The 133004-nt window shown below is 40.5% G+C and overlaps 1 protein-coding gene across 2 annotated transcripts; it reads left to right on the forward strand.

Moving 5' to 3' along the window:
• Positions 1–3263: 3263 nt before the first annotated feature.
• Prkg2 (protein kinase cGMP-dependent 2) lies at positions 3264–101475 on the forward strand. Of its 2 annotated transcripts, XM_038334406.1 has the most exons (19): positions 3264–3381; positions 14843–15316; positions 37669–37835; positions 41031–41144; positions 41728–41833; positions 42866–42929; positions 49749–49826; positions 51860–51954; positions 55015–55083; positions 57749–57847; positions 58920–59073; positions 60886–61022; positions 63439–63528; positions 65845–65986; positions 85505–85668; positions 89605–89727; positions 91320–91382; positions 96614–96680; positions 98569–101475. In XM_038334406.1, exons 2-19 carry the CDS (start codon positions 14856–14858, stop codon positions 98662–98664), a joined length of 2289 nt encoding a protein of 762 aa, XP_038190334.1. In that variant the 5' UTR covers positions 3264–3381; positions 14843–14855; the 3' UTR covers positions 98665–101475. The 2 variants fall into 2 exon arrangements, with proteins under 2 accessions (XP_038190334.1, XP_038190340.1); XM_038334412.1 differs by lacking the exons at positions 3264–3381; positions 14843–15316; positions 37669–37835; ... (5 more) ...; positions 55015–55083; positions 57749–57847 and having other exon boundaries at positions 58944–59050.
• Positions 101476–133004: the final 31529 nt, after the last annotated feature.

Genomic DNA, 133004 nt, shown 5'->3' on the forward strand with positions numbered 1-133004 from the left:
TCTGTGGAAATTCGTCCCAGGAAAAGAACTCCAGTTGAAAGAGACTGAACAGGAATTTAGTAGTCCAGGTGCTTGGGAGTCTGGAAGGATTCCTAGGACCTACTCCCAGCTCAACCTGCTCCAGTGTGGTTCTCTGTGGGAAGGGGTGAGCAGGAGACTCTGAGAGACTTTTGTAAGGCATGGTGGCTGCACTGGGACTTCTATCATTGTGTGCAAAATGAGGAGAAGGTGAGCCATTTTGTTTCGCACATCACTGTAGGCTACACCTGAGCTTTGACATCATTAAAATACCCATTCTCTCGTGAGAAGGCTTAAGAGAGGTCAGAGGAACCAAGTGTATCATAGTTACATCCAAGAGAAGCTTTATACACCGACACTGACTTTTTGTGTCTGAGGACCAAAGACATGCCTCTGAAGATGCTTAGAGGTAAGCTGCATTCCTCTGAAAAGGCAGAGAAAAGGCAATCGATGATGTCATTTCACTCTCTGATGAGACTGAAGAAGTCAAGATCATCAGCTTTATCAACTCAGTGAAAAAAAAAGTTAGCCAACTCTTTGAGCTTGCTTCTCTAGTGCAGTATATGGTGTAAGTGTCAAACTACGCACACCACCAAGGTCAGACTTTACACAAAGGGATTCCCTCTGCCAGCAGCTGCTTCCTCCTCCCCTCCAACTGATTCTCACTCCTCTTCAGTTTGAATGACATTGCTTCTCCTCAGTGAGATGTTTCTGAGCTTTCCTAGCCAACCTGACATTGCCTACTCGGGATCATTGCCACCTCCTCCTCTTCGGTGCAGTCATGCAATTAGCGACTGCAGTCCTGGAGATTTCATGGGTTAATCCTGAAGAGCCCAAATCAAACAACCAAAGTAACATGCCGCTGTCCCTGTTCTCTGCCTCTGGAGCTGGGCACACGACCCAGTTTTGAGAAAGGGGAAGGTGAGAAGCAGGCTCACTGGAGGTTTCTGAGAGAGACTGTCCTGTTCTTGAAAAAGACACTGTGTTGCCTTCTGGCAGGGCCAGAATTGCATAACTCCAGAGTCTCCAGTCCAGAGCTATGGGTGGGGCAGTTCTGGGGATAAAGCTGGCATGCCAGGGATAGCAGACAGAATAACGGAAACAGTTCACAATCCTTCCTGGAATTACTCAGTCGGTGAATTGACCAACTACAGCCTCTTGACCTTGGGACTTCTTGCTGCATGGAACAATAAATGTCCTTATCATTTCAGACATTTTACTTAGGTTATTTATTAATAGTGACAGACTCCCATGAGGACTTCATATTCTCCCACAGTATTTATCACATGTATAGTTTCGGGTTTAATGTCGGTGTCTCCCACTGGATGAAAGACTCTAAGATGACAGGATAAGTTCATTTTGTTCACCATTGAATTTCCAGGAGTAAACACTGGGAGTGAATCAGGGCTTGTTTAAAACTCTCTGAGAAAGAATGGGTGAGAGTCTTAAGCAATAGGGCTCCCCCTTCCCTCGCCTCTTCCTCCCTATCCTCTTTCTCTGGCTTCTCCTCCCCCTCTACCCTTTCCCGCTGCCCAGAATGTACGTTTTTCTTCTGTTTCTCTGCTGTCAGTGAAGATGACCTAAAAGGATACCACCTGGGTGCTAGGGGAACGCCCAAGTTCTTCTCTAACTCTAGTCTTTTGCCGCTGTCTGTACCCCAACACTGGCTTCCAAGCTTTGACCTCCATGACCAGAGTTTATCTGTTGCCTGGTTGACCTAGTAGCATATACACACTGAGCCAACAGATTTCATGAAACCCATTGACTCCTACAGTTTCTTGTATTCTTTAAAAATGGTAGCTTTGGCTCAACGTGTAAAGTCTGACTTAAAATCCCTTTTAAACCAGGATTTACTAATGACTTAATTATTTTTTCCATGGATTTACCCCTTTTCTTTGGAATTCTTTATCCCCATCTTCTCTGGTTAGGAGGTGTCAGCATCAAATGTACAGATGTGTGAAAAAGTACCCGGGCTTATTTTTTCCCCACTGAGGAGAAAAAAAAAAAAAAAAAACAAAAAAAAAACAGCCGTTTTTCCTCCTCTGAAACTTAATGGTCCTATTCAACAAGTGTACACCGGCCTCCTTCTATGTGGGTTTATGTATGTGCTAGTGCATGCCTGAGTTACAGGAGACCCACAGCCTCCGGGTGGTTGACACCCCCAGGGAGTCCGGTCCTAACATTCTCTGGATACAAATCAAAGAATAGACCCTTACTGTACTGTCCACTCCGCTAAAAAACTGTTCTTGTCTTTGTGAATCTGCCAGGATGTCCCTCTGGGAGAAGGAAGAAAGGGGGACTTGCTACAGCAGGATCTCACAACACTAGAGCCCAGCATACTGCGGTGGGTGATTTTTATCTATTTATATTTAGAAAAGCATAATGCACTCTTTGTGATACTGTGCCTACAAGGTCACAGGGGAGTATTAAATTGCCTTCTTGAATGCTAACAAAGCCTTACAGATTTTAGGAGGTATAATCTATGTCCCTTTGAAACTCAATTCAAGCATTGACCCACCATGCATCACATACTAATAGGCAGACTAGAAGCAAGTAAAGGCTCCAAAGGGCTGGAAGAGAGCACGGCCAAGCAACCCGTGGGTCACATGTCTTCTAGAAGGGCACCACTATGACACCAGAGAGCATGGCCAGGAAGTGTGCGAGCAGATTTGCGCTCTGGAAGGGAAGGTAGTATAGAGAGAGCCAGCCAGGCAGGCAGCGAGAGCAAGAGCCTGCAGTGAAGCAGGCTGGAGGCACACGGGTGGAGAGGGAAGGCGATGATGAATACCCCCCTCAACTTTCCTCTTCTCGGCCCACACACTTGAAATAGAAATAATAACACAACCAACCACCCGCTTGCATCCACGATGTTATCGCCCTACTTAAGTTGCCTCACTCCGGAGGTTCGGGGTATAAAGTGCACACTGTCGCCTTTGCTGCAGGCTGGCTCCGGAGTACAGGTTCGCGCCGGCGCCGGTGACCCCACCTTCAAGGAAGCGGTCTCCGGGCTCTCCCACGCCACACCGGGCTGACCCCCGCCCTCCTCGATCCCTCCTCTCAGCCAAGCTCCCTCCTCCCTCCGGCGCGCCTCCTTCTCGCAGCGGCCCCCGCAGACAAGCGAGGCGGCAGCACCCACGTAGCCGCAGCTCCTGCCCGCAGCGCGCCCGCCGCGTCCCTGGCTCCCACGCAGCGCGAGCGGCGGCGCCAGCAGCCGGGACCCCGCACGGTGCGCACGGTGCGGCGGGGGAGAGCCGAGCTGAGTCCGGCTAGGGCCGCAGGAGGGCGGCGTGGCGGAGGACGCCGAGACGCTGCGGCCGCGCCGAGTGGACGAGCTGCGCACCTGGAAAGTTACACGGCAGCCTGGTGAGGCTGGGGGGCTCGGGCACCCGGGGGCCGGAGCGCGGAGAGGGACGGCATGGGGACAGGAGGGTGCTGCTGGGCGTGCATTGCGCGGAGTGGGTTTCTCTCACACTCAGCGGGTCTCTCACGCTGTTTGCATGTGGACATGTGGGCGCTTGCTTTGGCGCCGGTGGCTCTGTACAGAAACTGGGTTCAGAGCACAGTGTGACTGCAACATCTTTGAGCTCTGCTGGGACTGAGGGCTCAGGACTGCTGTCATGGTGTGCCATCCAGGCTTTGTTCTCCAAGGTCTGGATAGCCAACTGGGGACACAGGATTCCTGCAAGGACTTTTATAAGTGCTTATAAACTTGTTTGGGTGTCCTGTCACTCAGCACCCTGAGGGACTTCCAGATTTTTGCATATCTTGGTAAAGAAGGGAAGAGAGCAAGCAAACGGCAAGAAACCAGTCTCTCTGGAGACGAGAGAAAAAGAAATGGGTTGCAGTTCAAGTATGAGAACTGAGTTCCTAGGCAGAATAGGGGAGAGGCATGGGCCGAGAACAGAACCAGCTCAGGGGACCCTTAGGAAGGATGTCGCCTAGCTTACTGCATCTTTGTCTTATTTCCCAAGTTCTGTAGGAAAGGGGCAATTTCTCTTAAAGAGAATAAAACATCCACCTGCTCTCTGCCACACCCCCATACACACAAAAGCCTTAGAAACCGTTTCTCATCTTTGCAAGTTTCTATTTAGCTCGCAGAGAAGGCGATCTTCCCACAGAGTACACAGCAGCTGTTGCTCGTGTTCCTGTTGTGTTTCTCACACCGGGGTAATGAGGTGATGGGGTGATGAATCTCTCCGGAGAATTAGACTGTTCTCTGAATCGCAACAAGACATAACTAAGAATAAACAACTTGCAAAGACAATGCCTGGGAACCTACCTTTAACAGTCCTTGACTCCAGGCCTCTGAATTTGCAGCAGACAGAACCGAGAACTCACTTCAGAGGGAAGCAGACATGTGCTGCCCAGTTGTTGCCCAAGCCCTGTTGTTTCATATTGTCTGATTCCTCCGTGTTGTTCTCCAGTTATCCTCTCTTCTCCCATGTTTTCATTTTTTCTAGCTTGCTTGACTCATAATCCTGGGCTTAAAAGTATTCTTATTTCTATTATTGTGAAAATTCTTTGCATGTTCCATTAATATCATCCTGAAGTCCCAACTCTTGGTATCAGCTCTTTCCATGGGACCTTTTAAAAGAGGTTCTAGCTTCACTCTTCTGAAATGGCTAACGTCTGTGCTTTCGTCTCTGATCTCATTTCTTTTTGATGCTTCTGGGATTTGAGCTGCTGCCTGCTGGCCACTTGAAATTTCTATCTCCATGGTGTCTATAAGACTTCTCTTATTCCTACATTTTTTTCCTTATCCCTATCCAAACCAAAAGGGATTGCTTCTCCTTCTCTTCTTCCATAAATTATAATCTTGTAGGTTTGATGTATGTCCTCATTTGACAATGACTTTCTTTCTTACCTCCCTCGGTGGTCTCATCTCATCATGTGAATTCAAGTCTTACCTCTGTATAACTGACCTGAGATTTCCTTCTTTGCATCTTGCATAGGTTTCCCCATCTTGTTGGTGCAGGGGCATCTCAAACTCACTAAATATCTGTCTCCACTGCATGACTCCTCTCTCCTGTCTGTGTCATGGTGGATTACTGTAGATGGTGCTCCACTGAACACTGAGTAAATGAGGGACACAGAATGGAAACACCACCTTCCTCCAGCTGGTCCAAAATCAAAACGTTGGAACTGACTTGCCCCAGTGTCTCCTGTGCAGTTAGAGACTCTACCCCAAATTTGACTCTCGATCACTTCAACTGTTTTTGAGATTATAATATAGTCCCAACATTTCCTCTTTATCTTTCCTCCCTCCAAAATCTCCCATATGTCCCTCCTGCTCTCCTTCAAATTCATGGCCTCATTTTTTGTTGTTACTGTATGATATACATATGTATCTATCTAGATATGTATATTATATATGTATTTTAGATATATCTATCTAGATAGATATAGAGATAGATAGATAGATGATAGATAGATAGATAGATAGATAGATAGATAGAAAGATAGATATCCTGTTCCGTCCATATAATGTTGTTTGTATGTGTGTTTACCTGTTTGAGTATTTTCAGGGCTGGCCACTTGGCACTGGACAACCAATTGGTGTGCTCTTCCCTGGGGCGGATCCCCTCTCCAGCTCTCAGCTGTCCTCAGTTGCCTGGAGTTCTCTGTGTAGGTGTCCTCCTCACTTTAACACATAGCTTCTGACCCCAGCTCTACCTTTCTTTCCAATCTAATGCGTATGTTTTGATGCTACTGCTCCTTGTGTGGTCAGGAATCCCTGGCAACTTCCTCAGTTTCCACTCCTTTGTCAACTGCAGCTGCATGGCTTCATTTCTCCCTTTTATTTGACTTTCTAGTTTCTTATTTATTACCGCGTACTGCACTCCTGGGCTTGAAATTCATACAAGTCTCTCGTTTTGAGCATGTCCAACATTAAACTGGTTCTCCATCTCCCAAATCCACTCCTCATTGTGGCTAATGGCATCAGCTCTCATCCAGTTACCACGAGGTGAGCATGAAGTCTTGATTCCCTTTCTTCCTGCCATCACTCAAATTCCATTGGCTATAATGTCCTGACCTGTGCACACCAGCCCGCATTTCTGTGTTTATTGTGTATATGCTTGTATAGCACCCTGCCCACCCTACCACCCCACCAAGAGAGTTGAATGAAAAGCTACTAAATCTTTTAGTATACAGGATACAATCCATGCTGTGAATTCTGCTGGGGGTGAGTTCGTCCACAGATAGCTGGTAGTGCCTGGAAGTTTGGTATGACAAGCTCATGTGCTTTTGAATTAGGAGGAAAACATTCTCCAAATCAGGATTCTATGGACAGATAAAACAGCAATAGACTCCAAACAGAGCCTGCTGTCCACTGTCACTGGGCAGGTGGAAATGGGATCTCAATTGTGGCACTGTCAGAATTAGCTGTTTCTCATGGGGTCGGTTCTGTTTGGGTTGCTTCAGGGAGCAGAAGCAGGGATTTATGTATGATGTATTATGATGGCTAGTTGTTTTCTAAAAGAGCTGTGGAGAGATAAGTAAATGATAGTCATACAGATACATACCAGTTTCATATATTCTTAGAATTGATCTAAGGAAGCCAGTACAATCCCCTCTTCCAATTTCAAACTAAATTGCCAATATGATTTAAAAAATCTACTCTGCTTTTCATGATTTTATTGAAAAAAAGGAAGTTGCAGTTACCTGTAACCATCACTTCTGTGAAATCCTCTATAGTAATGTTTTCCTCCTCCTCCCAGTTACCATAGAGATAGTCTGTATTTTCTCTAGTTCAAGACGTTTGAGTCATTAGAATAGGTTTGAGACTCTGGGTTGGCTTTAATCTTATAAGCACATCTTACGTGGATTGGTACAATTGTCTTTGTTTTCCTTCCCCTAAGCTTTCTTCATTTGGTTTCTTAGTTATTCCAGGAGCATTATCTTCTAAAGGACAGATATGACTATACAGCTTGAAAAAGAACTTGGCTTGCATTGAAACCCAGATACCACAATAAGGCATGTGCATTTTTGGGTTCTTACTCCAGTATATTACTTTTTTAAGCCTTATTACTCATTACTTTCCTTCCACCCATCATGCTTTTAGCCCGTTTATTCAGTGAGTTAGGCTTTAGGTTTTCTTGCATGTATTTTATCATAAGTTTTCTGTTTTCTAATTAATAGATTCCCTACTTTCTGGAAGTTTTAGGTTCATAGAACAGTACAGTAACTATGTACCACCCCCATCAGTTTTTGTTGTTCCTAACAACTTAGAATTTTTTTTTATTTTTAACATTTATTTTTAACTTACTTGCATATGTATCTGTGTGCTTGTGCCATATGTGTGCTGTGCCCACAGAGGCCAGAAGAGGGTGCCAGAGCCTTTGGAGTTGGAGTTGTGAGCTGACTTATGTGGGTGCTGGGAACTGAAGTCTGGTCTTTGGGATACACAGCAAGGTTTGCAACCTCTAAATTGTCTCTCTAGTCCCTGTTCTTAACATCTTGCAACAGTGTGACATGTTAGCTGCAATTGATGAGCTGATATGAACATAGTACTAACCAAATCCTATCAGATATAATTTGATTTATCCCTTGTATTGTGTATCCCGTGGATTGGGACAAGTGTGCATTAACATATATCTCTCATTGCAGTGTCATATAGCATGGTCTCAATGTCACCAGCACTTGCTGTGTTTAACTTATTTGTTCTCCCCTGTTCTCCAAAACTCTTGGCAGATATTAATCTTTTCATTATCTATGCTTTGTATTTCACATAATGCTGTACAACTGGACTCACACAGTATGTAGGTTCTTCCAGTTGACTTCTTCACATAATGAAATGTATTTAAAGTTCCTCTAATTCTTCTCATAGGTTAATACTTAGTGTGAGAGGTCCTTCAGTCTATGTGTTGCTTTTATTGGTTAATGAATAAAGAACTGGCTTGGCCTACAGCATGGGAGGAGGAAGGCAGAGTTAGAGAGAAGCCATGGAGCTGCCACCAAAGATAGATGTGCTGAAACTTTGCTGGTAGGCCACAACCTCATGGTGCTGCACAGATTAATGGAGATTGGTTAAATTAAAATGTAAGAGTTTGCCAATAAGAATCTAGAGCTAATGGGCCAAGCAGTGACTTAAATAATACAGTTTCTGTGTGATTATTTTGGAACTAAATGGCCAGGAACTAACTAGTGGCTTCCTTCCAACAAATTGGCATCCAAAGTGGGGGCTAAATCCATGTAAAACCTGAGAGGGCTTGGAAATAATACAGTTTGTGTGTGATTATTTTGTAGCTGGGTGGCCAGAACCAACGACTATCCCCTCCCCCAACAAATACTACTTCTTATTCTTGAATAATATTCTGTTAAATATATGAACTACAGTTTGTTAACCAATAGAAGGACATGGTTGCTTTACAGTTACAGCCTTTGTGGATGGAAGCTGGAGGTTTTGAGGAAGCCACGTGACTCATATTGAATAAACAAGGGAGCCACGATTAACTTAATGACAACAACCACCCTGTCTTCCAAGGTTCTGTAACACCTTACACATGCTCTGGTGATACCAACCTTCCAAGGGACCCATGATTAACTTAGTGACAGCTGTATCGGCGGTCGGAGGAATTTGGAAATAACCAAAAATAGTCCTTTTAGAGTAAATCAGTTTTAATAAAAGGAGAAAGTGGGATACACTTACAAAGCCAAGGTTCCAGCAAAGCAGAGAGTCAAGCGAGAGGAAACAGGGCCGCCTATCCCAAACCCGGTTCTTTTTAAAGGTACCTTTTTCCCCTGGAGCAGCCACGCCCCTGAAAGCAGGGATTGGTCAGCTGCCCCAACAGACAGCGACCACCCTGTCTTCCAAGGTTCTGTAATACCTTATACATGCTCTGGTGACACCACCCTTCCTGTAGGTCCCTGTCCTGTTGGCTTTGGTATGCTCTGTGTGAACTGTCATCAAAGAGTCTTGGTGTAAAGTTATCTACCCACAGACGACTGTGTCTTCGCCTTCTTTTCCTTGCTGTCTATCAATCTTGGGTAAAGTACCTTTTCAGGTCTTTTTCGGGTTTGTGGAAAATGTTGTGTGTGGAGAACATCCCCTTTAATTGATTTCTCCCAGACTGGTCCACTCCCTTCTTTTGCAGAGTTTTAGCACAGGGTGAACTTAACAATTTCTTCTTTCATAAATTACTTGGAGTCTTTTATTTTAAAAGTTACCACCAAATTTAAGATCACCTAGACTTTCTTCTGGGTTATTTTCTAGGTTTTATAGTTCTGTGTCTTATGTTTAGGTCTGTGATCTTCCTTAGGGTTAAATTCTGGCCTTCCTTTGCTTTCCATAAGGGTCAGTTCACTGCGCAAATTGAGTCCCCTTCTGGGATGCTGTGTTCCAGTGATCTATGTGGCTGTGAATCCACGAGGGCTTTCACATCTCCCTTCCTGTTCATACGCTTGCAATGTTTGTGGCTTTGTAGTGAGCACAGTGTAGGGTAGAGTCAGGTCTCTGACAGTTCTCTTTTAATAGTTTTTAATTTAATTTAATAGTTTGCTTAATTTGGTATAACTTTTGATTGAGACAAGTCATTTCCTTGGGTAAATAATATTAACAGTAACTCTTTAGTATTTACTCAATCATAATGCCATACACCAGGGAACAGTGCTAAATTCTTTTTATTGTCTAAGTCTTATGACCCTCTAAGAATTCTAAATGATATGCAAATTATTTATCTATGTGTCAATCTGTCTTTTCTGTTTTTATTACTGAAGCCTAGTTGCTATTTTGACGACACAGAAAAACTGATCCAAAGTCCTGAGTCAGGGACTCTGGCTCTGTGGCCCTAGCCAGCACTTCACTACCATCTCCCATGTTTACAGATGTGCTTGCAAATGTCCCCTCCCTTTTCTCTAGATCCTTCCCCTTCCCCCACCCGTGTGTTTCTGTATCTGTATCTATGTATGTACAGTGTCTGTTCATGTGAATTTCTATCAGACTCTAAGTGCATAAAGAGCACAACAAATATCATCTAAATCAGAGCCAAGATTTTGTTTTTAACCTACTCCAGGGCTGAAGAAAAAAAACAAATTTTTGCTATACTGACTGCAAGGTATGAAACCGGCCTGCGGGTTCTCCCGGTTCCTTTGCCCTTCTTTGAGTAGATTTTTCTACACAAAGAGAATTAATATAATGAAGGAAACTATGATATTATCCTCTCCTCTTGCTAAATGTCATGACTTAATCTCCTCTCTCTCCTCCTTGACTGCCAAGTGTATCCCCTCACCAGTGATTAATGTTGTGCCTTCAGAGATAACTCGGTGAGCCTTTTTGATTTAAGAATTTCACTTCAGCATGTGAGAACAAGTAGAAGCCAAGGAGTTGCCAAGCCTAAATAGAGCTGGAAATTCTGGATATGATTTTGTATCATTACTCAACCATTCCAACTGTTTTCTCAATGCCAGTCTTTTGGTGGGGGCTTCTGGCGTGTGGTTCCCTTGTTGTGTTTTGTTACACAATGGTTTCTTTTCTCAATAGAACATAAGGTTCAGAAAGAGTAAGGGCCCCCTCCCACAGGGACTGTTTGCATCTTTAAAGACCTCTTGTTTTCAAGGTGTCCAGTTCCCTAGACTTCTGCCTCTTACAGAAATGAAACTGTGTGTTTTCCCACTGCAGAGATACATGCATCCATCTCTAGTCCCATATTGCTAAAAGAGACCCCTATGTACCTGATGGTACCTACATGTTTTGTACTGAAGAAGTTGCCTTACAATCTTCATGATGACCTTATGATATGGAGATAAATGTATCATTTTATAGATACAAATTTTAAATCAGAGATGCCATGTAACTTAGAGGAGGTTGAGAGAGGCCAGGTTGCTTCCTCCCCTTGCGTAGCCTGAATCTGTTGCTCCTGTTAAATTGGGCTTTTATCTCTAAAGTCATTTCTTATTACATCACGCAGCATCCTTTGAGGTAAAATTGATTTCAATAAGCTGTAGCTGCTAGATTGACGGAGCAACATCCTGCAGCTCAATTCTCCTTGTGACTAGCAATCCATGTTTGAGGAATCATTTGCCTTAGGGACAGATAAGAAGCAGGCACCTGGAAGCTAATCAGGTTTCAGGCAGCGGAAACTTGAAACCTTGCTTGGGGGCAGCAACACTCAAACAGGTAAAGTAAGAGCTTGCACTACTCTGGAAGAGTTTGGTAACTTTTGTAGTTCGGTGACTTGAAAGGTAAGTTAGCTGCTCTCTTCTTGGTAGTTCACAAGTTTAAAGCAGCTTCTAAAGTGACTTCAGTAACAAAGAGTAGAGTGGTGTTTGGGGGCGATCTGACACACTCTACTTAATAGAGCTTCAGGTTTGCAAGAAGATTGGATTGATGCAGATTTTGCTCTATCCCTAGAAGTGAGTCTAGACCTTTTCATATTTAGGGTGTTAGAACTCCTTTCACAATCAAATCCATGTTCTAATCCAGAAGATGACATGCCTTGATAAGAGTCCATGACACTTGGTGCCTAGTAAGCAATTGTTTCGTACAGAGTGAGTCATTAGGTTAATATTACATTTAAATCTGCTTATGCTTGCTGAGTTCTCTATAAGACAATCCCTTGACTTCCTTGCCTCTCTTTGTTCACAAACGAAGTCTGCCTGGAAGATGGCTCAGGTCTGCACGATAGGAGCGTGTGTACATATTAATTTCAGAGACCTTTGGGAGCGCCTTTCAGAATAGCATTCAAGTGAACCCTCAAGCCTCTCTAATGTCTTCTGAATGGCTTGCTCTGGATACAAGTCTGTCTAGGCTCACTTCTTTAAATTCTACTCTCCTCCATCTTTCTGTGTGATGTTAATGGGTGAGAATAATAAATGCTGCCGGCTGAACAGAAGCTTAAAGGCTATGCCTGCTACATGTCTGCAGCCTGTGAAGGCAGCTCCGCAGAAGCTTATGTTTATTAATGGCGGCTCCCAGCGAGAAGCCGCTGAGAGGTAGCCCAGTGTTGAAAGATAATTTCCCTTCTTGTTTCTGTCTTGGTTTGGGGCAGCCTCCATTGGCTGGTAGCATCTATTTAAAATTTGGAGGCTGTGTTACATTTTTACACCTAGCCAGCCTCTGTGGAGGCCACAATTAATCTGGGAGAAGTAATGAAATCAAGTTAAGATCTTTGTTTCTCTCTCAACTTGAAATCTGGATTGGGGTGGGGAGATGCATGTTTATGAACTTCAGGTCTGATCCGCTGTCCTGGTTTTATAGAATCAGAGGTATTTCAGATGGTTTTCACAGTTATGTATGGTTCCCCAGACTATGCCATGCAAAACCGCTGTGCTTGCTGTGCAAAGAGCAGTTGGGCAACATCAGCTGTCTTCTGCCTGTGCACATTTACTCAATAAGCTTATGACCTGCAGGTGATTTACTTGAAAAAAAGATTCTATTTTTTAAGTTTTAATTATGTGTTGGTGCCTGCGAGTGTGGTGCTTCTGATGACCAGGCATTAGATCCCTGGGTGCGAGAGTTACAGGTGGTCATGGGCCGTTGGCACTCCTGACTGCTAAACCCTGACTTACTTTTTAAAAATCTATTATTATTTATGTGGAATTGTCTCAGTAGACTTAAACACGCAGCTTAATTTCCATTGGAGTAATAATATCAATGAAACAAAATGTTTTGGTGCTAGCTTTTTAAATTTATAATAAATGTTAAAATAAATACATCTCTGTGGATCTTTAAAAATGATAAATGAACTAAAGTTATCCCTTATAATCTCTAATTTTCCTCTAGAAACCTGAGACCCACTGGTTTAATGATAACAACTTTGGGGTCTCCATGATCCTGACTCTGAGTGTGTGTGTGTGTGTGTGTGTGTGTGTGCGCGCACGCTCACACATATAGATCTGTGCCTAGGCAGGCTAGAAGTTGATGCTGGCTGTCACTGTAAATTTATTTCCACCTTCTTATGCATTGAAGCATGGTCTTTCGCCGGAACCTAAAACTCACAATTTGGTTAGGCTAGTTATACAACTTGCTCCAGGTATCTCCTGTCTCTGTATCCTGGGTACTAGGAATACAGGCAGACTGACATGCCTCCCCAGCGTTCATGTGGGTGCTACCTTAGTTCCTCACACTTGCACAGCAAGTGCTTGGCCCCATGAGCTATCTTTCGAGCCCTAAAGGTTTTCTTAACAAAAGAATAGACCACGGGTCATCACTTTTTGCACGATGTGACGGCCATCTAAAGTGAAGGATGTAGAAGAGACTTCATGTGGATGTTTTCTTCTCAGGGACCACAGTTCAAAAGTTTTTAACAACTAGCCTTGTCAGACAGGCAACACTTAGGAGGGTGCCAATAAAGAGATACCCAATCTGCCTCTGCTCTGCGAGGAAGGCAGGCGTGTTGTTTCTAAACCAAGGGGTGCTCTTTACTAGAGTGGCACTGGGACCGGCAGGAGTTGTGACATTTCCAAGCCTCTGTCGCTGTGGCTGCCCCTTGGCATCTAATCTCTGCCATGCTGACATTCAAACCGCAGTCTTGTTGGATGCTCTTGACAACTGTCCTGAGGGAACGACCAAAGAGAACAGCAGGCGACTCAGGTCGGTTGTAGAAAATGCTCAGGTGTGATGCCTGTACCGGTGAAAGAACAGGGGAGAAGGAACCCAAATGCCAACTGCTCCCGGTAGAGGGATATCGGAACTCCATCATCCGTTTCCTCTGTACCCATGGAGGAGTTTATTTTTTATTTTTTATTTTTTTTCAGTTCTTTTTTTTTCTCATTTTTTTATTAAAGATTTCCATCTCCTCCCCTCCTCCTCCCCCTTCCCTCCCCTCCCTTCCACCCATACCCCCACTCCATCCCTCTCAAAGACAAAGAGCCATCAGGGTTCCCTTCACTATGTTAAGTCCAAGGTCCTCCCAGCTCCCCCTAAGTCCAGGAAGGTGAGCAACCAAACTGACAAGGCTCACAGTGAGCCCGTCCATGCTGTAGAGTTCATGTTCATTGCCATTGTCCTTGGTTTCTCAGTCCTCCTCCACCGTCAGCCACATTCAGAGAGTCCGGTTTGGTCCCCTGTTCCATCAGTCCCATTCCAACTGGACTTGGTGGTCTCCCGTTAGATCTGTCCCACCGTCTCAATGGGTAAACGCACTCCTCACGGTCCTGACTTCCTTGCTCATTATCTCCCTCCTTTTGCTCCTCATCAGGACCTTGGGAGCTCAGTCCGGTTCTCCTATGTGGGGCTCTGTTATTTTCTCCATCCAATGCCAGGTGAAGGTTCTATGGTGATATGCAAGATATTCATGAGTATGGCAATAGGATCTGGACATTTCTGGCACCCTCTCCTCAGCTGCCCAAGGACCTAGCTGGGGGCGTCTTCCTGGACACCTGGGAACCCCTCTAGAGTCAAGTCTCTGCGAACCCTAGAATGGCTCCCTTAAGTAAGATATATAATTCCTTGTTCCCATATCCACCCTTCCTATATCCCAACCATCCTATTCCCCCAAGCTCTTCTCATCCTCCACTTCACACTTTTCTCTCCCCATCCCACCATCCCCCCACCCCACCCCACCCCCATGTTCCCATTTTTTGTCTGGCAATGAACATGGGATGTACTCACTCATAATTGGTTTCTAGCCATAAATAAAGGACATCGAGCCTATAATTCGTAAAAAATCCTAGAGAAGCTATATTAGAAGGTGAACCCAAAGAAAAACATATAGTTATCCTCCTGGATATTGGAGGTAGACAAGATTGCCAGACATGGAGGAGTTTATTGTTCATCAAAGGAGGGCGACTGCGGTGTGTCTGTTTATAAAGCAGTCTGGAAAGGGGAGGGCTGTCAGAGAGCGGAACTCCACTTGCTCATTCCCAATTCTGTGCCCTCCCTCAGATTCCTGAGCAACATGGGAAATGGTTCGGTGAAACCCAAACATGCTAAGCACCCAGAAGGCCAGTCAGGGAACCTCGGCACGGATGCCCTGCGGAGCAAGGTGGCAGAGCTGGAGCGGGAGCTGAGGAGGAAGGATGCGGAGCTTCAGGACCGGGAGTACCACCTGAAGGAGCTGAGGGAGCAGCTGGCCAAGCAGACTGTGGCCATCGCGGAGCTCACCGAAGAGCTGACCAGCAAGTGTATCCAGCTGAACAAGCTGCTGGATGTCATTCACGTGCAGGGAGGAAGCCCTCTGCAGGCCTCTCCCGACAAAGTGCCTCTGGAGGTCCACCGCAAGACCTCAGGGCTGGTCTCTCTCCACAGTAGGAGGGGGGCGAAGGCTGGAGTGTCTGCGGAGCCCACCACCCGAACCTACGACCTCAACAAACCCCCTGAGTTTTCCTTTGAGAAAGCAAGAGTCAGGAAAGACTCCAGGTAAGAAGTTTCTGTGTTTTGTTCATTCAAGGGGTCCAGAGAGGTGGCCATAAAGCTTCCCAAGGGCACAGGAACCTCAGCTGTGGAAAGCTTAGTGGAAGGGGTTTGTCTGGGGACTGTATCTCTTGTTATGCAGCTTTTTCTTCAAATCTGGAATTGTGCTTTACCTGGGGTGTGAGGTGTATAGTTTCAGAGACAGGTGCAGCTGAGGGGCCACGTTTAGTAGACACCTCTCTGGTCTCTTCACACTCCCTGAGAAAGGACCGTGATGGAGACACAAAGGATGAGGACTCCATCCATTCACAGCACAGTCCATGCTGGGTGCTTAAAATAAACAGCACAGATCTCGCCTTGTGTGGACCGATAGCACTGAGAGAGAGACAAACGAGGACTGCATGGTTATTAATTGGAAAAAAAGGCACAGTGGCTAGAAGCCGTGTGGTAGGCAGTGACCAGGGAGTGGGGCATAGGTGAGAGACGTGCAATTATCATGAAGGCCTGGCTGGTGGATGACATGACCTTTAGCTCAGACACAAAGGACAAACGCTGAGCAGAAATTAGGTGAAAAGAGCATTTCAGGCAAAGAGAATGAATTAAAAGTTAGAATTAATCTTTAAAATTTGATTGATTTCCATTTAAATGTTTCAAATCAACATGTAATAACTGTGCAGTTTGGTATTTCAATACATGTATACAATGTGCATTGATCAATTTGGGCATTTAGGATTTCTGTGTTTTTATCATGTGTTCATGTTGGGGACAAAACTTTAAACTTTTGAAAGAAAATATTCTCACTGTTTTCTCCTTAACTGTATGCCAGTGTGTTTATGTGGGTAGATTTCTGTCTAAAGTTTGATTTCCTGATTAGGAGAGATTGATTAGAAAGGTGAGTTATTTCTCCTTTCTGCACTGTCTTCCCATGAGTGAGCGCTTTGAATTGACATGAGATCTTTGCCTTGGTAATGTCTTGGCTGAGCTTGTATTTCTGTGAATGATCTATGAAATTAAATCAAATTTTAATTTACTCACAGGCACAAGTAACATAAATGAAGACAAAACATCCAACTTAAACAAATAGCTGATTAATCTTGACAACAAAATTATGAAGGGGGGTTTCATTCTTCACTTTGTTGACAGCAGTTGAAGCAGTGAATGATTAATAAATACTTGCGAGGAAAAACAGTCATGCTGAGTTATTAATCATATGATTCTGTAGGTGAAGTAAATCTGGTTAATATTAGACATTAGTAAGGTTTTGTGAGGCCCAAAGTTTTACTATCTAAACCAACTATGATAATTATTTTAGTGGTATGGATTTATAAATTATAAACATGCATATTTTCAGAACTTGAATATTAAACACTATTCTTTTTGATAGACTATATATTTTGATATAAGGATGTATACCTATAGATTATGCATTATATCATTATATGTATCTATGTGAACTTGTGTAATAGATGATTTACTGTCATCCCCAAATATTCTCAAATTAAATCTGGTTTTATATATTGGATAGTGTATGAGAAAGCTTAGCTCTAATCCATCTCTGTCTTTCTAGCCACATAAGCTACCCTCTCTCCTATTGAAACCAAGGATTTGCTTAGTTGCTTCGTCTGAAGACTTGCATTCTTGAGTAAAATGCTGCTCTGCTAGAGCTGAATAATAGGAGACAAACGTATTCCTTTGAGCTGTTTGGTTAGCTCCGTTATTACACGGCAAAGACTGATACCTGTACCCTTTGGATTTCTCAGCGAAGCCCCCACCATTTTTCTTGTGTGACAGGATCACTGGAAAGGTAGCAATTCTCTGAGTAAGGGTAGCTGTGAGTCCTCTCACCCCCGCGGCAAGCCAGATGGTCACATGTCTATGTGTAGGTCAGGAAGAAGAGAGGCAATTATTGATTTTTTTTATAGTTGTGGAGATCCAAAGACAAATTGATTTTCTTTAATGATTCATTCTAAGCAGAGCAGCAGATCATTCATGCCCTAGTAATTGTCATTTGCTCTCATAGAGCCTTGAGGTCATAGGTGAAATGCTTCAGCAGAATATGGGCCTATCATCCTTTCATTGACTGACTTGTGCTTCAACTTCCCTTGATAAATGTACAAACACATTTCTCTTTCAGTCTGAAATAACTGGTTGAGCACAGCTAACTCAATCCAAGCAGAAATGTGATTTTTTTCAGAGTCTTAGAAGTAGTCACCATGAACAATTCATTTTTCCATTTCTCAACACTTCTAGTTTAGAGTCTATCCAAATAAACCTCCTTGACTATTTCTTGTGAAGTTTTTGAAAAAAAATCATAAAAAACAATGTTCTGGAAGTCAGAGCATTAGGAATATGGGGTGTTGGTCACTAACAAGACCTAATACACATAACCCATTGATTTGGCCGCTTTCTGAGCAGAATGCACTCAGTTAAAATGGCTGTTCTGTTCATTCCTAGGCTCTCATAATTTATTCATGGAGCTTCTGTAATGTTTCCTGAATGAATTGAGATCTAAATTTATAGCTAATATATATGTATCATATATACTTTGGATAACTTTTGCTCTCCACGCCTGTTCAGAAAGCCATTGAGTATCACTGTGATATATTCTTGTAAAAGAACGCCTTTGCTAACAGTGGTTCACGGCTCTCTTAAAATCAATAGTCTTAGAGCTGTGAACCATTAGGAGAAGTCAGAGGATGAAATTTGGTGAGATGACAAATTAAGAACTTTGAAGTTCTGTTTCAATAATCCACGAGGAGCTGACACTCACAGCACCACACCTGTGACTTTTGAGACCTCTCCACAGATACACTGTGACTGCTGAGTGACCCTCATTGACCTCAAGATAGCCTTAGCTCATGCTAGCTTTGTGAACCTGGACCTGCCAAGTGTCCTTTTAGAGTTTGAAGAGGCAACTTGCACCACTGCACCTCTGTGCTTGGAACGGGGGGTGGGCATGTAGTGCCCTAAGCTAAGGCCTGCCAGTGAAGGGTGTGAAGAATGGATCTGACCCAAGCTGTGTTGCGCTTGGCAGATCACATATGGTTATTTGAACAAATCCTGTGCTTCTCAAGGCTGAGACAGGAAACGGATCAGTTTTTCTGTCCATTTGAGACTCGCCATGAGCTCCAAGTTAGTCAAGTATCCAGAGTAAGATCAGGTACAGAAACTGAGTTTTCTGTTTCTGTAGACATTGTTTAGCCAACCCCAGCATTGGCAGAGCAGAATTACAAGCTCATGCCGAATGGCTGGTGGAACACAGGCAAATTCATCAGAGACATCTGGTAAGGGGCTGTTCTGAGCGCCTTTCGCTAAGAGCGCTTAGACTATCATTTGGAACAATTGTTCGTATGTGGAAAGGAAAGCCACAACAAAGCCTTGCCCTCGACCTCAGATGCTGACTCTGGTTATAGCAAGGACAGTTTTATTAGTCACTCTTACTGCAGGCGCTGAATAGGTAATGTGGAAAAGGGCTGGTGAGTCACATGTTAAAGTGAGATGTGGGAAAGGAGTGAGGATCAGTACGCTGTTTTCACTTGAGCTTCCTTTCTGAAGCAGTGTTGAGCAGTCAGTGTGCAGCAGAGAAACATGTCTCCCCTCCTCAATGGAGAAGTACCTTTGGAAAGAAATAATGTCGATGTATTAGTAAATGTGTGTTAGTCACCAGTCTGGTGCTTCACAAACATGGAGATATGTAATTCAATGACTCTGCAGATCATCACTCCCCCACTTTACATATTACACACACACACACACACACACACACACACAATGTGGGATTCCCCTCTGTATGTTGTGAATACTGTTGGTTAATAAAGAAACTGTCTTGGCCTGTGATAGGGCAAAAGAGTAGAGTTAGGCAGGGAATACTAAACTGAATGCTGGGAGAAGGAAGGTGGAGTCAGTGAGATGCCATGGAACTGCCAGAGGGGAAAGATGTGAGCTGACAGCTGGAATCTTGCTGGTAGGCCATGAGCCTCATGGTAAAATATAAAATAATGGAAATAGGTTAAATTAAGATGTAAGAGCTAGCCTATAAGAAGCTAGAGCTAATAAGCCAAGCAGTGATTTAATGAATACAGAGTCTGTGTAATTATTTCGGGAGTTCAGGTGATCGGGAAATAAACAAGCAGCCTCATACAACATACACACTAGCAACTGCGGGCTAGTCACCAGCCTAAATGCTACATAAATGTGGAGACATATAATGCTTACAGTAGATCATCATATCCCACCTTCCATATGAGAAAACTGAGACCTGAGGCATGACATCACTTATTTAAGGGTGCAAATTCCTTCATTTCTGAACTGGAATTCAAAGACACAGAAGCAGAGGTCTAACCTCTGCTACATGTTATTTTCCCAAAATTAGAATTGGGATAGGACTTGCCTTACTTTGGTTGAAAAGTCTTATAGTAAATTACCTATTAAATAATTATATCTAGATAATTCAAATGCTATAACTAGCAAAACAAATAAAACACTATCAAGTAAGCAAATAAACCCCTCTCTGCTTTTGTTGATTCTCCATGAAGAATGATAGCTTCAGAAGGGACGTCTCTGAAATGAGTAGGCAGTACCAGGGGTTTGCATGGGGATGGGGCACAGGAGCTGGGCTATTGACTTATACATTGCTACCCAAGAGCGTTTAACAGACAGTTAGAAATGTTCAGAATGAACTCTAGGCTTTTACCTATCAAGTTTTGTAGTTAAAAAGTTGGTGCGTACGCTTAGAATGCTGCTGCTAGCTCAGCCTCACTATTTATCCAAGCAAACACTGAAGCGTTCAGTCCAGTGAAGGCCTGGGAAAACAGAATTCCAACTGTTCGATCAGATTGCTAGAAGCCATGGGCGATCTTGCCAAGTGCCATGTGTGCAGGAAGTTGTCACAGTGTTTGGAAACAAAGGTTATGATTTATAACAATAATGCTCCCATAGATATCCAGATTCAAGCTAGCTCCTGAGGGATGGGATGAGGAAACAAAGTTATCATTTAACTATTAGCTGCTGGCCATTTTCCATACATTATCTCTTGGATGCTGTTGACTTGCCTAATCAGATTTCTCCATTGTACCAAAGGTGAAATTAAAGCTGGGGTAATTTGTCACTCGACTCAAGCTTGTAGTGTTGATGGATTGTTGAAGCAGGTTGCAGTTTGAGTCTACCTGGTGCCTAGTGCATATCTCAACCAGATGCAGCCTACAGTATGAATGGCTGCCCTTAAGATCATTTAAGCAGGCTTGGGGAATTTTAGGGGGCTGGGGTGGGTGAGGGGTACCCTTAAGCTTTATGGAAGAAGGGAGGTTAAATAGGGGGTGTTCTAAGAGGGTCTAGAATTAAGTGCAGCTGTCTTATATCATCTAGAAGCAGTTAAATGAATTAATGGCCTCTCTAGTGCTGTCATTTGGCTCCTGTCAGTTCCGGCCTCTGCTTTTTTTTCTCTCTCTGGGAAAACAGGGCTCTGAGCTGGTACACCCAGCCTCTCTCTCTCTGCCCTCAACTCGCAAATGCTCTACTTATTCATTTCTACCTTCTATTCCTTCTTACTGTGACCCTGACTTCCAGCTGTCAGCAGCTAGGTTTTAGGAAAACATTTAACGAAGTCTCAGAAAATACCCAGTACTTGAAGTCTGTTTTGAATATTCTGAACTTAAGTGTTCACCGTAAGAGTTGAGGATACACCCCATCCCCAGGCTACATTGTTAGGAGGAAACTCTTATATTTTTATATTGCACAGAACCTAAATTAATTCTAACCAATAGCTTCAGGTTACAGCAAGCAGTGGATGACCTTGCACAGTAACAAATTCAAATCAATGTTTATTTACTGAATACTCAATCGATGATGCTCCAACAGTGGCTTAAGCCACTGTTGTCATTGTAACCCCACGGGGTGCTAATACCGGAGGCTTAGTAAACTACCTAGTTCCTGGTCATCATCTGCCGTTTCTTTTTAAAATACATTTTTATTCTTTTAATCATATTCTTTCCAATGTCTCCCAGATCCTCCCTCCCAGATCCACCCCTTTTTCACAGATCCACCCCTCCAACCCAGATCTATCCCCACATTCCCCCCAATTCAACCTCTACATCCGCTCCTGATCCACCACTACATCCACATCTCTCAAAATTTGGGTTCCCAATTTTCTACCTTTTAATAACACATAGACTCCAGTTTGCACTGTCCGTACACTCGTGAGTATAGGGCCATACACTGGAGTGTGGTAAACTTACCAGGAGCCACATCCCTTATGAAAGGTAACTCCTCTCTCCTCCTGAGGCCATCAGGTGTCCGTAATGCCTCAGTTAGGAGTGGGGTTCATTAATCCCATCCCACTCCATGCAAGAATATTGGCTGCCTTGGTCTTGTGCAGCAGGCAGCTGTATCTTTGGCGAGCTTAAGAGCACAGTAGTTCCATTATGTCCAGAAGACAATGTTTTGCTGTGTTTTTCCTCAACCCCTGGCTCTTAGAATCTTCCTCTCTTTTGAGATGGCCCCTGAGCCATGGGAACATGGTATATTACAGTGGTCCCAACTGTGAATGAGCACTCCAGAGGCTCCAACAGTTGTAATGCCACTATCATTGCATGAAGAAATTAATCTGATCAGGTCTGAAGCTTGCCCTGCTCTGTGGATAGAGAGACATACATTTATAGGGCAGTCTGATACTATGTACGTTTAGTAAAATAATACTAGCACGGTCCCCACTGGGGCTTGTGGGCTCCCCAGCCATGATTTCTTGGCTAGATTTGCAGTATGAGGTATGTGTTTCCTCCCGTGGAGTAAACCTTAAATCCAATCAGAAAGCAGTTGTGTACCCCTATAACATTTATGCCACTATTGCACCCATGGGCATATCCTGATATATGAGTCATTATTACAGTACACAGGTTCACAGCTGGGTAAGACCATTGACTACTTCTCTCAGTAGCCTGCATAGCACCTTCCAGAATCTAAAGTATGTGTCACCTCACCTAGCTCTTAAGCTAGTTACAACTTAACCTCAGCAACTTTGACATGTGTTTTATTTTGCTTTCTGGTTCCTCAATTTGTAGCTACTATAGACCTTCTTGGTCATATGAGTTTGGAATTGTGTAAGCTGGCTTTGAACCCCTGTCTTGGAGGCCTGGATGGGGAACATCTTACTTCCTTTTTGAAATCTTCTGTTAGAGGGAGTGCCTTTCGGATATGCTTCCTCTGTAAGTCGTAATTGCTGTCTTGTAGACACTGGGCACTTTCCTTGCTGGATCCACACAAAAGACAGTAGTAGAAATAGAGCAGTTGAGGAGACAGTATCTTTCTTTTTCTGCTTGTTAGGCTAGAAAGTAGCATTGCCTCAGCCCAGGTCTGGCTAACACTGCAGTCGTTGTGAACCAACACTACCCCTGCCCACTTTCTAAGAGTTAAACAACAGTATAGTTTCAAGGCAAGAAGAGTGGAGACACGGTCAACCTCTCGGGTGCCTAGACTTTAGGGGAGTCTCTTCTTTGCAAAGGGTACCTTTCTTACCCTAGGACTACACCTCTCCCATTTGAAAATGATCTGTATTTGAAGTATTTTTCAGTTGTAAATCTTTCAGTGTGGTCCTAACTGACCGGTGTCTTTTTTTTTCTTCTTTAAGTCTAGAACCTACCATAGCTGGAGGATGTTTTATATATAATTTATGTCAAAGTATGAGTGGTCAGGGATCCCTGTGTCCATGTAGGCCTCTCAAGATGATGTTTTATCACACCAGCTCAGCTTGGGGGTATATTTTCTAGCAACAGTTTGACAATCTTTTCAGAAGTTATAACCAAGCTCAGGGGGTGGGAAGGAAAAGAGTCTCTAGAGCTCCCAACCCCCCCCCCCCCCCACACACACACCATGAGACAAGGGATGGGGAGCTAAGGAGAGACTAGAAGTGGTCACTGTTTGAAATGTCTTGGGACTAGAGATATTGAGACTAGGAACTCAGAGAAAACCAAGTAATAAGTTGCTGCCCAATTAGCAATGTAAACAACATGTATGTGCTACCTCAGAGTGTTCCCGGTTTGTGTAGGTATGTCACAAGGCTGTGCTCTTTTCTAGAACCTTCTAGAGAAAGGTTCTCCTCCAAGCTCATATAACTGTTTGTAGTATTAAGTGCATTGTGTTTTCAGAGATTTCTTCCTGTTTTCAGCAGAGGTCTGATGTCAGCCACTTAGACCTGCTGTGTGTGCCTCTCACAGTCCTTCTTACCACAGGGAACTTCTTTGTGGCAGTTGGGGAGTCTCTTTACAGTTGGCTTAGATGGGGGTAGCCTTCCACTATTGTGTGTTTTGTTGGTGAGCAAAAAATCCTTGGATCTGTATGGCAAGGTGTTATATAACAATGTGGAGGCCATACCCAAGTCTTTTATTCCGGAGTCTCTCTGATCAAAAATGCCCATGCAGGTCTAAAAGGCACACATGCAAAAAAAATTTCAGAGTCATACTTCTGTGTCCATGACAACATTCATCACCAGAGCCAAATGATAGGAGCCACCCAGTGTTTTCCAGTGAATGAATACAGAAACAGGATGTGGTGTGTAGAATGCAGACCTGGGGGCATTATACAGCCTTAGCAAGATGTTATATCTCATGCTATAATAGAAATTATTTTTAAGACATCATGCAAAGTGAAATAGACAAGCCTCAAAAAGGGAAAGTGTCATGTAGTTCCACATAGGTGAGCTAGCTAAAGCAGTCAGCTACATATAAACTACATATAAACTACATATCAAGCAGAGTGGAGATGGCTGGGGCAGATGGCCAGAGAGATGGACTGTGTAACCGGCACAGAGTGATGCTGGGGCAGGTGAGGGATGCTGGGGCAGGCGAGGGATGCTGGGGCAGGCGAGGGATGCTGGGGCAGGCGAGGGATGCTGGGGCAGGTGAGGGATGCCTGCAGACAATGGGATATACCTCATGCTACTGAACTATGCATCCAAACGTAGTTAAATGGCACACATTTATATAACATACATTTTATCACAATCAAAGAAAAAAATATTAGAGTCCTAGGCTGATTAGCAGTGTACTCCCAAATGCTAGGCCATGCTTCAACTTCCAGATGTGGGGGCTTGGAGGACAGAGTCAGGAATACGGCTGTTCTCAGTTTTGTTTCCATTTGTTAGACTGTGAAAGAGAATATGACATATCAAAGTGCTATAGTAAACTTTGGTTAATAATCAGCTATTAATTACTCAGTGTTACTTGATGGCTTGCTTGACAAACACACCCATTTGTTAGATACATTGTTGCTGCTTTGTGCGTCCTCCCCATCCTTCCAGTGTTGCAGAACTAGAGAGGAAATGATGGCATCCCTTTTCTATACCCATAGCTCTTCAGAAAAAAGAGTTTTACATTTGCTTATTCATTTGATGTGTGTGAATGTGTGTGTGCACACATACATGCAACCCACTGAGCCATGTCACTGTCCCACAGCTAATTCCTAATCTTGAGTATGTGCAGTAGTCACCTGGAGAATGCATCGGGGTCCAGCCCTGGGAGAGGCTGCTTAAATTGTTTTAAGATGAGAGCTCAGGCTCATCCTATAGATTTATAAATACTGCTCACCACTAGCGCTGAGAAACCCTGTGTTATAAGGAGGTGTACTCCCTCCCCCCACAGCTGACTTCCAAAATAATCAGTTGAATGATCTAAGATCGGTGCTAATTAGATACTTAGAACTGTTTATCCTTTATACCTAATTACCATGTTGCGCCATCAAGTGCATGCGTATCATCAAGTGTGTCAGGCTAAGCCCCTTGTACATTTCGGTTGTTTTCAACATTTCATTATTAATCTCTGTTCTTTAATGCCCATGGGGAAAGAACGATCTGCAGAAACCCAAGAAAGAGACAGAGAAGTGTTTGTTGTAAGAAGGGAGAAACAGCAACGTGATTAAATTAGAAGCATGCTTGATTACATGGACAGCAGGCATGAGAATGGGCAGGAGAAAGTCATGCCTGTTTTCTGATTTCCACGGAATGATGGCTTCCCTATGCAGCTGGCTCGTCAGTTTATAAATACATGCATTTATTAGGTATCGTTCTGTTGTTTTGTCTATCAACATTTAGGGTGTAGGCATAGGATGAAGAGAAACATACTCTGTTCTATCTGTTTTATTAGGTGGCTGGCCTCATTTGCACCCACTCTTGCCCCTCCGTCCATAATATTTAAACAAACAGAAGGAATTTGAATGTTTTCCAGATTTTTTGATTTCATTAAATTCCTAATAGGTACCCGCTATAGCTTGAGAGGTTAAGTAGTAGCTGGGGTAGAAAATAGGAAAGCATAGATTTGGTCTGGATGTTCTGGCTCTCTTTAGGGAAATTATTTCTTTCATGAGTGGCAAATACTTGTAAGATATATATATATATATATATTATACACACACACATATATACATACATACATACACACACACACACACACACACATATATATATATATATATATATATATATATATATATATTATTGTGAAACGAGTTCTCACTGTGTGGAATTCACCTGTCTGGAACTCACCATATAGAACAGACTGGCCTTGAACACAACAATCTTCTGCTTCTGCTGCCAGATCACTGGAATAAAAGGTGTGTACTACCACACTCAGTCTTAAGAGAAAAATCTCAAAATGGATATTGAGGAATATATAGGTATGGGGATATAATGTGGGATGGCACCCTTGGGGACAGCAGATAGTTCAGTGAAGTTCAGTGGGTCTGGATGCCATGAAATGGGAAGAGACTTGACAAGTGGAGCGGTTAAGCCAGTAGGAGAGTTCTACCAAACTTTGGAAGTGATTTCCCTGGATGAATATAGACAGAGCTTATGTAAAATGTAAAGGATTTTCCAGTTCTCAGTTTTTAAGTTGGTGGCGAGCAGCTGAATCATCATGGTAATAGCTAACTCTTGAGCAGTATATTTTATGTCCCAGTTACTGTTCTAAGTACATTATGCTCCTAACTTGTTTAATTCCCATAGAAATCCTACGACCTGTGGACTGCGTTTATTGTTGTTTTACAGCTTAGAAAAATCTAAGGGGTTAGTTGACGTGCTCAAAGTTCCACAGCTAATAAATGGGAGACCTTGGAGTCAGACTCTGATATCCCAGTTCAAGGTCATGCGTTCCCAGCAAGCGTGTCCTATGTATGTCTCTTAGTCAATTATATAATTAAGCTGTGAAATAAAACCCCGTGCCGTGTATGATGTGGTCACGGAACGGGTGCTTGTAAGAAAGCCTTGGTAGTAAGAGAAGGCAAAGGTTGGCCAAACCTCACGTAAAGAAGTGCCCAGATGACATGGTGATGAGGACGTATGACTAAAGATGAGACCAGGTGTCACTACCATCCAGGACTCAGACGCTGGGCTGGGAACGGGCCAGTGAGAAATGCTGGTGAACTTTGGCAAAGGGAATTTCCTGAGCCAGCTTAGAAGATGGGGATTTATTGCTCAGAAGAATGTTGATTATGCAAGTTGGTGCTGTAAAAGGCTTAGGAAAGGTTGTGATGTTGCCTCAGCTGGGATGAATTTAAGATCCCGCCCACTAGAGGAACTTGGAATGGAGTAGAGTTGTCTCAGAAATGCGTTTTTTCTAGAACCTTGGTTTTTCATGACTCTCCAGAAGAGCATGCTATAATTTCTTGTGTTGCCGGCTGCTGATGTTGCCATGTTGTTGCAAGGAGAGGGGGGCCCTTTGTTTGTTCCACCTGCCCAGCTAGCTTACACCCGAAATAACCATACAGAAACTGTATTCATTAAAACATTGCTTGGCCAGTTAGCTCTAGTTTCTTATTGGCTAATTCTGACATCTAATTTAATCCATTTCTATTAATCTGTGTATAGCCACGTGACTCTGGCTTACCGGCAAGATTCTAACCAGCGTCCGTCTCAGGCTGAAGATCCATGGTGTCTCTCACTCTGCCCTTCTTCCCAGCATTCAGTCCTGTCTTCTCCGCCCACCTAAGTTAGTGCCCTATCAGACCCAAAGCAGCTTCTTTATTCATTAACCAATGAAAGCAACACATGAACAGAAGAACCTCCTACACCATTTCCCCTTTTCTGTTTAAACAAAAAGGAAGGCTTTAACTTTAACATAGTAAAATTACATATAACAAAACAGGTATCAAAGAAGAATTACAGTTATAATACATTTACTTTATCTTTTATCATAACTAAGAAAAACTATAACTAAAACTATTTGTCTATTCTTCAACTCCATCAAAGACTCCAGAAGGATATAATATTATCTAAGTAAACAGGAAGTGCATTATAAACAATTTCCAAAACTCTAGAATTGACAAAGACATCTTGCTGCCTGGACATTTACCCCAAATTCCTTTGTACAGTTGGGGCATGATCCATCTTCAGCCTATAGGTCCACAGTATCCAGCAGACTTTTCCATGAAGCTGGAAATTTCAAAGACATTTCAGTCACTTTCTTCAGTGTCCTGCAGAATGTCTCACAGACTCTTTTATGAAGCAGGAACCCCAAAGGATCATCTCACCTTTAGGCAAGTTTAGCAGTCATCTCTCTGTAGGGTTTTTATGTCCAGTTTATGCAACAGTCCAGGCAAGGGCAGTTTCTTGCCCAAATGGCTAAGGAGCCTCTTCAATGCCCATCTTCACAGTATACACAGACTGGTTTCTCATCGAAGCACACAAATAATAAAGTGACTACATCCATGTAACCATCGAACATTGCATGAGAATAAAACATTGCCTCAGAAGCTGCTAGTGCATCTCCCAGTTTTTATTTATTATCCACTTCAAAGTTACTCACTGTACTACTGTTCCCATAAGTCGATTTTTACATGTTTTAATAACTTACTTTATTGGAGCTATAGATCACAACTCTGCAGGTTCTCCCCTTTTCTTTATATAGCAAAACTCATTTGGGTTACATGGAGTGATGACTTAAGGATTATCATTGCTGTGTGTGTGGTCATGTTTATTGTATGATTCTAAATAACTGACCTTCTCTATACTGGAAATTTGAGTGTTTCTGGTTTTATCTTAAGGTAGATTGTTTCCCATCTAGTAGCTGTACAAGTTTCTATTTCCACCAGCGATGGAAGATTTTCCCCTTGCTCCACATCCTTGCTATCATGAGCTGTCACTTGTGTTATTGCTCTTAGTCATTATTATAGGTGTAAGATGAAATCTCAGAGTCATTTCGATTTGCTTTTACCTGATGAGTAAGAATGTTGACTATTTCTTTAAGTGTATCTCAGCCATTGAGTTTCCTATTTTGAGGAGTCTCTTTTTCTATATGTATCCCATATTTTAATTGGGTTGTTTGTTTCCTTGATAAACCAATTTTTGAGTTCTTTATATATTTTGGATATTAGCCCCCTGCTGGATGGGTAGCTGCTAAAAATATTTTGCCTTTCTATAGTCTGCCACTTTGGCCTATTGATGGTGTGCTATGCTATGCTGAAGCCTCTCAGTTTCATGAGGGACTGTTTATTAATTGTTGATCTTCCTGTGATTTAAATTCTTGTTTATTTTTAATAATTTGATTTATGAATATTCAATTTAGAATAAATGTATAAATGGTCTGTATTATATACATTTTCTGTATACTTTTCATATTAAGAGTATTGTAATTTCAAGAGGGACATAATGGCACCTTTACATGTAATCCTAGCTCTTCACAGACAAAGTCAGGAGTGTCTAGAGTTCAAAGCCAATCTGGGCTACATAATCTGATTATGTTTTAAAATAAAAATAATAAACAAAGTGATATAAAAATGATGGATTTTAGGGATAGAAAACTGTCTATCAAGTTATTAGTAATTTCTTTTTAACATATTTTTGTCTTTCTGAGAATCTCACCCATGATAGTGTAATTACACTGTTTTGACCCATTGCTCTTTTTCTGCTCCACTCTTCCCACGTCCTTCAATTCCTCTCATGTGTGTTTGTGTGTGTGTGTATCTAAGAGAGAGAGAGAGAGAGAGAGAGAGAGAGAGAGAGAGAGAGAGAGAGAGTCCACTTCATGTTATTCATCCACATGGTTTTAGGGCTGACCCCTTGGCATTGGGTAGTTGTTTTCTCTTTCTCAGGAGCTGTTTATTGCCTGTAACTTCTCATCTAGGGCTGGGGTGTGTCACATGGTGTCATCATTGTGCAGGCTTTGTTTAGGCAGCCATATCATTATCATTCCATGGCTACAACTTCCCTTTCATGTCCAAAAGGCTCTACCTAGGAGCATATTCTGGTCTTCTGGCTTCTGCCATCTTTCCAATCATTTTTTCACGAGCTTTCTAAGCTTTAGGTGTAGAGGTTGCATTACAGATGTACTAAATTTGGAGCTTCTTCGACGAGAGGGTAAAATCTAGACTTATCTGTGGCAGAAGAGTAAGTATTAAGCATGCAGTGAGAAATAATTTTGCTTTAGGTAAATGGTAGTAGTGAGTTCCCATCTAGTGTATATGGCCTCTCTGCCATGTTTAGTTGGCTAGGTTTACAGTACCAGTCATAAATTACCTCCCATCGATATGGCCTTACATCTAAGTAGACAGCTGTTTGCTACCCCTGGATATAAGTACCATTATTAAACCCTTGAGGATGACTATGTTGACAAGCTGGTCAGTGTTGTGATTCATAGGCTTTTAGCTTCATACACCAGAATGTTAAGCATGTTTAAGATAGATTAAAATGTTTGATCTGACATTGGCACTTTTTGATAATGGGGTATAGACTTCCTGGAGGAAGTTAGGCACTGGGAGTGGACTTTGAGAGTTTATAGCCTACCCAGCTCTAGTTTTCTCTGTGCTTCAAGGCTGCGTTTACAGATGCCATCTCTCAGTCTCTTGCTTGCACTGCCTGCTGCCACATTTGTTCTAACCCCATGGAACCATAAGCTGAATTCACTCTTCCGTGATTTGCTTTGGTCATGGTGCTTAATCACAACAATGGAAGAGGAGTTGGTATACAGAGCTAGGATTGGGAGCATGCTGGTGACAACAGTGGGCGAGGTTCTTGGTGTGGCGAGAAGTGGGAATGTGAGGACAGAGCAGGATCATAGGGATCTGGAAATTTGTGTTTGTTACTCATTTCTTAAACATCATTTGTCTCTGGTGTGTTTGTATGTGTATGTGTATGCGTGCTTGTGATGAAAATGATAATTTACATGGTAATTATTGAACAGCTACATGCTTACTTGTTTACAGAATGATGTACAAAACAACTTTTTATTAATTTTAGGTTTATTTTGTTGACAGTTCTTACATATCATTAAACAAAATGTTTTTCTTCCTTCCTTCATGCTTATCTTTAGTGAATGCTTTTCATTTTATTAGTCTTTTCAAAGAAATGGCTTTTACGACATTTGCTTTCTGATGAATGTATATTTTATACTTCATTGATTTACGCTTTTATATTTTATTATTTTAAAAGCTTTTTTTTTGCATTTTTCACACCAACCACAGTTTCTGCTCCCTCCCCTTCTCCTGTACCCCCACCTTCCCCACACCCAAACCCCCATCTACTCCTCAAAAAGGGTAAGGCTTCCCATGGGGAGTCAACAATGTCTGGCACATCATGTTGAAGCAAGAGCAAGCCCCACTCCCCCCCCCCTGTATTGAGGCTGAGCAAGGTATCCCCCCACCATAGGGAATAGGCTTCAAAAAGCCAGTTCATGCTCTAGGGATAAATTCTGGTCCAATTGCCAGTGGCACCGCAGTCTGCCACAGAACATTACCAGTTACCTTAGTGCCCGTGCTAACAGTGTTCTGTTCAGAAAGTCTTTTCCTGTGCCAATGGTTAAAGACTATCCCCACTTTCTCTTCTATCATGTTCAGTGTATCTGGCCTTATGTTGAGGTTTTGATCCATTTAGAGTAGAGTTTTGTGCAAGGTGATAGCTATGCATCTAATTGCATTCTTCCACATGCAACCATCCAGTCTGACCAGCACTACTTTTGGGAGATGCTGTCTTTTCCTGTGTGTGTGTGTGTGTGTGTGTGTGTGTGTGTGTGTGTGTGTGTGTATGAAAACAGATATGTCCATAGGTGTGTGGATTTTTGTCTGGGTCTTCAGTTAGATTCCATTGATCAATGTGTCTGTTTTTGTGCCAATACCATGCTGTTTTTATTGCTATAGCTCTGTAGTGCAGCTTGAAGTTAGGGGTGAGGACATCTTCAGCAGCTCCTTTATTATTCAGGATTGTTTTAGCCATTGCGGAGTTTTTGTGTCTCCACATGAAGCTGAAAATTGTCCTTTTAAGATCTGTGTTGCGTGTGTTGGGATTTTGATGGGGATTGCACTGAATTTGCAGATTTCTTTTGGTAGGATGGCTATTTTTACCGTATGGATTCTACTAATCCATGAGGATGGGAGAGCTTTCCATCTTCTGATATCTTCTCCAGTTTCTTTCTTTCTTCTCTATGGCGAAGTTTTTGATTGTTGTCTGCAAGGATTTTCTTTTCTGATCTGGTCTATTTGATTCTCTGTGTATTTCTTGTACCTTGATAGGCATCTCCTTCTTTAGGTTAGGGAAGTTTTCTTCTGTGATTTTGTCGAAAATATTTTCTGTTTTTTTTTAATCTTTTGTCTATTCCTATTATACTTAGATTTGGTCTTTCCATAGTGTTCCAGATTTCCTGGATGTTTTATACCAGAGTATTTTTACATTTAACATCTTTGACTGAGGTATTCATTTTTTCAAAGCTCTGAGGTTTTTCTATGGTTTAACATGTGACCGACCAGTTTTCATGAAGGTTGGTGAAGAAGAGTGTGCTTTTTCAAACTTTCTAAATAAAGACTGTTAAAATATTGGTCAAATCTAGAACTTAAACTCTGATAATCAATTGTTTAGATATGGCATCTAACTACTGTGTCTACTTGCTTTGTTATTTAGAGGGATGTGTTAAAAATACCCTAATATTATTGTAGAAAATTTGTCAACTTCTGCTTTGAATTTTGTTCTCACTTTATAGACTTCGGTAGCGTCTTCCTAGGTGCATGCCTGTGTAGCATGTTGACTGACCCCTGGTGCTCTCATCAGTAAACAGCACCAGTTCCCTTCAGCTGGTCGATCGTATCACCCATTCTCCCATTCCCTATCCCTTTCCTTTGAAGCATCTGTTTTATGCATAGCGTGCCTGGTGGTTTTGTCCGGCTATCAGTTTGACAATCCTGGCTAACCTGCTATCTCATCTGGTCATTGTCTTGCATTAGTTAAACATATATTTTATTGCATGATTTTAGTATTTTATTTAAACATTCTCTGATTAATCTTGTAGGAAACGCTCTAAATTATAGCATGCCTCATTAACTTAGGCGTGCTTCACGTTAGACTTTTATCAATTTCTGGGCCTTCTCTTATGCTGACATCATTGATTTTCCATCTCCATGTCTTGGCTGTTTCATGTATTTCTTCTGTGTTTCATGCTCCACAAGGTGTCACTCTTTTATAAAGGCCGTTTTCCTTCTGTCACCCCCACACTCACTTCCTCTGTGGCTCCGCCTTCCCGGTAACATCTGCTGGTTCTCATCTGGGATCACGTCCCTTCAGTCTGGAGTTATCCACTATTAGGGATCTGTTACCAATGGAAAAATATTTTGAAAATGTGTTCATTTTGCTTTCATTTTTGAAAGCAGTGCTCAGAGTAGAGATATTGAAATGGGCTCTGTGGAGCACTTTGGAGTTTCCCTATTGTGCTTTGGCTTCCATTATTTCTGCTGAAGAGTGAATTAGTCCTCTTGTTGGTCATTTGAAGGTTATGTGTCTCTTATCTTGCTGCTTTATTAACTCTTCTGTTTTTATTTTGTTTTCAGCAATTTAACTGTGGTGGGCTTAGATATAATTTTAAAAAAAATTTATACATAATTAGTAGTATTGTGTGTATGATGTGTGTGTGATATGTGTGTGATGTGTGTATGTGTGTGTGTGATATGTGCATGTGTGTGTAATGTGTATATGTATAGGATGTATGTGAATGTGGGTGCAACATTAATGTGAAGGTTGGAAGACAACTTCAGGGCTCAGTTCTCTGTTTCCACCTTGGTTGCTGGAATTAAACTCAGCACTTTTATCCACTGAACCATCTATCTGATACCATACACATAATTTTAATTGTATTTGGTCTGGAGTTTATAGTGCATCTTTTCTATGGCTTGGTATCTTTTTTTTCTCATTTTTTTTATTAAAATTTTCCATCTCCTCCCCTCCTCCTCCCGCTTCCCTCCCCTCCCTTCCACCCATACCCCCACTCCTCCCCTCTCCAAGACAAAGAGCCATCAGGGTTCCCTTCACTATGTTAATTCCAAGGTTCTCCCAGCTCCCCCTAAGTCCAGGAAGGTGAGCAACCAAACTGACAAGGCTCACAGTGAGCCCGTCCATGGTATCTTTTAATTGATTTAATGGCAGTATCAAATATGATTGTCATAGGTGACTAATAGCAATATGATTGTTGTAGTTGAAGTTTGGCTAGTTGTAGCTGGCTAGTTTTATGTCACCTAGATGCAAGGTAGATTGGGAAGAAGGAAACTCAATGGAGAAAATGCTCTCACCAGCTTGATTGTGGGCAAGCTTGTGGTGCATTTTCTCAATTAGTGACTGGTACTGGAGGGCCTAGCTCACTGTGAACAGTGTCATCCCCAGGTAGATAGTCCTGAGACGTATGAGAAAGTAGGCTGAGCAAGCCATGATGAAACAGCCTGTCACCAGCAGTCTTCCACAGTCAGTGTTCCAGCTCCTGCCTCCAGCTTCCTGCCCTGACTTCCCTAAATGATGGACTACAAGCTGTAAGATAAAATAAGCCCTTCCCATCCTCGTTGATTTTGATCATTTTTATCACAACAATAAAAAATTCTAATAGTACATTGAGTTTTCATGTCTATTACAAAACTACCTGAGATAAACAGCGTAAAGGAGGAAAGGTTGGTTTTGTTCAATGTGTAAGATGTTTTAGTCTGTGTCCAGCTGATTCTCTTTCTTCTGAGCATTCACTGAGATCAAACAGAGTCGTAGGAAGGCTATGTCCTCCGCCTCCTGTCTTCCGTGAAGTGGAAAGCTTTGCTGCACCGAGAGACCCTTCCTGTGGAGTCCCTGTTCCGTTTGCATGCCTCTAGAAGTCTCAACAGATGGATCTGTCTTCTGTCATCTGTCTGTCTATCTGTATGTCTGTCTATTAGTCACCTATCATCTTCTGTTGTTGCTTTGTGGAACCAGAGAAAGTTGTGCTGATAATTAGCTGGTATGCATTGAAGTGAAAAGTTTATATTCATGAGTGTGTGTGATGTTTGTGTATGTTTGTATTTGTGTGTGCATATACAAGTAGAAATCAGAAGCTGGTGTTAGGTGTCTTCCTTAGTCACTCTCTACTTCTATTCTTTGTTTGGAGACAGGATTTCTTTTGAACCTGGAGCTCATCAATTCTTCTAGGCTGGCTGACAAATTAGCTACCAATTAGATTCGCCTGGCTCCCCCACCCCCTCACTGTGGTTAAGGACACATACCACCCCATCTGGCTTTTACCTGATTAGTGGGATCTGAACTCAGGTCTGTTTGATTTGCATCATAAACCCTTTGCCAACGGAGCCACCTCTCCATTCTGTTTATATTCTTGATGCCTGTTACATGTGTCCTGTGTAAGTGTTTGAAAAAGAAGTTGTCCAGTGCAGTTGGCACAAATCCAAGCATCCTGCGAGTAGAAAGGAAGCTTCGTGTGAAATCTGCATCCACTCAGGACATTAGAGGCTTTGTTTTTTGGTTGATGAATATGTTATGAGTAGCTTGAGGTGAGGAGAAACTAAGCCACACTGGAGGAGAAAACATGTTCCTCTTTTTAAGGTAAAGCTGACAGAACTATGAGACAATAACAATCCTTCTTCATTAAAGGGTTTGTTCAGGAAATGACCTATGTTGTAAAAACAGCAAATAGTACACTTTAGAATATTGATTTCCTCCACGGACAAACGGTTTTCATAGCAGTTCTATAGAATGTAAACAGAAGTCAACATACAGATAAATGATTTAAAATGATATTTTGAAACACTGCCTCAAAGATAATTGTTTACTGCTAGACTTTTGTGAACTTTCAAATTTTCTTAAATTCGGGCACTTTAATGTGTTCTTAAAAATGTACGGTGGGAGACCGGGGTTTGTGGGCACTGAGGAAACAATACTGCAATGCTACATGGGCAATGAAAGTTTACTGGTGCTTGAGCCTTTGGACACTGTTCCTATCTAGCACTTGAGCCAAAAAGGATGCCTAGCTAAAGTATGCTCTCAGTATATACCAGCTGGGGGGACTTTTATGCTTGTGGATAAAGGAGAGTTCAGACCAGACTGAAACATTCAATCATTTTTTCTAGCAAGATTATTTTTGTAATATAGTGCAGGATGCGCTGCAAGGAGAAGTCCCAAGAAGCTGAAATCTCAGAAGAGAAAGCTGTTTACTTTGTCCAGTGCTGTAACTTGTTCTTAGATGGTGGTGACATCATTGCCACCTAAAAGTTAAAAGAACAACAGTGGTTCTTTTGTAACAGAATCCACATAGCTAGATGTCCATCAGTAGATGAATGAATAATAAGAATTATATTAAATATATAACAATTATATATATTAGAATATGCCTCAGCTTTCAAGAAAGATGAAATCACAACTTTGCAGAAAATGCAAGGGCTTGATGTATAAGTAAGGTCACTCAATCCCCCAAAGAAAATTAACTTGCACATTCTCCCTCATTCATGGACCAGCCTATAATGCATGCATGTATATATGCAAATGAACTATGTGTGACCACAGTGAAGCATTTAGGTGACAAGGAAGAAGGGAATGCAGATAAAGGACACATGAGCTATGGAATAGGCTATAAAGCTAATTGTTTCTCTAGTTTCATTGCTCACTTGGTTTTTCATAATTGCTACTGAAGGCATAAAATCCTACATGAAGACCCAGGGCTTCAGAATGGCCCTTCTCACTGTACATACATGAAAATCCAGGATTTCAGAATGTCCCTTCTCACTATGCATATGTGAAGATCCAGGGCTTCAGCATAGCCCTTGTTACTGTCCATAAGTTGACTGAAATGGACAGAGTTTGGATCTGAGCAGGAGTCTGCTTGAGTGCATATTTTATTCTAGCTGTGTGATACTTATATTAAACAAGCAATTTTTACATTTAAAATAGAACTGACAAGGTTCTATGATGGTTTAGATGGAAGAGGAGGGAGTTCTTAAGGTGGTCCCTGGGTTTGGATGTCTCTATGGATGAGGGAGACACTCTAAGAAGGGAGGGTTCCTACATAGGAGATCATCTGTTTTCTTCCCGTGGATGAGGTCATGAGTGAAGTTAGTCTTTTTAGGAAGACTTAGCTTGTGTTTGAAAATCATTTGTATAGAAAAAGGTTGCTAGTTTCAAAATTAAAAATAATAATCTACCGTTAAAGGGCATTTGAATGAATGATGCAGAAAAACTGATTTAAAATCCCACTGACAGTAAATGGACTGTGTAAAAGCTCCGACAGCTCATGCATCAGCTTTTCCTCAAGATCAATACTTTGTATCATCAACGGGGTATGCTAATTAAATCATTTGAAACACATGGCACTTGAGGAACTGTTTTGAGCTGCTGCTTTTCCGACAGAAGGCAGAGGATTCTAGGATTGACAATAAGTAGGACTTGAATCTGAGCAGTGCAGGGTGTGTCTCTGGAAATGAAGTTTCTCTCCAGGCTAGACATGCCTAGAAAAAAGAGAAAAAAAAAAAAAAACAGGCAAACCCAGATTTGCACCCCACCCCCATGTCAATCAAACCTAAGGAGGGGCTGCCTTTAACCCTGGAAGAGGAAGTGGGATAGAAGGAAGTGTCATAGATGGCAGATTCACAGGCTCGGATTTAAGTCTATGGAGGAGTAAATTTCTTCCTACCTCTCATTCTGCTTCTTCATAAAACATGGGAATAGTAGCTATTTTACGGGATATAGGATTAAATAAGATATAGAAGAACACTACCCCTGCACTGTATGTGCATGTGTGCAGCAAAGAAGGGATGCATATGTGCATCCATAAAGGGTACTGCTTTGTAATCTCACAAATGCAACTTCTTCCTGTTTTCTAGATCTGCTCCCATATGACAGCTGCATGGCATGAGAATTTCCATTGAGAGATAGGAGTATAAATGATAATTAAATTGATATCATAATTACTACCAGTAAAATATTTCAGACATTTTTAAGGGTTTGATGCATAATATATGGTTATCCTATAGGTGCAGTTTTTGATGAGATCAAAAAACAAATATGTCTCTGCAAAAAAATTTATAAGCTTGTAGATCATAATATCAAAACCCAGAATGACATGAATCATTCATGCTTTTCATTACTTCTGTTATTGCCCCAACAGTGAGAAAAAGCTCATCACAGACGCCCTCAATAAGAACCAGTTTCTGAAGAGACTGGACCCCCAGCAGATCAAAGACATGGTGGAATGCATGTACGGGAGGAGCTACCCACAGGGCAGCTACATCATCAAGCAAGGAGAGCCGGGCAACCACATCTTTGTGCTGGCAGGTTAGTTTCACACATTTTTTTGAGTTCTTATATGAAATGTTTTTGCTGATTTTGGCCTTTTTAAAATTTAATTAAAATTTATCTTACATTCTGACTGCATTTTCCCCTCCCTCCTCTCATTTCAAACCATTCCTCTTCTGTTTCTGTAAAGAAAGGGGCAGGCCTCCCATGAATATAAGCAAAGCTTGGTGGCATATCAAGTGGTAAGAGTAAGCACTTCCCTTTGTATTCAGTCTGGGCAAGGCAATCTAGGATGATGAAGAGCCAGCCAAAGCACTAGGGACAGGAATTGCCAGGAGTCCCACAAGTAGACCAAGCTACACAACTGTCACCTATATGTAGACGGCTTAGGTTAGTCCCATGCAGGATTCCTGGTTGTTGCTTCAGACTCTGTGAGTTCCTATGAGCCAGGTTAGGTGACTATGGGTTTTCTTGTGATGTCCTTAACTCCTCTGGCTCCTGCAATCCTCCCTTCCTCTCTTCAGGAGGATTCCCTGAGGTCTGCCTAACGTTTGGCTGCGAGTCTCCTCATCAATGTCCATCAGTTACTGGATGAAGGCTCTCTAATGACAATTGGGGTAGTCACCAATCTGATGACAGGAGATGGCCAGTTATGTATCCATTATTGATAGGAGTCTTAGCGGGGTCATTTTTACAGATTCGCGGGAGTTTCCCTTGCACCAGTTTTCTACCTGACCCTGAAATGTCCTCTCCCTTCCCAGTCATCTCTTTCAGTACTCTCCCCTTCCACCCATCCCCCAACTCAGTCCCTCAAATTCCCAGCCCCACCCGCCCCCACCCAAACCAGGAGATCTTTTCTATTTCCCTTTCCTGGAGAGAGTCATAAGTCCTCCCTTGGGTCCTCCTTGTTCCCTAGCTTCTCCGAGTCTGTGGTTTGTAGCAAGGTTATCCTTTACTTTATAGCTAATAGCCACTTATAAGTGACTACATACTATGTCTTTCTGGGTGTTGGTTACCTCACTCAGGATGATTTTTTTTTCTAATTACATCCTTTTGTTTCAAATTTCTTGATGTCATTGTTTTTAACAGTAGAATAGTCCCTCATTGTGTAAATCACCATATTTTCTTTATCCATTCTTTTACTGAGGGGCATCTAGGTTATTTCCAGGTTCTGGCTATCACAAATAAAGCTGTTATAAACATAGTTGAGCAAGTGTCTTTGTGGTATGATTGAGCATCCTTTGGGTATATGTCCAAGATTGGTATAGTTGGGTCTTGAGTGAGATTGAGTCCCAATTTTCTGAGAATCCACCATATTGATTTCCAAACTAGATGTACAAGTTTGTACTCCCACCAGCAATGGAGTGTCCCCCTTACACTACATCCTCTCCAGCATAAGCTATCACTTGTGTTTTTGATCTTAGCCATTCTTACAGGTATAAGATAGAATCACATAGTCGTTTTGATTTGAATTTCCCTGATGGCTAAGGACGATGAGCATTTTTTTTATGTGTTTCTATGCCACTTGAGATTCTACTATTGAGAATTCTGTTTTAGGTCTGTATCCTTTTTTTAATTGAACTATTTGATATTTTGATGTCTAATTTCTTAAGTTCTTTATATGTTTTGGAGATCAGCCTTCTCTCAGATGTGGGGTTGTTGAAGATTTTTTTCCCACTGTGTAGGCTACTGTTTTGTCCTATTGACAGTGAGTGTCCTTTGCATTACAGAAGTTCAAATTTTAGAGGGATAGGTGACTCACAGGTAATACTTTCTTCTTACAACCTTTTTTCTTGGCTGTTTCATATCGGTTTTGGCAACACAACATCTTTCTGACAGGAGAAGACAGGTCATTAAGTCAACAAATATTTATGGAACCTGCTAAGAGAGGACAAGCACCTCACTCCAGCCCATCTGTTCCTTGTCAGTAATTCTGATCAAAGTCTTGGCTAGAGACATTACTGCAGCCTTTGAGACACATAGCCCACATGGAAGTGAAAATTAGTTGGTTTCTTATTTGAATTAATTATGGTAACATTTAAGGACTGAATTGCCTGGCTTAATTATCTGCCTGAGCAAATTAATTTGATAATTAAAATTCTCTCCTTTATAAAAATACAGCATGAATATCAAATAGTACAGCATAGTTATCTTAAACTCTTGATATTCCATATAATCCTTCAGTATTATTCAAATCCCATGAGCTATAACCAATTAAGCAAAGAACCTTGACATGAATGAAGATTCAGGATATCAACAAGATAGCTCCACTAAGTGGTTCTGATGGAGTTAGAATTAGCTGTGATAAGAAGTCATTGAACTGCATATCTAATCTGTGGAATTTAGAACCAAAAGAAAAGACCTTTTTCTTCCCAGAATATAGTTCTGCCCTAGCAAATATCTGTGTTTCTCTTGTTTGGCACTTATAACGAATGGTTTCTGGAATAATATCCACTCTTACATCAGGTTTGTTGAGTTGAGTGGATGACGTAGTGATCTAAGCTATTTGAGAGCAGGAGAACGAAAGGTTGACATTGCTTCCCCAATTTTTCTTCCTTTAAAAATTTAGATATTTTTGCTTATGATTTTTTTAGACAAAGTTTCATTTAAAGATGAAAGAAAAGAAGGTTTCCAGGGCAAAGCAACCATAGGAAGTATGCTCAGTGCTCTGTTTTCTCTGCCCCAGCTTTGAGCAGGTATAGATGTGGACAGCAGAGGACCATGGGATAACTTTTCCAAGGTTACGCAGTCAACAACTGATGCAAGCCAGTTGTAGCACTAGGTAACTCGAACTGGCAGCCAGGGCATTATGGCTCTGACAAGTTTTCCTTTCTTCACTGAAACAGCTGTGCAGGGTTTTTAAGAAACACTGATTGTTGGGCTCCTGGTAAGGGAGAAATAGTTACATTTTTCATTGGGCAGAATGAATATTGTTAGTATTTACATAACATTTAACCTGTGCTATATATTGTTTTAAGTTCCTTGCCTGTATTAACACTTAATTCTCATGTTTACATGTAATGCATGTGATTCTCCCCACCTTCCATGATGAAAAGCTGCTCCGTGTGAATAAATGGCAGGTCTGGATCCAGGCTGGATCTTTCACCCACTCTGATATAATCAGCTTCCTACATAGCTTAACTGAATGCCTTGTATGATTTCCGGTTATTTTTTTCTCTATGAAACCCAGGTAGATTTTGATGATTTGTGTTTCTCTTAAATGCTACTTGACAGAGGGCAGACTAGAGGTGTTCCAAGGAGAGAAGTTGCTATCGTCCATCCCAATGTGGACCACTTTTGGGGAACTGGCAATTTTGTACAACTGTACCCGTACTGCCTCTGTGAAAGGTAAGAAGAGACGCTGTGGGATCACTATGGTATCTAAGGTTGTCTCCTAAGCCAAGCTTGTGGCATTTTGCCCTATATACTCTTATTCATAAAAACATAATTGCATTAAAAAGATTCATATGTGATCTTTGATACGAATAATTCAGGTTAAGAAGAACTTTCTCCAGGGTGGGAATTAGCTCTTAGGCAGCAGTGTCTAAGCATTGTCAAAAGACACGCATTCACATCTTTGTGCATACAAAGGCTTTTAACTTCCAGGTACCTGCTTATGAACTCTTTAGTATCTGGCTTGGCTTCAGGCTGGCCAGCATGACTCAGGAACACATCCTATGGATGTCATGTGTAACTGGAAATTGCAATTGAATATCATCCTACCCAAATCAATCCTGGTACACTCTTCCAAATCCTGGCAGATTTTAAAACTGAAGTGATGTAAAATTACCCACTCTTTCATTATTTCCTCTCATTTGCATGTTTAAATAATACATTCCCAATGAATATATAGTCACTGGACTAACATTTTGGAGGGTTTTCTTTTTCTGATGCTAAACACTGTTGTATTATTTTCTCAAATTTTCTAAAGCTATTACCAATGTTAAAACGTGGGCGCTCGACAGAGAAGTATTCCAGAACATTATGAGGAGAACAGCCCAAGCCAGGGATGAGGAGTACAGAAATTTCCTCAGAAGGTGAGAGTAACCATGTGACAGAAACAGACAGGTCAATATTTGCCAGTGTAATGATTTTCCTAAGTTTCCCCAATTCAAGCAGTTTCTACATATTGAAGCAAGCAGCAAAAGATTTCCCTTGCAGCAAATGGCAGCAGATACCAAAAATTAAATTTGCTTATGCATGGAGTTATTTTCTTTTTTTTCCTTTTATTTCTGTATCGAAGGAGCGAGCCATAGCATAAAAGATCTAAAAATTCATCTGAGTTTGCTCACCAGGCTTTGAAAAGCATTTATTGTCTGAGAGAGTCCAGCAAAAGACTATTTTTTAAAAAAATAATTTTAGTTATTATTATGGTGTTTTATGTATGTATGTATGTATGTATTTATTTGTGTGTGTGTGTGTATTTGTGTGCAGGTGTATGCACTTAAATGTTCCTGTTACCTACCTCTGGAAACACTGATTTTTTAAAAATACAGTACAGTAAGATTAATAATCAAAGAATTTGTCACCAATAATTTCCATGTCCCCCATAGGTTCAGTGTATACTTAAATTACAAGGATTTAGATGAAAAACAGTTTTCCAAATGTTAGTCACTTAGAAAACCAACCACAATGTGTACGGGGTTTCCCCTAGAGTTGATGGGATGGGATTATTCCCATTGTAGGATCTTGGTACCTTCGTTTTTGCACCTATGGCAAATGCCTGAAATAGTATAGTGCATATGGTTGATTTCCAATTGTCAAGAAATTCTGTTATTTATGGGTTCTCAGTTATTTAAATGCTTATTTTGGAAAAACTGAAGTGCACCACATTATAATAGTAAGTGAATGTAAAACTTTAGTGACTGTATGCAATGTTTGTTTTTCAAGACATAATTAATTAAAGGCTGGGTATGGTGTTGCATGCCTGTAATCCCAGGGCTTAGAGGGCTGAGGCAGGAGGATCATGAGTTCAGGGGTAACCTGGATTACATAGTGAGACTTTATCTCAAAACTTTTCCTAATTAAAAAACAGATAATTAATTTAAGGTTTCTTTTTAACTTCGAAGTGTTTCCTTGCTGAAGAACTTACCTGAAGATAAACTAACCAAGATCATTGACTGCTTGGAAGTGGTAAGATATTTTCAAGTAAATATCACTAGAAGATTTTAGAATCTAATCATATTATTAGTACTATAAATAAGAAAGAGGAAAAGATGGTAGGACACTAACCTACAGAGACCAGGAGCAGGTTTTGATTGTGAGAACTCTTTGGCCCACTTCCCCTGAATTAAGGGACCAGCAAGGGCTAGATAGCCTTGGAACTTGCTAAAAGAAATTGGATTTGCATGGGTAAGATGAAATTTGATTTACATATTTTAATCTTTTTAGTACATTTTATACAACTAATCTGCCTTACTCAAGAGGCCTTTGATTTTCTCCAATTAACATCACAATCCCTGCAGACTTTTCACAATATAAAGGAATCAGCGAGGCATAATTAGAAAACAGGGTACAGAAAGGGCATTCTGGTGCTGTGGGGGAGGTGTCTGGAGCCAGACCATGCAGCATGCTGTACTCATTCTGGGCCATGGAAACACATTGGGAGAGATTGCAATCGAGCGCTTTACCCCTTTCAATATCTAGAGGCACATAGCAGATTGGAGCATGTTCCAAAGCTTATTCCTGGCATCCCCAGATGGCTGGTTTTATGCCGTGTTGTCAAGCCTTATTGTGAATAATGCTTTTATAATGTACCTTGGGTTTTGATGATACTCAGTTTAGGAAAAACCTCTTCAGATTTCAGAGATTACAATTCAGAGCAAAAAAAAAAAAAAATATCTCCCTCTCTTGGGGGCCCATTTCATTGAAACCAAATGACTTTTCTGAGGTTAAGAGGAGGTAGGGATTGGTAGCAGTATCATAGCTGGAGGTGACACCCGTGCAGAGCTGCTCTCAGTTGTTCTGATTGACAGGGGCCCCGCCTGCTCTGATTGTTGATAGATTCATGCCCCTGTCAATCATAACAATGTAAACTCCTATGTGCTGAGAAGGAAGCAATGACCATTTCATTCTAAACCTAAATGACGTCATTAATGTTTAAGCATATCCTCATGAAGCATTCAGTATTTTATCAAGGACAGGCTATGGGGACACCGTGCCTTGCCTCCTGTCCCCTGGGGCTTTGAATGTGACATCAGCGTCAACGAGCCTCTGTTGTCTGTATCCTTTTGGGATTTTCCCAGTGTAACATAAACCAGTCACAGATGTTACAAATTAATAATTCATCCTAATGCCTCAGGGTATTTTCTTTTCAGGCCAGAGAAGCCTTATATATACATATTTTTTGTTGTTTTTAAACAAAGAAATCTGTTTTTAATATTACTAATAGAGGGGAGTCACAAGACGGGAATTCCATGCTGACAGCAAATATGTAAACTTGATGTAATTAAAAATAAATGGTCAGTTAGACATATTGATAGTGGCCATAGACAACAGCTACAGAATATGTAGATGGATCTCTCAAATTATTAATTCAAGTATTAATTAGCAGGCAATTCAAGTTTGTAAGCTTCGTCTTTTAAAAACACCCAGCAAAGCATGATTGCATCTCAGCATCTGCAGACTGTGGTGCCGTTTATAAAAGGCTTCTTTATTCTACCTGGCAAACAAGTGTGTCTCTGTAATGTGTGAAAATTCTCGGATGTGGAAGTGATTAGCAACAGAGTAACGGGATCTGTTTAGTTCTAAGATAAACACATAATTTCCCAGCAAAACTTGAGTCCTGACCCAACCATGGGGTCCTCACCACAGTCGGCCCCACCCCAGTGTGGGCAGGTATGACCAAGCACCTACTGAGTTCTCAGAGCCTGTGTCCTGAGACCCACAGTCTTCCAGAAAACAGAAGGTATCTGAAATGCTGTTTGGTAGAGAAGCCTTTTGGAGTGGAATTTCATTTGTATTTTAATTAATAAAGCTTGCCTGAGGATCAGAAAAGTAAAACAGCCACACTGGCCAGCCTTCCAGACCAGGCAGCAATGACACACACCTTTAAGCTCAGCAGCTACACTAGCTTGCCATAGAAACCAGACGGAAGCCATGCACACCCTTAACCCCAGAACTAAAGAGGAATATAAAACAGAAGGAGACAGCTCTTAGTCTTCGTCTCACCTGAGAATCCTGAAGGCAGGATCGCCACTTCGGACTTAGGTCGAGGTTAGAGCCAGTGGTTGTCTGCTTTGCTTTTCTGGTCTTCAGGCTTTATTTATTAAAGTTCAAATGAAATGCCACTACAGCTTTTTCCCCTTTTTCCTTTATGTATAGGGAGAAAAAGGCAGAGAGAAGGGTTGAGAGTCCTCATTCCCCTGTCCTCCAGTTCATCACCCACCATCACACACACGCACACGCACACGCACACGCACAGGCACGCACACATGCACACAGAGGCACACACACACACAGGCACGCACACACACGCACACAGAGGCACACACATGCACACACACATACACACACATGCACACACACGCACACACACATGCACACACACACATACACACACACGCACACACACATGCACACACACACGCACACACACATGCACACACACACACGCACACACACATGCACACACACACATACACACACACACGCACACACACATGCATACACACACACACGCACACATGCAAGCACAAGTGCATGAACACCAAGTAGTGGATCCTGTGATGTTCCAAAGACACTCAGCACAAATGGCTAACTCTGTGGCCTATTAGTATGCCAAAGCGCACTGGCCACTGGCCTGCTCAGTACCCAGCTCCTCTCTGCTTTTCTCTCCCAGCTCTCTACAATAAAACTTTGTAGCCCAGAGGTTGGGTCTCCCTGCCCCCAGTTTTCCTTTCCTATATAGCTCTGCCATTTCAGCAACTGGCTTTCTTGGTCCTTATTCTCTTTCTTTTCTCTTGCTCTTTCTCCTCCATTCTTGGCTCCCTGGTCCCCTCTTTTGCCCCTCTCTCTTTTCCCCCACCACCACTACCCACACTCATAAGCCTGTTCAGTCTGCTGGTCATGTTTAGTGTACTTCTTTCTCGCCCTGCTCTGGACTCTTCCAGATGCCTCTGGCTGTCTACAACAAAACTCTTTTCGTTAGCCATACCTTGGACAGTCAGGTCCTCCTTTTTCATTCAGATCCTATGTATTTAAGACTCAGACTGCTGTATTCCAACAGCAAGTATTTGACACTGCGATTTCTTGAACTCAGGTCTCCCAGTTTGAAGGCTGTCATCTTCTGGAAGCCTCTGCTCATGTTCTGAGCTGTACATGAGTGGGGGATAATGGCACCCAGTCATTGCTGTGCTTTAGGATGTAGCTAGTGACAGACGTAAGGCAGGATGCAGGTTTGGAGTAGTGGCCACAATGGATGATACTGAAAATTCTAATGTGGTTCTTGTCCCTGGGCAGTCATGGAACAGGAAGACAGGTGACGCAAGAGTGTCTTGTGTCCATGCAGGCAACAGTGAAAAGCGTGGAATTTGTGTTCTGAGTTACAAACACAGAGATTACGCAGGAAGTTGCCTGTTGGGGCAGAGCTCTGGAACCTGACCCGGTGGCTCCCAGTACTGCTACCCTGATGTCCACCTTTGCACTTCCACAGAGCCCCAGCCATGGCAGGGGTGTGAGAGGCACAGCAATGCAAATGTCTGTATCCTTCTTCCGATCTGGGTGCCAATAGAAAGGCAGATTCCCAGGTACCCACCATACTCACCAATCAGAAGCTGGTAGAGAACCTCAGTTCCACTGTTTCAAGATTTCACGAATGGGATTCTTAAGCTCACTACAGTTTGAGAAGCACCAGGGCAGGGGGTGAAAAGGGATTGAAAGCATGTTTTGTAGAGTGGTCCACAGACTACCTCTTCATTCCAGATTACCACTTTAAATCATGCTTTTCAAAATCTAGTCTCTCTGTGCATGCTGTATGTAGTTCAGGTGAGTGTGTGGGTGTATACACATGTGTGTATGCATGTGATGTGTGAAGGGATCAGAGGACAATTGTGGGTGTCATTCCTCGGTCACCATCCACCTTTTCTTTTTAACAGAGTCTCACATTGGTCAGGTCTTACTAACTAGACTAATATGGCTGGCCAGTGATCCCTAGGAACCCGCTTGTCTTTACCTCCCTCATGCTGGAATTTCAACCAAATGCTCTCATATCCAGCTTTCAAAAATATGGATGATGGAGATCAAGCTCAGGGACTCCTGCCTGTAAGACAGTCACCTTACTGACTGAACCATCTCCCCAGCTCTATGAGCAGATCTTTGAACAATGAACTGGGATTCATAGTCACAGAATGAATTACACATATGTGCCTCTGTGGATGCGTGTGCATGTATATGTGTCGCATCTGTCAGTCATCAATACATTGTACAATGAAAATTTGTAGCTCAAGTTCTAGATTTTGAGGAAGTCTGGGATTATTTTTGCTTTTACTCTGTCACTCTGTGGTTGCTTCCCTGTTCTTATGTTTTCTGTGTAAGAACTCGATTTATGGCCTTTTGTTTCATCAGCACAAAGGGTGTCTTCATAAGAGTGAGAAATTATATCCGTAGGGGTGGGTGTCCATTAACATTGTTTTCTTCTGCTCTTGTCTCGTTCTGTTCTGAAACTGATTTCTTTATTTTTATTTTTTTTCACATAGTCTGTATCCGTCTTCAGCCTTCTAGACATGTTCCTTTAAAAATTATCTGTGTACCACATGTATTTCTGATGCTCACAGAGGCTAGAAAAGTCAATGGGTCTCTCGAATTGGAATTCCAGATGCTATGTGGGTGCTGGGAATCAAACCTAAGTCTTCTGGAAGAGTAGCCAGTACTCCTAACTTACAAAAAAAAAAAAAAGTAAAAAAAAAAATAAAAAAGAAAAAAATTCCTTTTCGGGCCATGGGTCGCTACTCGTTCAGGAAACCAATTTAATAAAACAGTTTTGCAAACTCAAAGTAGAAGTGTAGGCATGATTTTCAGTATCTGTCTACGTGTGTGTGTACCTTTATGGGTATATCAAGTATCCATGTAAGGCGAATCATCTCCTACAGGATAGAGTTCATGACTTCTCGGTCTTCTGAGGGACCCAGCCATGTAACCACAAGACAGTCACTGTTTGCACTTCTCTTTTTGGTTGCGGTGTCTGCCCTGGCCTGACTGCCTGCATTCCTCAGTTGGCAAATACTGGGCAGTCTAGCATCATAGCCAGCACTCACCACTATATATTTTTGGTCTGACCTATTTCCACAGCCTTTCCTCATCTATGAGTTACTGTCCATGAACCGGGAGGTATTATTTGCCTTCCTTCCGAGGTTTTGGGTGACAAAGAATCATCCCTGGGTTGGTTCTACCGGGGAAGCCACCCGTTAAGACAAAATAAGACCCTTTCTCAATGTCCCCTTTCAAGTTTGTCCTCTTTCAACTTAGCCGGTTAGCAGGAATCAAAGCCACATCTCTGCACATATAAGGGGTTTTGTCATGGTTGAAGAGCAGTCTGTTGGCCCCTCAGAAACTTCTCATGCCATGTCTGCTCCATGTGGATGTTGAGGACTGAGGATAGAGTCGGGACAAGAGATGTAAAGATGAGTTCCTCAGGCATGGGCTATCTGCAGCTTACCCCAAGAGACTGGTGGTCCAGAAGGAAGACACCTTGGGATGTAGGGTTGTGGTTATCCTTAAGGGTCACAGTAAAGAAAACCTAGCTGCTTGACTCTGACCTTGGGCTGTCTGGTCCCCAGAGGCAGGACACTAATCAAAGGATGTTGCTTAAAGTCTCTAGGTTCATGCCTGATTGTTTTAGCATCTACAGAAAACTAGTGAATTTCTCTAACTTTGAAGGGAATGTTCTTAGTTGATGTATTCTTTTAAAAGAAATTCCATGTAGAGCAGGGCTTTGAATCTGATTTTTCTGGTTTCATGTGTCTTTCTAAGAAATGTTGAAATGTCTTATTAAGATATAAAATGCTAGGAAAATTAAAGCTATGTTCATTGATATGAGGAGTAATATTCAGTCTATAAATATTTATTCTATTATACTTTTATCATTTTTCCTAAATGATCAGAAAGTTATTGAAAGGCAAAAACACTAAAGTAGTTAAGTTTAGAATTTATTTCCCAGTCTAAAAGAAACAAATAAGCGAAATTATGTTGTCAGTTTAAAAAAAATTAAAAGCCCCTTTGTTAATATAAATAAGAAATCCATTTTAGTTCTCTGACTTGAGACAACATATTAAGGCCATACAGGGTAGTATCTGTCTGGATGTGCTAAGGATACCGGCTTGTTCCTTTGCTCTGATGAGTGGATACATTACTTCTGCTCAAGAATTCTCAAATCATACAACTGTGTATGAAAGACAGAAAAATTAATCCAAGAGAGAAATAAACGATCATTTGCACTTTCATGAGGATAAGTCAACAGTAAACCCAGCATTGCACATGTAGGTTCTGATGTCTATGGGACCTTTCGTGTTGAGGGTTCTTTAGAACTAATGAACTACCTGTTCTGTATATGGACGCCTTTTAGGTATCATTGCTGCACAAAGGAAAATAGAGGATGCTGTTCCTCACACCCACTGGGAGTATTGTCAAATCATCATGCAATCATGCATTCCTTTTTGAACCTCTGACCTACTCTCCAGACGTTACTAGACATTGTAGTTCAGCTGGAGGTGAGATCACACTGTGTCCCTGGCTGTTGAAAGGTGAATACATGAAGTTCCTCAGTGAATAGATAAGAACAGACACAACTCTTCTTGCTGATCAATAAAGCAACTCTCCTTACTTTTACCACAGCATTAATGACAGGGCAGGACATCTTACTTGCCATCCACATTCATTTAAAGACAAAAGGGTCCTATTTCTTCCATCATACACCTCCACTGGAGCTGATGTTCTGCTTGCTTCTCATCCCGATAGGAATACTATGACAAAGGCGATTACATCATCAGAGAAGGAGAAGAAGGAAGTACCTTTTTCATTTTGGCAAAAGGAAAGGTAAATGCTATGTAAAGCTTAAGTCATAAAGACTTCTGCTCTGATTGCTGTGCCATCAATGTCGCTGTGTTCTGTGTTGCTTTGGAAGAAGCCCCCTGACTGAAAGAATAATGAAGTATCACTGATAGAGTCTCTGGGGTTTTCTATGAGGCCATCTGCGTTTGGGGATGAGGGCACAGAAACTTGTGATGGACCACAGCTGACATAGTAGCTTATCGGTAACTGCACACAGGTTGCTCTGTTTTCTGTGGAAGCCTCTCTGTGTGTGATGTCTTAAAGGCTAGTTTATTTCTAGAGGCCCATTTTAGGAATGAGTATGTGATTGCCAGTCAGCCCAATGGTTCAAGAACAGGGCTGGAATATCACTTTTATGTAACAGATATGACCAACAGTTTAGAAGAATGAACTCAACAAGTGAAGTTCCATTCTTTGAAAGAATTCTGGCTAATAAAGAAATTGAATTTGTTATCCTCATTTAAAATATTAATTCATTGTGACATTCATAAATATCAATCACAAATTCTAGCCAATGTGAAACACCACTTATTAACATATTAAACTAGAGTAATTCTAGCTTATATATGAAATATTGTAAGTTTAAGTTTCTGTGCTGTGCTCTTCTAGCCTGGGCTTCACTTTGAAATGGCCACTGAGTTGTGAGCCCTTTCCCAGTCACCATTTTGAACTGTTTTGAAGGTTCATAAGATAAAGCCTACCTATGGAGAGACTTCAAAGTGATATTCACACTATTATTGATTAAGTTATCAACTGTGATAGAATTTCTGAAGCAACAAAGTTCCCCACAGGACTCAGATTGTCTACTTTGAGGATCTCTCAAAAAGACTCACTGGGTTTACCTTTTAAAAACTGGCATTTGGAGCCAGATGTGGTGGCGCATGCCTTTGATCCCAGCACTTAGGAGGCAGGCAAATCTCTAGTTTGGGGTCATTCTGGTTTAAATACCAAGTTCCAGGACAGCCAGGGACACACCATTTGAAACCCTGTCTTTAAAAACCAATCTATATATACTGACCTTTGGTAAGTGATTTGAATGGAATATTCTCCTGTTACAGTGGACTGTCTGTACCCGCCTTAAAAAGAGCAGGTATAGTGGATTACAAGAGCACAGTGCAGGAGTGGATTACAGTAGCAATATGAGGGCTGTAACTGAGTGATGACTGTAATAGTGTAAGGACTGTCATGATGTAAGGACAGTAACAGTGTAAATACGGCAATAGTGTAAGGACTGTCACAGTGTAACTACTGTAACAGTGTAACTACTGCAATAGTGTAAGGACTGTCACAGTGTAACTACTGTAACAGTGTAACTACTGCAATAGTGTAAGGACTGTCACAGTGTAACTACTGTAACAGTGTAACTACTGCAATAGTGTAAGGACTGTCACAGTGTAACTACTGTAACAGTGTAACTACTGCAATAGTGTAAGGACTGTCACAGTGTAACTACTGTAACAGTGTAACTACTGCAATAGTGTAAGGACTGTCACAGTGTAACTACTGTAACAGTGTAACTACTGCAATAGTGTAAGGACTGTCACAGTGTAACTACTGTAACAGTGTAACTACTGCAATAGTGTAAGGACTGTCACAGTGTAACTACTGCAATAGTGTAACTACTGTAACAGTGTAAGGACTGTCACAGTGTAACTACTGTAACAGTGTAACTACTGCAATAGTGTAAGGACTGTCACAGTGTAACTACTGTAACAGTGTAACTACTGTAATAGTGTAAGGACTGTAACAGTGTAACTATTGTAATAGTGTAAGGACTGTCACAGTGTGGTGACTGTAGTAGTGTAAGACCAGTATCGGTGTAACTACTGCAGTAGTGTAAGGACTATCACAGCGTAGTGACCGTGACAGTGTAAGGTCTGTAATGGTGATGGCCGTGACAGTGATACAGCCTCCTCTTTTCCTTCCCTTAGAAGGTTTTGCTGAGTTTGTCCGATGGGTGTGTGGTCAGATCTCACGTTTACTCTGATCTCTCTCCTGAATTGTTTCTCTTTGCTTAGGTGAAAGTCACACAGAGCACCGAAGGCCACGATCAGCCCCAGTTGATCAAAACCCTGCAGAAAGGGGAGTACTTTGGAGAAAAAGCTCTGATCAGGTAAGTCCATGGATTTATACAACGCTCAGGAAAAAGAACTTGGACTGCTTTCCATGTCAAAACTACTCTCTAACCAAACACTAATTTTGCTCAGTAAATAATTGGAAGGTCTTATGTCAGTAAAAACAAGATTGGTTTTTAGCTTTAAAATATTAGCAAATAATATAAAATGAGAAAATTATTAAATTAGAGCAAGGTTTTATGTTCCTGTTGTTTGAAATTTTCTTTTTACTCAAAATTTTCTTTTTAATTAAAATGTGAAGAGTGCTGGCAGGACGGGTCAGTAGGGGAGGCTCTTGCAACCAAATCTAATGACCTGAGTGTCATCCCCAGGATCCGCATGGTGGAGGCAGAGAACTGACTCCCCAGATTGTCCTCTGGCCTCCACATGTGCATCATGGGATGCAAACACACACATGCAGATACCACATGTAAACACAGGATAAATAAGTCTCTGTAATAAAATGTTTAAAAAATTGCAGCAACTTTTCATACTCTAGGTGTCTTTAAAGCATCATGTCAAAAATAATCTTATTTTAAAGAAATTTATGTGAGCTCAATTTATAAGTGTTAGCATCAGCTCAAAATAATGCATTTGAAATTTCTATGTGACCCTTCTATCTTTTGAAGTCTAAATTAATTTACTATTGACCTAAATTATGGAAATACATATTTCAAAGCTGGCAAGTGGCTCAAGGGACAGTTTGTACTCCCTCAATCAAACAAACAAACAAAAAACCCCACCACATCTTAAGAAATACATTTTCCTAAATAGAAATAGTTTCATAAAATAGAAAATAGAGTTCAGAAAAAGAAGCATTTTTTGAGTTCTATATGTTTTTAAGTGAATAATATGGAGTTCTTTAGGAAATCCTTAGATTTTTATATTATCAGCAAATGGTTTTGTTTCACGTTTATGCTTGAAGAAAGGATATACACGTTTATACTGAAAAAAAAGTTATTTCTGCCTTTTTATTGTTTTCTGAACTTTCACCTATGAAGCTCTAGTACGGATGATTTCTATGACAGGCTGCATAATTGCAGTGCAAAGAGAAAGTGCTCCAAAATTATCCCAAGACATACCCGCTTCTCTAAAATTCATATGTCTTTTATTTTTCAAAGAACACCCAAGTACTAAAACATAATGCATTGGGCTTTAGTTATTATGCAAGAAATTTCAAAGTGGAATTCAAAGACAAGCTGAGTGTTTCTTTCTTATTTCCTAGCTGGTAATGAACTCACTTTGATAACGAAATTATCTTCTTTTTTACACTATCATAATTATCTAAGACTTCAACATTTTTTGTTCTTAATACTTACACATTCAAGTAATAATTTCCTACCCATTTTCAAGCAAAACAAAGAAACCTTGAAAATTCCCAGGACTCTATAATGTATAACTATTAAGTAGCTCTTGAGAGCTAGTATGCTAGTTGGTTTTGCAGGACCTGAGTTGCAGCTAGCCAAGTATAGTTCTTTTCCTATAGGAAATATGAAAATTTATGTTTAACATAGACAACCAACTCTTCAAAGCATTGGAAAGCGCAAAGCTAAAATGAATGGGAAAAAAATGTGTGTGTGAAGGTTTCTCCCATTTTTATTTTTTGCACGCTTTTATGATTGTCTCTTTTAGGGTTGCTGACTATGGCTCAGTCTAGCTTCTAATTTATATGTTTTCAAAATTTCACATTAAATAGTCTCAAGGGTTCTTTCAGAATTTTATTTATAAAAATAAACCCATGGCACTTAACATACAGTTATTCTGAAAGCATACGCGGGAGACTGTGGTGGTTATGGGGTGTGCAGAGAATGATCTTTGTGACAATCGTGAAGTGGACATGCCAGACGAAAACCTTAATTATTCCCTTGCTCTGAATTCATAAGCCAAGCTCATGATTGTGTCTCTGTCTATGCTTGGTTCCCTCTTCCCCATTCCTGCCTCTGTTCATACCTCCACCTTGACTGCTGGTTCTGTGCGTTTAAACTGATCTAAAGCTGTCCTAGCTCTCTGGCTGAAAGACCCCAAGGCACAGTTCATTCCACTGATATCCCTAACAGGAATCCTAAACACTGAGGGCAGATGGTAAACTGCATAATACAGTCTTTGGATATCATCTAGAAAGAAAGGGAGTTTCTTGGGCCTCCAGGAGATGGGCTACCTGAGTCTTCTCCATCCTTCCACTAAGGAAATGTGAAGGAATCTACATGATTGCTACTGTTGCTGAAACTGTCCAGAGCTGTCCTTGCGATGACCACATTTTGTTGGTACTCCTGGGTTACTCTTAGGGAGTCTCTGAGCACTGGATGCTATAAGTATGCAACTTTGTTTAGTGTCTAATTTATGACTTCTAGAAAGAGAAAACTACCATGTAAGCCAAGGTCACTGAGGAAATGCTGGATGCTTCATCCATCACTACTGATATAGACAATTACACTGCCTTCAGCTCACTGTATCTCATTATGCCTAAAACATCCATGGTAAGAGTCTCCACTTCATTTCATAGAAGGAAGTTAGCAGTGCTAATTACACTATGGTTCATCATCAACTGTAACAAAGATAGTAATTTCAGAGATTTTACTGAGAAAAAAACTGTTTTACATCCTATGACATGAAAGCTTTTCAGTACTCAGTTAATTAATTGGCACGGCTCTGTAAATCTATTTCAACTGATTTACTGTGTGATGCTCACATCTCCCTGGTCAGCTGCTTTCTGTGCTGCCTCCTTGTTCATTGGTAATTCTTCTCTGATGTGGGAGAGTTATTCTATTCTGACTGTGAGAGAACACACAACGGGATTCCACATTGCAGTTGGTGATTCTTCTGTGCTTCCTCCACGTTTACCTTCCCTGAATTCTTTGTGTACATAACCTTTATTGGGACATATTTCAAATCCATTTTTAAAAGGTTGAATATAAAGTACAACACTGTTTAAAAACACTATGGCCTTTGGATGGTTTAGCTGGTGGATGTGGATTCACATAAAGTTGCGGGTTCCCTAAACAAAACAGACTTTTAGTTTCGAACTGTGTTGAGGGCTGACTTCTCTCTTTCATCTGCAGTGATGATGTCAGATCAGCCAATATAATTGCTGAAGAAAATGATGTCGCGTGCCTCGTGATAGACCGAGAGTGAGTATCCTGATGTTGGAAAACGCAGGCACCTGCTACTTGGAAGACTTGGCTTCTGTTACTCAGATCTCTCTCTGTTTGCACATTCATCGCCACTTGGAAATGCTGGTCAATGCTCAGCTGCAAATGCATTCCATTAAAATTCATGAGCAGGAACTGGGCCTTCTGATCAGAATCTGTCTCTGCGGCGGCAGATGCTGGCAAGCTAAATATTTTGTGTGCAAAGTTGGTACATAATTATCAGCAATGGGCTGAGTTAAATTCTCTGTCTTTTAGGGAAATCAGTTTGTTAGTGCTTTTATGGATTTATTCGTCTATCTGTGGGTATGCCCTGAGTGTGAGTATCCAAGAGACCAGAAGAGAGCTTCAGATCCTGGGAGCTGGAGTTAGAGGATGTTGGGATCCACCTGATATGGGTTCTGGGAACCAAATATGGGTCCTCTTCAAGAGCAGCAATTTCTGCTAACTGTTGAGCCATCTCCCCAGACCAGAACCTTCCTGTGAAGTCATTAACTAGTTATAATTCTAGAAAGGCATGACCATTTGTAGTAATTTTTAATTATATGATTCAATATTGGTATCATTCTTATGTAACTTTTAAAAATAAGGCTCACTTTCTAGCCCTTACTGTTTAAAAGCCCATTTTAAACTGACTCCTTGGACCCTTCATTAATCAATTAAATATTCACTGGTTATGTGATCAATCTAAAGAATAAATTCACTTAAACCAAAACTGAGCCATTGTCTATGTAAAGACATGGTGTCATATAATAAATAAGATGTACTCCTATGAAATATTAACAAAACCAGTAAAATGACAAGATATAACAGTGCAATTGAATCGTAGATGTGAATGAAACACTGGAAAGAAAATTAGAACCCTAGAAAACACTTTTTATCATGGAAATTTTCAAACTTTGAAAAATAGAGCAACACTGTAAACTTCATAATACAAGAAGTTCATTCATCATCAATGCATTCCTAATGTACGACCTGCTCCACAGATCCATGGCATCTTTATAGTACTTTCAAGGAAATTTAAAATTTACAATTATTTTGTCTATATATTTCTATACTGTCTCCAAAAGCCAAATACTATGTGTAAAACCTCACAATTCTAACATTAACATATCTAGAATGTAATTTTGGTACTCCCAAGCTGTTATGATTCTTTCCTACAGATAAGACAAGTGAACCCCAAGTGAGTTAAAGGTCTGCTCCCAGCAATGCCATCTGTGACCAGACAGGGGCTACGGCCCAGGTCCCCCCGCTGATTTCCTCACTCTGCCAACTATGCCACAAGGCTCCCATAGCACCTGGTCAGAAAGAGAAGCAACCTTGGTTCTTGGAGGTGGAAGAGGCTTTCTTTTATTTTAAATTGCTGAAATGGTCCTGAAAACAGGACTTCCCTAAGCAAAGAGAAAATGTAGAAATCACTCTAGGAGAGGCAAACCTGTGAGGCGCAGGGCTGAGAAAATGCAAACTGTATTTAGATAAAGGCGATTCTGAGATGATGACTGTTGGAGGGAAAATGTGTTAGCTCAGGAACGTTCCATGAGTATATTTGTTTTCTATGAGTTTTCAAAAACTATATTCACGTGCTGAATAACGGCTGTGGTATATTTGCTCCAGAAGCCAGGAGAAAATATATGAGAAGAATGAACTTCATCTATAATCACGTATATCAGATAATGTCACTCAGAATCCATGAAAAATTGCAATAATTGTATGTGCTTTGCAAATTATTTGTAGGCTTACAGTTTCAAAATGTTTAATTTACATACATATTGGGTTGAGAATATCCACCTGGCATAGTGAAAGATGAAACATTGTATGAAGTAGGCGTGAGGAAGACGAACTGTCAGGTACAAGTAGGTTGGCCTACAGCCTAGATTTCTGGGGCCGTTGTGGTTATGTATCTGTGTGTGGCATCTCGTTTCACTCTGGAAATCATTTCAGCTTTGTTGATCAATGAAATGATGGCTCTAGTTATGACTTATAGAATAAATTAAGATCCTACAGCAATAGCAGCAACAGCACCATTTGTGACACTCGGTGCGGTCATATTGATACTTAGAGTTTAATTTATTAAACGCCTGCCCTACCAACCTACTATCAGCCCCAGGAGCACAGAAACATGCCATTTGTACACTGTGACCGCACAGCCAGCGTCTGGCATAGTCCTTGGCATCTGAGACATGCTCAGCAGATGGTGGCTTGGCCAAAGGGCACCATACTCACACTAAAGTAGTGACAGAAAATCTGGGGACCCTTATTTCTTCTGCCCTAGTTCATAATTTGAAACAAACTCTTGATTATTGCGCAAGAAGAAATATAGTTGAGTTACCTTTCCTGTTTTGAAATTGTGAAGAAATGTGTGAAATAGCTAGGAGGCAATTAAAAAACAAAGAGGGCTATCGAGAGAGTCATGTGTCTGGAGCTTGCTGGCCAGCAATCTAGTCTAATTGGCAGGCTCCAAGCCAGTGTGCGACCCTGTCCTAAGAGAAGGTGGACGGAGAGCTTCTGAGTGATGACACTCAAGGCAAAGGCCAGTACACACATGGGTAGTCCCCCGTGTCGATGTAGAAACACAGGGGAAACGGGAACAGAGTGTTAAATTGTCTCGATACCACCACAACCGAACATTTCATTTTATTTTACTTAGGACATTCAACCAAACTGTTGGGACATTTGAGGAGCTCCAGAAATACCTTGCGGGGTACGTGGCAGACCTGAACCGCGATGATGAAAAAAGACACGCCACGTAAGTGAGCCGGCTTCCTCTGGCAGCGCCGCAGTGTGTGCCCTCATTAGAACATTCTAGGGACACCATTTCAGCTCCAGAATGGAGAGGTTTGAAGCCTCTAACTGAAATCTTTGAGGCTGAGTAGGAATTTGAGGGAGAAATTTCCAGATAAAGGGAACAAACACTTCAGAGTTTTTGAAAATTTCCAAGGATGGGTTTGTGAGTGGATCGCTCCAAACCTAGTAATAGGGATTAATTTTTTTTTCCATTTAAAGGGAACTTTTGTTAAATTATAATTGCTTGATAAAGCTTTTAAATTTTACTTGTAATATTTTTGTGCTGAGAATAGAACCCAGGACCGCATACACTCACGCTGGATGCTCTCCATTCTGCTAACCCCAGACCTTAGGACATCACACGTGAAAGTTGCAGCTCATGTTCATGAGACAGGCTTCTAGAGAGGTGCACTCGAATTTTCTAGAAAGACTAAGTTTTGAGCTAAAGTGTTCAGTCAGTACTTTACTCTTCTTCAAGATATGCATTTGCAGTGTTTTTGTGCGCCGTGGCCTCTTATAAGAAGAACCATAAGTTTTAATTCAAAAACAAAACATGCATTTTGTGAACAGCAATACTTAAATGTGAAGTGTTTGTTCATGGTTCATAAAGCAGTAATTCTGCATAAGGCGTGAAAAGCTTTGTTGACAAAGAGCAGAAATTCTTAGTGTGGCCTTCTGTGAATGACAAAGGAGGTTCCTGGCTTTGTTCTCCTCAACTGCCTGCCTGCCTGTGTTATTTATTAACAGTTTTTTTTTTTTTTTGAGATGTGTTTCAAAGGCTACAAGAGTTCCCATTTTACCTCTCCTTGGCTGTTTTCGACTTTTGTCTAGTCCTTTCGTGTGATGTGCCCTAGATTCTAGTGCCTTTCCCCCTGGATATGACCAAACGTGTCCCTGTCAGGGTTGAGATCGTCTTTGTTGCACTGATAGGCCGTGTTCCAGGTAGAAATGAGCCCTGGGAGAGTGGAATTTGTGAATGGCAGGGTAGCAGGGTGGCTCAGGGTGTTTGTGTGACGTCTCGTTTCTCTCTTCAGGCGCTCTATGTCTAACTGGAAGTTGTCCAAAGCCCTTTCTCTGGAAATGATTCAGCTGAAAGAGAAGGTGGCCAGATTCTCTTCAACGTCCCCATTCCAGAACCTCGAGGTTATCGCCACACTGGGCGTTGGTGGGTTCGGAAGAGTGGAGCTTGTAAGGGGTTTACGTTTCAAGCATCTGAGCGAAGCATTCTGATGTTTTCGTTTTGTTTTGTTTTGTATCTAGCTTGTGTTGGAGGACTCTATGAGTTATCATTGCTGTCTGACAGTGTTCTGAACTAAAGGAAGTAAATGTCTCAGTCTATCCTTGCTTGCAGATAGTAGTTAGATGGTCTGTCAGTCTTCTTACGTCACATTCTGTGATGAATTTCTTTGATAGTAATTATTGAAGAGTGTACTGAGTAAGCATTCTGAAAGATTATGAGATGTTAAAAAATGTATTTCCTAACAATGAATTACATGTACTTAGATGTGTGCAATCATAATACATGTTCTCTCTACACTAAAGGAAAAGAGAATGTTGCCCCAAAAGTACCATAGATGGGATTCTCAATATTATAGTCATATTCCTTAAGCAACCCTACCTCTATGTCTGTGTTTGGCTCTCATTACCCTATTTTGGGGTTGCATAAAACATCCCTTTAGAGAAAAGGGAAGGGAGATGAATGCAAAAGGATGTTTGAAGAGCAACCTTCTGTGGCGCTCGACAAGACAGCTGGGAGCTGGAGCTGATTTCAGTTATCTTTAACACCACCGCCTGTCTGTGCTTAATAATCAGCTCCCGAGAAATAGCAGAAGTCCTGCTTCAGATCAAGTGTTCCAAGGAAACTGTGGGATCGGAATCTGTGCTCTCATTGGGTGCAGATGGCTCGGAGCCTGTGGCAATTACCAAGCCCTTCTCTGCCCAGCCAATTTTTAACAATTCACTGTACAGCGACCTCCGGGAGCTATAGGGCTGCTTTTGTCTGCAGGAAGGCTGGGCATGAACAGATGTGAAATGATACCCCAGGCCCCAGTGGCACAGTTCAAACCCATTTTAGACCTCGTCTCTGATGGTTAAAGAGCAAACACTTTCGTCATGGGGTTGAAACATTTGCAGTGTGGCCTGGGCTCTGGGCGGTTCCTCTTCTGCATTGCTGCCCCCCACCAAAAACACAGCTCGCGGACTGTAATGATTAACGACGCCAAGATCTGCTTTCCGAGGTAGTGATAACTGAAACAGTAATTTCTCCACTCATTTAAATCCTGTAGACATTACCAATGGGAAATATGATCAAAATACGGGATGGAGTAATTTCCATTTACTAACCAGTATTGCCTGCGTATGGATTTTTATGCCTATCAGAAAAAAATCTAGTTGTTTCCATCTTGATTTTCTTTTAAGAAATAGGTTTTTTTTTAAGAGTTTCACACACAGAGGAGGCCCTATCTTAGTTTCCCAGACCAATATCCACTATGATGGACATGTATTTCCATACTTTTATCACCTGATGTGCCCTTTGAGCTTTGGAAATGTGCCTACTCCAATTAAGGAACTTAATTCCTACTTTTAATCAATTTAATTTAAGTGACCTCATGCGATTAGTAGGCTTCCCCCAGATAGAGAATTTGATATGAGTTTCTGTAAAAGTTAGAGGTGAATATCAAGCATTAGAAGCCATGGCAATTCTTATGAAAGCTGTTCATGTTACATAATCAAAACTGTAAAAAAAAATCTCTCAATGAAATTCAACCACAGTTTTTCTTATTTCAGTACAAAAATTTTAGAACCAAGTTATATAAAGTATTTTGAAAATGATCGGAAGTGCATAAAGTTATATAGAAATCAGTCCTAGAGAGATAAGTAGTTAAAAGCTTATGTACTCTTTAAATGTAAAATAATTTAACTCTCGTTGATAACATGTTACATTCCACATTGCAGATTGTTGTGATGTATTAATTACAAGAGTCTTTCATTTTCACGTAGGTTAAAGTTAAGAATGAGAATGTTGCTTTTGCTATGAAGTGTATAAAGAAGAAGCACATAGTTGACACTAAGCAGCAAGAACATGTCTTCTCAGAGAAGAGGATCCTGGAGGAGCTGTGCTCTCCGTTCGTTGTGAAGTGAGTGAGAAGTTGGCTTTCCAGGAAGCATTTAGTCATTTCTCTGAGTTTTCCTGGGAGATCTTGAGTAGGAGTTTCCACTTGCTTTTATTCTAGGGAAACCTTGCTAATGTGGTCATATCTCTCTCTCTCTCTCTCTCTCTCTCTCTCTCTCTCCTCTCTCTCTTTCTCTTTCTCTCTCTCTGTAGGGGGCTATTATAGGATAGTTGGAACTAATTATTTTATCCAAAGATAATGTAGAATATAGAAAGAGGAAGCAAGACGCCACAAGCTGCTGCTCATGTGGGTGGATGTTACACCTCTTCAGGGAGGAGCATTTGGGTTCACAGAGTTACCAGAGCACAAAACTACAAAGTGACCATCTTCTAATAGTTACTCCGTTTCCCCCCCTGTAATTGTTATGAGCTTGGAGGAGATACTATCTAGGCCTCTTTATTTGTGTAAGCTGCTGGCATAAGCCAGTTTTGATTTTCCTTTACTGTTTAGTGATCCCCGAGTATACTTCTGGTGAGTTCTGATGATGTACAGCTGATAGGAAAAGCCAAATGCCTTGCGAGAATCTGCCTACCCATCCCTAGTCCCAGGCTCAGTTTTCATTGTTAAAAATATTAGACTGATCCCAGGCATGTATGCTGACAGTCTTCATTCAATTATATTTATAATTTTTCTATAATTTTCTTTTAAAATTCATATTCACTAATGAGCTGTCATAGGCAGTTTAAGGACTGTATTCATTTTTTCAATACCAGCTCTTAGCAAAGGGCTGACATGCAGGATAATAGTGATGGTAGTTAGAATAATATCAGAGAAGACATTTACTATGCTGAGATTTACACAGAAGGGACTCTGAGAATTAAACAGGGGTGGCGTTGAGATGATCATGTTAGCATCACTGGCCTCTTATGAGGAAGTGAATCAGAAATGTCCATGTATGTTTTCCAGTAAATGCTTACCAACAGTAATATATAAATAATATATAATCAGTATGTAATCTTATTCATTTATATTAAAATGAGAAGCTGCAATCCTATAACTGATGGAAGAAATAAGTGTCCCATGTGGCAACCAGCCTGGGTTACAGCTCTGGAGTCTGCATACTCAAACCGTTTCATTTTCTGGCTGTGCTGGTACTAACTATGTGGTCCAGAATAACCCTGAACGCACAGAAATCTTGCTGCTTCTGAGAGCTAGGATACAAATGTATGCCACCATGCCATTATGCCCAACTTCTAGAGAGACCACCTTGTGGAGTTTCTGTGTCTGTGCTTTATCGGCTAGCTCTCCTGGCTGCTTCCATCTGGTGTTGGCGCTAGTAAGAAAGGGGACTGCAACTTCTTTTTTCCTCTCCCTCTTCCCCCTCCTCCCATTCCTTCCCCATTCTCCTCTACCTCTTCCTTACTCTTCCTTATGCATTTTTATTTTGTGTGTATGAGTGTTTGCCTGCATGTATGGATGTGTACCCTGTGTGCAGGGGGTGGCCGTGAAGGCCAAAAAGAGAGTGACAGATACCCTGGAGCTGGCATTATAGATGGCTGTGAGCTGCCCTGTAGATGCTGGGAGCTGAACCCAGGTCTCTCATGAGAGCAGCGGATGCTGTAATTGCTGATCCATCTCTCCACCCCCCCCCCAAAGTGTTCTTTTTGAACTCTAAGCCCCAGAAAATGTGTTCACCTAAACGTTAAATGCGGTGCAGTACCCAGGCACACCCCTCCAAGTCTGAGGCTCTCTTACCGCAGGTCTGAGTACGGAGGCCTGTGAAGTACAGTAGCTCTGTCCTTCTCGGGCATCGTTCCCAATGATCAGCTCACTTGACTCGGCATCTACTTTCCAGGGTCACCCAAGGGCAGCGGATCCCCATAGAGGCGGGCATTTGCTGACACTAGATCCTACAGGAAACCCCCTGTCCCAAGCTGCTCCCCACCTCTATGTGTCCTTGTGAAGTCACTTACCACCAGCCTTACTCCTTAAAAGTCTCTCTGTCCCTGAGTCTATTTCCAATACTGGCTAAAGAGTTAGGGGAAATACAACATGAATATAATGACCTGTTGTGCAAGGGACATAGTAAAGTGATACATTCTCAGGTCTGTGGCTTTGGGGAAGAAGGGAGGCCCTATTTGATGGTGGGATAAGGAGCCACTTTATGATGAAGGTGGCCTTGGTACTTTCAAGAATGATAACACTTTGGCAATGAAATGGGAGTGAGGATGGTCAGTCTGTGCTATGTACAGGATAAAGCCAGAGAGTCAAGGCAATAGGAATGAATGATCTAAGAGGGCATGTCGCTCCTACCCCGCGTGTGGCTGTTGGATATCGGTGTGGAAATGAAAGTCGTTTTTCCAGATGTTTCTGGACTAACTTAAGCAACTGAAAGAGGTTAGGACCTCCAAATCTAATCTGTTATCATCTGTCTCCACAGGTTATATCGTACTTTCAAGGACAATAAATATGTGTACATGCTTCTGGAGGCCTGCTTGGGTGGAGAGCTGTGGAGTATTCTAAGGGACAGGTAATGAAAAGAGATCTGTGAACAGTGGCTCTTATCAGCTCACACCTGGGCTGGCCTAGGAGGGCATAGTCTAGGGCACAGTTATAGGAAGACATTGTCACTACATATATCACGGTAGGAATTGGTACGTTCTGTTAGCTAATGCTGCACAACTTTCATGGGGAGCTTCTAAAACATGCTAACTTCCAAATATATAGACTAAAGGTTTCAGACATGTGTGAGCTGTCTGAGATCACATGGATTTTAGGAGGTAGAAACATTATGTAAGCTCAGATTCAAAATACTCTAAAAGGGTGTGATGGGGAGCAACTGCGTCCTCCCCCAAACAAAGGAGGGTCAGATGTCCACAAAGGTTGACTTTTATTCAAGGAATGGTGTTGATATCATCATAATCACAGGTGGCTACTAAGCAGCTCCTGTGTAGAAGGAACAATGGAGAAAGCTTGAAAGTTTCCTAGACAATATAGAATGTTCTATGTAAAAGGCTATACAAGTGTAAATCTTAGAAAAACAAGTTTAGAGTTTACCTGAAGAAAATGGCTGATATTAAAATATTCCACTAATACGAAAGCTGAATAATTCCAGAGAAGCTGCGTATCTGTAAGGAAATGATAAATCAGGGGCACTCTAAAATGACGAAGACTGGACAGGGCAGAGGTGAGGGCAGACAAAGGGGAAAGCTGTGGACCAAGAGCAGCAGGAAGGAGAAGAAGAGATCACCTGAGGAGGAGCAGGAGGGCGTGATGCGTTAGAGCACAGGAGTTACTGACAGGCCGACCTTCGCACATTCTTCTATGACAGGGTAGCTCTCCAGCCTGGCTGCATTGTTGTGTGCTAATACACTTGTCTTGTATTCATTTTACTGGGATGGGGTCCAGCAGATCATTTGTTTAAGTGCTTCTCAGTGCACTTGTGGCTGAGACCTACTGAGCTAGACATGTAAGTAAATGAATGTTGTGTTAAGAGCTGTTGTTGGATTCCAGTTGGGAGAAGCAGGAAAATGAAGGACACCTTTGGGATTCCCTCAGAAACGTTAGCATGGTGCATCTTTGCTTCAGCGGGTAATTCTGCTGAGAAATCTGTATCCTTAGAACAGTGTTCCTGCCACCTGGTAGGCACTTTAGAACAACCCTGGTCACTAGTAGCAAACCCATCTTTGACGCATGTCTCTCCAGGCTGTGGAAATTTGAATACCTTACCCAAGGATATGGAGAGTGAAGAAAACAGAATTTTCAGGAATCAAACTGAGCCACACCTCTGATTATAAAATGTGAGGAATCGCTACCACATTAAAAAAAAATAATCAAGCCGGGCGGTGGTGGCGCACGCCTTTAATCCCAGCACTCGGGAGGCAGAGGCAGGCGGATCTCTGTGAGTTCGAGGCCAGCCTGGTCTACAAGAGCTAGTTCCAGGACAGGCTCCAAAGCCACAGAGAAACCCTGTCTCGAAAAACCAAAAAAAAAAAAAAAAAATAATCAATGTATAAAATTAAAAAGCATTCTTATATGGAGTAACTCTAATAAAAGATTAATGAGAGCCCAGTAGGGACATGTTATGGACGGCTTTCCCTTGGTGTTAGTTGTTTATGCTATATAGACAAAAATGAAAGTGACCACTTGAACCACTTTTAGTCAAATGAAAAATTATATAAGTCTTGGTGAAGCTTTTCATCAAAATAGTTGCATATCTCCACAATATGCCACAGGTGTCTAAAAGTCTTCCTCCCCGTTTTCTGTGTTCATATGTCATTACCAGATAGAAATGCATAAATGTAGGGATTTTTAGTGTAATTATTGTAGTTTTTATAAAGTGTTCCCACCAATTCCTTTATGATCTGTTTATAGCCATTTACATATAAATTAAATTGGAAGGTTAACAATAAAAGTCCATTGACATAGCCTAGGGAGATGGCTCAGGAGTTAAACTGCTACTACAGGCGAATCAGGCCCCAATTTTGAGTCCCCGTAACCATGTAAAGTTGAGCATGGTGACAGGCATGTGACCTCAGTGACTCCTGTGGCATGGTGAGTAATTCCGGGAAGCTTGGTGACCGGCTAGCGTGATATACATAGTAGTGATCAACAAAACCAAGGCTTTAATCAAATAAGGGGTAAGTCAAGCATTGGCACCTGATTTCCACATGTGCACGATGACACACACACGCACACCAACACACAATTCTGCATTGCACACATGCATGCACACACACACACACACACACACACACACACACACACCGTGCAATTTTTATAATGCAATCTAGATGTGCCTAGAAGAGCACCAAAGAACATTAAGAAGAAAGCAATGTCATTGCAGGGGCAGCTTTGATGAACCCACCTCCAAATTCTGTGTTGCCTGTGTGACAGAAGCCTTTGATTACCTGCATGGACTGGGCATTATTTACAGAGATCTGAAGCCAGAAAACTTAATCCTGGATGCTGACGGCTACCTTAAGTTGGTAAGACAAGTTTTCTTACTCATAGTGTCATGTGGAATATTTCTGCAGCACAGTTGTGCTATCGTTGCAATTCTCTTTTCAGTTTTGGTGCAGCTGCTAATTTCACAAGGGGGATGTAGTCCTTGAATACTTCATGCTTAATACTGTGAGCCATATCATGCATTCAAGTGTTTATTTAAGTGTTTATTTTTATGTGTATGAATGGAGTATGAATGGATTGCTTGCATGTGTGTATGTGCACTGTGTTCACACCTTGTGCCTGCAGAGCCAGAAGAGGGCATTGAACACCCTGGCACTGCAGTTACAGGTGTGAGCCTTTTTGTAGGTGCCAGGAACTGACGCACGCCTTCTGCAGTATCAGCCAGTGCTTTTAACCTCTGGGACATGTCTCCAGTAACTATGTATATATTCTTTTTTTTTTGGACCCAGTGTTTCAACCATATCTACAACTCTTACTGAAGAGTCACACCATAAAATGCTTTTAGAATTTGTTGGTATTGTTTAATCATTTTAACTCTGCTTCATTTGGTGCTGCATATAAGAACTGCCTGTGAAGAACAAAGAAGTTAGTATGGTTTCTGTCTCAAAGTATCCGCATTCCTAACAGGGAGAGAAGGAAACATGTGGCTGTTTAGACATCTTTCTAGTTGTTCTAATAGGCAGCAAGGGTTCCAAATCTCTGAGACTACAGGCTCAGTGAAGATCAGCTTTCCTTGCTGTCTATGTCTGAGGTCCATTAATTCCCAATAATAATCCATTGCATATCAATGAGAGCATAAGAGGATACTACATAAATTTTTTTCAGTGAGAAATTAATAGAACTTGATGGCCAAACTGAGGGAAAATTAAGGCACTTTGGACCTCAGGAGACAGCTTCCCGAGGTCCATTTCCATAGCTCCTTGAAGGCATCAGGCTATAGCTGAACTTAACACTCATAAATACATTATCACCCTTTGATGTAGGAAAATACCACTATTTACTGATCAGATGTCATAGGCAGATGCTATGCTCAAACTTTCACAGTGAATCTATTCAGCAGTGCACAAGACAGGTTTGGTTAGTAAAATTGTGAAATTTAGCACAAGCGACTAAGTTTGTTATGTTCAAATTTTAAGAGATCTTTTCCTCTGAAGTAAAATAAGAGCCCTTTTATGTGCAACCTGGCTCGCTTCCAAGAAACATTTTGATCCATTCAAGCTTTATTTATCCATGAAAGACGGCTTTCAGAACTGGGGAGGTACGGACTCGAGGCTTCAATCTCTGCTCTCACTCACATTTCCTGCATTGACTGTGCCTCCCACCGATCTTTGGGGAAAGCCCTCTGGAACATTCTAGAAGAAAGAAAAACCCATGAGGGCTGCAGACGGTTTATTAAATCTCTCTCTCTCAACCTTCCGTAGTTGTTTTCTCCCAAACCTCAGGTAGTGTATTGCCTATTTCTAGGACTAGATGGCAGTGACTGCCCTGTTTGATGCCATTGTCTAGCCTTCTCATTTATTTATCTTCAAAGCCAACGAAATAAACAGTGACTTTAATTATTCGAAAACTCAATGTTGAGTTTTCAATTACCAATTACCTTTAAAACTAGATATCCTGAATTGCTATTGCGATAAAATGTTGAAAATTAGCAGATGAGACATGGGAGTGTTAGTGATGTACAGATACATTCATTAGACGGCACAGAAGTTTCTGTGGGTCGGGGAAGAAAATAGTTCAGTGGTAGATGGTGATCAAACACTGAAGGGCTTAAGGTGTACAACAATTGCCTTGCATGGCCAAAGCCCCAGGTTATGTCTTCAGATCCAAGACTGAAGCTTGCATGCAGAAGCAAGTCTAAATGACTGATTTAGTAGCTGTGTCACTGAGGAATGGGAGACCTCACTTTAGATCTGGGCATTATGGGAAAGCGAGCTAGAGAGCTCTATTGAGCGGCAGGGACCACACAGTTTAAACAAACCTCAGAACTACAAAGATAATACATGCAAGCAGATATGCTTTTCTCATCATTAGCTCATGGTAGAGGGATGGAAAAAGGCAACTCTAAGAATTCTTGGCCACAAGCTACACTTAATGGAAAAGTCCAAGCAAAGATTTAAATGAAAATGGATCCATGCTGGAACTATGCCCATGTTCCTAAGCATCACTGTGTAGTCTTTTTAAAATAATATGCTGTCATCTCAGGACACAAAGACCTTCTGGAGGTGAAGTTCCAGGAAAGACAAGCTCATGTTAGAAATATATCAATAATAAATGTATGAGAAAAAGCCATACTCACTGCTATGGGCACTGGTTGCCAGGAGAACAAAGAGCAGAAGTAGATGCGTAAGTGCCTTGGAACTTGCAAAAAGAGACCTAAGAAGTTTGCAGAAAGACCTAACAAATGAAGTGCCTGCTGAGAAAATAAGACTATAATAATTAATTCAATGTGCAATGGAAGTTTTTAACTAATGGTGGAGTAGCTTGCATTGGACCGTCCTGATGCAGCTAATTTAAGTATAAAGTGTGAATGCATTGAAAGACATTAAAAATAAATATCCAAGCCTTGATAAAGGGCATCCTGCTATGTGAGATCCACACTTAAAAACTGCTGCCTAAGTGTTTGCAGTAGATTTCAGCAAATGAAATAAACCAAGAAAGGGCAAAAAAAAAAAAAGGCCCCATATCAGGAAATCAAATATGTCACCTCTTTTTATTTGAATACAGCATGAATTTTTATTATTTTATTATTATTTATTTTATTTATTTAAAATTATTTAGAGAAGTCTAAAGAATGCATCAAAGAAATACTTAGAATGGGCAAGTTAAGCATTGTTGATACAAAATCAATAAATAAAACTTTCATTTTTACATGGTAAAAATAAAACCTCATAAATGAAATAACACTTATAACATCAAAATTGTAAAATATTATATTAAAACAGTATCATCATTGTGAATAAATAATAAAATAAATTGTATTAAAATGTGTAATAGCTCTTCACTGAAAACCATAGGTATTAATACAAATAATTAAATGATACTATATGCTATGTTCATGATTTGTAGAAAGTAGTAGTGCATAAAGCAAAATTGTCTATATTTTCCAAATTGATGTCAGTGCAATCAAAATCTGAGAAGACAAGTCTTAGAAATGGAAAATGTTTTTCTAAAAGTTACATGCAAATGTAGACTGTTAAAAATTAATAATTACTTTTTTGAGTTTTTTGTTTTTGTTTTGTTTTGTTTTTGTTTTTTGAGACAGGGTTTCTCTGTAGCTTTGGAGCCTGTCCTGGAACTTCCTCTTGTAGACCAGGCTGGTCTCAAACTCACAGAGATCCGCCTGCCTCTGCCTCCCAAGTGCTGGGATTAAAGGCGTGGGCCACCACCACCCAGCTAATAACTACTTTGTAAAAGAAGAGCAACAAACAAAACATGACACTTTCTGATGTCAAGCCTTAGTACAAAGCTACAGTGGACAGAGCTGTGACATTTGTGTAAGGACAGACACATGGCGTCGTAGACAAAAGGTCACAGAAAGACATTCACATGAGTGAGAGATTAGGTTGTCCTTTGTAAAGACCCCCAAGGGAACACCTGGAGACTGTCCACATGTGATGAAAGAAAACCCCTGATTCCCACCTCATGCTGTATGCAACAAGAGAGAAGTGTTGTTCTCTTATGGCTTTGGATGGGTACAGATTCTCTAGAAAGCAATTAGTATTAATGTTAAAAGAGAAAAGGATTCATTGGACTTCATAAATGTCAGAAAATACTGATTATTGGAATATACTGCCAAGAAAGCACATAAGCATGACATAAACCAGGAGAAATATTTATGCTTTATTTGTGTAACAGTGAGCGTGTATCTAGAATATACAAAACTCCCACAAGTCCTTAATAACAAGAAAGAGCAACTATTTTTTAAATAGCCAAAGCCTTGAAAACCCATTTCATTAATGCAGACATGGGAAGGTTCACTTGGTTCAATCTTACAAGAAAATTCAATGTAAAGCCACAAGGAAATGCCATTTCATAGTCACTACAATTAATATATTTAAAAATGCACGTGTTGGTGAGGACATTCTCACACACTTCTGGTGCAAAAAGAGAATGGTAATCCACTCTGAAGTATGACTGGCCAGTCTCTTCCATGGCAAAAGCCAACTTAGTCTAAGGAAATCACACTTGGCATTTATGTAAGATAGTTGAAATCATGTTGTGGAAAATATTATGTATGGTTGCTCAACACACCTTAGTTTCCAATAGTTCTCAAAATAAATGAATATATATATATATATATATATATATATATATATATATAAATAGCCCAAATATCCATCTTTAACTGCACATAAGTAGATTCAATCATTCACCCAGCAATAAATGTTTCTCGGTCATACGAAGGGATGATGAGTTACCACAGGTAACAACTGTGTTGAACAAAGGAAGCCACACACAAGAGTACCTTATGCACAATCACAGTGATCAAAGTTCTAGAATAGATGGCAAAAACACAATAAGGGTCATCTCAACGTTTGTGGGGAAAGAAACGCATAGGAATTTCCCTGTATAATGAGAGTGCGCGTTTCCTGTGGGGGTGGCTGCTCTCGTAGGGGTTTAATCTGCATCAGTGAACTGCACACCAAAGAGCAGTGTGCTTTGTTACCTGTGAATTATTTGTCTTTTAGGATAGTGTATTTGGAATACTAAGTAGAAAATTATCACAAAAAGAGAAATCAGAGACTTAAAGAAAATTGACTAATTACAGAGAATGTAACAGAGACTTAAAAACTGAAACCAAAAGAATGAAAATGAAGAAATTTGGTGAATACAGTGAGAAAAATGATTAGCGTCCAATACAAAAATAATATAGAGAGTGGAGTTCAAAGAAATATTTTTTTTAAAAAAACTAATGACTAAATAAAGGCTGCTGGTGCCAAGCCTGGTGGCAGACCTGAGTTTGATCCCCAGGACTCACATGGTGGAAGGGGAGAACTGACTCCTGCAAGTTACCCTCTCACACTCACATGCATACTGTGATATACATGTCCAGAGTTGCACATGTGCATGTATACACATACGCGTGCGCACGCACACCTACACAGACAATATATAAGTGTATTCACTTTTAAATTTTAAAGAAATAATAGCTGAACATTTCCCACCCACACACTCATGCACATAGGTCACATGCACAAATAACATAATATCACATACTTACACACACACATATGAACTGATTATGAGGTAGAGAAACACCAACAGATCCACAGTAGGACTGCTTGTACTTGTTTGACCTAATTTTTGCATGTCAATCTGAAACAAATTTAAAATAATGATAATTATTTGTGACCCCACAGGCTTTCTGAGTTGGGTCTTTGGAAATGGATCCGTTAGGGTATTCATCGCTTTCATTTTTGCCGAAACGAACATCTGACAAAAGCAATGGGAGGGAGAAAAATTAATTTTGACTCACAGAGAGAACCATATGACATTGACATGGTGGGAAGTCCCGGAAGTGGGAGCCTGAAGCATTGGGTCACGTTACATCCACAGTTAGGAAGCAAAGAACAGTGACTGCTCTCCATCAGCCTCTAGCTCCTTGATAATGTCTAGCACTTAGGAGAGGTTTCCCCATATCAGTTAACCTAATCAAGAGACTGCCTCACAGACATGCTCAGAGGCTAACCCAATCTAAACCGTCCCTGACCGGCATGGCCAGAGGCCCATCTCCTAGGTAACACTATGTTTTATCAGGTTGACAATCAGTATTAACCATGACATGATTCAGTATTGCTTACAAAGCTTCCGCTAGAAGTTGGCTGAGGCAATGGTCACTTGAAGAGTTGCAGACTGGATAGGGTAGAGGATCCAATCTATCATGGCTCACAAGTTGATATTAGCTGTCTCTTGGAGGCCATAATTCTTCAAATTTCAGGGTGAGTGGATCATCAGAGCTCCTTGGATATTGGCTATTGTAGTAGGAGAATAAGAACTGAAACAAAGAAAACCTTAAACAAGAAAAAGCAGGTAGGTGTAAATGGAAAGATAGAAAGGGAAGAAATATCAGGGAGGAAGGGACTTTCAGCTGGTATCTTACCAGGAGCAGAAGGAGTCATAATGCAGTAGACTGTCATGTTAAAAAATGTTGAGTAAGAATAACTGAAAAACTTTAATTATAAGCCCAGAGAAACCATTCCTCAGGAAGGGTGCAATGACGTATTTAGACAAAGATGAGAGCTGTTTCCTACACAAAAAGGACACGATTGCAGAAGGTGAAGAAATGGACACCTGCCTCCTGCCCAGGAGTGCAAAGCAACAAGGAATGGTGGTCACAGGACAGTGGTAAATCTGTGAACTCATTAAAAATTACGGTGTGACTCAGTCATCACTGTAACGCATCACATTCAAATGAGAACATGCTAACTTACCCCACAGCTGCAGCATACACACTCAAAGTAGGAGGGACCGAATTAAAATAGGAGGATAAAATGTCATCTTCACAGAAAGGCAGCAAGAAGTAGGAAAGCCAGGGGGCAGGGAAAGAGTATAAACTAAGAAATTAGAGAGAAGTCCAAGGCATTTAAATGAACTTAATTCTCTAGATTAAAAATGTATTGTTAAATAAAATTATAAGATAAAAATCAACTATATGGTGTTTACAGCAGAACAGCTTAAAATATGAGGTACAAGAAGTTGAAATTAGAAATGAAAAATATGTCTGGGAAATATTGAATCAGTTCTAAAGCAGGTGTCACCATATTGCTATCAGAGAGGAAGTATTCCTAAATATGAGGACATATGATAAGAATTCATCAAGGTCATAGAAAAAGCCAGTAAAAAATTCCTGACAAGATGCTTCAAAAATAAGCAGAAGACTGGCAGAATTAGGAGTTATGAACATTTACAGACATTTTAATACACCACTCAGAAATTAATAGAATATTTGGACCAAAGATTGCTAAAGCATTAGAAGATATGTACAACACAGTCAATAAACTTGATCTAATAGGCTTGTGGAATATTGTTCCTAAAAGGTATAGAAAGCATATGAACAAAATTTTAGCAGATACTGGGCCATTAAGTAAGCTTCAGCAAAGAAAAAATTAGGATTTGGACTGTTAGCAGGAAGTCACATAAAACTTCTTTGACTCAGGGCTTCTGGAATGGTCAAAAGGTTGGGGGTACCTGGTGGCACCATGGCAGGAATCACAGTGTCCTTATAAAGGTGATCTTAACCTCATATATATGTATGTATGTGTACATGTATGTACATGTAGTGGGAGCTGCAGGCAGGCCTGTTTTTCATCCCACCTGGCTCCTACACGGGTAGCTTTTTACCTGAAATAACAACACACAAACTGTATTCTTTTAAACACTGCCTGGCACATTAGTTTCAGCCTCCTACTAGCTAATTCTCACATCTCTTGCTTTAACCCATATCTAATAATCTATGTAACACCACAAGTGGTGTCTTACTAGGAAAGATTCAGCATGTCTGACCTGGTGGCTGGCTTCATGGCATCTGTCCCAGAGAGGAGAGGTGGGGCAATTGACTGAGCCATCTACCTCACTTCCTTCTTCCTGTTCTGTCTACTCCACCCACCTAAGGGCTGGCCTATTAAATGGGCCAAGGCAGTTTCTTTATTAACGAATGAAATCAACACAAACAGAAGACTCTCCCACATCATGTACATATAAGTGTATGCATTTCTCCTTCATCCCCTGAAATGTTCATGAGAAGTTAGACACCTAATGAAGTAAGAAGTTTTCATTATGAAAATAAAACAGTTATTCTGAAGAAAAATACCTAAGTAATAGAAAAGCTTAGATTTGGCTGTATGTTTTAGAGAGTCATAAGAGTGTGCCCACTGCTGGTAATTACAGACAGTATGTCTGTGGTGAGGGATCAAGACCTCATTCTGTTCTTCCTTTTCAGCCACAAGTGAAATGGTCTTTCATTTTTGCTTTGTTTTGTTTGTTTCATTGATTTGTTCCATGTCAGATTCTACCTGGGTCCAGTCTTCACCAGAAAACACACTAGGTACAGATTGAAGAACCAAAGGATCATGAATATTTTCACACATGTCTTTCTCCTGGATATGCCATCATTCCTTAAATCTTGTTTCACTTTCCAAGCCAAGAAAACTGATGAAGCAATAGTGCTATGGATCCTTGTCTGGTTCCAATGGATGAGTAAATCAAACCAGTATTAAAATGTATTTGTGCTCTTTAAAGTTGAAGGCAAACTCACTGTGTAGGGCAAAGTTTTTGTCCAATAAGATGTTTCCAAGTAACCAAACAGAGGCTTAATATTAATTATAAATCTTGGCCAATAACTAAGGCTTTTTATGAGCTAGCTATTACATTTTCAATTAACTGATATTTTTATCTATGCTTTGCTCCTGGACTTTGTACCTTTCTCAGTATGGCATGTCCATTTTGCTTCTTTCTGTATCTGCTCACTATTCCTCTGACTCTGCCCTTCTTCTTCCCAGCATTCTCTGTTTTGCTCTCCCCCTAACCTTATCCTGTCCAGCTATTGGCCAGTCAACTTTTTTATTAAACCAATCAGAGTGACATATATTCACACAGTGTAAAGGAATATTTCACATTTTCCCATTTCTGTCTAATTAAAATTAAGGTTTTAAACTTTAATGTAGTGAAATTATAGACAACCCAACAGTTATTAGGTAAGAATTGCAATTACAATATCCAGTTCATTTGTATTTGGCAAATTTAAAGAAAATACTTTATCTTTGTGAGTCTAAAGTTTTTTTTTTAGCTAATTTACCATTTATCAAAACTAAGGAAAACTTTAACTATGACTGTCTAGTTTCCAACTCCATCAAAGACACCAAAAAGGTTAAATGTTGGCTGCCTGGACAAGTCACTCTACATTCTTCTTTAATGTGATAATATTCAACTTGGCCCTTCGAGTCTAGTATATCTGATAGACATTTCTGAGAAGCAGGAAATTTTAAAGGACTCTCCTATCTTGTCATGGCAAAGTTTGGAAGTCACCTTTTTGTGTTCTGCTGGTCTAGTTTGGAGTATCCTGTAAACAAATGAGGCAAGGGCAGTTTCTTTACCCAAATGGCTAGCTTTTGCCCTAAAGAAAATAAACCCCATGCAGAGTTTTTTCAGTGTCCTCATTCCCAAGAGGTGAGGTGGGTGGTTTTTGTCATTTAGTAAGTCATGGATATTTTTCATTGTTTAGGGGAATTAGTTATAAGTAATTATTGAGAATGGTCAGGAAAAAGCTTAATAAATGAGATTAGATTCAGGGGTATCATTCTGAAAAGAAAAAGAGGGATATAGAAATGATAGAATAAAAGGATAGTTTGTTGAATCTATTAGGGTAGATTGTTGAATCTATTTCTAAGCCAAAAAAGGTAACTACTAACCTTAAATATTTTACATTGGTATGGATTTTCATATATTGATATAAATTTGAGGTTATTTTTGCTATGCTGTATATATGTTTCTACTCTTAAGATTTCTTTGTATAACAATACAAATCTAAGGTTATTTTTGATAGTACATACTGTACATTATTTCTACTCTTGTTTAAGATATTGTACCTGTGATGCTCATTTAGCAATATAATGTAAATTTTTAGTCCTTAGAAGTTATTGTTACAAATTATTTAAGATTATAAAGATAAAAAATAAGATAAATAAAATACAGTTTAGTAGTTGTCACCTATTACAATCAAACTTGTAGTCATGTTAGGTATGTTTTCAAAGTTGAGCGGAGATATATTTTAGATAGACACTTAAGAGATCTGTAGAATATGGCATTTAAGATCCTTTAATAATGTAAGTTTTTATAATAATGAGATATTCCTGCTCTTGGCAACACCAGTCTACTTCAGAGAGAATGATGAGGATCAAATAAACTCCATATGGAGTTTACTTTTTTTGAGGCAAAGCTTAGTCACTGGGCAAGAAACTGACTGCCCTTGCCTCAACTGCTAACAGCATCATGTCTAAATTGAACAAACAAGACACAAAAGAAAATGATTGCTGAATTTTTGCCAAGATAAGTCCTTCAAAATTTCTGTTCCACAAAAAGGTCTGTCAGATATTCTAGACTTGTAGGGCAAAGATGGATGCCCCAATATTCAGAGGAATCTTGGGTGACTGTCCAGGCAGCCAGCTGTTTCTGTCATTTCTTAGTTTTGGAAGTCATTTGTTCTATACTTCCTGTTTACTCAGGTTATATTTATAGTTTTCTCAGGTTTCTGATGGAGTTGAAGACTAGATAGTTATGTTTTCCTTGTTACCAAATTCAGAAAAGAAACTCACAAAAGATATGTAAAATATATATATATGGTTGAGATACATAAAAATTAGTTTAAGGTTCATAATACAAGTTAGGATAGAAAGTGAATTAGGTACAAAATATTGGACTCACCATGATAGGATAGATAATGGAGTATTTTCTCTGACTTTGCCAAATGCAAATGGACTGGACATTGTCAATGTAATCTTTACCTGTATGTTTGTGTATATTGTTATTGTACTTATTGTATATAATTTTACTATGCTAGACCTTCCCTTTTACTTAGGCAAAAATGGGGAAATGTTGTGTGATATTTTGATCTCACATCAGAGAGCTTAGATGACTGGTTCTACTCTTTGTTAGCAGCTTCTCTTGGCAGGTATCTCATGGCTCTGGCATCTCCAACATCTTGGGGTCTCTAATGCAATCTCGGCGTCACCTACACAGTTTTATAGAATGGCTGCTCGAGGCCTTCAAGCAGTGTTTCCTCAGCTACATATCTGTCCTCGGTGGCACTCTGTAGCCACAGAGAGAGATTCCACAACACCTTTACTTGTACATCTTTCTTGACCCTAAAGCTAGAACAACGTAGACAGCACTTCCAGATTTGAGTACCCACTTGCAGTGAAGCCTGGCTCCATTGAAGTACACTTGCAGAAATTTTCCTTGTGTCACTGTGCAGAAGCAGAAGACCCTCCAGCTTTTTCAGGTCAAGGTGACAGCACTGACCACCACAGTGGGTCAATAAAAAGGTCTCGCAATAACTTTTAAATATTTTGATTCAAATAAAAGTAAAAACCCAATGAATTATAATTTGTTTAATGTTCCCCAAAGCAGAGTTTATAGAGAATCATAAAACATTGAACACCCTTATCATAAAAGGAGAAGGATCCAAAATCAACCATTTATATATTCCTGACTGAGGGAATACCAAACAGAAAACAGAAACAGAAGCAAAACATTACATTCAAAATGACTGGAAGATAATTAAAAATTATCTGTGTAGAGGACATTATGATTGAAAACAGAAAATTTATAGAGAAAATTAATCAATTGAAAAACTAATGCTTTAAAATGATCAATAAAATTGATAAATCTCAAGTTGTAATAGTAAGAAAAAAAGAGAAGGCTCACAGATTATTACTATTACAAATGTAGAAGATATTACTACCATCTCTGTGGATTCTGAGATGGTGATAAGGTAACTCTGTATGTAGCCCACAGAATCAGTAACTTAGATGACATGGGCAAATTCTCTGAAAGACATAATGTTCCAAATGTTATGCTGGAAGAAATAAGACATAAAAAAGTTCATATTTGATAAATGATCAAAGGTGATCTATCTGGCCAAGATAATCTTAAAAACCAGCCAACAAACAAAAAATAGAACCTGATACTGGAGTAATTGCATCTATAACCCACCCCACAGTAACTCTCACAGAGAATGTATACCCTGCATCAAACTAGGTCAAAATTGATCCCAGACATAAATAAAATAACTCATCAGACTCTTGGGAAACGATGTTGGGGAACACATGGATGATCTCGAGTATATGGGAGAGATAATTGATAAGCTAGACTTCACTGATATTAAAAGGAATTGATCTGTTAAAGACAGGCCAAAGAGAAATACTTTTAAGAGACATACCTGATTAGGACCATTGTAAAGAAATGTGCAAAATGTTTAAAGCAAAATAATAAGCAACTTGATTAAAGATAGACTAATGACATCTGTGATGGCTTACCATAGAAAATTTATGGATGGGAAAGAAACATGAGAAACACAAAATCATAGATGGATGGGGAAAGGATTTAAACACTAAAACAGCACTGTACCACCACATGCAAGTTAGAGTGGTTAAAGTTTGGAACATGGACAATACCAAGTCCTAAGACTGTGGGTTGTCAGGAACTCCCATTCAGTACCGGGATAACGCAAATGGCACAGCTGCTTTGGAAGGCAGCGTGTTCAATTCTTAACGAAGTAAGCATACATTGACCAACTATGCAATTATGTTCTTTCTGCTTACTGTAAAGAGCTGGAAACTATGGTCACTTAAAGACCTGAACATAAATGTTTATAGCTTTACCATAATTGCCGAATCTTGGGAGCAACCAAGGTATCGTTCAGTTCAGTGCATTTATGGGTTTACCACGGAGCTGGACTGTGGATAAACTGTGGTAAATGCAGGTAATGGAAAATTATTCCTTGCCAAAAACAAGTGAGTTCTCAAACCCTGAAGGGGTGTGGTGGAAACTTCAAATGCTGTTGGTAAGCAAACTAAAGCCGTTCTAGAAATGTTGCATGTGGTGTTATTTAAACTGCATGACATTTTGTAAAAGAAAAAAACCTCCTGGACATAGTGAAAACATTAGTTGTTAAGATGCAGGATACGGGAGAGGCTTGAGGATGGCCAGTGTGAAAGCAATAAAATTACACGGTACCGTATAGAATGATAGAAGCATGAAATTAGATATATTTTTCCAAGTCTATAAATTATTCATCAGTCACGAACCCTAACATAAAGTAGGGACATTTGGGGAGAATGGTGTGTCAATATAGGTTCATCAGCTGCAGGAAAACATCCTGCTGTGGTATGATGTTGAGCTTGAGAGAGGCTGAGCATGAAGTGAACAGGAAATATATGAGTAAAGTCTGTAGCATCCGTTTGAGTCTCACTGAAAATAAAGGCTTAAAATATACATACTAAAAATCATACTCAGCAAATTAAAATAGAAGCAATTTTATAATGAACTCAAAAACTCCAGCAAAAACACACATTAATAGATTTCTCCATTCATATATGTTTAAAAAGATCTTTTAGAAAACTAAAAAAAAATCTAGTAAAAGGTACCTAATATAACTTAGTACAAACATGTGTGTGTGTGTAATTGACAAAGAGTATTGTCTTAAAAATCTTAAAAACTTATAACTTGTGAGCTCACAGAGACTGTGGCAACATACATGAGACCTGCACAGGTTCAAACCAGACAAAATTCAAGCACTGAGAAGGGGAAGTGGACACAAAGTCCTTTGCAACTAACACTTTCTGAGAAAGAGGAAATTGGTTTTCTCCAGTGGAGTATTACAGGCTCTCTCAGGCGCACTCCAGGGCCCATGCCATGAGGACTTGGCCACCTCAAAACAGACACCATGTTGATTTGTGTGTGCTTTTGATTTTGGTTTGATATTTTTGAATATCTTTGTTGCTTTTTTTTCTTTGTTTTGATTTTTGTTTTGGAGAGAGAGATAGAGGCAGAGAGAGACAGAGATAGAGCCAGTGCCAAAGACAGAGAGAATGAAGTTGAGTGAATAGGGAGGTGGGGGGACCTGGGAAGAGTTGGGAGAGTAGAAAGGATATAATCAAAATATGACATGTAAAAAAGTTTAAAAATATTAAGATTATTGCTGTGCTCACATTTATTCATTATTTACTGTGTGTTCTACCTTATGCAGTAAGATGTAAGTTTATTTAAAAGACACATTGAAAAATAACAGCAGAACTTATCAGATGGGATGATTTATTGTATAAAAATGCAACTTTTATGAAGTCAGACTTTACAATTAAATGGAGAATTTCCAGTATGGTTACAGGATATAAAAGTCTTGATACATAGTATATTTTAAGATAATCAGAAACTGAGCAAATAAGTATACAAATGCCACTGACAAAGTGTGAAAACATAATGTATCTAGGGTCATAGGTAATAAAAATGTTTAGCAGCTTTACTGAAAAACTTGTAAAGTATTATAGAAAGATATTAAAAGATCAAAATTACTAGATGATATGGCTCATTCCCTCTTCTGGGTAGAGATAGACAACTTTTCTTAGCCCCCTTTCTGGGTCATTGTGATCAAGTGACATCGTTGTAGCTCATGAACTAATAGCAAAGCGGTTCATCTGCTCGCAAATCTGGCTCGTAAGTGATTGTGATGTGGGTCTCAGTGCCCTTCCTGGCTTGTTGTCAACAAACACAGAGTGAGCAGAGCCATCAAATTTGAAGTCTGTGCCCCTGAATCACTGCTTTAAGATCCACGTATATCCCAGGGAAACCCGTCTTGTGAGTAATAATTAATGTACAGTTAAAACTTTAATATCTTCCTGAATGTATAGTATCTATCATTACTTATATTGACACATCATGTTTATAAACAGGAAGACTCCTCATCCTTGAGGAAGTGGTCCTCTATAAGCTGATCTACAGTCCTGATAGCTTCTAATAAAATTTCCACCAGAGCTGTTCATGATGCTTGTCAAGCTGATGCTTGGAATTTATGTCCAAATACCCAAGTGCTCGGAATATCCAAGGCATTTATGAGGCCAAATAAGTAAACCCAGGTAGAATGAGATTGTCTCCTCAGTTATGTGAGCTAAGTACAGCTCAGCTACTCACGAGCAGAGGAAGGGAAAGTTGGATGGAACTATAGTGGGTTTATCCTCACAGATAGTAAAGGTGTTAATTAAATGGTGTTACCATGCAGCAACAAACGTAACTACACATTGTTCAGTAAACTCACCATGATGGCTTTGCATGAGAAAAATCATGCGGCCCAAAATTGGTATGATAAGATTTATTTAGCAATTGAAAGCTAGAAGGTGTGTCATATTTGGGAGAGTGGGCGTGTAGTAAGGCTAGAAATGATGGGAAAACTGTTAAGTGCGTGCTTTAGAGTGTGGGTGCTCAAGAGGCTATGGGCAAGAACACAGAGTATGGGCTTTCATCTCAGTTCTCTTCCAGTGACTGAGCAACTGGGGAACCAGGGCCTTCTGCTTCCCATGCATTTGTGCCACGTTTTTCATGTGTCAAGAATTTCATAATGTAAAATATGAAAATGGTCACTGGCCTCAACCATTTTCTGCAGATACAGCATTACTTGCTAACTTACTAGGTGAGAGTTGAGCTTTTCCCAGTAATTATTCCTACCACATACAGCTGCTTCTCCTTTAAGTATCTCCTGCTGCAATTTACCTGTTGCAAGATACTTGTCTTTGAATGCTGAATGGGGCCTTTATATCATGCAAGTGTGTATGGCAGCTTTTCTAACCACAATTTATCTTATTTAAATAGACATTAACAGTTAATTGCCTTTTACTTCACTGTAACAAGCACAAGTTGAACACCCATCACGTTTCATAGTGTACACAATGAATATATGAGGACTCTCCTCAGTGAGCTAGGTGTAGTCATCCAGTGAGAATCTTCTACGAAAGGCATGTGATGGCAGAGTAGGTGGTGAGGAACGTGGAAGGGCAGAGAGCCGGGTTCTGTGATTCAGGGACGGCTTCAAGGAAATGTGCTGTGAGATCAGCCTTGAAGGATTTCCCTAGTTTTCCTGTATGAATAATATTCTTCCCGTTACCTTGCCCAGCTCAGGGCTCTGTGTGTTTCAGTGAATCACTCCACCCTGTCGAGAAGGGGCTGTTTTGTAAATAGGTTCCTCCACTGCCTCTACTTCTGCCTCTCCCCCTGCCACTCAGAGAAAAGCGCTATTGCTGTCCACTAGAGAAGAATGTTAATTCACTGTGGGAGTTGGCAGAAAACAGAGATTCCATGTTCCCTTGTCTAGCCTGAGGTAAAGAAGGTGCCCTAAAAATGCCACATAAATACTTTTATGGAGCCTTATGTCTCTCTGAGTCACCTGCCTTAATGATACTGGTCACTGAGTGCCCAGTTCTTATGTGAATGAACTAATGCCTGAAAAATGTACTACCCCAGAGAGAAACTTCTGAGGAAGAAAAAGATCATTGTTGCTGGACACCGCTTTAAGAAGTCACATGCTGATTTTTCTGTTTCTGAATGATGCAGCCACAGCTCTAGGTTTGGAAGTATCTCAAATCCTTCTAGTTTATTTCAGCCATTAGAAGTATGTTTGAAAACTCTTGGCTCAATGTAGGCCATCCTTAGTAGTGGAAATTTAATGCAGACTGTTTAAAAAAAAAAAAAAAAACCTGTGTATAGAGATCCCCAAAGCCTGGTTTTTCAAACAGAATTTGAAAACAAAGGGAAAGGGCTTCAGCTTTTTTCTCTCCAAGATCCCTCGAGGATGTGAATTATCACACTTTTTCTTTTTATGGTTTGCCAACCCATGGCAGATCTGCATGCATATCTTCCTTGCCTCCTCGTACTGTAGTCAGAAGCTGCTTGTTTGGTTCCCGGCTGCCCAGACCTGAAATAATCACACAGAAATTGTATTATTAAAACACTGCATGGCCTGTTAGCTTAGGCACATTCCTGGCTAACTCTTATATCTTAAATTAACCCATCTATTAATCTGTGTATCACTACGTCATTGTAGCCTACTGGTAGAGTTCCATCCATCTGGCATCTGTCTCCCGTGGAGGCTCCATGGCTTCTCCTTAACTCTCTCTCCTCCTCTATCTGCTTGGAATTCCCACCTTGTTCTGTGCTGCACTGCAATAGGCCCAGAGAAGCTGCTTTATTAACCAATGGCATTCACAGCATACAGAGGGGAATCCCACATCAATTTACCGTGGCTCAGTCCCATTAATCTTGACAGGCCTTGAACTGAACACCGGTGTTTGTGTCTTAGGCCTGTGTGCTGTATCTTCCTCCTGGCAGGACCCTCTTAGATGTTTACAGAACTCTTTCTTATTTCATTCAGATTTCTGTTCCAATCTGCTCAAATGCTGCCTTACTGAAGTATGTTCTCCTGGTCCCTTATTTCAAGTGCAATTTGTCTTGCCATCTGCACCTAAATCTCCTGTAGGCTTCCCCATAGCATGTCTTCTCTGGTGACATTGTATCATTTTGATGACACATTTCCATGCTCATTGTGCTTCTCTCCTTTTTGATAGAAGCTCCTTGAGAGCTAGAGGTTTGGGTGCATCCTGGTGCTGCTCTAAGATGATGTTCACTCTCACCGAATAAAGGAAAAAGGAGCTTACTTTCTGCTGCCTAGAGGAGAAGGGGAAAGGCTCCTTGGTGTAGCCATGGTGCTGGGATGGGCTTGGGGGGTTTGGCTTCTGATATAAAATTCACAGAACTTGACATAGGTCTGGCATCTTCTACATTAGTGACACAACTTTGGGTAGCTCTGAATGCCAATTTCTTCTGGCCAAATGTATTAGATCAAAGTTGGTATGGCCCAAGTAGAGGAAGAAAGTGATACAATTTTGAAAATCTTCAAATGCTAATATAATTGTTACCACCTCATTGAGCCAATATGCAGATATTGCAAGAGCATACCAGTAATTCAAATTAAAATATATTATTTTAAATATTAAAATAGCTCTCCTAAATAGCAGATAAACTTCTAGTAATTCTTAAAAGGGAAATTAAATGCAATTAAAAAATAGTCTAGAGGCTGTTATAAACCAAAAAAATGCAATGTTTCTGTATATGCATATATGTAATTGCAGTTATAAGTGCTGTTTCCTCACCTCTTAAACTTCAGTCTTTATAAAATTAGCTAGGGCTTTCATTATTGTTTCTTTCTCTGAGGAATATGTAGATATTGTCATCTCAGCTGGTTACAGAGTTTAATTTTATAATATTCCCAGCTATCTCTCAGATTTGTTTGTGAGTCATGCTGTGTAGTTGAAGACATACAGGAAAAGCCCACTTTGAATGAGGTTGTTTGAATTTCCCTTTTCAATAAAGAAATCGTCCTGCCTCAACTCGATATGCCTTGCTTTGTTGATGTCTGTGGGAGGCCAGCCCCTTTCTGAACTGAAGGATGTGGAGGAGGAGTATCTGGGGAGGGGAGGAAATGGAAGGAAAGGACAGAGGGTAAACTGTAGTCAGTATGTAAAATAAATGAAAAATGTAATTAATACAAAAAGAAAAGAAATCTTTGTTACTCTGTGATAAGTATGAAAAGTCTCAGAAAAGAGAGGGGTGTGGAGTTTTAAGAGATTTACTTCTTTAAGGGAAAAACAAAAGCATTAAATGTGAACAACATTTGAACAAACAAAGGAGTTAGATGCTTAAGTTTCTGGTTCCAGTTTTTCAAAGTGCAGGCTGATCCTGATGTTGACTCTCTCCACTTTAAAGCATAGGTTATTGCCATGTTATTGAAATTTTCCACATGCAATGAAGCCATTAAAATGGGCACGGTGAGCCCAGAAAGAATGTCTATGCCTGTTACCTGAGGGAGGAAGAAGAAAGTTAAAATGAAGTCAGTGCACATTAGAGATAAATGGGTACATGCTCACCTCCCCTGTGCAAAGAAGCCAGCTGTTGTTCTGCACAGCTGTGGTTCAGCTATACACACTGCACCATTCAGCGGGGAACTGCTGAAGCTCTGGCCTCCTTTCTTGTCTGGTCTTCAGAGTTCATTGGGTAAAGAGACTTCTTACCAAGGGAGAGAATTCCTAATCCGCAGTCAGGTACAACCCCAGGTGTCACCTCAGGGTGGGTGGTGCCCACACCCTCCCAGCTCTGTCTCCCAAATGTGCTGGATGTTTCTCTTCCCTCCACTGACTCCTGCCCTGCTGTGTATCTTAGAATACCAGGTTAGCTGCACATACATAAATTTCCCAGCACTTAGCTTCTCATCGTCAAACTCAGTGTGATAATCCCAGAACAAAATCTACATCAGAGTGAGTGCTGACCCTACATTTAAGCAAGTTAAAGTCTGTACTATCTACCATCCACCTTGCTAGTGGGGACCAGAAGTGTTGGGAGCTCAGAGCAGACTTGGGAAGAATGCTGTTGACTTCGCTTCTGCTGCTGAAATCAACAGGAGGTACGCATTGTGAACAGTTTGTCTTTATTTTAGGACTAGGCAGAGGTTTTAGCCTCCCTTCTTAGCAATAGACTGTTTCCCAAAGTCTCCACTTTGCTATGATTTTAGTCCATGGTGCAGTCTTAAAGGCACATGTCTCTGTCATTTCCCCCTTCTTTATTCAACCCATTAGGCAAACCGGCAAATTAAAATACACTTTACACTTGTTTGCTGGGAGCGGAAGAATGAATTTCAGTTGTCTTCAAGGGTAATGAGGTATGCATGAAGAAACTTTCTCTTAGCTTGATTGGCACATGGCATACGAAGGAGTATCTGAGATGGTGTGTGTGTGTGTGTGTGAGAGAGAGAGAGAGAGAGAGAGAGAGAGAGAGAGAGAGAGAGAGAGAGAGAGAGAGAGAGAGAGAGAGAGAGAGAGAGAGAGAGAAAGAGAGAGAGAGATAAAGGAAAGTTTGGATTGGATGAAAATCATAGAGTTTGCAATAATTTAAGAGCACTATAGATTTTTATAACATCCTCAGTTTTATTTGACATCCTGTCTCAGGTTGACTTTGGATTTGCCAAGAAGATTGGCTCTGGGCAGAAAACGTGGACATTCTGCGGGACTCCAGAGTATGTGGCCCCTGAGGTCATTCTCAACAAAGGACACGACTTTAGCGTGGATTTCTGGTCCCTGGGAATTCTAGTATATGAGCTCCTAACGGGCAAGTAAGTGAGAGCACTTAGTTCAGTGCTGCCCAGCCTTGTCTTCAGAGCAGTACAAAACAGTTCACTAATGATAAAAGTACAAAATACAAAATTTAACAATCTGAAAATACCTTTTTAAAGACTTCTCCCTTTCCTCTCTACATTGCTTCAACCATAGGGCTTAAATAGGAAGTTTTAAATATAGATAGAGGATACAGAAAGCTAAAGCAAAGGAGTATAGAATTGTTATAGTTTACCTAAAATGGCAAGTTTCATTGTTACAGATAACACATTCAGTATGTGAAGGTTTTATAATCCAGGAATAGAAGCAACAAAAGCTTTGGACTTGGTGACAGTTTTCTTTAATTTAATTTAAACAAATGAAGCTGTTTTCCTGGTTCGGTAAAATTCATCGATCAATCAAACTAAATTTAACCAGATTCTTCCATCTTCCCAGATGTCATTAACCAGAAATGTTAAAAGAAAGCTACAATGGTGAATTTGAATTTTCAATGCCCTGCCAACCCCTTTCTAAGGTGCTAATGAACAGAGTCAAGACACAGCGTGTGTTTCAGCAGTTAAGAGTGGACTGCCATTTCCAAAGAGATGAAAGGATTAGATTAATGAATCTGCTGTGGTTCTTAATATTTAACACAGTACAGCGTGTGTGTCCACCCACAAATACACATGAACACACACACACATACACACACTCGTTCAAAGGCAACACAGCATACTCCACATGTGGAAAATACTTCACTGTTTGCAAAGCACATCTACATATAGTCTAGTTTAGTTTTCATACAATTGTGTGGATTACATAAGGTAGGAATTTTATTACTATTTTATAATTACTATTTTTGATTATTTTATGGTTTAAATTATACAGGTTAGACAACTAGGCCACAAAGCTATCTGTCTGAGATCAATAATTTGACCCTGGATCTTCTGGCTCTCTCTGTGCCTTGCTTTCCATGACCAACGTATGCTTTTGGACCTTTATAGCCAGTTGTGCTCAACCTTAGTTTCTGGGAGATTTGAATTTTCTAAGCAATACTGAAATGGGTTTGTTAGTAGGAGGAGGGATATAAATATCAACATACACGTGACAAAACAGAATTTCATGGAATCTTCTTGAACTTTCTTCTTTTGTCAACATTAAGAATCTAAACAGGGCTTTGCTTGCTCTAAAGAAGTACTCAGCCACTGTGCTAGGACCTTCTTGAAGTCTCAAATACTGCCATTTAAGTAGCTAACTCAATGTTAAATTACCTGCAGCATGGTCCATATCTTTGTCCACATACACTGAGGAAATGAAAATCTGTATTTTATCAGAATCACTATTCATTATCTATAACCATGTTCAAATAGTCATCCTTTAAGATGTGGGTTGAAGAATAGAAAATTTCCAGGTCGTCATGGAGAAGGACAAGTGTGTTAAGGTGTGGCTAACCCTGTGTTCTTTCCAATATTATTTTCCCTCGACATAGAAATTTCTAGGGGAGAGGTTGTGACATAGTGGTTCTTGGAGTTACAGGAAAATACACACATCGGTCTTCGTCACCTGGGATATGTGTCATATAGAATAGCAAGATGAATTGGGGAAATAAAGGAGGGAGAGAAAGCACAACAGCCTGGAATTGCTAAGGTGGCCTTGAACCATCATAAAGGTATTTGGCCAAACATTTTCAGGGTAGGGCAGAAGAAAAGTTTATTTTTAGTTGCCCAATCTAGTGTTTAGGATATAAGGGAAAATGAGAAAACAAAAACAACAAGCAAAAAGAAGCAAAGTAACCCAGTAGCAAATACACATGTGGGCGTATATATCTATGTGTACTGAAGACGTCACAGCAGCGCCTCTGCTGCCTCCTTCATTGCCTTCACACATGGAGCACAGGCTATTGAAAACTTGATGCACTGCCTTTGCTTCAAGGTTTTATTTTTATTTTGTTGTATCTTGTCAAGGCTGGATACTATTGCTTTCCAGAGGGCGCAAACATAACTGAGATACAATACGACAGTTAGATCTTCTAAACCAGACAAGAAAGTGTTTTAGGAATCAAAATGATATATGAATCAAAATGCTACCTAACTTCAGCTCAACCAGATTTTACTCGCACTCCTTGAAATACTCACCTAGGTGGTTTCCAGGGCCTCTTCCTCCTTCCTTAGCCTACACTGATTGCTCCTTCACTGTCTCCATTCCAGATTCTTTTTATTTTCCTGATAGATTAATGTTGGGCCAGTCAGACCTTGGCCCCTTTTCCATCCAACACTCATAGGGTAATATCCTCAAGCCCTATGGCCATAAACCTTATGAGATGACCCAAGTCATAATTCCTTAGTGACTTTCCTCAATGCTAGGCTCATAAATCCAACTGCCTGCCCGGTGGTGCCGTGCGGTTCTGCATCATAATCCTGCTTCTTTTCCCTGTAACTAGCTGTACCACCTGCTGAGTCAGTTGGCTTTCCACTGCTGTGGCGAAATAAAATACCCGAGATCATTTATGAGTAAGAAAAGATTTGTTCTGCTTCCTAGTTTCATTCTATGACTCATTGATTGACCCTGTAGATTTTGAACATGGTGCACTATGACAGGAACATGTGGCAAAACAGTTCTGTTCACTGTGCGGTGGCCAGATCATGTGAAAGAGGAGGTGAGCACCCCGATATCCCAATCAGAATCATCTCCCTAGTAACCTAACTTTCTTGTAGTATGTCTCACTCTCAAAAGTTCCATTGCTCTCCCCTTGCGAGAGCTTGGGGATCAGGCCTCTGAGTAGCCCAGATCCATACCACAGCACTCACCTTTATCCTCCAGTTTGCCTGCCTCTCTTAGTGGCAATAGTTCCATTCTGTGGGCACTCCAGCCAAACATGGTCCTCAATTCTCTTTTCTCTCTTCTGCACTGCATCCACTACATTAGAAAATCCTGTTAACGTTAGCATCAGCCTTAGCGCAGGCTCTATAACAAAATACTCTAAGTTGGATGACTTTTTTTTTCTTAAGAACATCATCTATTTCGTGCAATCTGGAAGTCTGGAAGCCTTAGCAAAGAGTTGAGGTCTAGTGAGGACTCTCTTAGTTGCAGACCTCTGATTTCTTATGAGATCCTCATGAGGAAGAAGATGGACAGCCAGTACTCTGTCTCAGAAGACCACTAAACCTATTCCTTGATGGTCCAACCTGAACCTAATCAGCTGTGTAAGCTCTCAGCTGCCATCCCTTCAAGATTATGGTTTCAATGGATCAATCTGACAAAGGGGCATAAGTAGCACATTTCACGGTTTAGATAGAGCCATGTCTATTTCACACCTTAACACTGCTTCCCACAGCCAGCATGCCAGGCTCACCACCCCTATCCATACTTTATCTCTTGTATTAAAAACAGATGACTAGGGTTGTTATAAGTTCTATTGTGGACTCAGAATCGGTCCCCAAATCCTTACTGTAGCTCACTAGATGCATATGATGGTGCTATAATTTTGCTTCCCCTCATAGCTTCCTCACTCTGCCACCTACACTGCCCACTCCGGACTCATTCCTTCGCACTTCCTGTCTCGGAAGTCAGTACCCACAAACAAGTGTGTAGTCCATCCACTCCCTCTGGCCAGTCAGACTTCTACTCTTCTGTTAGCTCAAAGAAGAGGTTTTTTTCTACTCACTGTCTTAAAAACAAAAAGAGAAAATTACAGCTACTCCTCCTCTCTGTCTCTTTGGCTTTTTTATTTTCCTAGTGATTATCGCTGCCTGACAATTTACCTTTGTGGATGATTTAAGTGATAGGAAATTGGAGAAAGTTTTTTTTTCCAGAATCTAACCAAATCTGTTGTCAAGTAACTAACAAGGAAAGAGGGGGTTGGACAGACAGGAAGGCGGAGGAGGAGAGGTAGGAGAAGAGAAGCAAAGTTCTCTCAGACATCCATTGAAGTGTGTTCTATTTTGCATCTTCCCCAGCCCACCCTTTTCTGGAATAGACCAAATGATGACCTACAATTTGATTCTCAAAGGAATTGAGAAAATGGATTTTCCGAGGAAGATAACAAGGAGGCCGGAGGATTTGATCCGGAGGCTTTGCAGGTGAGAAGGACCATCAACAATGCTTGGTGTTGGAGGAAGTGTGAAGGCCTTCACCACTGTGCAGTGTATGGATGCTTCACAGTTAGGTTTCTGTGTTTGCAACTTGAACTTTTTATGTTGCTGTTATAATGGAAGGAAACTGGTTTTTGTGGTTTTTTTTTTTTTTTTTTGAGGGGGGATGAGGTGGGTGTTGGGGCAGAGTTTCTTTGTGTAACTTTGGAGCCTGTCCTGGAACTTGTTCTGTAGACCAGGCTGGCCTTGAACTCAGAGAGATCTACCTGCCTCTGCCTCCCATATGCTGGGATTAAAGGCTTGTGCCACCACCACTCAGTGGAAGTATTTAAGTTTAAAAATTACTTTGAAAAATTTTTTGTGTGTGTTTACTAAGTATATATTTGTGCACAGGTACATACCTGGTGCCCTAGAAGATGTCATCAAATCTGGAACTGGAGTTACAGACTTTTTTGGACTGTTATGTGGGTGCTGGGGACCCAACCCAGGTCCTCTGGAAGAACAGCAAATTTCCTTAACCACCGAGCTACTTCTTCATCTCCTTAATAATTTTTTTTTCTTTTTACCCCCTTCCTTCCTTCCTTCCTTCCTTCCTTCCTTCCTTCCTTCCTTCCTTCCTTCCTTCCTTCCTCCTTCCTTCCTTCCTTCCTTCCTTCCTTCCTTCCTTCCTTCCTTCCTTCCTTCCTTCCTTCTTTCCTGTTTCCTTCCCTCCCTTCTTCCCTCCCTCCCTCCTTCCCTTCCTCCTTCCTCCCTTCTTCCCTCTCTCCTTCCCTCCCACCCTCCCTCCCTTTTTTTCTTTCTTCCTCTTTAAATAGGTTTCAAGAAAAGATTTACTTTTATTTTATGTGTAAGGGTATTTTACTTGCATGTATATCTGTACACCACACAGAGGTGGCCACAGAGGTCAGAAGAAGGCATTATGTCTCCTGGGGCTGGAGTTACAAGTTGTGAGCTGTCATGTGGGGGCTAGGACTCAAACTTGAGTCCTCTGAAAGAACGGTGTTCTTACCCACTGACCTATCTCTCCAGCCCCCAATAGTCTTTAAAATATAGTATTTCTCCAGTCTTCTTTTAAATTATTGCAGCCTGCTACTTACTACCAAAAGTATCATTTTTCAGAAAAACATTGGAGACTTTCAGAGTTTTTTGTTTTGTTTTTGCCTTGCTTAAACTGCATTGTTCTACACTATCCCCTACTCTACCTTTGATGAATTTTTAAAACATTTAAAGTTGGTAAAGTCATTAAACCTAGTTTGGGATCCCTACACACTACTGAATTACAGGTTCGATGTAAGTGAAACTCTAAAGTGTTTTCCAGTTCTCTTAGCCAAGTTTGAAAGATAGTATTTATTCAGGATTTATTCAAAGCTCATATAAATAACTGATAGATATATCAAAGCTCAGCTGTTGCTCCTCGGTGAGAGGGTCATGACTTTGTTCTCTCCCTGTACTCAAGTGGCTGACCCACAGTAGGATCTGATTAAAGTTACTGAGTCAATAAATTTAAAAACAAATGTTACTCAATAATCTAAAACAACTCAAATATTACTATTATAAACTTCTTTCATAAATTATTCCAGGCAAAATCCAACAGAAAGGCTGGGGAATCTGAAGAATGGGATCAACGATATTAAGAAGCACAGGTACTAATTTTCTTTGTTGCCAAGATAAAATAGAAATATATAGAATAACCAGGTGTCTTAGGGTTTCCATTGCTGTAATAAATACTATGGCCAAAAGCAACTTGGAGAGGGAAGAGTTTATTTCATCTAACAGCTTGTAGACCGTCATCCAGGAAGTCAAGGCAAGAACTGATGCAGAGGCCACGGAGGATGCTTACAGACTGACCCACAGGCCAATCTGCTGGAAGAATTTTCTCATTTCAGGTTACCTCTCCCCAAAGGAGCCGATCTGGTATCAGTCTGACATATGAGTCACCAATACATGAGGAGATCATGACAGGTTCTCTTAGGAGACCACTGTCTTCATTTTACAGGCGTTCAACTTTTGAGTGTTTCGATGTTCAGTGTTTCTTTGTAGTTTGCTAGTTGTAGATGCCCAAATCATCTCAATGTGATTTCTCTAATGTCGGACATTCATGCCAAGAAGGAGCAAAGTTATTTTAAAAGCTGTAAAATCTCATCTTTCAGTCATAGAAACAGTTTTTATCCACTGTTATTTTTATTATTGCTAACTTAGCTTCTGTAGAGGGATTAAATAATGTTTTCAGCATTGAATTTGTAAGTAAAGTGGGATATAATTCTTCAAGAGATGTAGAAGAGAACAGTACACATTGCCCCACTGTTCGACATGGACTAATGAGTCTTTTCGTTGTGGTGCCCCAAAAGCAAAGCCTTTGGGAGGGACTATGGCAGAATCTTGCTCGGGCATCACCTCAGTCTTCAATACTTACAACCCCATTAGAATAATTCACAAGAGGCAAGTGTAGTAGAAAAGATAAGGGAAATTTTATGACAGAATAAAGTGTTGCTTCCATGGATGAGAGTATGTGGCAGCCAAAGGGATCATTGCAGAGCAGAGCGCTCTCATGTCATGGTGAGAGTGCCCAAGGTGAGCAGGACCGTCTTCAGCCTATATGTTTAGTTAGGATTCATCATTATTCCTGAAGCCCATGAGCAGATAGCTTTCCTGAGGGGTGTTTTCCTGTCCAAACTGACAAGCTCACTTGGGTTAGGAGAGGCAATGGTTTGTCAAGGCTCCTACTAGATTGTAGTCTTCTAAGGTTTGGGGATTCTGGATCCTGTGGGAGATAGTACTGATGGCTTTCTGGGCAGTTCAGGAGGTCACATCTCCAGGGTCATAGAAATAACTCCGCTCATTTAAAAATAAATGAGGTCCTGCAGCTCCAGTCCTCTGCCTTACAAGCTGTGCACTGTGAGGGAGGGGCCCAGCGCCAGCGTCTTTAAAGCCTGCTGAGGTCTAACTAGATCCCCACAGAAAGCATATTCTGATGTATTAAAATCCTTTCTGCGGCAATTGAGGAGTAAAGATATGAGTAAGAAGTCAGATTGTGCTGGGTTTCACAGCCCCTAAGACAGGGAGAGTCATTGACTGTGTACTTACGATGTTCAAAAGTTTAGTTGTTAAACCTTTTTATTTAATATATTTTCAAATTACATTTAGTTTTTATCAGTCCATGACTTATCATAGGTCACTTGTATTTTATTTTAGTTTTAAATAATACTATATATTCATTTAAAATATAATGTCCTTTGAATGTTTCTGTGAGGTCTGAAACTTCCATTCACTTCTCTGTTGACATACATTGGTTTGTATACACTCGTGATAGTGAGTCATTCTCTTGGGTCATCTAGCATTCCCCTTTAATGGCTGTTAGACCCCCAATAACTTCCTTGGCATCCTCTCTAATTTGATTAAATATGCATATGTGGCACATTGAACCTTTAAGATTTATGACTTTTAAACAATCCTTGCCAAGACCTGGAATTTTAGGATGTTTTCATTTTTTGTTTCCACTTTGCAGACAGAAAATATCACCTGTAACTATACTTTGATGATCCCACATAGAAATATGAGAATTTTCTTGTTGCAAGCCTTTGAATTGGCTGATATGTCCACTTTGAAAACTAAAAACACCTCTAATGTTTATTCCTCTCAGATGGAGGGGTGGTGTTTCTGTGTGCGTGCGTGCTGAGAATTGGGATAAAATCTAGAGTTCCAAGCATGCTAAACACATGCACTACTAAGCTGCACCTCCTGCCCTTCACTGATGTTTCTCATGGATGAAATAGGAGAACATTAGCAGTATGGGTACAAAAGGAGGCGTGTGGCTGCTATTGGCTTTTCTTAACAGCAGCTGCGAAATGAATAAATAAATAAATAAATAAATAAATAAATAAATAAATCCTAAACTACCAGTCCTGCTGTATGAATTCATGACCTCCCACCCCGCAATCAAGCCATGTGTTCGCCATTGTGCAATCCAGCTCCCTTATAGTGTGAATTAGAACGAAAAGGGGAGAGGGAGGGAGGGAGACAGACAGACAAAAGACAGACTCTTCTGTGACTTCACAGACATTAAAGTGCTTGTAATACTTTATTCTCTGTCATCCTCTGGATTGCCTTCAACTGCAAAGCTCACGATTTGTCTTAAAATCCAATTTATCTTCTCCTTTGCACCTCGTACTTTGCCACAGTTTCTTTTCTCATTAGAAAATGACATATAAACCTATCCTGACAAGTGTCCCAGCAATTAAAGTGTTTCTTGTTATCTTGTCCCCCCCTCTTTCTCATTAAGGTGTCCTCATACTTAGCTTTGGGGTGGCTGGAAAACAGTCTAATTGCCGAGAAGCTCTGTCTTGTGTTTTTCTTCTTATTTACCTGAGGCTCTTTCCAGTGTAGCAGTCAGACTGTGGTGGGATGTGTATGCAAATGGATGCTGTTATTTGACTTTTCTTCCCCCATGAGAGTTGATTTGTTCCTTCTCTAGAATAGGCAGAATTGCTGCCACTGACAGCTTTCGAGTCAGAATGCAAGGGACAGTTGGCAAGAGACAGCACATTGGATGCTGCTCTCTGCACTGAAAGGCAGAATTTCATTCTATTCTCTTTCTCCTGACTCATTTTCTAAACTATCAAGCTAAGCAGCAACTTCAAGGTGTCGGTGGGGGAGGCTATGTGTGTCTCTCTAGATAAAGGGGTCTTTAAACTTCATACAGATCTCCCAAGACAATAGCTTTCTTAATAACCAGTATATTCTTAAGAATCAACAACAGCAGCATTCCTTAAGGGGCTGGAGGGATGGCTCTGTGGTTAAGAACAAACACTGTTCTTGCAGAGGACGTGTGTTCAGTTCCTGGCAACTGTGTCAGCAGCCTTCGGCTCTCTTTAGTTTTGCCCCAGGGGACCTGACACCCTTTTCTTGCCTCCTTATTGGGCATCTGCACTGAAGCGGGTGCACACACACCCATGTGCAGGGGCACACATACACAAATATATTATTAAAAAATTATAAAGTAAATCTTTTGAAAATCTTTTAATGTTTGTATTAGATTTTTCTACTCCTCTGTCCAAAATTAATTTTTAAAAGAAAACTTTCATGCCAGCTTTCTACAAAAACTACATGTGCCTAAGCATGGCACCTATTATATGAACTTGCCCAGTTTATGCGTTCTTTATTAAATCACCTTTGCTCCTTTGTTTATTAGCTAACCTAGAAATGAGGCTTCAATCTTTTCTCTTAACACTTACTTTTTGTTGATATGTATTTTTAAAAATTGTTTTTATTGAGCTATATATTTTTCTCTGCTCCTCTCCTTACCTCTCCCCTCCCCTTCAACCCTCTCCCAAGGTCCCCATGCTCCCAATTTACAGGAAATTTTGTCTTTTTCTACTACCCATGTAGATTAGATCCATATATGTCTATCTTAGGATCCTCATTGTTGTCTAGGTTCTCTGGGATTGCTAGCATCTATTTTGAAGGAAGGCTAGTGAACCTGAGTGCATACAAGTATACATTCCTGACAGGAGAAGATATCAAATACATTACCATTACTTCTGAGAATAGCTTCCACAAATCTCCTGAAAACAAGCAGTTTCTCTGCTGTTGGTGTCAGCGTTTCTTTGCTGAATGTTATTCACATATGTGTGTGTCCTGGCACTTGCATTGCATAAAATGCAGCCAATCTCAAAGGCCAGGATCAAAGGAAAGGTCACTCATGCTAAGTAAATGTCATTGTCAGTCAAATTGCAGCAAGTACGCTGAGAAATGTAAGGCTGCTTTCTTCAGTAGAACCACGGTGATGGTTGGCATTAATGTTTCTGGGGTTCCTTGGAGAAAAAGCATTGTAAGATACGCCAAGAGTGGTTCCTGTATTTGGTGGCAAAACAAGATCCTGCCGAAATGTGTACCCAGCAATGTCTGAAGAGAGAGCCCACGCAGTGCCAAGACTAACAGGTGTGTAGTGAGGGAAAACCTATGGCTTCACACAGAGACAGAGAATAGGCAGACATCCGCCAACACTCTTGTCTGGCTCCTGCTTTTTAACTAGAGTTGTAGGAGCTTCTATTAAAATGGCATCTAAAGTGGAACGTACAAGATCCCAGTCCGCTGCTAAATTAGGCTTGTGCTGGGAAATCCAGTCAAGGACTAGACCAGAACTGTGAAGTGAGCTGAGGCTGTGGAAGGAGGGAACATGTGATGCCTGGTGTGACAAAGGGAGGACAGGGACAGACTCCCAACTCCTGCCTCGGTCACCGCCATTGCTCCACTCTGCCCTGTGGTCATTCTCTAGGTGACCACCATTACCTTTGGAGAACCAGATAGTGTTGTTTCCTCGTCATTTTGTAATGTCTTTCTCTCCTAAACTTAATACACCCTAAACTCTAACACAGCACCCAAATATGAGCTGGCATTTCACTGTTTTTCGACATCTTCTGCCATTTTTGTTTTTAAGGTTGACTTTTTATTTCTCAACCATGTTTTTATTAATTCTTTGAGAACTTGTACACATAAAATAAAATAAATAAATCTAAAAATAAAAATAATGAAAAGAAATTAGGGCATCATAAAGGCAGGAATACAGTTCTGAAAGTCTGGAGAGGTGATGGACTATAAGTTATGAATCTAAGTGTGACAAGAAAATATCTAGGATGATTTCTGGGCCGTGTGAGTGCTTAGTAGGCAAGAGTTTAACACAAAATGGGTCAAAACAGTTCCTTATCCTTTAACTCTCAGCTGCTTGAAGCATCACTTTTCAAGGTAGGTAGTGAAAAAATGGACTGATAAATATACTCTGACATGTTATTCATTTATTATGTAATGCTATCCATTTATTACACAATGCCATTTATTTATTATGTAAGGAATCACCTCCATATTTTTCTCATTTTAGGTGGTTCAATGGTTTTAATTGGGAGGGCCTGAAAGCACGGAACCTTCAATCACCCTTGCGAAGAGAGGTATGGTGTTTGCTCTGACATTCCCTTGATTAGTTTCTAGGAACAAGCTTTTTAAAACAGACTTTTGAAAGAGGGAGAAGGGGAGGAAGAGTGAGATAGCATGTACACAAAAGATTTTAGGTGCTTCTTTGAAATATTACTTAATAGGTGAGTCTGTCCTAGTAATTATGGTATAGGAACTTAAATTGTATTGCTGGGGCTGGAGGAAAGGCTCAGTTTTCAAGTGCGTGCACGCAACATGAAGATCCCACACATACGAAGCTGTGCATTGTAGTGTGTGCCTGTAATCCTAAGACTGGGGAGACAGAGGCTGCAGGATCCTTGGAACTCACCAGTGCTATTCTTACCAAAATGATGAGCTCCAAATTCAAGGAGAGATACTGTCTCCAAACATAAGGTAGAAAGCAATGAGGTGGATTCCACAGGCATGTACACATATGTGCGATGTGTGGTACCCCCACACATGTATAACAAGCATACATATGCTCCATGAATACACACAAGTAAAAATAATAGCATTGCCTATTTGATGAGCACTGAGGTCGCCTCTCAGGAATTAAATATATCACAGTGTCTTCTAAATCTCAAAGTCATCAGAGTTGCTCAGGTGCCCAGATGAAATGCAGTTTATTATTAATTACCATAAGAGTTGTGATGCATTTGTCATCTAACAACACGTCCTACTAAAAATGTAATTATATCTATATATGAAAGAAATGCTTGCATTATTACACAAATAGGAAAAATGAACTAAAATGTAAGGCATATAAAGAATGATCAAGAGCAATAGTCAGTCATAAACCTATTTGCCTTTGAGAAAAATTTAGAAGGGAGAACAGAATGGAAGAGGAAGAATAATATTGGTGTGTACATTTTTTTATTTATTTAACTTTATTTTATGTGGATTGGTGTGACGATATCAGATCCTGGAACTGGAGTTACAGACAATTGTTAGCTGTTATGTGGGTGCTGGGAATTGAACCTGGGTCCTTTGGAATGGTGTGTACATTTTAAATGATCAACAGATATCTAATCTCCTATGGTATTTAAATTACAGTAAGTGTAGTCGAAGAAATTAGGCGAGATCACATTTTTTACACCAATATGTCAGAATAGAATTTCATTCTCTACTACAGTTTACCTCTTGTGCAAACTTTGAGCTATCGATGTATGAGTGTGCAAAGGGAGACACGGCTTCCACAATTCTTTCAGACAACACTCATAAATTTGGTAGAATGTTGACCTATTAGTTCTTGACACACTGCTCCCAAGTCACGTGATATTCCACATTCTCTTAGCCTATGCTGTCCAGTATGACATCCACTAAGCATAGGGGTGATAATCCCAGGACAATCCCAAACACACCATAATAAATCACAATAATGTCATTAATTGTTCCTCATCTTATTTAATTAGGTGCTTTGCAGTTTGTTTTAAGTAGAGAATTTCAAACCACTTGGTTACAAAATAATTTAATATCAGAGTCATTTTATTCTTAGTGACATTTCAGCATTACTAAGATTTCGAATTGTCCATTTGTTTGCTATTTTGCATAGTTTATTAGTTATTACGGTTGAATGAACTGTTCAAATTCAATATTGGTAAGAAACTTAAATGAAAGGGGAATTCTGATAAATTTTGATATTTTAAAAAGTATTTGTTTTGAAACTGTTTCTTAATTTGATAAAAGAAGGTAGATAGTACTTGTTTCACCTTTCCTTTGGAAAATACTTCCTCAGGTTTGGTAGCTCCCGAGGAATGTAACTAAGAACTAAATCATTCGCTTTCTCTAGTCATCTAATGGGATGGTCTTATGAGGCTGAGACTGTGACATACTGGCATGCTTGCTCACCCGATCCTCACCTCCGCTCTGTCCTTCCTCCATTAGCTCAGTGGCCCCATAGATCACAGCTACTTTGACAAGTATCCTCCTGAAAGGGGGGTGCCTCCGGATGAGATGTCAGGCTGGGATAAAGACTTCTGACAGAAGAAAAGTGACGGCACACGAGGATCAATGACACCGTGCTGAGAATTCCTCTCATGAGCACCTCGGGAAGATCTCTTGGAAGATCATCGGGGAGAAGATCCTGATGGATGGCGGAAGCAGAGCGGCTAGATGTGGTTCTGAATGAGAAAGTCTCCTTTAGATGCTGTGAATTACCCCTGTATTCCATTCTGTGTTTGTCTCTGCTGTCAAAGACTGTTCCTTCCCTTTTACTTGATCAGATATATTTTTGCTGGCATAGCATAGTTTTCTCCGAGATCTGTTACTCCCTACAACTCATACTCTCTTGCCGTGAATCCTAAGAAAATATTAATATTGTCTTCTTGGGCACCTAAGTCATCCAGATAGAAGGAAGAATATGAACAACTTTAGAAGAATCTTTCCAGAGCTGAACAGACATATATTGTGATATCTTCAAGTGATGGTTTCCAGAAATCATGAATTTCAGCTTCTTTTAACCTAAAAATACACTAAATTGTTTTTCTGATTCCATCCAGGGAAAAGAAAACATTTGAATACTAGTCAGAAATACCAGTTACTTAAGGAAATCAGTTAATCAAATCAGATAATTCCATTATTTTTAATGACTTAGAAGAGTAAACAAAAACTTTCTTTTTCCTTTGGCCAGCTGTGATAGCTCGGAGATTTTTCAGTATCTTCATTAAAAATCATTTAGAAAGTATGGCTAAATATTGGGCCTTTGGAAATGTTTTACCTTATATTAAAAAATATTTCCACTAGCAAAATAGAAAACCTGGTGGAACAAAATACGAAGGACATTTCCTTCCCACAAAAGACTAAGCACAATGAACTCTGGTAGGTAAAGTTGCTGTTTCTTTCAAACTCTGAGATATACTGTTTAGTCCGTTATTACTGCTCTTAATAAACACAAAGAACAGAAGGACCACCTTTACTCTTTATTGAGAAGCCGGTTGGCAGATGCTGGTATTTGTTGTAATCACTGAGGAGTTAGTGGCTTTGTTTAAAGCATTTGAGTCATGTATATAATTACAGCACAAGCTACTGGGGATGTGATAGGATTTTAGAAGTCAAAGGAACTCTCAGAATCTGCTCTCTTTCTTTTGTGACTTGGCAGTCTTCCAAATAGTGAATAGGAGAGATTCAGTGCACTGGTCACCCGTCCCTGAGGATTTCACCAGTGAGTGTTGGTGGGTGTTGATCACAACTACTTCCTCTCGTCCTTCCAAAATGGTGGCAAATTTCACTCTATCTTTTTAATCCGGCAGGGTAGAAACGACATTCTGCATCATTCCTAATACCTGTATCGTTCAAACTTCTGATTGTATTTTCATATGATAATATTCTATGTGAAAAGCAAACTTCACCAACTCCACACGTATTTTTTCATTCTTTATAGAAAGTCGGCAACCTATTTGCTGAAGATTTAAGCCAGATAAGCGAGGCCCAGATAAGAAAGTGCATCCTTAATAAATTATATTTACATATTTAGAGTCCTTTTGCTGAACCAAAGAGTTTTGTTTCTCAGAGTAGATTTTTAAAGACTATGTATTGTAAATAAAAAAGCCATTTTTAATAGGATTAATATAACATGCTTTAAGAATTTCTATAGTCTAAAAATATTTTATTTGCATTTGGTTTGTAATGTACTATATGTTTTTCCATGTATATATTTTATAATTACCAACATATACAGGTAGAAAATGGATATACTGGATGGACATTCAGACTGTACAGTTATAATAACAATGGCATTCTCAAAATTGTTCCATTATTCTAATTGAAGAGAATAATACCACATGTATAGACTTAAAACCCAACCTGGCATTTAATTTTTCTTGTGAGTGGTCATATCATATGTAATTCTCACATATGATTTTTTACTGTGTTTCCTTTATAAAGTAAGACTGAATTATCTTTTAAGCTCAGCTTGATTTTTAGCTCAGTGACCTTGACAAGGTGATTTGCCTTTGGGTACCCACGTCTCACTTGTAGCACAATGGTGCAGTGATGTTTACAGACAGATCCTGACCTGGTGTCTGGGAAGTGATCCTCGATGCGTAGATGGGAACTAGTGCTCCTGTATCTGTTGAAATTAAAGCGGCCTTATTGACCACTTAGTTCTGAACAATGTGTCTGTGGTGTCTGTATGCAGAGTTATTAAGTTAAATCAAGTCTCTGCAGCGAGGATGGTTGATCAAACTTCAGTTTATAAGAAGCATTAATTGTCCCCAAAAGAAAGTGCTCTATTAAACCGACCTATATTTTGAAATTCATGAATTAAAGATACATGCACATGTGCTTGTATTTGCACATGTGTGTGCATGAACACACATACACACGGAAGTATAGAAAACCCCATTATACTTTAATCATTAAATCATTTTAACTCCTCTTTTCTAGAATATAATACTAATTTTTCATGCATCAGATTTTTCCATATGGGGTCAAATTTTTATCTTTGTAGTTTATTAATTTTTACCTAAGTAATGAAATGTATTGGAGAATGAAAAAAAATGAAGTTTGTAGAAAAAGAAAGAGATGAGACCCAGATTTTCATGACCTTATTAATAAATCCAGTCTTGTTCCTCTGCAGTTTCAAAATATACATTTAAAGTTTTGAAACACTGAACATAAATATTGATAACTAGCTGGTCACAAAGAATAATCACTCAGAAATGTGTGTGTGTGTGTGTGTGTGTGTTCTTTGACATAATAATCCATCCTGTTCTTTATTGCCAGACATCATGCTAGGAGAATTTACAGCCATTGCTTCATTCACATAAGATTCTACAGTTATATCGAACACCAACTGTTGACTGTTTCCAAAGCATCATATTGGCCTTAAATGGGTATTTCATTCCCAATTTAGTTGTAATGTTTTTTGTCTGGGCTGGTACCTGTTGTTGTACATGTCTAATAAACTATCCTTAATCTTAGAACACTCACCAAGAACATCATTTTGTCATTCGCAGATCCTGTGGGCCAGGAACTTAGACAGGTGGCCAAGGCGATCTGTCTGTCTGCTCCACAACACCAGTGCTGGGAGCTGGAATGACCAGGGGCCTTGCTCACCGACACTTCTGGTGCCTGAGCTGGAACTGCTCAGCAGCTAAAGTTGTACCACTTAGCCTATGCTTGCTGTCTCAGCAGTTTGGCATCTTTCCACTATAGTATCCCTAAACTAGCCAGATATCTTGAGAGCAGCACTGGAATCTAAGAAAGAGGGTTCTAGCCAACAAAGCAGAAACAGCGGTGCTCCATGAGTTACTCTGGAAGTGATTTAACATTCCGTCTGCTGTGTTCTAGTGTGCTAGTGATGGATATGTAAGCCCACCCAGACATGAAGGAAGGGTACAATGTATGAACTTCCACATATGTGACTTCTTAATGAAGAAAATTTCAAATCTTACGTAGCAATTCTGTCCTTGCCTTTACTAGTATTCCAGCTCTCCTGGGCCCTGACAACAATAACCTTCCATCAGGAAATAGTTTTACAGAAGAGAGTACTTTACCCCTTGTCCACAAATGGGCTGGAATTTTAGATCAAAAGCATAGTCCTTGAAATAGGGAACAAAATAACTACCTAGAGTGCTTATTGATGTACCGGGAATGGTACCTTTTGAAACCAAGGCGACCCAGATCTATCATTAGCTGAAATAGTTCTATAGTATGATAGGACACTCAACCTGCTCAATTTAAAACAGAGAAGTTATTGTTTAGCTTTAAGAGAAAACTGCTGTTTCTATATAAATCACTCAGAAATCATTAACAATAATATGTCTATACTCAAAAAAATATTGCAAATAAAGGGGACCAGAGATGAAGTAAAGAACTGGTCCCCATTCTCATTTCCAGATTCTTTCTAGATAGTAATTCTGTGTTAGCCATCACAGGGCCTTTTGACGTTCTGTTTCTGCTAATTACTGTTGGCTCTTACATCATTGATGCCTTAATTAAATGTCAGTTCCTTTCTGGGTATCATTAAGCTTATGTTTATTAGATCCCAGTGTAAATAGTTACCTGTCACGGAGTCAAGGATTTGACTCAAGATACAACTCAAGGTGGGTGGAGGGATGTGAGGGCCAAACTTACACTTTAAGTTTCAATTACTGTGCCTATGAGATCCATGGAACAAAAATGCCTCTGATTTGCAAACCCCTTGTCTAAGGACATCTGGAGGCTATTGTTTATGGAAGATAACAAGCCACATGTTTTCACTACCCTAAACAAGCTTGTTTGACCTACCAGATGTGTTTGATGACGCATGGGCAAACAATTTGTCAAGATGTACCCTTGCCCCTTATTGGGTGTAGACAGTAGGTAAACAGGCAGGACGGACATATATCAGGATGTATGCTCACCCCTGATTAGACTTCATGGGAAATGTGGTACTTAGGGATTTTGCCCTCTTAAGCCCCTGCAAAATGTGATTTGAGGCCATTTTCTGGAAAACCAGAGATGGACCTGGCCAGAGAGTGCATCAACCTGGCCAGTATTTAATTAAAGCTTGCTTCAAATTTGACTTTAAGTGGTAGTAGCAATCTTATCCTTGACTGGTGGAATTAACAATGTGTAATGCATAAATAATACTAAAATCTATACTGTAGTGGCATTTCAATTGTATTTCATTAAATAAAGTTTGCCTGAAGATCAGAGACCCCACTGGTCAGCCTTGTAGTCCAGGCAGTAATAACACTAGTTGCCATAGAAACTGGGCAGTGCACCCCTTTAATGCCAGCCCTAGAGAAGATTATAAAATGGGAGGAGACAGCTCTCAGGCTCAGTCTCATTCTGAGATTCCTGGAGGCAAGATTACCATTTTGGACTGAGGTCCAGGTAAGAGCCAATGGCTGGCTGTTTTGCTTTTCTGATCTTCAGGTTGAACCCCAATTTCTTTCTGAGTTTTTATTAATAGTATTTTACTATAAAGTCAGAAAAGCTTTTATTCATGAGTGCCTCTTCTTTGGGTATTAACCATAGCCAGATGCAGACTATTATTAAAGTGATTTTTATTAATCCCTAAGGCCTATTAATTCTAGTACACTCTGACTACCCTAGGCTCATGACCATCTCTGTTCAAAGGCCCAAAGTCTCTTACTGTGACTCCCTTCTATAATCCACAATCAAACTACATAACTCCAATGTAATATTGCACACAATATGCATCCCCACTTCAAAATAGAGGAATGAGGACGTGGCAAGGGAAGATCAGACCAAAGCAAGACTAAACTGAGCAGGGAACACACCAAATCCTGTAGCTCCATGTGTGGTATCTGGGGCTTCAATTTCAAGGGGGCTTAGATGACTCTGTACCTCCAGCTCAGCTGGCTGCAGCTAGTCTTTCTGGGGCCGGTTCCACTTCCTGTGAGCAACCCTTCTGTGCAGATGTCCCACTGGTCTGCCATCTGTGATTCCTGTCCCAACCCATGCTTTACCTTTCCAGCTTCATGAAATGCTGAAGCAGCCCCTGTATAGTCATGTAAATGGCAAGACTCCTTGGGTTCTACCTTCTAGGAGCAGGGAAGGCAGCAGGCTCTCCTCCTTCACAAGTCGGAGCCATGGCTGGGAGCAGTCTTACCCTCAAGGCACCTCTTATACAGTGCAAAGCAGGGACTTTCTCTTTAATGGTGACAATCTAACAACTGGAGCCTCTTTTTCAGCACATGACTTAGCTGCAGCCTTAAGCTCCCTGGTGTTTCTCTTCTCTCCAAACTGCGTATTTGTGGCCCCTTCCCCTTCACCTGTTGCTGCTTCCCTGCAGACCTACCTACACTGGAGGTGAGAACTCAGTTGATAACCATGCCGCAGACTCAATGCTATGAGATCTTGAAATTTTCTTCACCAAAGAAGCTCCTCTGTTTCTTTTAAAATTCAGCTTCATGCAAATTCCAAAAACAGGGTCAGGATGCAGGTTCTTTGCTACATTATCACATAGGTGGCCTCTTGCCACATTGCTGCTAGACATCCTTGTTCTTCAAAATCCCTGGAGATGGGCTTCCACTTCTTGAACTATTCTCAGCACTCCTGTCTTGCAGTCTCCCACAAAAACACCCTTTCAAGCTCTACCCATAGCATTTAATGACTTTTCTAGCCAAAGACCGAAAGCCTTCCACATCCTCCAAAACCCAAGACGATTGAGTTCATCACACATCAATGCCACTTTCCTGGCACCAATTTCTCTATCAGTTATTTTTATATTGCCGTGATAAGAAGTGTTACCATCTGGGGGGTCTTGACTGAGTTTGGTTTTTCTGCTAGTTAAAAAAAAAGGCAGAAAAAAATCTTGAGCAGAACAGATATATCAATGAAAAAAAAAAAACACAAGATCTCATCTTAAAGGGAGTAAGAGATAGCTTATTCTTGGGAACAGTCTGAGTCACCACAGTCTAGGAATACAGATTTAGATTACACCAAATTCTATGTTCCAACACAGAAGCAGTTCCACTATTATAAATCAAGGTGACTTTGAAATACATTGGTGGGTATGTCACAACAGCCGAGGTTACAGTAATATAGGGAAAACTTCCTTATTGGCCAAAGGTGCTATCTGATGACATTCTAATCTTTGGAGTTGGTGGTATTTAATAGTCTTCTAAGTTAATAGGTTTCAAAAACTTTTAATCTAATAGTCACTGGGTGTTGGTTCTGATACAAAGGTACGTAAGGAATGTCTGCTGGAGGTGCCTGCTCAAACTAGCCCAGGATGAAGTAATTAGAGTAATTTAGAGCTAAAGTTTTCGAATCTCTCCACAGTACTGCAGTTCTCATCAATGTTTGCAGACACAGCCTCTGTCCAGGAATTCTTGTTCAGGGGTGTCTGTAGAGATGGGGGTGGTGATAGGAGAATGTGGGTTATCTCAGATATAGCAGACAGAAGTAAGCAGAGTCAACCAGTAAAGAAAGGCTTTTGCTTGGGCGAGGAAATACTCACACAGCAAGGCGCATACAAAAATCCTCTACAAAGCTTGGCCTCTCCTTGAGGGCTGGGGGTTTATGGGGGTCTTTGAGGGATTTGCCTCCTTCAGTTTGAACAAAAATAGGGATGTCTATAGTTCCTCGGTTTGGGGTAAACATGCCCTGCCCTGACATTGAATTTATGGGATCAATCCTCAGGCTGGGACGCCTTTCTGACAGGAGAAAGGGTTTAGCAGCTTTACATAAAAATAGCAAAAGCAGGAATCTGGCTGAGTACAGTGCATCTTCAGACAGGAAACAAGCAATAAAGAACAGAAAATAGGGCCAAGCTGCAAAGCCCACCCCTAGTGACAGACTTTCTCCAGCAAGGCTACACCTTCTAAGAGTCCCATCAGCTTAATGAACTGGTTCATCAGCTAAGGGCCAAGTGTCCAAACCCACAAGAGTGGGAGTGTCCTAAACTCGTCTAATCCTCTGCATGGCAAATTCAATTTCAGCTACCTTGTAAGTGTTCGTTGGCGCAAAACAGAATGTAGGGTATTCTATATACAAATGACAGGACTAGCTTTAAGTTCTATCATAATAAAAATTTCTTACACTAAACCCAACAATTCACACAGCAGTTGAAATTGAATCCCACAGATGGTGTATAGGTTACAGATTTTTTTTCCCCAGAGTTCTATTATTTTGTCTTGAATCTTGATAAGTTGGCCTTGCTTCAGTATAATTTTTATATTAGGTAGGAATTTTAAATATAGTGTAAAAACAATCATCGTATAGTTCTTGGAAAAGAAAGTTGAAAGTTATTCTCATTAAGCCTTGTTATTTTGTCCCATTTTATTAGTAACTATCATTCTAACTTTCTAACTCATCTTAGGCGATACCTCACTGTGGTCTCATCAGCATGCCCCTTTGTAACCAGTAAATGAGAACATCTTTTTACTTACCCATACCCATTTCTTAATCTTCTTTGTGAGAAATCATCTGTTCAATTCTTTTTGTCTACTTTTTAATTGGGTTCCTGTTTTTGATTTGTTTTTCTTTTCTTTTCTATTAAGTTCCAAGATTCAAATATTTAAACACAGAAATGAAAGAACAGACATTACAAATGATATCACAGAAACATACAGATTCTGAACAATTCTGTACCAAAAAAAAAAAAAAAATCTGGATATCTGCGAAGAAACAGATAAATTCCTAGGGTCATACACCTTGTCTAGTCTGAATCATGGAAGAATAGAAAACCTGAACAAATAAATAAATAAATGAAGGGAGGGAGGGTGCTGGTTAGCTTTCACCAACTTAAGACAAACGCAGACATTTGGGAAGAGCAACTCTGTTGAGGAATGGTACCCAAATGTATGTGGGAAGAGGAGCTCCATTGAGGAACGGTCTCAATCAGATTAGCCTGTGGACATGTCATCAGGGCATTTGATTGGTTGTTAATTAGTTCAGGAGGTCCTACCTTTTTGTGGGTAGTAGAATCCCTGAGAAGGTCCGTCTGGGCTGTGTAGGAAAGATAGCTGAGTAGGTCAGAGGAAGCAAGCCAGTAATGGGGATTCTTCTCTAGGTTTCTGCCTCAAGATTCTGTCTTGGCTCCCTTCCAATGTAGGGTATGTTTGATGAGATGAAACAGCTCTTTCCTCCCCAAGTTGTATTTGGCCAGTGTTTTATCACAGCAGCAGGAAGCAAACTAGTACAGGGAGATGGAATTAATAATAAAAGCCTTTCAATAAGAAAAGCCAAGAATCAATTCGTTTTCTGGTGATTCTGCCAGGTGTTTAAAAAATACTTAGGGTGAATCTTTCTTGAGATTGTCCAAAAACTTATGATAAAGAGAAAGAATATTTCCAAAATCATGTTATGAGTCTAATATTACCATAATACCAAAGCCAACCACGCAAGACAAGACAACTGGAGGCCAATATCCTTGATGAGTACAGATTTAAAAATCCACAACAAATTCAGCAAACCAAATCCAGATTCAATATATGTAAATCAATTAATATGACTCACCATGTCAATAGAATAAAGGATAAAAACCACATGATTATCTCAATAAATGCAGAAAAGCTTTACAGCATGTGACCCCTTCACTATAAACAAAAGAAGACAAAGCAATAACTACAGCTGGAATTGGCCTCAACAAAGCTACATATGACAGGCTTGCAGCTCATCATACTCAGTGGTAAAGCCTGAAGGGTTTTTCTCTAAGACCAGGGACAAGGTGAAAAAGCTTATTCGTTCCACTTCTGATTCCAATAGTAGTAGGAGTCTTAGCCAGAGCTATCAGGCAGGAAGAGATACAGAACTCATCCAAATTGAAAAAGAAGGAGTGAAATTGTTTCCCTGTGCAGACGACATGAGCTTATAGTCAGAAAACCCTTCATACCATCAAGCAAGAACAGATGTGTAACTAACAAGCACATTCAGCGAAGCGTCTAATTAGACATGGTACTAAAATCATGGTTACATGGTCAGTCTTTGGTCCTGTCCTCCGTTTCCAATTCCAGTCTCACCCCAGCAGTATAGCAGAGTAATTGCAGGAGACTGTCCTTCCTCTCTGACTCCACTCCCTGTGGACACACTGCCAAATGTCATGGGAGACCTGGCTTTCCTCCTTCCTACGGACCCTTTCACAAACATGTGCACACACACAAACACAATCACCAATTCTAGCACATCCCCATTCTTTTGTTTCAACCCCCAGTACCTAGAAACAACCAGCAATGACTCAGAAGAACTCCTTAACAGGAAATCCACATCCAGCACATGTTTCTAAGATCCAGAGAATGCAGAAGAAACCATGGAACCAAAGAAAATGTTAAATCTAAAAAAAAATCCAGGTACAAAACATTCACGAAATCTAGAACGCTAGAAAAAGGCCCAATCTATGAATAAAAGGAATAAAGGAAGGACTAGAAACCAACATCAAAGACACAGAAAATATTTTCAGCAAAATCATAGAAGAAAAAGTCCCTGAGTAGACAACACTGTGCTAAACATTACAATCCATCTTGTGTATTCATTTTCTTACTTGCATATCATGAAAACAAATAGTAGAAGTAGAAGCATTAGCAAGCCCTATGTGAAAATAGAAAACAAAGCTGATGGCCTAGCTCTGATTTGAATGACTAGAATTTAACTCAACTTTGTATAATATTTTATTATAAATTTTTAGATTTTTCTAATGAGTGAGATGTGGATCTGTGTGGGTGGGGAAGTTTAGAGGATCTGCAATGACACAGAGGAGTGGAATTGTAATCAGAGTGTAATATAGGGAAAATATGTTTTTCGATTAAAAATAAATAAAATAAAAAATAAAATCTTTGTTTCTTGTGCTTTAAGGAAAACTATTCAAAAAGAAACCAGACAAACAATCTCGTTTTAAATAGCATTAAAACAGTAATTATTTGGGACCAAATTTAACCAAAGATGAAGAACTGAACATGGTTTTCCTTGAACTAGTTAAAGAGTCAATTAAAGCGATCTGTCAGGAATTTAGGTTTTTTTTTTTAATCTATACACATTTGCCTCCTTAGGTTCCAACTCTGACGTCACCATCACAGTTTTTTTTCTAGATGATTCTGTTTAGAATCCTGCTACTCCACCTCTGTTCCTCTTACTGTATTTTACAGTTCTCTAATAGAAGATATTTTGTATTTGCTTTACTTGCTTTCTTTTTCCCTTTTATAAAATGTAACTTCAACAAAATGTTCTCTCCTCTATATCTAGAACATTCCTTGGCCTGTCAAGGGCATTTGACCTTTGTTTTGGATAAATGAGTGCTTGAATTACTCATGAGGTAACTGAAACCGAAAAGTTAAAAACCTGAACTCACTGTTAATAAAGCTTCTCTGAACGCCCATCTTCTGATTCTCTAGTCCAATTATTTTTCTGTAACGTTGCCTTACAGCTATGATAACTATACATCAAATTAGATTTGGGCTGTCTATATCTTTTAAACTTTTTCAAATAAACAAGATTGTGTTTTCTTATAAGAGAACCACATAATACAAAATATGGTTTGGATGTGATGTTTTATATAACCCCCCCCCCCAAAAAAAATCTTTGAGCATTTCTTTAAACATCAGTGGTGCGATTTAACACTAATCTTTACATGTTCAACTAAGCATGGTAGCTTACAGTGTACATTAGACCAAGTTATACATAGATGCAAATTTCCGTCGTTACACACAAACAGAATGTAAAAAATCTAAAAAACACCCAGCTTGCAAAAAAATTTAGGGGATAGCAGTTTAGGTTTTATATATGACCAAGAACATTATTCAATATTCCTTCATTCTAATCTCCAAGACCTGACTTATCCTCATACATTGTCGTTGAGCATTATAGTATCTGCCTGGGAATTGACAGGAAGGAAAAGACAATGATACTGTATGACTTTTCCAAGTGAAACCTGCCAAAGAAGCTTATAAACGTTGTCAGAACTGTTACATTCTTTAAAATACCCCACAGGAATTCAAGCTTGTAGCTGACTCTATTTCTCAGGTCACCCATAGTGTTGTGCTATTAATGTGTTAAACGATTGGTTCCCTTGCCAAGCCTATCTTTAATCTCTTCATCATTCTCAAAGTAATCCATGTAAACATGAAATCAGGGAGCCTGTAACATTTGTTATGAAGTTGAGCTCTTTGGCTGAAGTACCTTTTAGACATACTAGTAGAAATATAATATTGTTATAATATAATCTGTAAAAATAATACTTCCTTCAATTACAAGTCAGAAATAGGGTAATGTGACCTATAAGTCTCTTGATGGAGCCTAGGCAATTCAGTTTTGCACAAGTGACTGCCCAGAGTTGGAAGTGATATTCTGCTTTCTGTTTCAGTTCACTTGTGATTAGATTTGGCACGTGAGTTTCTTTTTATTTTGAGAACAATCAACTAAAAAGAAAAACAGGGAGGAAAGCATTTTGTTAGCATCCGAGTCTAACTTCAAAACTCGACTGAAGACCTTCACCATAGAATAATTATCTCACGATGAAGAGCAACACTGAGAGCCAAACTTATAATGCCAGGACTAAACGGTTTCCTGACCTCTATGTCTCCAAATAGTGGGGTCTCATTCAACTGAACCAGAGCACCAAGGCTTCATGCAAAAGCTAGGATGCAATAAGCCTGTGGTATTGTCTCTCCAGGCTAGTAACTGGTCGCCCTCTAGTGGTGGGAGTAAGAAGCTAAGGTCTGGCTGCTTGGATGCAGACTTTAAGTGAAAGGTAATAGACCGGATGGTTATTAAGAGGTGGCTACTGCTGTTACTGCAGGGTCTGTGGTAAAATAAAACGACAGAATCTCAAACGTCCATATGAGGTTCTCCGATGCTTCTCTTTTGTGAGCAAGGATGTAGCCTGATGGGCTGGACTGGTTTTGCCCTCTTAAGCCTTTCCCATTGGGACAGTTGTTGCGAGAGGACTTTGTTATTCTTTGAATCCAGGAAGAATAATGAAATGAGTGCAGGCTAATGTCGGGAGAAATGCCTACTATTTGACCACAGGCAGGTCAATGCAGTGGCTGCTGTGTGGGACAGGTCCCGGCTCTCTGAACTGAGAAGGGAAAGCACAGAGCCTTCGTCCTCTCTTTCAATTGATGACCACCAAGTGCTGTTCTTGGTGTGTTGTGGGGCATCAGGGGTTTCCAGTTCTAGGGAAGATATAAAAGTTTAATGCAGATGTCTAAAATGCACTAAATTCTGCTAGATTTCATAGGCAGAAGGCCACAAGAGAGTTGTAGCCACAACACTAAAGATGAAGTAATTCTAGGTGGTAGGATGAGGAGCTATCACACATATTGATCTGTAGCTGTGACCTGTCTATTCATATCTCTGTCTGTGTTTATACATTGTCTCTCTGTGTACACACATATGTAGGTATACATATATATTCAATAAAAGAAGATCCAGTGTCTATAAAAAAAGTATCTGTCCACTTAGGAAAAATAGTTATAACATGAACAACTGTTAAACATCTCATAGTTTTAGTGAATAAACAATTCTTATGTATGAAAACAAAAAAATACCAATTCCTTACTGACAATAAAAGAAACAAAGATAATGAATAATATCTAATAATAATAATATAATGCATTTCAATTTACTAGAAGTTACATAAATCAAAGCAACCAATGATTAAGTAAATTAATTTCAGTCACTAACTATTCACTTAACTAAATCTAGTTGCTGTTGACAACAACAAAATTAAAATTCTAGTTAAAGCAGCAAAGTTTAAAAAGATCAATGCTCACTAGCAATTATACCATATCGATGAGGGGAGGATGTGCTCGGAAGGAGGCTTAATGATATGGGTCAGAATGAGGAAGACAACATTTTTGGAATTTGATTAACAGAAATAAACTGATACCTGACATAAGATAGCATCTTTTGGACCTGACAGGGATGCTGCACTCAGGAAACCACAACAGTTTAGTGGACTGAACAATGACCACATCAGGTGACATGCTAATACACGCTAACATGGATGAGGAAATTCTCACAAGGTCCCATCTCTAGATGAGGAGCTTCAGGGAGGCAATGGATGGTGAAGGAAGGAGGAGTGGTTTCCCCAGGGACAAGTTTTCTGATAGGCTATACAATCCAAAGCCATCAGCCCCAAACATTTGTGCACACGGATAGCAGTAATTGAATCCAAGGTTGTAAGTAAGTATAAATATATATGTAACATTTATAATTATAGAGGTAGAGGGCATGAGTTTGAGAAGGAGTGGGAAAGAATGAGGGAAGAGGTTGAGGAGCAAAGGGGAGGGACCGAAATTATGTAAATATGGTGTATTTGTTTATAAAATTCTTGAAGAAATACAAACAAAAATTTTAATCTGGAAAAAAGAAACAATGAGATGAGTGATTATATAGATAGTTTGTGTACTAATCTCCATGGTAGCATTTGGTGTAATGCAGGACAAAGCAGCAAAACCCAACCAATCCTAAGTGTGTTGTCATGTTGTTGTGGCTAAATAATTAAATACAAACATGGAGCATCACACTGGAAGAAAATCCATATGGTCTATATTTATAACATTACCATAAAGAATGTTAATCTTAGTGTGGAAATAGCTTACAAAAGAATATTACAATATGCGATAGTTCTATTCAGAGAATAGCCTGTATACTCATACGAATTAGCATGGGAACACTTCCGGCAGGACTAAGATTACAGACGTTTTTGCTTTCAATTTTACCTTCCTCTGTTGTCTATGGTCTCGCACAGTTATGACAAATCGCTTTTATTAGCATATAAACCAATTAAGCAATTTTTATTGAGGGTGAGAAAGCCTAAGTGATTGGTAGAATTCCCATGGAAATCTCTTAACTACATTTTCTATGACACTTCCTAACCCACATGTGTAAGTAATTTCCCGCTTCACTTTATCGTAATGCTGAGGTAAATAAAGGGAGTAACAAAGGGGTTCAATATTTTCAGACCATAAAAGATCTAGTTTACTAGTGAAATATTATCTTTTAAGATCCTCTAGACTCTATAGTGAGGCTCCATACTTTAGGAGGTAAAAAGGCAACATGCAAGAATACAAAGTCTCACTCAGAGGGGGCATACCAACACATCTCTCATGGTGGAAATACATGCCGCTGTCTCCATTCTGAACATGTACTTACAGTCTCCATAGGGCCTAGTGCTGCTCAGATTCAAGTGTAAGAGCTGAGAAAATGGCCAAGGTTTGCCCCCACACAAGGTGAGGGTGGAGCTGGCCAATGAATCCATGGACCTCCTGTCTCCGCACTTGTGTAGTCTTTCTGATTACATGGTAGTTTGAAAGAAAATGGCCCCCAAAGGGAGTTATTATTAAGAGGTGTGGCTTTTTTGAAGTAGTATGGTCTTGTTGGAGTGAGTGTGTCACTGTGGAGGTGGACTTTGAGGTCTCATATCCGCTCAAGATATCACCCAGTGTCTCAGTTCACTTCCTGCTGCCTTTGTATCAAGATGTAGAATTCTACAGGACCATGACTGCCTACACATCACCATACTTGCAGCCACCATGCTCCCCACCTAGATGATAATGGACTAAACCTCTGAAAGTATAAGCTACCAACTCAATAAAATGTTTTCCTTTATAAGTGTTATAGTCATGGTGTTCCTGTACAGCAATAGAAATCCTAAGACAGATTACATCCTCCCTGCCCAACCATCATACCAAACTCTCAGCTTCTCGAAGAATAGGCTGCTCTAGTTTCAATATTGTGGCCAAAGTTACTCTATCTATTACTGTAGTGGAGCAGAATTGCTCTCAAATCTTAGCGGCACCATCACTATTATGGCACCACGTCATTTTACTTAAGAAATAAATGAACTCATATTTTCTTATCTACAGGACAGCTCAATCTTTTTACATTTAATGCTTGTGAAGGAAAGGATGGCTTAAGTGAATGCCTAGCACACAGCAAGTGGGGTCAGAAATGACTATTAACCATTCTCTGTATGAAAGTAAAGCAGGAATTAACCTCTATTAATCAGAAGTTGGCAGGCTATATAAATTATTAAACAAATGAGATCATTTTGAGAGTGAAAATGTATTGCTTTAGTTATGCCAAGGCACAAATGGAGTCTGGAACAAGCCCTGGGCAAGCTAAGATGGTCACGATGGTCAGAAGATTATTAACATAATGCATTCTATTAAGATATGTTTCCAATGGCTGGTGCTTTAAGGTCAGTAGTACTGAATCTGGACGGTTTGCTCAGGAGTAATGGATTGGGAGGCGCTGACGAGTAAGCCTCTGAGTAAGTATCTGTCAGGCCACATCAATATTATTTGTGTAATGGTATTCCTACATGGAATGGCATTTGCATCCACGGTGTCTAGAATTCATGTTCAGATGTCCCCAAACTATTATTCTCAACTGTCAGGAAACCATGGAGGCAAATAGTCAACCTAAGACAGTAACAATCATCTCTACTGTCTAGATATCAAGAAAAGAGGTTGCTGATTGCTGTTTCCTACAAGATGTCCTGGGACTTTCTGAGGAAGGTGGGGAAACACTCAGCTTTCTTGGTCTTCTATACACTCTATTTGTCACATGTTGAATGGACTATGAGCCGTTTTAGGGCAGGTTCTAGGAGCATCTCCTTTGTGTTTATATCCACATTCTTCAGAGCGTGCACAGCACAGAGCTCAATAAACACTTGCAGCTCGAGAAGTAGTAATAATGAAAGAACTGTGAAATAGGATTTAGTTTGCCATATGAATTTAGTAAATTCATTTCCTTTGGGTCTCAATTCCATAACAGTAGGAGGAACATAAGTAATAAAACCTTACGGCATGGTACCCTACATGCCAGTCATCATCACGTTCTATATCACTGCTACAGGATTTTGCTTATGTTGTGGTCCGATTGTTCAATTAAACAGAACATTTTGTTCGAGAGGCTGGGTTCACATTCAGCTATCTGGAATGGATCATAGAGTCTTTGGTGGACTCAGGAGGAGAGAAAGAAGGCCCTCTGGAGAGGAGGCAGGCCCAGAAGGTTGCTCTGCCTTTTCACGCCAGGAAGCGAGTAGTGGCAGTGTGCTTCACAGTTGCTTGTGATTGTCTCAGCTTTTTATCTTTAATATTTATCTACGAGTTTTATTTTTTAATAAATGGTAAGAGAAATAGCAATATCTAGTTCCTGCCCTGGCGTTATTAAACAACACCAAGCGATGTGATCTGCCATAACACAGCCACCCTAGTCCTCACATTCCACTTAGCACCGCAGCAGCCTGCCACCCCTCCCAGGCCAACTTGGCCTGGCACTCACAAGGGCCAGTGCAAAAGCTAGTGTGGCTGCCTGGCCACTCCTCCCCATTGCCATCTTCTGGTCAACTTTTAGGTTGCAGCATATTCTCTCCTGGCATGCTGAGCCCCCGCTGCTAACTTCTCTTACACCTGGATCTCCCAGTAACAGCTCCTCTCCTGCCTTGATGTTACACCTGTTCCACCTGCTGGTCGAACATCATCACTACATCGGATACCTTTGCACAACCCAGTCCTTAGAGCACTGGTACCAGCAACTGGTAAGATACTTTGGGAAACTAGGCGATAGATAGATAGATAGATAGATAGATAGATAGATAGATAGATAGATAGATAGATAGATAGATAGATAGATAGATAGATAGATAGGCAGATAGATAGATAGATAGATAGATAGATAGATAGATAGATAGATAGATAGATAGGCAGATAGATAGGCAGATAGATAGATAGGCAGATAGATAGATAGATAGATAGATAGATAGATAGATAGATAGATAGATAGATAGGCAGATAGGCAGATAGATAGGCAGATAGATAGGCAGATAGATAGATAGGCAGATAGATAGATAGATAGATAGATGATAGATAGATAGATAGGCAGATAGATAGATAGATAGATAGATAGGCAGATAGATAGATAGATAGATAGATAGATAGATAGATAGATAGATAGGCAGATAGATAGGCAGATAGATAGATAGGCAGATAGATAGATAGATAGATAGATAGATAGATAGATAGATAGATAGATAGGCAGATAGATAGATAGATAGATAGATAGATAGGCAGATAGATAGATAGATAGATAGATAGATAGATAGATAGATAGATAGGCAGATAGATAGGCAGATAGATAGATAGGCAGATAGATAGATAGATAGATAGATAGATAGATAGGCAGATAGATAGATAGATAGATAGATAGATAGATAGATAGATAGATAGATAGATAGATAGGCAGATAGATAGGCAGATAGATAGATAGGCAGATAGATAGATAGGCAGATAGATAGATAGATAGATAGATAGATAGATAGATAGATAGGCAGATAGATAGGCAGATAGATAGGCAGATAGATAGATAGGCAGATAGATAGATAGATAGATGATAGATAGATAGATAGATAGGCAGATAGATAGATAGATAGATAGATAGATAGATAGGCAGATAGATAGATAGATAGATAGATAGATAGATAGATAGATAGATAGATAGGCAGATAGATAGGCAGATAGATAGGCAGATAGATAGATAGATAGATAGATAGATAGATAGATAGATAGATAGATAGATAGATAGATAGATTTTTTTAAAGGAGGGAGTACAATCTTAAAATATTTTCAATGTTAAAAATTGAAAACGCCACAATGCAGGGATTTAGCACTCTGTTTACTGCTACTATGGATGGGATGCAAATAGAAAAGATAAATGAGGGGATAAACAATTTAGCTGGGATTGACTTGATGTTGGATATAATTATTATCAGCTTGGTAACTCATATTTTATCCTTAAAAATGTTTAATAACTGTGTCAAATATGAGAAATTGACTGATAAGATACAAACCTTAGAAAAACTTGCTATTCATAAGATTCAAGCTTTAGAATATGCTACTATTGATACTATACAAGCCTGAATAATACTTATTAATGAAAATAATAAAAATTTGACTGACAAAATACAAGCTTTAGAAATACTTACTTAGAAAATGATTACTAATGAAAATAATAAAAATGTGACCAGTACAACATAAGCCTTGGAAAAGGTTACTAAAAAATATTCAGACACAAACAGAAGAAATTAGAGCAGAATCTACCTCACTATTATGGAATGATTTCAGATCTAGAAATTAGACAAACAGTAATTGAATATTTGGCTTTTGAAAATGCTAATTTAAAATGCAAAAGGTAATCAAGCCTTTAAAAGAAAGATCAGCACTCATAGGTGAATGGATCTGTAATACAGTCAATATTGAATCTCATAACCATGTTGAAGCTTAGATAAGAGAGGTAATGTAAAAAAACTTTAAGAAAAATCAAAATGTCAGATGTTTTAATTGTAATAAACAAGTTCATCTAAAAAGGGATTGCAGGCAAGGCATTCTAGAAACAATATTTTTTTCTGGAGATATTCCAAAGAGAAAGGCCCAGCCTTCTGGAGTATGCAGAAGGCGTGGCAAAGGTGCGAAGGCCAGCGTTGGACTTATGAATGCAGATCAACAAGAGACAGGAAGGTAACCCTTTCCCATTGGGAAATGCTTTGGTGGGCCTCTCACAGCCCACTGTGTCAAATTCGGTTCAGTCATTCCCTGTCAGCCTTGGGAAAACTCCTCCACAGAGCAATTAAAAGACAATTCCTGTCGTGAGAACCGTATTGCCATGGATGACAGAACAACTTTAGAAGTTGAAAAAATAAGTTTTCAGAAGAAATCATAAAGCAAATATTTTGACAAAGTTCTATAAGTGATCAAAGACCAAAGTTAAAAATACAGATAAATGGCATTGAAATTAAGGGTTTGGTAGACACAGGTATAGATGTAAGAGTAATTGTACCAAAACCTTGGCATCTAAATTGGCCTCTTCAGGACATAAATGTTTAGCTTCTAGGGATTGGAATTTTTTCTCAGGTTAAAAATGTATAAGATGTGTCAAATGCATGGGGCCAGAAGGAAAGAGAAAAATTAAAGCCATGTGTGGTTAACAAAGCAATGAATTTATGGGAAAGTAATTGTTGCAGCAATGGAATATCCAGATTAACATCCCTCCAATCTCAGAAACAAACCATAAACTAACATACGTTTCTGACAAAAATATTAAGAAGTATTATAAAGAACAGTCACAGACTATTGAGATTGTACATAAAAAGGATACAACAGCTGGTAATCTTTTCAAGCTACCAACAGCCCTACCTTTAAAATGGTTAACATTAAACCTTTCTGGGTGGAACGATGTCCTTCAACATCAGAAAAATCAGACATTAGAACAGTTTGTTCAGTAGCAGCTGAATGCTCAACATATTGAAGAATCGAGCAGTCCTTGGAATTTTTCTATATTTGTCATTAAAAAGAAATCTGATATTGGAGAATGTTAACAGATTTAAGAGCCATAAATAAAGTAATTCGGCTGATAGGTTCTTTATAACTGTTGGGAGCAGTGAGACCCCAGATCCTGAATTTCTTGTAATCCCCTGATCTGAGTGCCTACAGCTGCTCTGAGCACGAGACCTTCAGGAGTTCCTGATGGCAGGAGAGTGGTTTCTGGTGGGTTTGGCTGGGGCGTGGCTATCTCTATATAATCTGCCCCTGAACACAATAAAGGGGGCATTCTTGGGGAATTCAAGGATGACCCGTGTCTCTGTCTCTCTGTCTCTGTGTGTATTTGAACCTCCAGCCCCCTTGCCCGAAGCTCGGTAACTGGGTGCCAGTACACAGAGCGCAGACACGGGGGTGCCGTTTGCAGCAATTTGAGGTCCCCACCAAGTGTTATCGGCATATAACCTGGACTCCCCTTCCTTCTTTATTACCTAAAGTATGGTCTATTGTAGTAATTGATTTAAAAGACTGCTTTTTTAACTATATCTTTACAAGAACAAGATAGAGAAAAATTTGCCTTCATGGTGCCTATACATAATAACTCCCAGCCCACTAAAAGGTATCAATGAAAAGTTGTCCACAAGGGAGGCTAAACAACCCCACCCTATGTCAATATTTTGTACAACAGACATTGGAAACAGTTTCCTCAATCCACAATTTATCATCATATGGATATCATACTAGCTGATTCAAATGCAGATACCCCCCCCCCAAAATATTGCCTTGCTGGGAACTACAAATTTCTCCTGAAAAAAAAAATACAAAGAGGAGATTTTAATTATCTAGGATATAAAATAGGTTTCCAAAAAAAATCAACCACAAAAGGTACAAATCAGATGAGATCATTTACAAACCCTTAATGATTTTCAAAAATTACTGGGAGATACTAATTGGCTATGGCCCACAATCAAGAACTAAGTAATTTATTTCAAACCTTACAAGGTGATAAGGATTTAAATAGTCCAAGAAAACTATCATCTGAGGCTAAGAGAAAATTCACTCTGGTATAAAAGAAATTAGAGGATACCCATGTGGATCACTTGGATTCAGAACTTGGTTGCATTCCAGTCATTCTACCTACTCATTATCCTACAGAAATGCATATTTTTGTAACACAAACAAAGTAAAGACCTATGTAGAAAAAGTTTCTGAATTAATTCTGAAATAAAAATTAAGACTTTGTCAATTAACGGGAATAGACACAATAGAATTTGTAGTACCTTTTACTAAAGCTGAAATTTCTTCATTATAGGCAGGAAATAAACATAGACAAAGTGCTTGCTATAGTTTTTTTTTTTGGGGGGGGGGAGATTAGCAACAAATATCCCAGAAATAAGAGACTTCGATTTATAAAAAAGAACCAATTGGGTTGTTCTTTATATTGCATGGGGAACACTATATCTGGAGCCCCAACATTCTATACTGATGCAAACAAATTAGGAATGGCATGTCATAAGTCAAGAAATTTAAGTAAAGTTGTTCAAAGCGATCTCATTCTCAAAAGAAAAATAGGAGATATAGGCATGATAGGAAAAAAAAGGTTGATTATTGAATCTATCTTATTCACAGAAACAACTATTAATCTCAAAAGAATTTACACTGGTATGAACAAACTTCAAGATATTTTTGTTACTAATACTGAAGAAATTTCAACATTAGTGAAAAATACTACAGTGTCTGATGGATCCAATTCCTGTGACCAGGAGTCAGGGTCCTCCCAGGTGAAGGCAAAGACAAAAACTGAGTGAGGGTGCAAAGGGACAGTAAAGAAGGCATCTTTTAGGTCCAGAACAGCAACGTAGGAGATGATAGGAGGGACATTAGACAGGAGATTATATGGGCTGTTAACCAGAGGGTGAACTGGAATAACTGCCTCATTTATGAAGCAGAGGTCTTGAACCAAGAGATAAGCACCAGAGGACTTTTGCACGGGAAGAACTGGAGTGTTGCAGGGTGAGTCGATAGGAATCAGAACACGAGACCGTATGAGATGGGTGATAATAGGCTTAAGGCCGCGGAGGTGGGTTTCAGAAATAGGACGCTGGGGTCTGGAAGAGAAGGACAAAGGGTCTTTAAGGTGAACTAGGACTGATGGGTGGTGCGTAGCAGTCACAGGAGTAGAATGTCCCATACTTGGGAATCTACTGGATCAAGGAGAGTAGGGAGAGAGCAGTCTGGGACAGGAACCTGTGAGGCCACTCAAGTGAGAAGAAAGTGTGACTCTGGAGAGTGTGTGGGGGCCAAAGTGAGTGTGGCCCCAAAGCATCTGAGAATATCTTGACCCAGTAGAGGTGCAGGGCAAGCAGGTATAACTAGGAAAGACAGAGAGAAAAATTGCCCTGCAAGAATCCAGGGCAGTGGCAAAGTTTTAAGTGGGGAGAAACAGGTCCCGTCTACCCCCATAACTGAAATTGGTGAGGGGAACGTAAGGTCCCAGTGAGATGTTAAGACAGAGTAGGTAGCTCGCGTGTCCAAAAGAAAAGAAATGGACTTACCCACTACCTGTAGCATTACCCTAGGCTTGGAGAGGGTTACGGGATAAACCAAGTCTGGGTTGCATCAATGGTCTGCAAGGCTGAGAAGTTTGAAGACTGGCACAGTCTTGCTTGTCAATATTGGTGAGACTGGAACTCCGTGGCGTGGCATAGAGGATGAGCTCACATGGGGGCATTATGATTTCCAGTGTCCAGGCTGCTGGCAGATAGGACATGGCCTCATAGCTGGTGGAGGCTCAGGAGAATATCATGCCAAATGGCCATTTAGACCATATTTGAAGCAGCCTGCCAGCGAGGTTGACTTAGGCTGAGCTCCAGTGGGATGGAGCCTCATGGTTGACTTCCCTTGTTCCCCTTCTGGGGGTCTCGGTGGCCTCGGGGCAGCTGGAAAGGCTTGAGCTTGGAGCATAACTACCTGTTAGAGCCTCGTCTGTCGGGAAGACTCAGCTGTTTCTTCTTGGCCATTAAAAAGTTTAAAGGCCATTTTCATCAATAACTGTATAGGGGTTTGAGGACCATCCTCGGCCTTTTAAAACTTTTTTCTAATAACTGGTGTTGACTGAGAAATAAAATGGGTAGCAAGGACCATGGTTCCTGTTGGGGAGGCTGGGTCCAGCCTGGTATGTTGGTCCATGGTCTCTTGTAATGGATTTTTTAAAATGGCTGGGTTTTCGTCTGCTAGCTATGTGATCTCTTAAAGTCAAAATTAACTGCTTTTTCTGAGGCCATTTCCACCCTCTGAAGGAGGCAGTGAACCATGATGTCCTGCCTCTGTTGGCTGCTTTGGCCAGGTTGGTAGTTCCAGTGTGGTTCTGTGGCTGGCACAGCCACTTCCCCCACATGGACCATATTGTCTACCAGATGAGTCTGGTCTGCATATTGTCTAGCTGCTGCCTGAATTCTACTTTGCTCTTCAGGAGTGAGAGTAGAAGCTTGGATGACATAGAAGTCATGCCAGGTTAGGTCGTAGGCCTGGGACAGATAGTGAAACTCTTTAACCCAGCGGCTGTTCTATCTGGGGAAGATCTGGAAGAGAAAGGGAACATGGACTTTAAGAATGCCATCGGCTCTGCTACTTCCGGGGGGGAGGGCAAGGAAGGGTGGGGTTGGGGTGAGATTTGGTGTGGGAGGAGATGGGGAAGGTTTGGGAGGAGTTAGCCCAATGTGTAGGGGGGTCCAAGGGTAGGAAGGGAGGGAGGGGAGGGAAAGTAGTAAGGGAGGGGAGGGAAGTATAGGAGAAAGTTGACCTAGGGAGGGAGTAGGTGAGGGTAGGTAAGGAGAGGAATGTGGAGAATGTTGCTCCACAGGAGGGAGTTGGGTAGTAAGGGTTCTAGGGAGTCCAGGAGGGGCCAGTGCCTTGGCTGCATGGCTAAGCTATTGGGATCCCAATTTCCAGATGGCTGGGAATCTGGAGGCACTGTGACCCTAGAGACCAAAACCAGTGCTGCAAGACAAGGCTATGGAGGGAGGGGCGAGAGCACAGTGCCCAAAAACCATGGACATACGAGAGTTCTGTTCCATTTGTCCCCAGGCAACAAAAATTTTCTAGGTCTCAGAGGACGATAAACTCAAGGGTTCCCTCTGGTGGCCATCACGTCCCATTGTCAATATCGTATTTGATGCCAAATCTTAGTGCATAGAGAAATTTGCTTGGGACAGATTGTATTGGAGAGTCCCAATTTATAAAGATTTTGTAAGAGGCAGTCCAGGGGCGATAACAGATCTGGCTTTGAATTGCAAACATCCATTTTAAAAGTCTATGTCCAATTTGTGTTGCTAAAGTCAATTATAGTGCATTCACTGAAATAACTCCCGGGCCAAAACGGGGTTGTGATAATTGAATGGCAGGCATCCCTGGCCAATCAAAATTCACCTCAGCTAAGCCTGGAAGTCGGTTTTAGCCTGGCAGAGAGTACGGGGATAAGGGATAAGAGCATTTCCAACATGTGGTCTTGGGCCCACAGGAAAAACACTCCCCAATGGAACCTCCAAGATGTTAGGAATATTTCCTAACTGAGCCTCCCCATTGGTGCAAAATAATCCCAATCAAACCAAATCAGACCAAATTAAAAGATAGCCAGGTTTAATTAGACACCTGTGCTCCCAGGTGGCCCTGAGCCACCAATGCACCACCAGAGAGAAAGAGGAAAAACCACGTGTTTATTTTCTGGGGAGCAGTTTAAACAGCTTGTGGGAGTGGTCTTTACCTTTCCTGGGGAGGGGCCAAGGTTTGGCAGGCTACCTTGACACTCCTCCGGGAGGGTCAAGGTTCAATGGGCACAGGAGAGGGGCCTCCAAAGATAGAGGCTGGAGGCTAGGATTACAATATCCAACATAGTTATCTATTAGAATAGGTGGAAACATTAGAATATTTCAAGACAAGCACAGTTAAGGCGATTCATGACAACAGCCAGCGCTTCAGAAAATGAGTAGGAGAATTCTGTACATAAAGGAAGAAGAGTAATGGTTTAAACCACAAGGCAGGAAGGAATACACTTCAGGAGAGCAATAGACAAACAGAGAAGAACAGGGAAGAGAATACAATCAGAAAACAGAAAACCAGGAAACATCCAACCCCACTAAGAGGTGAAGGAAAGACCAATCAGCTGACCAATCAGAATAACAACGGGCAAAAGGAGCTGCAGCAGCAGCGCCTTCCCAAGACTCCCACTGTCTTCTAGCACTTGCTGTAAGAGCACTTCTCAACTTGGACATCTTATAGATCTATCCGGTTGTAATCAGTGCTCAAGAATTCCATTCCAAACATCTTATTTCTGTGACTAAAATTCCACTCAAAACTCTAGAGGGAATAACTGATAACCAAATCCTACTATATTCTACACCCTGTGAAAAACACCTAAGACCTATCCCATGATTTATGAGCCCTGTGAGCTTCGTTCTAAGTATAGAAGACACTAGCAATTCCCATCAGCTGTCTTGGATTTTTGTAGCTTGAACAGCTTAAAATAATGGGGGAGCGTTGTTTGTTTTTTGTTTGTTTGTTTGTTTTTAAAATGATAGAGGAGCACAAGTCCTCAGAATGCACAAAGCAACCCTCTCTGGTAACTGAAGCTGAAGACTTTCCTTGTAAGTCTGTGGTTTTCTGGGCAAACATTCAACCTCGCATGGAGAAACAGCTGGGAAGTCTAAAACGAACTGTCTTTGTTTAGTTTAGACCCACGATGTTCTATTTCAGCCTTGGAAATAGCTACCTTTCTGACCAAGTTATTTCTAAGTGTTTATTACATGTTTTGATATCTCCAAAGAAGTAGAGTTGATGAAAATTTGGAGAATTCTCAGTTTTGTAAAATGTATATGGAAATTGTGCTTTATGTAATATTTTACACATGTAATACGATTTTCTCTTACAACATTTTACGTGATTGTGCCTAACACCTTTGATTTGTCAAGTCGTTTGCCTGGACAGCTGATTAAGATGAGATAGTGTCAAAACTGGATTGAAATGACTGCTGATGAACACCAGAGCAAAGTGATTTAATATTGTTTACTGAATTATCTTTATCTGCATATGTCATTTTAAAGGAAGCATCTCATGCAGCCAAGGGTGACCTCACACTCTCTGTTGAATAAAGTATGACCTAGAACTGTCTGCTTCTACCTCTAGAGTGCTAAGGTTACAGACTGGCCACTACAACTAAGTGATGCACATTCTTTTGTTGTTGCTGTACTTGTTGTTTTGACACAGACCACACTGGTGGCTTGATTGCGGACCAGGCTGGCCTCGAACTCACAGCACTCTTCCTGCCTCATCCTCCTTAGTCTTGAGATTACAGGTAAGAGAAGCCACACCTACAACCTACAAAGATGCCGAACTTTCCTAAGGTGAACAAGAGTGTCTTCTTGCCCAAGTAGACATGACTGATTACGAGTGACTTCTGGAAGATCCAATGCCATCTAAGAAGTTGTTAAAATCAGAGAAAACCTTGTTGGGCTCTTTCTTGGTCATATAATGTTAGAAGGAGTAACACAGCTCTCTATGTCAGTTAACATCTATATTAAGCACTGAAATTGAGTAGAAACTGGCCCCAGAACCAGGAGAAATGATTCAAGACAGCTTATCCATCAGAGTGATAAACACACGATCTCAAAAAAGTATAGTTTATCTTTTTGTAACTGTCTTTTGATCTTTAATCTACCAAAGACCTTAAAATCATTTTTAGAGTCTATGATTAGACAAGAACCCTCCCTTCCTACAGCAAAAGTGAGGCTACTTCCTGCTTATCCTTTAGGTCAGACTCACTGGTAATAGACATATTTTATGCCTATGCAAAGCAATAAAGGAAGCTATTAGTAACATGAAGCTGGGAAGGACCCGAATGCGGCTTAACTGAAGAACTGAAACTTTAATTTTAATTATTCAATCTTAGAATTGAATGGTCATGATACAGGTAGCCTTCCGGTCACACTCACCAACTGTTACAGGCAGCCTTCGGGTCACACTCACCAACTGTTTCGTCTACTGCCAGTTGTTTTGGTTGACATCACCAGGTGCCTGGCATCTAAAGCCTACATCAGAGCTAATTTTAGGTTAGCCCACTTCTTTGCATCCTTCCCTTTTAGCCACTGCTGAATGAGTTGCTCTCCCAATCTCTTGTATCCAGTGGCTATCATGGTAACCCTCTTCAAATACTCAGTGGTTCAAAGCAGATATTTCCATTTTTTTTCCTTTCTTTGAGTAAGAAACTTCACAGCCAAAGAATTTCTTTTTACCTGATTATGAACGTCTGGAGCACAGCTCTGTCATTTTCCCATAATCTCAGTACACTGGATGTTCCTCTCCATAAGTGAATCTTCAGTGATGCTGTGGTTTGCATGAGTGATGAGGGGACCTCAAAGATAATGTACTAAAGAGTCAGTCCCGAGAGTGCTGCCATGGGAAGGTGGTGAGAGGCTTAGAAGTTGTTTAATGCTAAATTCTTAGGTCATTGAGAGCTGGTCTTCAAAAGGACCTTGTGCTGTTCTGTTTGTGGCTTCTGCCTCCTGCTCACGAGATGAGTCGTTTGCTCTGCTACCGACCTCTGCCACAGAGTATTTAATGCTGCTGTGGTAGTAGAGTCTTATCCATGACTCTTTTTATTACATACATTTACAGAAGGAAGAATAATAGCAAAGGTCAATTTTCTCTAAAATATTTTATCAAAAGATTAATTTCAATTAAATAATTTATATACTTATGTTTAAATTATTTTCCTTTGCTCTCTAGCAGAAAATAATCTTCCAGCGTGTTCAATAGGTTGCTCAAAATAGGTAGCTTACTGCTACATGACAAAATGTCTTATGTGATAATAAATTCTTCATCCCCCTTTTAGATCTCTGGCTTTATTCTACTAGAGTGGAATAGACTTAACAGAGAACCCTCTCAAATTCTGCTGAAGTAATTAGGAGACCAACATTAGAGGTGACATTAGAGGAAACAGCAACTTTAAGGAGCTCTTGACTCAGCCTGCAGCCTGCCTGTGTAACACATATCACCTCAGTATGTTAGAAGGTGAGCGTCAAGCCAAAGTGTAGAGCACAGCTCGGAGGGCTGTCTTATGTCTGGATGCAGAAGCACTTAGTAAGCTCTTCCTAGGCTCACCATCCACCTCTGCATCAACATAAACACTGCAAAGGTTCAAAATTTTCCTACACACAATTGTGACAACAGTATGTGGTCCAGTGCCCACCCATCCTCAGTCTACACGACTGTCACAATTGTAAACATGTGGCTACTGTGTTATTAACTTCTCCCACTTGTAACAATAAGATTGTCTAATGAAATTACAAAAGCTTAGCATGTTTAAGAACTCCATGTATGTTCATGTGCTCATGTGTCAGTGCTCACTGTCATGGGAGACATTTATAAACAAGAAAACATAGCCAAACTGATAATTCTGGCAGAGGGTTGGACCACAATTGTAATCCTATCTCTGCTTTAATGATGCTTCTCTTTCTCCTTTTCTCTCCTTTCTTCTCCCTCTCTGAACTTCTCTACCCACCATCCTCCATCTCTCTTCCTCCCTGCCTTGTGTGTGTGTGTGTGTGTGTGTGTGTGTGTGTGTGTGAGTGCACGCGGGAGTATGTGTTTCTAGTGTGAGGGGAAAACATCTGCTATACTCTAATTGAACTGTGTCTGGGATTGGAGATATTATTGCTAACAAGGAAGTGCTTCCATGCTTTAGAAGAAAATGAGTACGAAATAAATACCAAACCATCATTAATTAAACCTGACAATACTCAAGAGTGGGGCAACATAGAAAATGTCACATTCTCTTCTGTATAGTAAGTACCCAAAGCTACCAATTGCCTCTTAGTGTAGAATTCCCTTTCTCTGTAGATTGTAGAGAAAATAGGCATAGTAAATGGGGGAGGAGATTTACAGATATACACAGAAAAAGTAGGGAAGGAGAGGGAGAGGGATCCAAAACTGATACACAATTATTACAGTATGTAATATTTGTTCATTTTAGGGCCATAATCAATAGGCGTGCTGAGCTCAGAGTGGCTGGAGATAGTGCATTTCCCAGAGTCTGTCAGAAGAGTCGCTTCTACCACATGGCACATTCGCTCAGAGTAGACGGGGGCCAAAGGTGCTTCTTGTTTATTTCTGCCTCTGTTCACAGCTCTTCCTCAAGTTAGAAGGCGCAATGTCACCACTGCTTAGGAGATGAAAACTGCCCACTACACCGTCAGAACACATTCCTGTGAGGCTATTGTTATGGTTTTGGTCCCTGTCCCTTTAAGAGACAAGCCATGCCCATTCCCTCCCCATCCACTGAGGCAGGCTGATCTTCAGCTTCCAGCCTGAGCTCACTCTCTTTTCCATCTTCCTCTCGGAGAGGCAGCTTTGCTTCTGCCTCTCTTCCCCCTTCTCTGTCTCTGTCTCTGTCTCTGTCTCTCCCTCTCCCTCTCTCCTTTAATAAAGCTTTATGTCTATTTTCTGTGTCTGTGCCGTTAACCCGCCGCTGCACCGCCTGTTCACCCGCTGCCCTGGTCACACATGTTCCGCGAGTCTCCGCGCAGCTACTATCTTTTTAAGAACGAAAGCTATGATAACGCGTCCTCAGTCTGTTGGACTAGCCAGGCTTAATGAGACGGAGCGATGCTCAGAATTTCCTGTATGGAAGCATTTTAGGATGTGTTTTAATTCATTTCTGTTACCTCAGGTAATGTATAAAGAAAGAGTTATGGTCGGGCAAAGGTGGCACACATCTTTAATCCCAGCACTTGGGATACAGTGGCAGGTGAATCTCTGTGAGTTCAAGGCTAGCCTGGTCTACAGAGAGAGTTCCAGGACAGCTAGAGATACATCAAAAACCCTGTCTCAAAAAACAAAAAAAAAAAAACAAAAAAAAAAAAAAAGAAAAAGAGGTGTATTTGGCTCATGGTGTAGGCACAAGCTAAATATACACCATAGAGGATGACATGACAACAAGAACGTTGTGTGAGAGAGATCACGTGGTAAGATAGGGTGTCAGAGAGAGTGTTAGTTAGGCCTACTTTTGCTGAGCTAGAGTAGGAAGGAATAGAAAAATTTCCATGAGTCTACCTCTAGCTGGACTGCAACCCGGACAATTGTGTCAGGGCTCCGCCCTAAGGTAAATCAACTGCTTACCTTGATAAGCACAATGGAGATACTGTTCCCCATTACTCAGGACCAAGTGAAGACACAATCTCAGAAATAAACAGAGTTTATTTTTGATGGATCAAAAAGCTAGTTGTATATAGCATTTACTTCGTGCTGAATAAATGTGCTCCCTGTGTAGTGACTCAGATAGTCCTTATAACACTATTGGGCAGAAAATGTGTTTTCTCATTTATACCTTAGGGAAGGGAAAGAGAGGCAGGCTAATTGTTTGCTCAAGGTCACATAGCTATTAAGTGACATAGTTGGAATTCCAGAACACATATTTGACTCCAACTGCAATAGTATATTCTCTTTCTAATGAATACTATGTAAAATCTATTTTTTTTGAAAACTAGATTTTACTATTAAGATGACAGGATGGAAGATTAAAACTGAATATAGACATACAAGGTGGAGAGTCTCACACAACTCACCATACAGCAGAAGTGAAAATGACTCTGACCTTCTCGCGAGAGAGGAGGGTGGTCCATTCTCCCCACCCTCACACATATTTTCTCTGTCGTGGCTTGTGTTACAGTTGTTTTTCCTCTAAAACATGGCTTGGAGGAAAATGTTACTGAGCTGTGGCATAATTAGATGTTTGGGTGAGAATCAGGTATACCAGAACAAGATAGTAGTTTGAATATTATCCACGTGAGGATTTGGAACTGAAGAAACCCAGCAAGATGCACAAGGCCAGACATAGTACTGCTGGGCCCAGAGTTTATGGCTGCAGCAAAGACAGCAATGGAAGCATGTAAGTCAAACTAAATGCTTAAAAAATCATGCAAGATGGAGTTGAATCATAGTGATATTTTGTTTGTGTTTTAACAAATAAAGCTTGCCTAAAGATCAGAGCACAGATGCTCTGGCCAGCCAGAGATGGTGCACACCTTTAATCTCAGGATTTGGGAAACAGGCAGACAGAAGATCTCTGTTACTTCAAGGCTACCCTGGGCTACACAAAATTGATCCAGTCTAAAGGAGAAGCAGAGCTCAGCATTTGGGATCACCACACACCTTTAATCCCATCACTAAGGAGGTGGAGTCAGGAGTGATAAGGCTGGGTGGAGATAAGGGTGGAGATGAGAGAGGAGCTCATTGCAGCCTGAGGCAATGGTCTGAACCAGTCAGGCTGAGGAGCAGTGCAGTCTGAAGCAGCAGTCTGAGGATGAATAGAGAAGTGCTGGCCCTTACCGTCTGAGCACTAGTAGAGATAAGAACTCTCTAGTGGTTGGCTGCTTTGCTTCTCTGATCTTCAGCATTAACCCCTATAATTGAATCTGGGTTTTTATTATTAAGAACAATTAGAATTCAAGGTACATTGGATAAGATAGATAATAACAAAAATTGATGTTAATATTTTTTTGTTCTGTTTAGGCAACTGCTTAAGTCATTTATATACATTATCATATTAAACCTCATAAAAATGAGGCAGGAATTTAAAATAACATCTTAATTAATTCCTTGAGAATTTCATACAATTTATTTTGATGACAGTAACTCTCCACCTCCCCCCCCATCTCCTCACAGATTCACCTGTACCTCCTCACGTACACACCTTGTTAGGCCTCATGAGGCTGGGGTGTGAGGCCCAGTGTAATTTCCTGAGTCTAACTTGAGTTGACGTGAGGCCTAGTGTAACTTCCTGAGCCTAGCTAGAGTTTGGAGACCTGTCTCTGGCTACTCAACCTAGACCTGCCTCCATCCAGCCACCTCCAGAGTGGCAGAATATTATTGACCCTTATTCCTTGTTCTGCCTTGGCCCATCCCAGGTTTCTTCATCCCATCACAACCCTATATAAGTCCCTGCTTGATACCATTAAACAAGTTCCTGCTTTGACAGACCCCCGACTCAGTGGGTGTCTTTCTCCCTGCCCCCTATGGCCCAGGAGGTCGGGCTGAGTTGCAACACTCACCATATTGTTCAGCCCGGGGGAGAGTCCGGTGGGTCCAGCTCTCCCCCGTTCTTTCAACCAGAGAACCCTGAACCACCTGAGTCACTGATGCATGATCAACCAATCAGGAGTCACCAATGCATGCTCAACCAATCAGGAGTCATACCTTTAAAGAGACCTAGCTCTGCCTCTTCCAGAAGCTGTCAAGTGCCACTAGCTCCCCAGCTAGGGATGGCACTTCATGCTTACTTCACCACCAGTTCATGCTGGGGTTTGGTCTGGCTCTAGCTTGCACAGGTGAGCTCGCTGCTATCACTACTGTGAGTTTATGTCACAGTTGCCCTGTTGTGTCCTGAAACCAGTTTCACTGAGTTATCCAGCACCACTGGTTCCTCTTCTGTGGTGATCCCTGAGGGAAAGGGTTGATACAGATGTCCCGTGTAGGACTGAGCACTCCAATGTATCTTATTCTGTGCACAGTGATCAATTATGGGCCTCTTGGATTAATCTCCAGTTACTGCAAGATGAAACTTCTCTGGCGAGGTTTTGGAGAGGTACAAGCCTGCGTGTCTAGCAATAAGTCATTAGGAGTTGCGTTCGTGCTATATCCGTTTAGCAGAATAATAGTGTTAGGTTATTCCCCAGCATTCATGACCTTTCTTGCCTCAGGTTCTTGGCCTCAACAATGGTGCCAGGCAAGGGTTCTGTCTTGAGGACCAGCCCTTCAATCCAATCATAAAGTGTTGGATTTATAATATTCATGGCACTGTTGCACAAGTGGCATATGTTGCCAGGCTAATCATTATTATAGTTCACAGGGTCCCCAGCTAGATAAGACTGATGAATACTTTTTTCTCTAGATGAGTGCATAGTACCTTCCAGCACTAGGAAAGCTGGTCACCAAGGCTAAACCATACAGGATAGCATCGGCTTGATTTCTCCATGCTCTGTGACTCAAGTGTTCAGTGTCTTCAGCAATAGGGTCTCACCATTAAGTCCTGGAGGGCAACCAAGAGCAATGACAATGTAATTTAGGGGCATTTATCAGTCCCTAGGGGAGACTTGTTGCAAAAAGAGGTAACCCTTTTCTGTTACTGGGCTTTGTACTTGTTAGCCAGTGGTTTCTGGTGGAGGTATTATACTCCTGTTATTGTGTAACTCTATTTAAACTCTTTTTATTGTGTATTTATAATTTAGGATGCTTTTAAAGTAGTAGGCTTTCATATGACTTTTTTAAAGGACCCCTTCCCCATATTCTCTCGTCTACTCTGACTTCCTCCCATTCCCACCTCATTTTCTCTTCCCTGTTCTAATATTACATTTTTTTCATTTTTATCAATGTATTCTCTCTTCCGTCCCTTGTTTTCTTGCTAGTTTTTTGACATCTATGGATTTTTCAGATAAAAGCACACCTGTCTAAAGATTCATAGCTAGCATCTACATATGAAAGAAAACAAGACATTTGTCTTTCTGTATCTGAGTTACTTTACTCAGGATGACGATTTCCAGCTACATCCATTTGCCTTCAAATTTCACCTTGTTTTTAACAAATGAATAATATTTGGTTGTGAAGATATACCATGTTTTCCTTTTCCATCCATCAGCTGATTGGCATCTAGACTGTTTCCACTATGGTTATTGTGAACAGAGCAGCCGTGATCATGGATAAGCAAGTATTCACGTAGGATATGGAGACCCTTGGGTGAATGCCCAGGAGTGGTACAGATAGATCCTGTGGAATATCCATTTCTAGCCATCAGAGGAACCTACACGCTGATTTTCACGGTGACTGCACCAGTTTGAGATCACACCAGCAGAGAATTAGGGCTCCTCTTTCCCCAACTCCACACTGCTATTTTTTTTGCCCCCCATTTTAAAAAATCTCATCCATTCTGTAGTTTTAATTTGTATTTATCTGATTGTGCAACTTCAATATAACTTTGAAAAAATATTTCTCAGCCATTTGTATTTCCTCTTTTGAGGATTCTCTGTTGAATTCTTTGCCCTGTTTTTTAATTGGGCTTGTTTTTCCTCCCTTTAGTTTTTCAAGTTCTTTGGATAATCTTGATAGCAATCTTCCGTCGCAGATCTAGCTGGTAAAGAGGCAGGAGTTTTAGTACCTCATTTATATGTAAGATAGACAAGGCTGTGCGAGAACTGGGAACTTGCTCAAGATGATCAGTTAATGCCTCTAGTCTCAGCTTGCCCGGCTTTCACCCTACCACAGTGGAGTAGGCTCACACGGAAGGGTGGGAAGGGCAGGAGAGTGTATTTTATTCCATACCCTCAGGTCTTTTTTTCCATAAAGAGAATTTTACAATTTAAACAGCATCTCAAAGATCAGACTAATTACATAAAGATCAGACTAATTACATTTAGATCTTAACATTTTAACATGGACAATATGTGGTAATTTTGGCTGCAGAAATAAAGTTATCATTGAGCTAGGAAGCCAGACATTTAGGGGAAAAAATTAAAAACCTACATCTCTCTATCACAAAATGTAGAATTTGTGGTCTAATGAAGGAAG

Source organism: Arvicola amphibius, chromosome 1 (genome assembly GCF_903992535.2).
Source record: "Arvicola amphibius chromosome 1, mArvAmp1.2, whole genome shotgun sequence".
Classification (NCBI taxonomy): domain Eukaryota; kingdom Metazoa; phylum Chordata; class Mammalia; order Rodentia; family Cricetidae; genus Arvicola; species Arvicola amphibius.

Bases quoted from the DNA above. Each gene is read 5' to 3' on its own strand.
- Prkg2 (XM_038334406.1), top strand. From the start codon at position 14,856: ATGGGAAATGGTTCGGTGAAACCCAAACATGCTAAGCACCCAGAAGGC. The intron at 61,023-63,438 runs GTGAGTGAGAAG...CTGTCTCCACAG, and splicing joins TGCTCTCCGTTCGTTGTGAA to GTTATATCGTACTTTCAAGG. The intron at 85,669-89,604 runs GTAAGTGAGAGC...CATCTTCCCCAG, and splicing joins TATGAGCTCCTAACGGGCAA to CCCACCCTTTTCTGGAATAG.